This window comes from Sorex fumeus, unplaced genomic scaffold, assembly GCF_029834395.1.
Source record: "Sorex fumeus unplaced genomic scaffold, SorFum_2.1 ptg000072l, whole genome shotgun sequence".
NCBI classification, from domain to species: domain Eukaryota; kingdom Metazoa; phylum Chordata; class Mammalia; order Eulipotyphla; family Soricidae; genus Sorex; species Sorex fumeus.
Window position 1 is genome coordinate 13354250 of NW_026606129.1, and position 112186 is coordinate 13466435.

At 55.3% G+C, this 112186-nt stretch overlaps 1 protein-coding gene across 3 annotated transcripts; it reads left to right on the forward strand.

Moving 5' to 3' along the window:
* Nucleotides 1–5639: 5639 nt before the first annotated feature.
* MGLL (monoglyceride lipase) lies at nucleotides 5640–107627 on the forward strand. 3 transcript variants are annotated; one of them, XM_056129542.1, is made up of 8 exons: nucleotides 5640–5705; nucleotides 8550–8694; nucleotides 45929–46035; nucleotides 85624–85760; nucleotides 86845–86955; nucleotides 96977–97066; nucleotides 103058–103273; nucleotides 105667–107627. In XM_056129542.1, the coding sequence occupies exons 2-8, from the start codon at nucleotides 8570–8572 to the stop codon at nucleotides 105790–105792; spliced, it is 912 nt and encodes a 303-aa protein (XP_055985517.1). In that variant the 5' UTR covers nucleotides 5640–5705; nucleotides 8550–8569; the 3' UTR covers nucleotides 105793–107627. The 3 variants fall into 3 exon arrangements, with proteins under 3 accessions (XP_055985517.1, XP_055985516.1, XP_055985515.1); XM_056129541.1 differs by lacking the exon at nucleotides 5640–5705 and adding an exon at nucleotides 7222–7359; XM_056129540.1 differs by lacking the exon at nucleotides 5640–5705 and adding an exon at nucleotides 7942–8083.
* The last annotated feature ends 4559 nt before the right edge of the window (nucleotides 107628–112186 follow it).

Sequence of the window (112186 nt, forward strand, 5' to 3'; positions counted from 1 at the left end):
CAGCAAGAATGATCCCTGAATGCAGAGCCAGGAGTAAATCTGAGCACCGCTGGGTGTAACCCCCCAAACCAAGAAAAACATAAACAAAAACAAATAAAATGTAATGCTAAATAAATCCTGTTCAGGTAACCTCCAGGAAGGCCAGAAAAAGTAACCAGAGAAAGGAAAAGAAAAAGAATAAAGTAACGTGCAGTCCTACAATAATAATCATTACATTAAATCGAAGCTGTCTAAGTTTACAAGCAAGAGAGATTAGCAGAGTCGATTATTAAAATGACTCAATGACAGTCACACCTCATTTAATAACAAGGATGTGTTCTGAGAAACGTGTTGTTGGGAAACTTGTGGGGCAGGTGTCAGAAAGCATGCTTACACAAAAGTCCAGATGGACAACCCCAGACCTCGACCTAGGGAGTTGCTTCCAGAGAACAGAGATTGTGTCTGTGAGCTGTCATTGAGGAATCATCATTAAGCAACGCACAGCTGTGTATGTGGTCTAGGAGAAACTCTCTCCATGTCCAGTAAGGTAGATAACCTCAAGGAAATGGCAAAAAACAAACAGACAACCTTCACCAACATATTCTGTCCTATCTCTCAGAGGATTTCAAAATCACAGGATCAAAACAACAAACACTAATTCTATTTCCATACCCTAGAATTGAACCCACGGGGACGGAAATTAAAAATACACCCGAGAAGCTGGAAAGAGAGTTAAGAAGCCCCGGCTGCAAGGCCCTGGGTTAGACCCCTGGCACTGCATGGCACCCCATGTACCATCAGCTATAACCTCAGAGACCCAGCACTGCTGAGTCTCGAAAGTGCCACCTTGCTGGACCATCCCACCCGGTTAGTCAAGTAGCCTCCGGCCCCTTCAGAACCACTTGGGTTCCCCCCACCGCCCCCTCCTCAATAAAAATAAAGACAAAGGATTTCCAATTTCTAAAAAGAAAATGAAAGATCTAAATCAGATAAAACATACAGAAATTATAAACTGGCCACTCATACAACACTGACAAAAGATTCAGAAAAGCTCTAACCGGACATCTAACTGGGCAACAAAACTCAAGACAAAAAAAAAATTCTCTCTTCATCAAATTTAATATACTTTTTAAAAACACAATTCCCATCATCACAACCCTAGCAAGATGTTCTGTAGCTATCACAAAATTAGTTTCAATTTTATTTCAAAAGGTGAAAGAGCATAAGCAGTAAAACAACTTAATTAAAGAAGTATAAGCAGGAGGCAGTCAGTCCCATTTCAAGATTCCCGGGGTGACAGCGAAAAAATAGACACAGAGATGAGATTGATGGAACCAAACAAGTCACCCAGAAACAGGTCTTCAACTACGAACTAAATTTTGACTAAGGTGCCAAAGCAATTCAAAGCAGAGACTGTCTTTCAATGAGCGCAAGCAATCTAATACCCATTGGCAAACAAATGGACGCTGGTCTAAACCGTGGTACATTTTACAGAAGTTTAATTCAGAAGATCAGAGACAAAAGGAAAATGATAGAACTTGTGAGAGAGGAGTGTCAGAGAACGTCCTTGGAGACAGGACTAAGCAAAGAGTTCTTCTTCTTCGGACTAAGCAAAGAGCTGTTGTTGTTGTTGTTGCTGTTGTTGTTGCAAAGAGTTCTTCTTCTTCGGACTAAGCAAAGAGTTGTTGTTGTTGTTGTTGTTGTTGTTGTTGTTGTTGTTGTTGTTGTTGTTCTTCTTCTTCTTCTTCTTCTTCTTCTTCTTCTTCTTCTTCTTCTTCTTCTTCTTCTTCTTCTTCTTCTCCTCCTCCTCTTCCTCCTCCTCTTCCTCCTCCTTCTCCTCCTCCTCCTCCTTCTCCTCCTCCTCCTCCTCCTCCTCCTCCTCCTCCTCCTCCTCCTCCTCCTCTATTTGGGTCACACCCAGTGATGCTCAGGGGTTACCAGGGGTGACTCCTGGCTCTGCACTCAGGAATTACTCTGGCAGTGCTTGGGGGACCGTATGGGATGCTGAGAATCGAACCTGTGTCTGCCACATGCAAAGCAAATGCCCTGCCCACTGTACTATTGCTCCAGCCCCAGCAAAGAGTTCTTAGATTTGACAAAAGTACATCCCCGGGACTGGGGAGGAAGCTCAGGGGTAGGACCCACCTGGTCTAGGCAGAGCCCTGAGCTCCGTCCCCAGCGCTCCCTCCCCTGGTGACTGACCCCAGGGTTTCCAGGGGACCGTTGCTGGGAGTGGTTGTTACCTACTTTTTAAAAAAAAAGTAACCCACCCATGAAGGAAAAAATATTAAAGTATGTCTCATCTAAATGAAAAAAAAAAAACTTTTGCTTGGGGGCCAGAAAGATAGTCCAGGGGTTAAAGTGCTTGCCTTGCACATAGCCGACCAGAATTCAAACCCTGGCACCACCTATGGTCACCCAAGCATCACCAAGAACATTCTCTGAGCTCAATCAGAGCAAGGAGTAATCCCTGAGCACCACCAGATGTGGCCTCAAAACCAAAATAAATAAATGAATAAAATATTCTGCTTTGCAAATGACCAAGAAGTTGAAATGATCTTTGTAAATGATCATTTACAAAGGAACAAATGTTAAAAGGATGAAGAGATAAAGTTAGGGAAAAAGATTGCAAGGCACATGTCCAACAAAGGACTAATATCAAAATATGTATTTAAATATAGAACCACTGTCATTGTCCTCCCATTGTTCATCAATTTGCTTGAGCGGGCCCAGTAACGTCTCCATTTTGAGACTTGTTACTGTGTTTGGCATATTGAATACGTCACGGGTAGCTTGCCAGGCTTTGCCATGGCGAGATACTCTCGGTAGCTTGCCAGGCTCTCCAAGAGGGGCGGAGAAATCGAACCCGGCTTGGCCAGGCTTATTATATATTATTATTATACAGAGATTTGATTATTTTTTCTTGCATATAACATAAGAATAATTTTATATATACTAAAAAAGAAGCCAAAACCCCCAAATAATTCATAAGAAAATGGGGAAAAAAGATATAAAGAGACATTTCACCAAGTAGGATATGCAAACATTTCACCAATAGGATATGCAGTTAGCAAATAAAGGTAAAGGTAAAGGCCCTCCCGTTGATCGTCGATTTGCTCGAGCGGGCCCAGTAACGTCTCCATTGGAGACTTTGTTGTTACTGTGTTTGGCATATCGAATACTCTCGGTAGCTTGCCGGGCTCTCCGAGAGGGGTGGAGGAATCGAACTCGGGTTGGCCATGTTGGCCGTTTGTAAGGTGAATGCCCTACCCGCTGTGCTATCGCTCCAGCCCAAATAAGCACCCAAAAAAGATATTGAACTTTACATTAGTAAAATGCAAACTAATACTGCAAGAAGATATCACTACACAGACAATCAAAATACATATCATGACAGCACTAGTTACTGGCAAGGCTGTTAAATGAATTTGAATTTAATATGCACATGGACTGACTTTCAGTCAGCCTTTTGAAACTGCACACATGCAGAAACAAGCACACACATACAAGACTGCACACAGACACACACCACACACAAGGACACACACATAAATGGATATCTCATTTGTCCTTGTCTGTACATGTAGTCTTTGTGGTGTGTGTGTCCATTTAAAGAAATCCATTTAAAATTTCTCTTAAAATTTTAAATGGATTTCCTTAATCCATTTAAAAGTGAAGGTAAAATGGTGTAACCAGCCTGGAAACATTTTAGCAGTCTAAAGAAACTAAATAAGTCTTTGCTATACACTCCAGTGATTGTATGCCACAATATTTATTCCAGAGAAATAAAGACTTAAACTCACACAAAAACTATTCTATGAATGTTTGCAAAAATGTTCTTCATAGTAGCCCCAAACTGGGAACAACCCAGATGTTCTCCACCTGAAGAATTTATTAAACAAACTATGAAGTCCCTCCACTTGTAAGGGTTACATCCCCCAAAAGAAATGCATAAGGTAAAAGGCAAATCCTGGACCGGAATGATAGTACAGCAGGGAGGGCATTTGCTTTGCATGCAGCTGACCTGGGTTCAATCCCCGGCTTCTCATATGGTCCCCCAAGCACCACCAGGAGTAATTCCTGAATGCAGAGCCAGGAGTAACCTCTGAGCATTGGCTGAGTGTGATCCAAAAACAAAACAAAACAAAACAAAAATCCTCTCTCTTCTAAAAAACTTTACCATCCCTTCATGGTTACAGAGGAAGTAGCACTAGACAAGACTTAATCGTGAGAATGGCAAAAATCAAATAAATAAATAAAGGCAAAAAGATCACACCACACTCTGCGTAATCCAATTGGTAGAACATCCTGGAAATTTTGAAATGGAGAACAAATGAGTCGTTTCAACAAGGGTTAGGGGAATGGGGATAGGGGGAGCAGAGGCGGTACACAAGGACAATTCTTGCGATGTCCGTGCCTGGACCCTCAATGTCATTATCCTGTCCTAGAGTTTTATGAGGAGTTTCCATTGCTATAGAGGGCATGAGGCCTCTCTCTGTATTACTTCTTCCAACGCTCTGTGAATGTCTACAATGACCCCCAAGTAGTTTTGTTTGGGGTTTTCTTGAGGGCTATTATTTGTGTGTGTGTGTGTGTGTGTGTGTGTGTGTGTGTGTGTCTTTTTTGAGTCACACCCAGCGGCGCTCAGGGGTTACTCCTGGCTCTGCACTCAGGAATTACTCCTGACTGTGCTCAGGGGAGCCCATGGGGCTGGGGAGACTGGGGATCAAACCCGGGTGGGCCGTATGCAAGGCAAACACCCCCCCACTGTATTATCGTTCTGGCCCAAAAGTTATTTTGGGGAGGCCACACTTGGTGGTGCTCAGGGATTACTCCTGGATCTGTGCTCAGGGCTCATTCCTGGTGGGGCTTGGGAAACCATATGGGATGCCGGGGATTGAACCTGGTTTTCCTGTGGGCAAGCAAGCACCCTTCCCGCTATCCTACCTATCTCTCCAGCCCCATAGTGTGGTTGTTTGTCTATTTTTTAATTTAAACGTCAGATACAGAAGGGCACAAACCGAATCTCGTAACCCCCAGATTCCCAGTCTGCACGCCACCCTCGAGACTCGTTTCCTTCACGAGAGGCGCCCACGTGCTTTTAGCTGCCATTTCCCCTCTACTTCCCCTGACAGCTCCAGCAAAGCTCGTCCTTCCAACTTCCACACAGTGTACTCAGTCAAGAATGTTGGAACTGGGAACACTGGGAACAATCGCTACCTCCAAGGTGGATCCCCCGCTCCCCAAGTGAATAAGCAGAGCCTTCTCAGCAGAGTCAATTTGAAGGCACCCCAGCCCCCTAGAATTGTGCTAGAAGTTTCCACTGGGATAGAGGGCATGAGGCATGTCTCTGTTTTACTTCTGACCCGGGGCTGCTGCACCCAACGGTGCAGTTAAAATAAATCCCGGGCAGTTAAAATAAATCTCGCCCGCAGAGAAGGCCTTTAGCCACTTCTTTAGCTGAAGTTCGAGGGCCAGCCAGGCCTCTGCTTGGCTCAAGCTCCCTGGCGCTGACCTGGCCAAACTCTTCTCCAAGGCTATTCTATTTCGTAATCGAGAGCACAGGCTTATGTCACCCTGTAAACAGCGACATTGAGACATCGATTGGGGGCGAGCTGCAGCTCTTTTCAACACCGCCCTGATGTCAAGTTGCTTACAAGAGTGAGACACAAAAAGCTGCGGAGGTCTGTGCGAGAGGACGCTTAATCGCAGGCCTGGGAACACAGGTATTGTCTCTCAGGGCTACAGGTGGGAGAAGGGCAAGCCCAGGATAAATGGAGGCACGGCTGGACCCAGAGGACCTGGACTCCAAGTCCAGTGCTCATTCCTAAGTGCCCCACGCCCCTGCCCCAACTACATTGCCTGGCCTCTGTAGGCAATGAGAGATTTTGTTGTGGGGTTCAAACTCCTAAGCACAGAAAGAGTTGCTGTGAATGAGTGGAGGTGGAGGGCCAAGGACTGGACAAGCACACCTGCAGCTTTATGTTTCGGGGGGGGGGTCTCTTCATGTGTTATGAGTCATGATGTGTGTGGATTGTATGATATGACTGTGTCTTCCGGGGGATTGTATGATATGACCGTGCCTTCCTATGCGTGTTGCAGTGATTTGTGTGTCTCCATGGGTTGGAGGTTCTGTGCATTTGAGGATGCATATGTCTGTGTTGTCTGTATGTGTGTGCTTGTGTGTCCGCATGTGCACAGTGTCACAGGACTGACAGAGGGGCAACATGTGTGCACCTGTGCATGTGGCCTGCGTGCCTGTGTGATTTGATGTCTGAGTATCCATGTGTGGTTCCTGTGGGCTGTGTCTGCCTGTGTGCTATCAGTGTGTGTGTGTTTGTGTGTGTTTGTGGAGTCTTGTATAGTGTGCATGTCTGGGTGTGGTATGTGTGTCCTTGTGTGTGGTGTGTGTGTCTGTGTGCAGTCATTTGTAGTGTGTGTATGTTGTTTGTGTCAACATGTGTGAAGTTTTGAATAGTGTGTGTGTCCTTGTGTATTGTAGTCTTGTGTAGTGTATATGTGTGGTGTGTGTCGGTGTGTGGTGTGTGTCTGTGTGCACAGTCCCGTGCAGTGTATGTGTGTATGTGTGGTGCTTGTGTCCTCACGTGTGAAGTCTTCAATAGCGTGTGTGTCCTTCTGTATTGTAATCTTGTGTAGTGTATATGTGTGGTGTGTGACTGTGTGTGCGGTGTGTCCCTGCATGCACAGTCCTGTGCAATGTGTGAGTGTGTGTGTATGTGGTGCTTGTGTCCCCATGTGAGAAGTCTTGAATAGCGTGTGTGCCCTTGTGCATGGAGTCTCGTGTAGTGTATCCGGTGTGTGTGTGTGTGTGTGTGTGTGTGTGTGTGTGCGCGCGTGCGTCTGTCTGTCCTTGTGCACCGCGTCCTGTGCGGTGTGCGTTCGCGTGCAGTCTGCAGGAGGCTTGTGTCCCAGGGCGGGGGTCTGCGCGCGCGCGCGCGCGTATATGTGTGTGTGTGTGTGTGTGCGCGGCCGCGCGCGGGGTGCGCGCGCGGGGAACCTTCCCGGGAGCGCAGCTGGCTTCGGGGGCCCATGACGGGTCCCCGGCGGGTGGCAGCCCGGGCCCGGGCGGCGGGCTGCGCCCTGCTCCTCCCCGCGGCCCGGGCACACGTGGGCCCGGGGCGCCGCCTCCCCGCGCCGCCCGCCGGCCCCGCGCGTCCCCACCCTCCGCGGGCCGCCCCCGCCGCCGAGCCGGCCCGGGGATAAAGTGGCGGCGCAGACGCCGCGCCCTGTCGCCGCGGAGCCGGCGGCGCGCAGCTCGGCCCGGTCCCGACCCGCCCGCCGCAGACGAGGAGCCGCGCAGTCGGGGGAAGGCGACGGCCGCGCGGCCCCCGCCCCAGCCAGCCGGTGCCGTCATCAGAGGTGGGGAGCGGCTCGGGGGTCCCGGCGCGCGCGCGCGCGCACGAGAGCGTGTGCGCGCGGGTCCGTGCGCGCGCGCGCGTCCTCCCCTGCGCCCTCGCGCCGGCCCCCGACCAACTTGTGCCCCCTCCCGCCAGCTGCCTCTGCCCAGGTGCCCACCGGGGCCGCGCGGCGGACGGCGCGGCTGGAGTCGCCGGGAGGCGCCCCCCTCGGGGACGGCGGCGACGCGCCTTCCCCGCGCTGTCGAGGACGGCGGGAGGCAAAGTTTGTCAGGAGGCTCCGGGGTGACTTTGCCCGGGGGACCCGCGGTTCGGTGCCCGCGCCAGGTGCCTCGGGGCGCGCGCGGAGCTAGTTCCCCAGTTTCGCGGCCGCCCGACCCCTCGCCTCCCCCCAGCACCCCCCAGCGGATCTGCTTCGGAAAAGTGATGACATGAACTTGTAGTGGAGAATTGGCAGGCGCCGGTCCCCGCCCTGGGAAGGGAGGGGACCCCAGAGATCGGGGCGATCTGCCAGCCGGCTCCGACGCGCAGCGCCCCAAAGCCCGAGAGGCAGGGCGCGGGGAGGGGGATCAGGGCTGCTTGGATGCCGCCCGGCGCCCACCGACATGAGGGAGCATCTCTCTTAAGCCCGGGTCTGATTCTCGAGGCCGACGTGGTGGTGGTGGTGGAGGTGGTGGTGGTCGTGGTGGTCGTGGTGGAATGCAAGAGCCAGGACGTGATGGAAACAGGTTTGTCGCGGCATCTTTGGAATTTCAGGCAGGAGGAATTAATCGGAGTGTCGTGCACCTCGTTATTGTGCCCCTTTGAAACTTCCTTGGGGAATTTTCAGATACATGGGGTTTCTTGCAGCTGGGTCTTTATACCCACAGAGCTGACTATAATTTCCACTTGATTACAGCTAAAATAGTCTTTAAGATGAAGTTTCCTGAAATGATTTAAAATACACACAGATGGGCAGGGGTGGGGAGGGGGGGGAGCTGTAATGAGGCACTTTTAAAAAAAGAGCATTTTTTCCTTAAGAACAAATGGGATATATATATATATATATATATTAAATATCTTTGAAATGGAGGTATGTGTGTGTGTGTGTGTGTTTAACTGCTTTTTTAAAAAAATGTTACTGATTCTGAATGAGGCTCTCTCACTGTTTTTTGCCATCTTTTGACTTTGGAATATGTCTTCCTTTCTTCCAAGGACTTGAGGATCGTCTCAGAATGCCGGAGGAAAGTTCTCCCAGGCAGACACCACAGAATGTTCCCTACCAGGATCTCCCCCATCTGGTCAACGCGGATGGCCAGTACCTCTTCTGCAGGTACTGGAAACCAGCACATGCGCCCAAGTAAGTCTCCTGGTCTGCCCCGTGTGCAGGGAACAGGCACCCCGGCCCCTCCTCCTCTACTCCCCTCCCCCTTTCCTGCAGGACCCCTTTCTACATGACCTACTTCACAGATCATCTTCATGTCAGGCTTAGCAGGGCTAAAAACGCCAGGATTTATACATTAGCTCCCCCCCCCCCCCCACAGTCCCCCAACCCCCGTTGAGAAGCTGGAGTTTGGTCAGGGCTGATTACTCAGCGGCGAGCACTCGAGTTGCATGTGTGAGGTCCTGGGTTGGATCCTCGGGTCTGGGGCGGGGGAGAGAGAAGTAGGAGTTCTATTTTCATTTTATAACAACTCGGCTACAGATTCTACCGTATGGCAGTTTTCAAAAAATTCCACATGACTTTATTTTTTTTTCCTTGGACTTGGTTTTCTGTTGGTTGTGCGGGCTTTCCTTCTGAACTCAACCCTCCCAAATGACAGAAAGCCACCTGATCAGATAAGCAAATCCTGTATGGATGCATTTACATTGCATAAACATGTGTGTTTCATGCAAACCTAGATGGTCACCTTTGTTCTCGCTTCCTGTTGGATTAGGAGCCTCAGAAGTGCTGTGGGTTTGCAACTAGGAAGAAAGGGTCTGGGTATTTCCTTCTGATTTCTCGCCAGCGCAATTACTTTGTACATTTTCCATCAAGAATTTGTCTTGCTATTAGAAACGGGCGTTGGGACAGGCATACAATAAGACAGCTGGTCTCCCGCGGCTCTCCTCCTCTCGCACAAAACAGGGAAAACCCTGCGTGTTTGTGTCATTAGAGAAAGAAATCGTGTGTGGTAACCAATTGGCCTAGTGACAAATGAACATTTCCTGTTCATGGGCATTCTACCTGTTCCCTGGGCCTTTGGCCTCCTGGGGAATCCGGTGTCGAGTCTGCCTCCCTTTGTGTTCCTATAAGCACCCAACCCTGGCCTGGCTATAATATTTCTCTGTGTCTTTAAACAAGATAGATAGAATTCAGGTAGCGGTGTATTTAAAAAAAAAAAAAAGAAAAAAGAAAAACAAGAGATGCAAACTTACAAAGATCTGGTTTAAAATCCTAGCTTTCGGACAGTTCTAGCAATTCTTCTTAGTATTTTCTAGCAGTTCTGATGATATCTTTCATAAAGATTTGCTCCAGAGTGTGCTGTTTGTATGTGCTTCTGCCTGGTGGGGGAGGGGGGTTGGAGAAGGGTGGGGAAGAGGAAAGTTGAGGGAAATGAGAGAGAGTTCTTTCTCATTCAGGCTTGTTCTGCGCCCTCAGATCCCTGGTTGTAGAATTGCATGTTCTCGATGAAGTCTTCATGACTTAGTGGTCCTTCTTTGTGAATTTTCAAGACTTCAAAAGAAAACTGGTGGAGGGGAGGGCGCTGGAGCGATAGTCCAGTGGGGAGGGTTCTTGCCTTGCAGACAGCCAACCCAGGTTCCATCCCCAGCATCTCATATCTTCCCCCAGAGCACGCCAGGAGTGATTCCTGAGTGCAGAGCCAGGAGTAACCCCTGAGCATTGCTGAGTGTGGCCCAAATCAAACAAACAAAACAAAAACTAAAAACAAAAAACAAAAAAATAAAAACACCCCCCTCCCCAAAGAAAAGAACAAGCAATGCAAAGTAGAAGTTTCCATGTCTCCCGTGTCAGACTTGGGGGCTTTCTTGGTTGCAGGGCCGGGGGTTGTCCTAGTTTGAGGGGGGCAGAGCAGGTTGTGAGTGAGCTCAGAACTGGGCATTGGCTGCTTTTCCTGGGCAGAGGCTGGTGTGTGCTTCCCTATGCCAAGGGTGCCAGCAGTGGGCACTTTCTCCATGGTTTTGCTCCTGCCCCAGTTAGCAATGGCATCCCGGGAGATGGGCTGCCTCTGGGAAGCTGGCACTGGCCTTGTGGATCTGACGGGAGTAAGAGCTGAGGCCACCAGCCCCTCGGCTTTGAAGATCAGAATGGCTGGGAGGGCAGAGAATGGCCATGCTTCGTAGTCCCTGGCAAGTCCCTGAGTGTCCATCCTGGTGCTAGCTCCCAGCCCCCATAGCACTCCCCCCTGACCCAGCCACCCAGGGGCCCTGGAAACTGATGCAGATCCTTAAATTCCCTTTGGGGGTCCCTGCCCCCACTTCTATCCAAGGATCTTTAATGCATTTCACCAGAAGCAGCCCCAACCCATTAGAATGTTCTGGAGGCCCCCTGCTGGGGAACAGATATTAATTAACCTTGCCATTGCTGGAGCCTGGGAGGAAATGCTGGGGGGCGGGGAGGGGAGGGTGCGCCTGGAGGAGGGTCCAGGCAGCCTCCCGAGAGGGGTGGGGCGTGCAGAGGGGCGTCAGGGCAGAGGAGTGATTATGCCAACTGTGGCTCAGGAAGTGTGTCAGTATCTCAGTAAGAGACCCAGCTGCTCAGGCCGATAGCAGATGCCGGGCAGGCCCGGGCGAGGCTTCTCTGCATGTCGGGTCTTTCAGAATTGCAGTCTCCTGCTCTGAGGAAGGGGGAGGGGACCTCAGGTCAGGGCTGGCCTTGCTGTCCCCTCCAGGAAGCGCCCGCCAGTTCTTTCCCCCACCCCCCCCACCCCCAGTGCAATGTGTCTTCTACTGCTAGAGGTGCAGGCTAATACTGGTTAAATATCTTTTCACTGTGCTGCTTTTTTTTTTTTAATGCATGAACAAAACTTTCTTCAGGTCCTTAGGGTCTCACAAGCCATCCTAGGTTCCCATGCCCAGAGGGGTCGGCGCCCACCTCTGTTTGGGAGGCCTTGGCACTGCTTTGAGTAAACCTTCTGGTCAGCAAATTGTCTCCAGCTGCTAAGTAATGTCAGAGCACCTGCTGTGCTGGGCTGGGCTGGTCTCTAAGGGTCCACCCCCACCCCACCACCACCTCCCCGCCCCGCCCCGCCTCACACCAACCCCAGGAGGTTGCCAGCCATACTGATCACAGGTGGCAACGGCATTAGGAAACTTGCACAACCAGCTCTTGTGGGACCAATGACATCTTTATAGATACCAGTTTCCTCCTGGGGCACCCAAGCAAGAAGGTGATATTAATCGGTACACAGCATCCCCAATGCAACTTTTTTTTTGTATTGTATTGTGTACAGTTTTTGTTGAGTTTTGTTGGGGGGACTTCAAGGGATGGTCCTTGGGGAAACTACTCTGGGCACAGTGCCGGGGGACTGGGCAGTGCTGAGACTGGAACCTAGGGCTCCCACGTGTCGAAGGGGCTTGGAACATCGCCGCGGCCCACACTCTGTCGTATTTAACAGAGCAGACCGGGGGCTCAGTACTTAATCATTACGCACCAGATATTTTTAAACCTACACTTGGCAGGGCCAGGCAAATTCCTACGCATCTAGTAGTACGTCCAGTGAGAAGAAACATTATGTTTAACGTATGGCAGAGTCACCTCCGATTCACATCCCGCGTATGTATGCCGGGGGCTGGACTTGTCTGAGCGCCATCCGTTTTATCTTCACTTCAACCTTCGAGGCATATTCTTCTCGGTCTTCCCACTTTCCAGATGAGAAAAACCGAGGCACAAGAGGACTCAGCGGGCAGTGGTTAGATTGGGTCCAGGCTCCTCCGGCTCCAGGCTCTTTGTTCTTCATAGCCGGTTAAGCAAGACAGACTTAAAAATAAATAAATAGGGGCCATGCCCAGCAGTGCTGGAGGAACCCGGCGCCATTCTATGGGCTACTCAGTCAGGGGAGCAGGTGTCCAGCGGTGATTCCAAGCTCAGAAGCAAACAGTGCTCAGGGCTTCTGGCTCCATCTCTGGGCCACATCCCTGGTCCTGAGGAGTAGCGCCTCCTGGCCAAGACGCCCTTTTTATTTGGCGTAGAGGCACAGCACGGTATTCCCAAGCTGTTTGGTCACCTCGTAGACATGGGGAAGTTGATGGCAGAGCACAGAGCCAGGAGGAAACAAAAGGCCTCTCCCTAGGGACCGGTGCTGCTGCTGTCTCCATGTTCAGAAACTGGGCCTTTAAACGAATTCTGGTCCCTAGGTGAATTTCTGCTGCTTCCATTAGTAGGAGAGTAGATTCTGGTCCAGATGCAGAGCCTCAGGGTGTTGAGTTGCTTTGGGGGGCGCTGGTGTCCTCGAGTGAAAGGCAGCAACTTTGAATTTCGAGCCCCTCCCCCAGTTCCCTGAATCCATAGAAAGGGCCACGACTTGACTTGAGTCTCACTTAGCTAATGGCTAAAGGGGCCGGCGCCCGTGCGGTGATCCTATTGGGGGCGGGAGGTTTCTGGAATAATATTCAACGGGATGACATGATGTAGGGCTCCCCAAAGCCCTCCTTAGATGCTGTGTGCCCAGGAAGGCGGGGCAGCCCGCCGCTATAATGATTCGATTATCCAGCTGTGACCCGAAGTCCGGGGTGAGGTCCAGAGTCGTCTTGGTGCCTCTCTGCACGCCAGGCATTTCCCAACACCCTGCCTTGGTGCACTTCATCTGCCGGTGGAACTGACGCCTCCCTCGTGATCTGGGTGCCCCAAGGTCCCAGGCACCTGTGGAGTGGCCCTGACTTCAGTCACTTCTGCCACCCGAGCTGGTGCACAATGCTCTAGTGCAGATGTCCCGAGGCACCCGAGGGAGGGAGGGAGGGAGGTGCGCCCTCCCACCGAGTCTGGGATTCACAAGTGACTCATTCTGGAACGGTCCAGCTCGCATCTTGTCTCGGGATCCCCCTGTAACACTATTCAGAGTTGGGCCTTTCCAGCTCACGCTGGCCCTTCCTCGCTGGCTCCTCTCTCTCTCTCTCTCTCTCTCTCTCTCTCTCTCTCTCTCTCTCTCTCTCTTTCTCTCTCTCTCTCTCTCTCTCTCTGGCCTCTGACTTCAATAACAGGCTCTTTCCCTCCCTGTCATCCATCACCAGCCCCACGTAGGAGGGTTAGCTCATCCCTCAGGTCCCTGAGCCCATCCAGGAGAGATCCCTGAGCACAGAACCAAGAGTCAGCCCTGAGCATTGCCCGCCGTGACCCCGAAACCAAAAGCATAGGGAGAAAAACTACCTCCAACGCAACCAACCAGCCCTGTCCCCTCAGGGACCTGCGGTCCCAGTCTCACCAGTCACCCCGATCCCCGACCCCTGGGCCATTATCCCCTCCAGTATGTCCCGGGAAGCTGGGGTGTAGTTCGGCACCCCCAGACAGGTCTGCCTCCTGCCTGTCACCAGCCCCTGGGAATGACACCTGTGGCTTCCCCAGATAAGCACCCGCCCCCCACGCCCACACCCCTGCTGCATCTGGGCCACTGGGCAGTCTGCCCTAGCTGGCGGGCTCCGATTGCCACCCCCGTGGCCTTCTGGAATCTCATTCTGGAAGATCAGCCAGGCCTCCTGCCACCCCAGGTTCTCATCATGTCATGGGGCCGTTGCTGGGGCGGCCATCCCCTGCCCCCCGCCCCACGCTTGTGCAGTGACTCTGCCCAGACACCGTGGGCCCGGCAACATCTCTCCATGTTGCAGTTCCTGGGGGCCCTTCTTCTCCCTCTGAAGGGACACGCATGTGCCTCAGAGCTGCTGCTCTCCTGATTTCCGGTTGGTCCCTCCGAGGGAAACAGCTTGATAGCAGCCGTTTAAGCGCCCCTTGGTCAGTCTCTGTGGCTATGAGGAATTGACTTCTCCTGGCTTCCACCCAACCCCAGCCCCAGGGCCATTTCCCCCGACAGCAGGGGCAAGGGGCAGCTTTTGGACCCCCCAGAACCGAACCTCGGTAGTGAGACAGGCTCCCAAGGCGCCCAGCCTGCTGACAGTGCGTGTCATGTTGGACGTCCTAGTGGGGGACAGGAGCAAAGGCGACATAGGTCAGAGGTGGAAAAACACACCTTTGTAAGACAACGTGACAGGTACCCAGAGGGTGGGGTTCTGTGCAGCTAAGCCACATGGGGCCAGATGAGGAAAGGTAGCCCTTCCCCGAGGGCCTGGACGTGAGGCACGGTGGGTGTGCAGGGCGTGAAGGGTCTGGCGCTCAGTGCCAGGAGAGAGAAGGAAGGGGTGACCCACATCGAGCTTAGGAGCTTGGCAGGTTGGGGGTCACCAGGCAGAGGCGGAAGGAAACGGAATGAAGCCAGAGAGCTGGGGGAGGCCATCTGGGAAGGAGGGGCGTGTGGGGGTGGTGAGGGGCGCTCCCGAAGGTGAACCCCCCCAGGGCAGTGGGAGCTGTGGGAACGCTTTCCTCAGGAAGCAGGGAAGCGGTCTGGCTGCACGGGAACTTGGAAACCAAGCTGTTTGGAAGCGCTTGCCCTAATCTAGGTGATAGGGGAGGAGAGCTGAGTCATACCGCCGGCCGGCTGGCACGGCGGGGAAGTAGGCCAAGGGAGATCAGAACTGCCCAGCCTCCGCCGCACGAGTGGCTACGCAGTTGAGCCACTTACCTTGCGTGTGTGGCGTTGGGGGCTCGAGTCCCAGCACCACACACACACACACACACACACACACACTTGCATACACACATGCATGCTTGCACACATATACACACACGCACACACACATGCAATGCACACACAGACTTGCACACATACACACATTGCCCACACGGGAACACACATACACGTGCACACATACGCACATTGCACACACGTTGCACACACATACACACACACACGCACATTGCACACACAGAAACACACATATACACGCACACGTACGCACATTGCACACACACAAACACACATACACACACGTACGCACATTGCACACACAAACACATATACATGTACACGTACACACATTGCACACACAAAACACATACACACGCACACGTACGCACATTGCACACACAAACACACATACACATGCACACGTACGCACATTGCACACACAAAAACACATACACATGCACACGTACACACATTGCACACACAAACACATACATATGCACACGTACGCACATTGCACACACACAAACACATACACATGCACACGTACACACATTGCACACACAAACACACATACATATGCACACGTACGCACATTGCACACACACAAACACACACACATGCACAGTACGCACATTGCACACACAAACACATACACATGTACACGTACACACATTGCACACACATTGCACACACATACACATGCACACGTACGCACATTGCACACACATTGCACACACATACACATGCACACGTACACACATTGCACACACAAACACGCACACATATGCACATTGCACACACATTGCACACACATACACATGCACACGTATGCACATTGCACACACATTGCACACACATACACATGCATACATACACACATTGCACACACATAAACACACATACGCATGCACACATACACGCACGCACACACATACATACACACACACATGCATGCTCCTGGAGTTTCCCGTGCCTGGGGAGAAGGGGACAGATGGAGGGGACCTGAGCTTCAGGTTCTCCCCCAAGTGAAAGTGAACAGAACTCGTGACCCTCCTTCCCAGCCCAAGGGTAGTTGCTGGGTTTCTCTGATCTGCAGAACAGGGTTGCCACATTGGTGGCACTTTTTGTGTCGTCCCCTGCCACCTCCCCCCACCATCACCCACCCCCGGAACAGCCCAGGAGAAACAGAAGTGCGAGCAAGGCCAAACACAGTGAACTCCCATGAAAAATGAATGTGAGGACCACAACGGGCTCCTTTTCCTGAAGCAAAGGGAGAGATCCTGGGTGCCACGGTCTCCCACAACCAGGAAGCAAAAGTCAATCCCCTTCACCTCAAATCAGTTGTTCCCTAAAACCCAAACTGAAACCCTGGGAAAATAATGGACCCAACCTCATGCTTCCGAGAACTTGGTTTTAATTTGATTGCTCCCTCTTCGTGGTCGCCCCTCAGTGTTTGGGTTTTTGTTTTTGTTTTTGTTTTTTGTTTTTTTTGCCTATTTTAAGAATTTCCCAAAGTTTCTTCCACTTGCCTGATGCTGTCCTTTCTGGTGATTCTGCCTTTGTTACGGCATAGCCAACTGCCTTGTTTTTAAATAGGGCATCTTTTCTGGGCCTTTCTATCTTTCTTTCTTTTTTTTTTTTTTCCTTTCTTTTTTTAAAGACTTCGAATAGCAAAGCTCTTTTGATGGTAAGAGGAAAGGCCGGCTGCTATTCTTGCAGTTGATTTTTCCAACAGCTTCGTTAAGGGATAATTTCTTCCAGTTGCTATAAGAATGTTCTGTAGATACAAATCTGGCTTTGTTTTGCAGTGGCATCCAAGAGGGGAGGGAGGGAAAAAATAGCCAAATAAGCTGCTTCCTGAATAGCGGCCCTTGTCCAGCATTGTCTATTTATCGGCACCTTTTTAGGGTGAGATCTTAATCCCAGATGCACTTTGTCCTTGAATGCAAACCAAACTGTTGGTTATTGTTGAGATGGGCCAAATGGTCTTCAGGGGTGCGAATTTGTACAGCTGCAAAGATAGCCGACCCTTGTCCCTTATTTTCGGGTCATCCAAGGTTCTCCCTGGTGGGAAGTTCTATTCACATCACACAGCCTTGTTCTCTCCGGAGTGGGGGTGAGGATGCTGACAGTGGCCACGGAGGGGAACTGAGGGGGGCATTGCTCCCGCCCACCACCCCGGGAGTCGGTGAGTGCTGGGGGGGTCGCGCACCAGGAGCAGGTGGACATGCTTCTGCTTTCTTTTTTCAGGGTGGAGGAATCCAGACAAACAACCAAGCTGTCTTTTGAGTTATAGCTCACCCCTACACCGGGCACTTCCCAGAGTTGGTGGAGAAACTGGGCATGGGCAGGGGGGATCCTAGAGTCTTTGACCCTTTTGGCATCTTGGGTATGAAGATATAGGGATTTTTCTAGACTATCAGAATCTGGGGGCAGGGAGGCTGGGGAGGGGTGTGCCAACCTCACCGTTTTGCAGATGAAAGAAACTGGAATCAGGGGTAACATGGGGGGTGGCGGTATGTGTGTTTGTGTATGGGTGTGTTTGTGTGTGTGTTTGTGTGTGTGGTTATGTGGTTTTGTGTGCGTGGTTGTGTGGTTTTGTGTGTGTGTCTGTGAGTGTGTGGTTTTGTGTGTTTGTGTGTGGTTGTGTTTATATGTATTTGTGTGTGGTTGTGTTTGTGTGTGTTTGTGTGGTTGCATGGTTTTGTGTGTGTTTGTATTTGTGTGTGGTTGTGTTTGTGTGTTTGTGTGTATGTTTGTATGTGTGTTTGTGTATGGTTGTGTTTGTGTGTGTTTGTGTATGGTTGTGTGTTTGTATGTGTGTATTTGTGTGTGTGGTTATGTGGTTTTGTGTGCGTGGTTGTGTGGTTTTGTGTGTGTGTCTGTGAATGTGTGGTTTTGTGTGCTTGTGTGTGGTTGTGTTTTTGATTGTGTTTGTATGTATTTGTGTGTGGTTGTGTTTGTGTGTGTTTGTGTGGTTTTGTGTGTGTTTGTATTTGTGTGTGTTTGTGTTTGTGTGTTTGTATGTGTGTGTGTTTGTATGTGTGTGTATTTGTGTGTTTGTGTGTGGTTGTGTTTGTGCGTGTGTTTGTGTGTGTTTGTGTGTATGTTTGAATGTGTGTGTTGTCTCTCCATCACACTGTCTTTTCTAGCCTCTCGGGGATTACCCCACACCTTCATCTCAGGGGTGTAGGTCAGATCAGCCCTTCCTGGCAGTTGGAGCAGAGATGAAGAACTTTTCCTTTGCCTCACAAGAGGCTTCCTTTTGGGGGTTGCGTTTTCTCTGGTGAGCACTGTGTAGATGCCCATGGGGTGCAGATTTACTGAATACAGTCACCAGAGGATGGAGTGGGAGGAAGGGGGAAGCTGTAGTAGGGGACCAGTGAGATATTACAGTGGGTAAGGCACTTGCCTTGCATGTGGCTGGCCCATGTTCGACCCCCAGCACTACCTGTGACCCTGAGCACCACCAGGAGTGATTCCTGAGCACAGAGTCAGGAGTAAGCACTAAGCACTGCTGGGTGTGGTCCAACCCTTCCCTCCCAATTGTAAGAGGATTCAAAATCCAGGAGGTCTTAGCAAAAAAAAAAAAAAATTAGTGAAAAGGGCTGGAGCAATAGTACAGCGGGTAGGGCGTTGCCTTGCACGCGGCCAACCCAGATTCAATTCCCAGCATCCCATATGGTCCCCTGAGCACCGCCAGGAGTAATTCCTGAGTGCAGAGCCAGGAGTAACCCCTGTGCATTGCCGGGTATGACCCAAAAAGGAAAAAAAAATTAGCAAAATCCAGGAGGTCTCTAGGAAAAGGGAAGAGGGAAGAAGGAGTCCCGAGAGAGAGAGAGAGAGAGAGAGAGAGAGAGAGAGAGAGAGAGAGAGAGAGAGAGAGAGAGAAGAGAGAGCTGGAAATAGAAATGAGGAAAGGGCCTGGAGAGCGCTGTGAGGGCCGATGTGGGTGCCCTGCCTGCGGAAGCTGGGGTTCGATCCCCGGCACAGCATGATCTCCCTGATAGAGGTTTAGAGATGCTCGTAAAAAGTGGATGAGCGAGGGAAGATGCGTCGAGGCCACTGGTGGTGAAACTGTTTTTGAGGTACCACAGAGGGTACCGATCGCTTCTCTTTTACTCCACGCAAGTCATCCCACCCAGCAGAGCAGCCAAATAGCAGTTAGTGTGTTTGGATGAGACTCAAGCCGACTCACCTGCGGAGTTCTTCCTGTGGGTCAGCTGGGCCAGCTGGGGTCACCTGGGGTGCATTCCTTATCTCTCACTGACATGCCCTGTATGGCTGACAGTATGTCCTGGGCTCGGCTGGGCAGGTTTTCAGCTGCACCTGGCGAGGCTGTCACAGAGGCGCCACATTCAGATTTGGTTTTGGTCCATGTTAACTTTTCATGTTAACCTATGAACATGTCCCGGGCTGGAGCGATAGCATAGCGGGTAGGGCGTTTGCCTTGCATGTGGCTGACCTGGGTTCGATTCCTCCACCCCTCTTGGAGAGCCTGGCAAGCTACCGAGAGTATTCCGCCCGCATGGAAAAGCCTGGCAAGCTACCCATGATGTATCCGATATGCCAAAAACAGTAACAAGTCTCACAATGGAGACGTTACTGGTGCCCGCTCGAGAAAAATCGATGAACAATAGGAGGACGGTGCTAACCTTTCAAGAACTACAAAAGGGTAACCTGTGTCCTACACCTGTGTAGGACACAGGTGCTTTGCAGATCACGGCAGGTGTTAGTTTGCAAATGTCCCACGGTCAGAGCCAGCGAGCCCAGAAACAGTGCACAGAACCGGGGCCAAGGAGAAAGTGTGAGGAGAGAGATTATTTTGTGGTCACTTTTGAAATCTCCTACACCTGAGAAGGGATCTTGGTTCTTTGAGCTGGAAACCCAGACTCCGTGTTTAATTTCTGCTGCAGCCTCTGAGTAACTTTAGACAAAGAACCATCTCTTAGACAAATTCCCAGAGGTTTCCAGAGGTTTAGCATATTATGTGACTCCGGGACAATTTGCATCTTACGGTGATATAAGAACCTTTAAGCTGCAAACAAGAGTTCTTCAGAAACTCTAATTTAATGCCTTGTTTCTTAAACTGTGTGTTAATAATCCCCCATGGACTCCTCATGTGCCATTCAAAAGAATTGTTTTTGAAAGATTTGTTATCAGTAAATATTTTATTTGAGCACCTGTTTTATATACCAGGAGTCACATCAAAATTTCTCAGGCAAAATGGGATTACATTCAGGGGCCAGAGAACTAGTACAGAGGGGTCAGGCACTTGAACACAACTGACCTGGGTTCAATCCCTGGCACCCCATATGGTTTTTGAGCACCCCCCAGAAGTAATCCCTGAGGGAAGAGCTAGGAATAAGCCCTGAGCGTCACCAGATGTGGCCCAAACAGCCCCCCATTATCCCCCCAAAAGAGGTCATAGTAGAAAATGTATAAGAAACCCTGGTCGAAAGTATCTGGCAAGCGGATGAGATTTGGGGGTCAGAGAGATGCTAGAGGGGTTAAGATGCACACCAGGCATGTGACCAGCCCAGGTTCGACTCCCCGAACCACAGGGTCTCAAAAGCATCTGGCTGCAGCCTGGTAGGTCCCAGGTAACCCCCCGCAACACAGGGCCCCGAACAGCACCACGTCCTTGGGCCCTTGTTGGCTGAGAACTGCTGGGAGACAGTACCCTGGGCCCCCTGGGCACTGCTTGGAGGCCCCAGACCCCCCAAAGAGAAGATGAACTTTGAACAACAGGAGCACGAATTGGAACGCCCGTTGGATTCGTCTGCTTGGGCTGCTGTGACAGTAGATCATAAAGAGAAACTCATTTTCTCAAGCCTTGGGGGCTACGGGGAAGAGGCCTCTGGGGAGAACAGACTCCCCGGCCTGGTTGCGGCTGCCTCCCCCATGTCCTCATGGGCCTTATCCTCTGCGGGCACCCACCCTGGCAGCATCTCCCCTTCTCACAAGGATCACTGAGTTCAGCTAAGTTGAATCTCTCCCTGGGCTGGAGAGAGAGCACGGTCGGGAGGGCGCTTGTCTTGCACACAGCTGACCGGGCTTCAGTTCCCAGCACCCGACACGGTTCCCCATGCAGAGCTAGGAGTGACCCCTGGGCACATAGCCAGGACTAAACCCTGAGTACAGTTGAGTATGCCCCCTCAAAAAAAAAGTACGTCCCCCACTTTTTTTTTGCGTGTTGGGTCATACCCAGCAATGCACAGGGAATACTCTTGGCTCTGCACTCAGAAACTACTCCTGGCGGTGCTCGGGGGATCATATGGGATGCTGGGAATCGAACCCGGGTTGGTCGCATGCAAGGCAAATGCCTTCCCCGCTGTGCCACCGCTCCAACCCCAGTGATACCCACTTAAGATGTACTAGTGCCCTCTGTAAGATGTCCCTGGACTAGAATCCCTGCCCTGAAGCCCTGACCACACGGGGTGTGAGTGTCTCAGCCTCTGAATCTCCGTTCTTTACCTCAGAGCTGACTTGTGTTAAGTCTTTTGGAGCAGGCACCGAGGGAGCCCAGGAAAGTGGGGTTAGTGCGGCTGACCACCATTTACCAGTCAGAACACTCAGAACACACTGAGGAAATCCCGGCCAGACCTGGATGGCGCTTCTGCCTGCCCTTCACCTCTGGGCATCTCTGCAATTTCACGGGGTCCCCCCCGGCCGGTCTGAAGTCACTAGAGATTTCCCATTAGCCCCATGTCTAATGTCCAAGCCCCTCTAAGCTCAGCAGATCCTGTTGGCCAGATGCCCAAGGCAGATTTAAGTGGACGCATGCTAGGATAAACTTCACCTTCTCGAGTATAGACACTGGGAAGTGGTTTCTTTCATGCAGCCATGGCCCCGGATTTCTTATTGACTCTGTGTGTGAGTGAGAGAGAGAGAGAGAGAGAGAGAGAGAGAGAGAGAGAGAGAGTGCGCTTCAGGGATATGAACTGGGATGCCTTTGCTCTCTGTTTGCAGTGTTGTTTATGACCTGGGCAGGCTATGGGACCGGTCCTCCACTTGAAGGCACTAGAAAAGAGTGAATGAAACCTAAAGCCATAGAAGGAAGGATTTAATAAGTATTAGGGCAGGAGTGAATGAACTAAAGAGTAGAAAAATGAGAAGGGGGTTAGAGAGGTAGTACAGTGGGAAGTACGCTTGCCTTACACACACGAGACCCGGGTTTGGTCCCCAACATGTGATGATCCCCTAAGTGCCGAGCCAGGAGTAAATCCTGAGCACCACCAGGTGTGCCCTCCCCCCGCCAAAAAAAGAAAGAGAAAGTAAATTAATCCAAAAGTTTGTTGCTTGAAAAGAATAATAAAATGGACAGATATGTTGCTAGGTTGATGAAGAAGAAAAATGAAATTGCCAGACTCCGAAATGAAAGAGACATTATCACTAATCTTTTATAAATTAAAGGATTTTTTAAAATATGGTGCCAGAGATCAAACCCAAGATTTCATATGTGCAAGCCAAGTGCTCTGCTGATGAGCTATGTTTCCCATTAAAAGCACTATAAAGCAACATTGTGAGCACTTTTCAGCCATTAATTCGACAACTGAGATAAAATGAGTAAAATTCCAGGAAGATCCAAATGACCAAAACTGCTTTAAAGAAAAATAAAAAACTCTGAATAGACTTATAGCAAGTAAAGAAGTGAAGGAGTAAGAAGAAAAAAATGAAGAAAGTTTGGGGTAAAATAAATTTACTGTTGAAATATACCAGACAGGGAAAGGAGAATGGATTCCAACACCTCACAACTTTTCCCAAACCTAGGATAGGGGACCCCACCTCGTTCTAAGCTGTCAGTACTACCTGCAGAGTCACTGTCACTGTCGCCGTCCTCCCGTTGTTCATCAGTTTGCTCGAGCGGGCCCAGTAACGTCTCCATTGTGACACTTTTTACTGTGCTTGGCATATCGAATACTTCATGGGTAGATTGCCAGGCTTTGCCGTGCGGGCGAGATACTCTCGGTAGCTTGCTGGGCTCTGTGAGAGGGGCGGAGGAGTCGAACCTGGGTCGGCCACGTTGGCCTCGTGCAAGGCAAACGCCCTACCCGCTGTGCTATCGCTCCAACCCACCTGCAGGGTAAACCTAGCAAAGCAATGCAAGGAAACTGCACTACAGCATTTTCATCAATATTAATGTCCAAGTCTTCAAGAAAATACAAATAAAATGAATTCAACGACATAACAAAAATTATACGCCATTACCAGATGAAATCGGTCCCAGGAATACATCGTTTAATATTTGAAATTAAATTGAGGCTCCTTCTCCATCCTGGAGATCAGCCTACGTCTCAGCCCGAGGGATGTATACTCAGCCTTTCTTTCCCCGCAGAAACGGATCTACTCTTTCGAATACTCTCTCCCCCCATTCTCTCTCTCCCTCTCTCTCTCCTTCCCTCGCCCTCCCTCTCTCTTTCCCTCCTTCTCCTTCTCCTTCTCCTTCTCCTCCTCCTCCTCCTCCTCCTCTGCCTCTTCCTTCTTCTCCTTTTCCTCCTCCACTTCCTCCTCCTCCTTTTCCTCCTTCTCCTCCACTTCCTCCTCCTCCTCTTCCTCTTGTTCTTCCACATTTCTCTAAGTAAATTTCTTTAAATAAAACTGTTTTCTGGGGCCAGAGCAATAGTGTAGCAGGAAAAGAGTTTGCCTAAACCAGCTTCAATCCCCAGCAACCCGAGCCCCAGCAGGACTTATACCTGAGCACTTCCAGGATCCTCTAGGATATTTATTAAGGGCCATGGATTGTGGTCAATAAGCACATAAATACAACTATTTTACTTAATTAGTATAATGCAACGTATTAGTAGAACTAAAAAAAACTCAGTCATGTAGGAAAAGTTTTTACAAAATGCATTTCCTTTTCCTGACTACACAGATTCAGCAAGGGTCCAGGGACCAGGCTGAAAGGGCTATGGCCATCTTTGTCTTTGCATCACGTTGTTTCCCAAGTAACCACCAAGAGCAACTCCCGAGGAAGCCCCTGAACACTTGAGCTGGGAGTAGCCCCCAACTGTGTCCCTAAAAGCAAACCAAACAACAACAACAAAACTGGGCAAAAGACCTGAAAAAAAAAACATTTCTTCAAAGAATTTGTGCAGATGGTCAGTAAGCACATGGAAAGATGCTTGGCACCAGTTCTAAAGGAATTGTAATTAAAAATGCAAGGATTTGCACATTCTCGGGGCCTTCCTTTAAACCAACCAGGCTCCAAGGTCTGGATTGGCCTTGGGAAGAGGCAGGAAATGAATCTTTAGGAAGGTCCAAGCCTAAATCCAAGACCTTGTGAGATCATTCTTCATCAGCCTGGATCCCACCTCCCCAAGGTAGCTAGCATTTTTGAGGATTGGGAACTTGGGGTGGGGTGGGGTGAGATTCATTTCATTGACATAGAAATGGAATCTCAGACAGAAGCACGTTGGTAAGTGGTACAACTCAGCTCTGAACCCAGATCTGTTTCTGTGCAAGGCCCTGTTCTCTCTCCAGTACCCAGATCTGCCTCTGGAGACTTACAGAGCCATCCCCAAAGCCCAGCTGTGTGCTGTTGCGTGCCCACAGTCAGTGTGGGGGTAATTGCCACTCCGTCTTCCCAGACAAGAAAACCGAAGCCAGCAGCTCTGACTGGGACCGGTTGGGGTGAGCACATGCTGTGAGTCCACCTACCCACCCTCGGTGGGGATCCAGCTCTGCTCTGACAAGACTGGTTCTAGCTAGCAGCTGCCCAATGAGGTCATACCAGGGCTCAGAGGGTCCTGGCACCCACCAAACTGTGACTTTGCCTTGAGTTGATCTCTATACACTCTTCTCACCTCTCCTGATTTCTCAATAAATTCCTGATCATGTGTTACCATCCGTTTGGCATTTCCCCATCCAGAAGAACTTAGAACCATCTGCAGACTTGGAAAGTTCATGCTGTTCTCCTTCCAGGAAAGAGAGAGAGAGAGAGAGAAAGAGAGAGAGAGAGAGAGAGAGAGAGAGAGAGAGAGAGAGAGAGAGAGAGATTACATAAGACAGAACCAGAACCAAACATGTTCTTATAGGAAGGTCAGGAGCTGTCTCTTTAAATAGAGAACCTACACACACACACACACACACACACACACACACACACACACACACTCTGTGTCACCCAGGTCTAAAATCATATGCAGCTCCTGCTTGAACAGGAATCCTTGCAAAGCCTTCCCGTGAATCTAAATGGCCCCACCCTCATGGACTCCCACTCTCTTCAGCATCTCCCTTGGGTGGTGTGAGGAGTATCCAGGGAACTTACTGTATTTGTCACTGGGGCCTTTATAACTTCACAGGGACAGGAAAACGGGTGTTGTCTGGTGGACTCGGGGCAGGGGACAGGGGGAGGGGTCTCCTTAGACCCTCCTCCACTTCTGCTTAGTGCCTCACTGGGGTACTTGGCCCGACCCCACTGTGTCTTCTTGGGAGAAGGCGACCCCCCAGCCTCTCTCATAGCAGCCGTTCTGTTTTGCTGCTGTCGAAAAAATCTGCTCCAAGAGAAAGAAGAAAAGTGCTTGTCGTAGAGGCAGGCTTGGGGCGGTGATTAGTGGGAGGGAAACTGGGGACATTGGTGATAGGAAATGTGCACTGGTGAAGGGACGGGTGTTGGAATATTATATGACTGAAACCCAGTTATGAACAAGTTTATAACTGCGTATCTCACGGTGGTAGGTTAGATTCACCTACCAGATGGTCAGACTTCTTCGTCAAGATCATGAACGATCGGTTTGAGGCCCTTCATGTTCCCGGAGCGAACAGATGCCATTGGGCTACACTATCACGCGACAGGGACAAATGGAGACGTTACTGGTGCCCGCTTGAGCAAATCAACGACTAATGGGAAGTTAAGTGATAAGTGATAAGTGATCTCACGGTGATTCCATTAAAAAAAATTACACCCACCACACACAAAAAATAAATAAATGTCTACACCACAGTAAATAAATAAAATTTGCCCCATTTTGGGGTGATATGACTCTGAGAAGGGCTGAAGAGATAGGACATGGGTGTAGGGTGGTTGCCTTGCCTGTGGACGTCCCCAGTTCAATCCTCAGCACCCACATAGGGTCCCCTGAGCCTCACCAGGAGTGCTCCCTTGAGCACAGAGCTAGGAGTAAGCCCTGAGCACTGCCGGGCGTGGCACCCCAAAAAAGCAAATGCAAAAATAAATTAAAAATAAAGACACTGGCGGGGCTGGAGCAATAACACAGTGGGGAGGGCGTTTGCCTTGCACACGGCCAACCTGGGTTCGATTCCCAGCATTCCATATGGTACCCCGAGCACTGCTAGGATTAACTCCTGAGTGCAGAGCCAGGAGTAACCCCTGTGCATCGCTGGTTGTGATGCAAAAAAAAAAAAAAAAAGACACTGAAAAACATCATGGGAAAGTTAAAAAAAATGTAGGAGCACCCCTCCATCACCTCCATGGGTATTTATTTTCCACAGATTTGGGAATGGGAAGATCCTCTGGATAATGGCCTAGTTCTATCAGTCCCTGGACTCAACCTCTGGGGAAACTGAGGCAGAGAGGTTTGTCCTTCTCTTGTACAGATCTAGATGGGCAGCTGCGGGAGCCAGGGCGTCAGAGCTGAGTGAGCCCAAAGGTTTCGAGTCCCTTGTGGGCTGGGGATGAGGAAGCTGAGGGACCGGCTGACTGCCGGGGGTCCCCTATAGCACTGAGCCCAGGCAGCAGTCAAGCCGGGCACACTGCCCCTTGACCCAGGCCACCTGCACTTTCGTGCCCCCTACCACCCCAGCCCACCAATCCTCTCAGCCAATATGGCTTCCTGAGACCCCTTTGGGGGGATTGTCTCCTCACGGACCACCCTTCCTTCAGAAAGTTTCTGTCCCATCTCCGGCTCCTTCCCAAAGGCCTTGGGGAGCAGCTGGTGGTGAGCGTGGGGCCCGGTGAACCCCAAAGCTCTCAAGCATTGTTCTATGGTCAGACTGTGGAAACCCCCCCAGGCCTCCTCAGAACGCTCCCACTTGCCCTGGTTGGTCAGGTGTACCCCCCCCACCCCCCAGCGCCTTTCTTGGTAGCTCTCGGAATGTCCTGGCCAGCCGCCGTGGTTGGCTTTGACTCAGCTGGCTTTTACCTCTGAGTCTATTTTGGGAGGAAACGTTATTCTCACTCAGGAAACCAGTGTCAGGCACCACGAAAGACCAGGTGACCACAGGCAGACCCGAGCCTGCGCCGAATTCGGGCTTTGCTCAGAAAAGGTCCAGGCGATCTCTCTTGACGTCCTGAAAATAGACATTGGCGGGTGCTGGGGGGAGATCAAGGACAGGGCAGCAGCTCTCGGAAACTCCCACTGATGCCACGGGGAAGAACGGGCAGACCCGACCCAGGAGTCAACCTTGTCACCCTCCTCTACTCTCATGCTCTCATGCCAGGCTGTCGAACCTCTCCTGGCCCCTTGGGACACCCCTCCTGGAATCTGACAGCAAGAGTCTACCTATAGCTGGGAGTTCTGCGCCCTGGAACTCATCAGGCCCAAGAACTGTGGTTCCGTTTGGGCCATCCCGAGACCAGCGGTCCTGTGGGTTTTGTCTTTGTTGCGCGTGTCTGTTGCAAGGCCTCCCTGGGGGTAGCTGGGAGCAGAAGAGTCCCAGATCAATGACCCCAGGGTGCGGGGCGCAGTTTGCCCTGAGTCGGGGTGCAGTTAGAAGCGAGAACATCTCTCTTGCCTCTGTGCCTTCAGGTTCTCTGGGCACCTCGCTGTTGGCAGCAAGAACAAACAGATCCTCTTCTGTGTGGTCAGAAAGACTCTGGCAGGGAGATGGTTTCAAGGGCTAGAACGCATGTCCGGCCCATGTGAGGCCCCAAGTTCAATTCCCGGTACTAGGGATTGTGTCCTGTGTCCCCCACAGCACTGAACCCAAACAGCACTACATCGTCAGGTCCACAAAGCCCATCTGAGGATCACCAGGAGCAACCCCTGACCCTTCCCCTGCATCTCTTGAAACCTTTCCCCACCCCCACCCCCAGAAAAAAATGATTCCAGGTTAGAGGTCAGAGGTCTTTTCACCCAGAAATTGAGTTCACCCCTACATCTGAGGTGAAGCGAAACCTTTGCTTTTCTTTTCTGTAATCTCGGGACAGCTGTGCAACTCTTCATTTATGGGTCATTCTGGGAACCCCAGCATGTGTCCACTACCCTTTCGCGATTTCTAGAAGGCAAGTTCCAAAGGTCATTTGGGATGGTGGCCTCCTCGGAGCCCTTGGAAGAAAAGCCCTGGGTCTGAGCCGGCCATGGGTCGGGTTGCCCAAGGGGGGCCATGGAGAGATGAGGCAGCTTAAGGAAGGGGCTTCATCTCCCGGCTTCTCAACAGGCTCTGGGCTGAAGAATCACCAACTCGTTCCTGAAAGCCTCTGCACACCCCCCATCCCCCACCTCCTGCCCCCGCAGCCCGGCCTGTTTCTCTGAAGCCGGAGATGTGGAAGGAGATGTGGAATCATCGTTTCCACGGAAGTTTCTAACTCAGTTTCTGGAAGGCAATTAGGGCCTCACCCTCCGCGGGAACTGACGTGCGTGCTTGCAGGAGCGAGGGAAGACTCGAGCGAGGTCATTAAGCTTCATCAGGATCCACTTCTGCTCATTAGTGCGTGGGGGCAGCTGGCGCCCAGGCCGCCGAGTACTGCTGCCAACAGAAGCGTGGGCCCCGCCACACCTTCCTGCAGCCGCGGGCATGCGCTGAAGTGAAGGGTGTCTCCCTGACCACCCCCCTGACCCTGGGTCTCAGCTGGGCTTCAGCTGGCCCCTAGGAAGCCAGTGTGCGTGGTGAGGGATGGAGCAGGGTGCCCCCCAACTAGAGGCGAGAAAGATGTTCCTTGTGCCTTGAGGTTCCCTGGGCATCTCACTGTCGACAGCAAGAACAAACAGATCCTCTTCTGTGGGGTCAGAAAGACTCTGGCAGGGAGATGGCTTCAAGGGCCAGAACGCATGCCTGGCCCAGCCCAGGCTGGGGGTCGGGGTGAGGTGGGGGACGAGGATTTCAGGAACGAGAGGGTGATTCTTCAACCCAGAGCCGTCGTGGGCTGTGAGGAGTCGAGAGATGAAGCCCCTTTGTTAAGATGTGTCATCTCTCCAACAGCAGTGTTGAACTGGATTTCATCCAGATGTGTCCCTAGAGCCAGGTTTGGGGATTGAATTTGAGTCGACTGTGTGCAAGGCAAGTTCTTTACTGGCTGTACTATCGCTCCAGTTCCTGCTTGTATATTTTTATTTTTCATTTAAAGGGCCCTCCCGTTGATCATCGATTTGCTCGAGCGGGCCCAGTAACGTCTCCATTGGAGACTTTGTTGTTACTGTGTCTGGCATATCGAATACTCTCGGCAGCTTGCCGGGCTCTCCGAGAGGGGCGGAGGAGTCGAACTCGGGTCGGCCATGTTGGCTGCGTGCAAGGCAAACACCCTACCCGCTGTGCTATATTTTTAAAATATTTTTTGTTTGTTTTTTGCTTGGGGGGGCCACAACTACTGATGCTCAGGGGTTAGTCCTGGCTCTGTACTCAGGAATCACTCTTGGCGGTGCTCAGGGGACCATATGGGATTCCAGGGATTGAACCCTAGTAGGCCGTGTGCAAGGCTACTGCCTTACCCGCTATACTATCTCTCTGGTCCTAATTTTTTACATTTTTATTTTTAAAAAATTTATTTCCACAGGTCGCTTAGTTATTTTTATTTATTGAATCATTCTGAATTACAAAGTTACAAAGTTACAAAGATATTTACAGTTACAAAGATATTTACAAAGTTACAAAGATATTTACAGTTGAGGTTTTCTGGCCTCTTTGATGGAAATTTTTTTTTCTTTTTTTTTATTGTGGGGGGCGGGGTAGGGAGTGGTGGTCTCCCAAGCAGTGCTCAGGAGTCTTCGTGAACCCCACCTGAGATTCTCAGCCAACCCAGTCAGCAGTTTAAAGCCAGGATCCGGGGGCTGGAGCGATAGCACAGTGGGTAGGGCCTCACACGTGGCCGACCCGGGTTCGATTCCCAGCATCCCATATGGTCCCCTGAGCATCATCAGGAGTGATTCCTGAGTGCAGAGCCAGGAGTCAGCCCTGAGCATCGCCGGGTGTGACCCAAAAAGCAAAAAATAAATAAATAAATAAATAAAAATAAAGCCAGGATCTGAAGCTGGGACTTCTGGAAGACAGAGTCTGTCCCTCTCTTTCTTGCTAGTTGTGGGTGGCCAGGGTAGGCTGCTGGCTGGGAGGTCTCCCTACTGCCCAGTTATTCAGAAATTCCTTTCGTCTCGCTCCCTTCCTCAGCATGGCCCCTTAGGTTACAGTCCAGCGCCTACAGCTGCCCCGTTGCCGTTTCTGTGCTCCAGACCAGGGAAGGGAGGGAGAAAAACGTAAAGCTAGTCCATTGGTTCGATAAACGTTCTCTAAGGGCGTAGGGGAAACGCTTTCGTCACCTTTCATTGGCATAAGTGAGTTCCGTGGCCCTTGCTGAGAGGGAGAAAAGCTGGGAGAAGACAGTCTCCACGCCGGCAACCACATCCAAACCAGACTCTCCTGGCCGTGGAGGTGGAGGGGAATGGAGTTGAGGGTGCTTCCTCTGCCACTGGCCCTAGAGACTGTCCCTTCGGCCAGGAGGGCCAGTGCTGACCCACCGCAAGGCGAGAGCCCTCTGCGTGCTTTCCCATCACACAGGCCTCTGGGTATTTGTTTCTGGGGAAAGAGGAATGAACAAATAAATAAGAAACTAGTTTTCTATTTTGTTTTCTGCTACATAGCTGAGTGGTGAGTAGTTTGGGGTTCTTCTCTGTCTCTGCCTCATCGAGAGCGGAGACACGGGCTGTGGAATGAAAGGGAACGGGGTCCACTCAGACTTCCTCTATCCACACACTCCCATCAATTGAACCCACGGACCTGGGCCGGGGTCACTGTAGTAACATCCACTCGTCGGCCTGGTCCCAGAGAGGCCGGTGTGGGAGGGCTCTGAGACGTTCTAGAAGCTCCCGAGACCACAGGCCCAGGAGGGGTGGAGGTGCTGGATCTTCTACAGAGAGCAGGAGACAGGATCGGACACCGGGAGAGACATAGCTGGTGCCTGATCACTAGTCACCAACCTCGGCACTCTGGGTGTGTTCCTCCCTTGGCGAAATCAATGCCAAGACCCTGTGTGTCAGAGGCTCCTGGGAAGGGCCCGTGGGGATGTGACTTAGTGGGGTTTCCTCCGTGGGAGAAATGCAGCCCTTAGGGTTCCAGCCAGAGTTTGCTTCCCCCTGGGGATTCTGCTCTCGGGGGCACGGGAGGCTGCCCTGGGTTCATCCGGGCCATGGAGGGGAGTTCTTGCCCCCCACTTGCTGCCTGCTCTCATGCCTCCTGGCTGGGCCACGTCACCTATCACCTCCACTCAGCATAGCCACCCATGCCCTCATGGGCCTGCTGGGAAAGGGCCCAAACAAAGCCTCCTCAGCGGGGCACCGGCCAAGAGGGCGGGCAAGGCAGGGGAGAGGGCAGGCAGAAGTGCGGGGCTGAGACCGAGTGGGTGCAGTAGAAACCTGGGCTTGTGTCACCATGCAAATACTGGGAGAAGCCAGGGACAGGGTGTCCCTCTGGAGGGCAGTTGGTACCATCCAGGTCTGGGGTAATAAGGGCCAGGGTGGGGCCAGAGGGAGAGGAAGGACCCAATGGGAGCAAAGTGAAGACTCAGTGGAGCCTGGCAGCAGGCAACGCTGGTCCCGGGTTCCTGCAAAGGGCAGGCTCAGCCAGGCAGTGAGAACCAGGCATGAGTCCAAACCAGCCTCAGGAGCCAGAGGGGTGAGTCACCACATCCACTCAGTCACACACAAGCTAGCCAGGCACCCACCTTTGCCATCGCCACCCAAATTCTCTGCCTGATGCCAAACTGCTTTGGTGCTGGGTAGGAAACGTTTTTTTCTCTAAACCGGACGAGACTCACCAGCGAGCTTGCTAGCAGCCTCTCAGTAAAAGGCCTTGTTCTGAGGCGGGAAGAAGGAAAGTTAAAGCTTGGGTTGTTTACTGGTCGCTGAGGTCCAGGAAACAGGTTAGACCAGCTCAGACTCTGAGTGGAACACAGCCCTGGAATGTGAGGGCCTGAGGGAAGTGCGGCTGGTTCTGGTGGATTCCCAGGAGGACAGTGTCGCCCAACAGGTCCTGAGGATTGCAGGGTGAGAGTGTGTAGGAGCTTCCCAGCTCGGGGAGAGCTTTGTGAACAGGCGGAGACATAAGCAAGACCGTCCCCGGCAACACACATGTGATAGATACACTGGAAACAGTCCACATGTCCATCTGGGGAGGTGGGGGGGGGGGGGAGTTTGAAGTCTAGACGTGACCCACCAGACTCAAACAGAATACTAGACAGTCATGAAAAAGGTGCCGCTGTGCATACCCACTTGTGGATGAGATCCCGAAGCAAATGGAGTATAACAACCCAGACTCAGCTCAGGTGCTTAAGACATGTTTGTATTTTATGGAAGTTCACACACAGGCAGAGCAAATCTTTGATTACCAACGTGCTTAGAAGATGAAGCTTTGAAGCCAAGCAAGGAAAAGAGCGGCACAGGCAACAGACTTCAGGGCAGCACCTGGGGATGCCACTCTGGTGATGTTCAGCCTGCAGGTGTTCACTTTGTCATAATCCTTTAACCTGCAAGGACCCTTCCGAGATGAGAAATCCCTAGTGGCCAGACTGTTAGCACTGATTGGAGTACTTGGCTTTGCCGCTGGGCTGAGGCTTATTGGGAAGGCTCTCCAGGGCCAGCTAGCAATGTTTCATTCCGGGCTGGGTATTCATTTCATTCCAGGCTAAGACACTCGCTTTACATGCTGCTGACCCAGTTCGAATCCCCCTGGCACTGGAGATGGTCCCTAACTGGAGTAAACCCTGAGCACTGCTGAGTGTGGCTTGTTCCCCCCTCAAAAAAAAAAGTTTAATTCTGGTTTTAATTTTATGCTGCCTTGCAAATCTGGAATGTTATAGGAAATCAGTGGTATTTGGAAACGTGGTATCTGGCATATACGTTGTAGACTGAAATCAGAGAAGGATCGTGCTGCTCTGAATCCTTTTGCCCGGGTTTCTGCTTTTATTTATTTATGGATTTAGGGTCATACACAAGGTATTTAGGGCTGACTGCTGGCCTGCACTCAGGAATCACTCCTGGCAGGCTCTAGGGACCATAAGCGTTGTTGGGGATTAAATTTGAGTCAGCTGTGTGCAAGGCAAGTTTCCTTCTGGCTGTGCTATCGCTCCAGTCCTCGCTTTTATATTTTTATTTTTCATTTAATTTTTAAAATATTTTTGTTTGTGTTTTGCTTAGGGGCCACAACTACTGATGCTCAGCGCTTACAGGCTCTGCAGTCAGGAATCACTCCTGGTGGTGCTCAGGGGACCATATGGGATTCCAGGGATTGAACCCTAGTAGGCTGTGTGCGAGGCAACTGCCTTATCCACTATACTACCTCGCTGGCCCTAATTTTTACACCGTGAATTACAAAGTTACAAAGATATTTACAGTTGAGTTTCAGGCATACAGTGTTCTAACACCAATTCCTTCACCAATGCCCCCAGCTAATTATTTTGACCATTTTTATTGAGATAGCATGTTTCACAATTCTGTTTTTGTTTGTTTGTTTGTTTGTTTGTTTGTTTATTTTTTGGAGAGAGGCAGGGTTCACATCTGGCAATGCTCAGGGCTTACTCCTGGCTCTGCACTCCGGGGTCACTCCTGGTGGTTCACAGGGGACTATATGGAGTGCTGAGGATTGAACCCTGGTTGGTTGCAAGCAAGGTAAATGCCTTCCGTGCTGTACTATGGCTCCAGCCCTACCCACTGTACTATCTCTGTGGCCCCCGGTTATACTTCTTATCCACACATCATTCCAACACCACATCCATCACTAGAGGGCTGGCTTACCCCCACCAGTGTCCCAAGGGCCCCTCCCAGCCACTCCCCCTCATCCCCAGGTTAAGCTCAGTTCTGCAGACAGATTATCTCCAAAATCTCCACGATTTCCATTTTTAGAGGTCTTCCAAGCCAGAAAATAAATAACCTGAGTGCGGAGTCGGACAAAATTGAGTCCTGAGACATTGTTTTATGTTGAGGACACGATAGCCTCTGCATTAAGGGGACATTTGCCTTTGCTTCCAGAAAGCAAGGCTGAGAAGGCGCGTAGGCCTGGCTGCACTTGGCTCAGGTCTCTCCAGGGATCCATCACACGGCATGCAGGGGTGGGAGCCTTCAGAGGAGAGTGTCTGAGGCCCGGGAATGAAGGTCTCCAGCCAGCGGAGGGCATTCCGGTCGGTGTCCTCTGCAGAGAGACGGGCCTGGCGGGGAAGAGGCGGGGTAGAGAGGACGGTGCTGACGAGCACAGTGACAGGTGCATGAAGCACCCGCCCCCACCCCCACCCCACAATGTCTGGTGAGAGCATGGCCTCATAAGCGTCTCTACTGCTAGCCCTGACTGCAGGCATTCCAGCTACACGTTCCCGGGAGTCTCTGCAGAGGGCAAAGCCCCCGCCTTCCAGAACCTCCCCGCCCAGGCGTCCCAGCCACCCAGGGGAGCCGGCAATGATAAGTGCCCAAAGAGAGATGTTAGCAGGCTGATAAATGAGGTGTTAAAAATGCATCCAACTGTCTATCCCCTGTCTGAAGCTCGTTGGTGCTGGATTTGCTTTTGCACATTTATATGGAAATACAGCTCTGCTGTGGCTTGTCATTTTCTAGCTGAATAACTTCAGGGCAGGCCCGCTTTGGAATTTAATTATCCTTCTAGAGGGAGGCCTTTGCGAAGGCTCAGTGCTCAGAAAGTGGCATGACTCTGGACATCTCGTGAGCCATGTTGGGGCCCCTTGGGCCCCCGTGTCTCTGTCTAGGGGATCTTTGGACAGCCAGGGAATGAACACAGGCTGGTCTCGGATCGTCCTGGTGCCTGTCATGCCGAGGGCTGCCGATCTCACCATCTGCTGCCCACTTACCGAAGGGTTATTTTGAGCCACACCTTGAGGCTTAGCTGTGTGTTCATGGGTCACTGTGGGAAGCGGTCGGGCCATATGGGTTGCCAGGGAACCAACCAAGCACCTTACCTGCCGGACTATCTCTCCAGCCGTAAACCAGAGATACTGAAGCCAGATCTCTTTAATCCGACAGTACTTCCAGTGAGAAACTCCGAAGAAATACTAAAGACACTGCAGTGAAGTATGGGCAGCTTACATGGTCAGTGCTGGCGGTGTTGTCTTAGGGGGGACATTTGGGCATTCACAGAACCTGCTTTTTCGCAACTGCAGCACGGGGCAAAAATCTGTGACAGGGCCATCTGTGGTATTGTGAAAGGCTCAGAAGCGCCCTGGGGTTCAGCAGAACAGGGAGCTGTGATTGATTAGGAATGTCTGCTCTGAGTGCAGAGCAGAAGGATGTGGTCCAGGCAGCCGGCATCTGCCCTGGGATTGCTCCTTGCACCCTTCTGGGTCCAGGCCCTGCCGGGGGCTGCCTCAGTGATGCATGCCAATCTCTGTCAGCAACTCCGGAAGGGGGATGTGCTGTTCTTCTTATGGGAAAAACGATGCTAAGGTGTTGGAAACACGATCGAAATGCTGCCTCCGTTTTGGTTGAGTTCTTCTTACCATGCTAAGTTGTAGCTAGACATTTATAAATAAACTATAAATAAATTATAAATGCAGGCATTCGATCAATGCAGAGGGGAAGAACTGGGCAGGCCATAGGCACTGGTGTTCACTAAGGTAGTGACCAGCTGGGAAAATTCTGTGTTTTTTTTTGTATTTTTCCATTTTCTAAAGTGACCCATATTCCTTTTCCAAACGTATTTAATTTATGTGTGTGGGTGTGTGCATCTTTAAAAATATTATATATGTGGAGAGATGGTAGCCTGCTTTATTTTTTTCCTACTTCATAAATTCACCAGGAACATTAATTACTTCTCCCTGGTATGATCTTTAGTTGCTATATAAGGGTATTCTAACCCTTTTTGCTTCAGAGACTGGGGACAAGGACCCTCTCAAGCCCCTTCTCAGCATCCAGCCCTGATCTTCTCCTGAAGGGAGAGCCAGTGGGGACACAGCATCTGCTGTCCAAAAAGACTGTAGACCAAGAAGGGGGTCCTCCTGAGGCATCAGAGATGTGTCTTAGGAACTGGTGTTTAGAGACTTTTTAGTAACTTCCTTCAAGACCCAGAAGAACTTTGGTGCCTATAGAGTAAGAAGGGTCTTGACAAGAGGGAGGTGATTCACATCCAACACCGTTCCTTGGGTATCAAGCTTTTGCAACTGGGACTCGGCTTACCCCAGCACTCACGGAGACACTCAAGACAGAATGTCGGGGGTCAGAGAGATAGTATGGAGGTAAAAGTGAAGGGACTTGCACCATCTGCAGCCATGACCCTGGTTCGAATCCCTATACTACATGTGGTCCCCTAAGCACTGCCAGGAGTAACCCCTGAGTACTACTGAGAGTGGCCCAAGAGCTGAAAAAAGTGTTGTCATGATGGTGGCAGTGCTCAAGTGTGACAACTGAACTGTGGCTGGAGGGGTCCCTGAAGGCAGCAGGCTGTCTCCACAGGAAGTTCTCAGACCCTAGAAGACCGGGATGGGTGCACGGATGAGCTCTCATACTTTCCAGAAGCGAGATGTGGGAGCCAAGCGTGAAGGGTCCACTTACATTGTTATTGTCTTCAGTCTGGGGGAGCCTCCTGGTAGAGTGCGGCTGGGGGTGGGGGGGCTTTGCTTCGTCAAAAAGGGGAGGACGAGGGATTTCATGGATGTGCTAATGTACACGAGACTTGCCTCTCGGGGACCCCAGCAGTGCTGTCCTGTGGTGACCTGGAGGTGCAGGGGCCTTGCCCACCATGGCCAGGTCAGCCTTGGGTCCCCTCAGAGCAGGAGGAAGCGTCTGGATCTCACATAGGACTTGGCAGGGGCATGTTTGGGAGAAGATCCGGGGGTGTGGTCAGCGCTTCTTTCCTGCTCCCAGGACTTCGTGACCTCATCCCTGCCACTCTGCTGAGCTGAGTTTCACCCTTTCACATGCAGTCTGCTCTTGGGCACCCCGATTCCTGGGAGCTGTCCACACCACTTGGCACCCCTCATTCCCCTCCCCTTTGGACCTCATGGTAGCCCCATCTCCTAACCGAAGGCTGAGCATCAGTGCAGATAAGGGGAGTGTCTCTGGTCAAGAGATGTCAAGAAATTTAATGGAGACCCGGGGGTGCAAAATAGTCAGTGGGGCTGAAGGAGTGGTTTGTGGGTCTCCTAAAAGTGCCCTTGTTGGTCTCTATCTTCTCTGAGTCACTTCCTTCTGCCTTTCCTGGCTCCATTTATCCATCCATTTCTCCAATCATCCATCCATTCTCCATCCATCCATCCATCCATCCATCCATCCATCCATCCATCCCTTCATTCCTTCTGGCCCATGACAATCTGTATTTAAGGGATTCAATTCATCCTTCCATCCATTCACTCACCATCATCATCCATTCATCCATCTATCCATCCTTCCATCCATCTATCCACCATCATCCATCCATCCACCATAATTCATCCATCCTTCCATCCATCCACCATCATCCATCACCCATCCATTCCTTCATTCTTCCCTCCATCCATCTGCTCATCCATCTGCTCATCCCTTCATTAATTCCACACAAATGGCACTGAGCTCTTGCTGGCTTCTGGGGTCAGGACCCCAGGATGAGTAAAGGAAGCTTGGCCCAGGACTCCAGGAACTCAGAATCCTGTCCCCTGGACTGGCCTGGATTAGAGAGGTAGGATGTGCTGCAGACACAGCTCGGGAGCTGGGAGGGCTTTGGGGCTCATCCAGACATGGAGGGTGCTGTATTGTGTCAACTCCTGGGCCTGAAAAGAGGCAGTGTGGTGGACAGCCAGGTGACCTTCTCTGGTCTGGGGGAAGGGGGATGGGGCAGGAGACCAGAGGGTTAAACGGTCAGTCTAAAGGGTTTTGAGGCACCACCTGACCATGCCCTGTGGCATGACGACACGGCAGCGTCTTCTCTGCATACAGAGCATGAGGGTCCAGATGCCAGGGCTGGCCTGGTTGGACTCAGGTTCTCCTGGGTTCAAAACTTCCTGGCTGGGCCACCTCCAGCAAGCTGGTCAGCCTCTCTGGGCCTCCCTCTTTTCACTTATAGAATGGGGGGGAGGGGGAATAGTCCATTTCCCAGGTGGTTGTCAGGATTAAGCGTCCCTATGCCTGAGGTCAATATCCGGTCAAAGTAAACATCTGCCATGGACATTGACCATTCTGTACCGGCCTCCTTCCTGCTGGGCTATTTTCTATAAATTCTCTCAGTCTGTCCTCACAAAGACCCCCAGAGATCAGTCATGATTGCTCTGTGTCGCCAAGGCTGAGTGTATGGGTGTTTCTGTCCCTGGCATCTCAGGCGCCTTCACGGGGCACCTTCTGTTTCCATCTTTATTGGACAGCGAGGGGTGGAGTCCTGGCACTTGGCATGGAGGGTGGGGGGGAGGGGCACAGCTACACCTGTGGTTCCCCCCAGGTCCCCTAGAAAAGGCCTCATAGTCGGCCCACATCATCCGCCCTGAGCTCCTGACAGCCGGAGGACCTGGTAGCCAGCAGGGCGGTGGCTGCATATCAGAGGCCAACAGCAGCAAGCAGGCTCAAGAAACTGTCCCCAGAACTGGCAGGCACGTGCTGTGTCCCCTGCATTTGGAGAAACTGTCGGCGATCTCGCCCACCCTGCCGCCAGAGATGCTGCATCATCCAACCGTTCCTCTGTCACGTGAATGGCTCAGTTCCCCCAAATACCTCGTGGCTTCTGGCCAGTCCTTAGTGAGATAAACCCCCCACCCCAACCCAACCTCCGTTTCCTTAGCTGGGCTCAAGAAGCCTCACACTGCTCACTCCAGAGCAGGGCAGGGGTCGGATGTGATCTGCTCGGAACCCACTTGGTGTCTGATAGATCGCTGACTCAGCCTGCACAGACAGAGAGACAGACGAGTGAAAGTGAAGGAAGTGCACCTTGGGGAGCACTCCCGGATGGAACTGTATGAACCTTGGGTGAGGCTGGGGTAGAGCCACACCCGGGAGAGACTAAATGGGATTTTAAGCTGCCTTGGGCGGGAAGGTGGACAGAGACTAGCGGAAGCGGTGGGCTGTGATCTGTAGGGGGTCCGTGTGAGAAAGCACAGAATGTTGCCTGGTGGCTTCCTGTTGCCAGGTGGGCCATAAGTCCTATCTCCCACGCTGGGGGCAGGTGATCTTTGATTCTGGGGGTGTCACTATTTCATCCCCCAGTCACCATTTGGTCCCGTGCGAACCTTACAGTGTCCACCTCCTGTGAGTTTTCACAACACCACAAGGAGATAAAAGATAAAGGGTTGAAAGGGTTGGAGGCAACTCCCAGCCACCAAACACCACCACGGCATCCTACCTGCATGCGGGCCCACCACCGCCACCTTTCTTTCTACCCTTTATCTTCTCTTTTATTATCTGGAGAACCTGGCAGGCTACCAAGAGTATCCTGCCCACACAGCAGAGTCTGGCAAGCTCCCCATGGCATGTTTGATATGCCAAAAACCAGTAACAATGATGGGTCTCATTCCCCTGACCCTGAAAGAGCCTTGAATGTGGCAGTTTCTAAAATCTCAGGGCTAGGATGAAGGAGACGTTACTGGTGCCTGCTCGAGGCAATCGATGAACAACAGGATGACAGTGATACAGTGATCTTCTCTCTTGTGGTATTGTGAGAACTCACAGCTGGCATCCCTGGGCCCATCAGTCCCTCGTTGGGACCCTGCTCTTGGAGTGCCAGGAACTAAGGGCAGCTGAGGCTTAAGTCAAGTAAATACTGATGCCTAGGAGTAAACATTATTTTGGAGTCAATTAACTCCCATGTTACATAGCATAGCATCAACTGTCTTCCTGTGTCTATACAAACAGGACATTGCTAAACAAACCATACAAATGACATAAAGGAAAGAGAAAAGCGATATAGGTTATTAGTTGTGCCTCAGTTGCACTGTTGTGGGAATGGCTCAGTAAACCTTAAGCTCCCTGTGGGAGCAGCAACAACAACTCAGTATTATCCAATAATCCTCCACTGCCGGGAAAGAGATGCAGGAGCCTCACTCCAGGGGTGTGTGAGTGCAGCTGGTGCAGGCCCCAGCCAGGTGCTCAGCGCAGAGGAAGGAGGATGTACCTGGGTGGGGGGAAATTGATATGCCCTCAGGAGAGATCTGACACCCTGCTGGCATCCAGACTGTTCCCCGCCACCCTTCCAGGGTTCCTGCTTGGGGACTGTGGGGGAGCCCCATGAAGGTGCCGCCCCTCTGGTGGGCTGTGAGGGGAGAGAGGCAGAATGACGGGTTGCGAAGACCAAGGCCCCCATCTGCAACTGAGTCTTGGGGGTCACCCTCACAGGCCTTCCCTCATCTCCACCCAGAAGCCCTGCGGGGAGGTGCCCATTTCACAGATGGGGAAACAGAGACCCACAGAGATGCAGGAATCTGCTTCCAGGAGAGCTGGAGCACAGACCAGGCTTCAACCCACCCAGGGGCTTGTTAGGGGCCGGGCATGGAGCATTTGCTCTTGGTGCCCTTGGCGAGGCTGGAGGTGGGGTTACCCCTACATCACAGGTGGGCAAAGTGAGCCCCAGAGAGGCCAGTCCTTTGCATGAGGACGAATCATAAAGGGGTACGCCAGCCTCTGGGGACGGGATGCTGCGTCTCCTCACACCTGGGCAGGGATAGCCCAACCCCAGCTGGGGAACCCAGGGAGGTCTGAGGTGGCTTCCTCTCCAAGCTGAACAGGCTTCCGGGAGCTGCCCCAGTTCCCCGGCTAGATGCCAGGCAGGCCATCTGCTCCTGGAGCTGGGCCCCCCACATCCTCCTCCCCTTGCTCCTCACTGCCTTTCCCTAGAACCACTGGCCCCAGCTGGCTATACAGCTATTAAAGAAATTTCCGGACAATATCATCTCTGCTGGCCTTTTCTGCAACCTGATTTTTGCCACCCTGTGTGTGGCCACCCCCCACTCCACCTCCCATTCTTGCCACTGCACTTGGTCAACCCTGCAGAATAGCTCTGGTGAGGATGGGCAGAGCACAGTTGCCCTGGGCCCCTGAGAGGTGCCCGGTCACTTTCCACACGGCTCCCAGAATGGCGTGGGGCTGCGTCACCCCCAGAGTCCTTTCTGTCACTGCCCTGAGCTCCAGAAAGCCACCCCAGGTCACCGGCTGGCTCTGACCGTCATCCCCGCCCTGCAAGCACGCCTCAGCCAAGCCAAGCCACCTCCTCCCCAAAGCAAAGTCCCAGCTTCAGGGCCTTGTCTCTGGGCATGTCCCCAAGCGGTGCCCAGCCACGCCGTCTCTGTCCCCTTCCCTCCTCTCCCCGCCAACCCTCCCATGCAAACGACACTGCCTGTGCCAGTGGCCCATGTTACGGGTCCCCTGCACTTCTGCTGCGCCTCCCTTCTTTCCACTTGGTTAGTGGTGCCAAGGCGGGGTCAGTGCTATCTGTCTGTCTCCATGTGGTGCCCAGGGCCCGGCATGAGGATTTCCGGACCATCTTAGTGCAGGCAGAGTAGGTCCCACCATGAGCATCCAGGGGGGCTCCAAACCAGATGGCCTGGTCTCCAGAGTTTGCTCTCTGTTCTCGTACTCCCAGCAACGGGGGTGCTTTATTTGCCCGGCATCTGGGTTCCTCGGTGCTGTTTGTTTTCAGAGCAGAAACGCAACCGCAACCGTGTTATCGTGCAAGGCCCCAAAGGAGAAGTTCACGCCCCGCAGTGAAAGTCCCCCCTGTGAAACCTTCCTACCCCCACTGACAGCGAGCCTCTCCCCGAAGATCCCAGACACATGGACACACGGCTCAGAGAGGGCTGGTGGGAGGCCGAGGAGAGGAGGAAGCAGAGGACATCTCAACTTTAGTCTTAGGGTACAGGCAGGGCATAAACAGAGGTGCTGGGGCGGCTGCCATTGTGGGTGGGGGCGGGGAGAGGCCTGAGTGTGGCTTTATGTCCTGAATGGCACAAAGCCGTGGGAACATGCGTGCCAACCCGACTTGCAGAGAGACCCCCTCCCCCGCCCTTGCGTGTGACCTCCAAACCAGCAGAGTCCCCGTCTGTGAACACATCCTACCTACCCTCCACCCTCGCTGGCGGTTTTCTTGAGGATGTGGTCAGTGTCAATGGGACGAATGAGAATTTTAGCACATGTGGATCTGAGATCCAGAGGAGAGCTAGAGATGAGTTCCCGAGAGCCAAGCACAGATTGAGTCTGCCCGCAGGCACTGCAGGCACTGCGGGCGGCAGAAGACTCAGGTCCGAGGCTGCCAGTGGGAGTGGGTGGGCCTGGCTGTGGACTGGTACTGCAGACCAGCCGGTGCATACCTTTCCCTCTTGCCAGCTTCCTGGGGGTGTTCAGGGACCCGGTGCTAATAGTTGAATTCAGCTGTGTCAAGAGAGTTGTTCACACCATGAAAATTGGCCAACGCTATCAATCAGGACCTCACTCCACTCCCCACCCCCCCAGCCTGATTGATCATTAAACAGCTCATCCTGCACCCCACTTGGTTTAGCTGAGCCCCAGAAAGGGAGCCCAGAGTTCCTGGACCGAGGGGGGAATCTCAGAGAGGCAGCCGGCTTTGTTCTGTGTGTCGTAGCGTCAAGTCTCTGGAGGGTTCTAAGTGGATAGGATAACATGATTTGATTCTCACTTTGCCAGCCAGGTTCTGCAAAGCAAAGGCCTGGGTACGGGGTGTGGGGTGTGTGTTTGGGGTGGGAGCAGGGGAAGGGGAGACAGTGACTAGGAATCATGGTCCAGGCTGAAGCTGAATTCAGGGGATTAGCTGAATTTGGGAATTAGAAACTCATGCTTGCTGGCAGCAGCTTAAGACCTGAGCAACGCCGGGGGTGGGAGGGTGGGGGTCAGTGGGCGGGAATGACATGCTTGGCTGAATCTTCAGCTACTGCCCATCTCTGCCACCCTTGGGGGGAAGGGGAGTGTCCTGAGGGGTCTGATTTGCCCAGGGCTGCTAACTCCACCCCCACCCCATCACCCCACCTCTGCAGAGCTGCTCCTGAGTCCCCCAGGTAGAAAATGGGCTCCTAAGTGGCCATGAGTCTCCCCACTGAGATGGTCAGTTCTCGCCTCTGGTCAGTTCCATGGGGCATCTGGATGCTGTCAGTCCCCCAGTCCCCCATCCCCCAGTTCCAAGCCACACCTCAGAACCACAGGAAGCATTTCCTGCCCCAAACAATTGAAGCCAGTGACGTGAAAGCTTTCCAGGGCTGGCCGCCAAACCCGAGGGCCTTGGATCAGAAGAAATGGATGTAGGAAAGAGGCCAAGGTGCCTTCCAGGTGGGCTCTGTGACAGGCACTTCCTGGCCCAGTGGCCAGGCCTTTGCCTCAGGGAGACCTTGACCGCAGAGAAGCCTGCCAAGGCCTGACCACTCATTGTTAACCAAGGAGGCATGAACCAGGAGCGGCCGTGCTCCCGGGGCTGCCTGTGTGCTGGGGCCATCCACCCTGGGTGCACATGTGAGAACCCCTGTTCTAGGGGTTCCGACTGTACCCCCCAAGGACCTGGGAGAGAACCCTCTCAGCTGACCCTGGCAAAACTGAGCAGATGTGGCTGGCAGTTAGAGCACTCAAGAGAGTGGGAAAGGGCCAGGGAGACAGCTCCCAGGGGTGCAGCGTGTGCTTAGCATGTGGGGAACCCAGCCTTGAGCCCCAGAACTTCAGGGGGTCCCCAAGCACCTTCTGAGAGTCAGGGCTGAGCACCATTGGGAGGACACCACCACCACCACCACCAATGAAACCCAACAATAGACTATTTGATCCTTGGTTTTTTTTTTTTTCCTTCCTTTTGTTTCTGGTCCACACACCTAGCAATACTCCGGGAATACTCTTGGCTCTGTGCTAGGGGGCAGGAAGGGAATTATCGCCAAGGATCGTATCAGGGCTATGTGTGAGCTCAATCTGCTGAGCCACCTCTCTGTCCTTGTCTTCTCAGATTTCAGTATCCTGAGTAAGAGCACTGTGGGGGATGCTGATGCTTACAGAGATGATTAGTAACCTTGCCTTAGTGTGAACCAAGTAAATAGGTGTATAGTAGATGCTCAGTGAAAGGGCAGCTGCAGTTCCCCCTCTCCCCATCTTCTCCTCAGCCTCTCAGGTGGCAGTAACTGGTGCGACTCCCAGCACCCAGTGCACCTGCCTGTCTGCCCCAGCTTATAGTAAGAAGGGCGCCTCCCACAGCCTCAGGCTAAAAATATGAATCTGGACATTGAACAATCGAAATGTCTTCTCCTGACACCCTGAGGGGCCAGTGCTGGGTGGTGGAGCAACTACTATGGGCCCTATTGTCATGGGAGCTACGAGCAGTGTTTGAGTGGCCAGACCTTCTCGAAGGTTCCGGTAGTGTCTGAGCACATGGCACAGCTCTGCTCTTTGCTCCTGGGGCTTCTCTTACAAGAATGTTAATTAAAAAAAAAATAGAGCTACTTATTGTGAAACCTCATGACCATCGCCATGCATTCTGTTAATGTGCCCTCCATGAGCTAATCGCTAAAATAAAGTGACTCTCTCTGGGAGGAAAGAAAGTGTAAGGCTGGCTTTGGAAGGAAGGGAGGGGCGTGCTGGATGGAGAACAGGGAAAGAGAATGAAAGGCGTGAACGTGGTGCAAAGGCTAGCTGCCTCTGGGGGGGCCTGAGTGTAGAAGTGAAGAATTCCACATGGAAAAGGAAAGTTGATGTCGGTGAAGACAGTGGCTGAGTGGTTTCCAGCCTGCCCCGTCCACTAACAGCTGCGAGTAGTAGCAGCGGGAAAAGATGGTGATGCAGTGCCTTAAGCATCCACCAATCCCAGAGCGCAGAATACCCAATGACTTGGACAGCGCAGCACAAGAGGAGATAGAGGGAAGGAGGTTTCAGGGCTCAAACAGTAGCACGGGGACACAGATCCTGCATTCATGGGGCTCCCCTCTAGGCGTGGAAGAGGTGGAATCATCCTGAGCTCTGCCCAAGTGGCACAGACAGCCCTGACCAGATAATGACTCTATCTCCTTTGGCTCTGGAATCAATTCTGGTTGGTCCCAGTTTCTTGGCTTGAGTCGTGTCCGTAGGCAATCACTTTCTAAGGTAAATTCTGATTGGTTCAAGTTGGCGTGGCTTGAACCACATGCTTGGCCCTCAGCCAATCACTTTCTGGGGTCAATTCTGATTGGTCCAATTGACTTGGACTTGAATCACATGCTTGTCCCTCAGCCAATCACATTCTGGGGGGGGCAATTCTGATGCTCCAATTGACTTGGCGTTGAGTCACATGCTTGTCCCTCAGCCAATCACTTTCTGGGGTCAATTCTGATTGGTCCAATTGACTTAGACTTGAATCACATGCTTGTCCCTCAGCCAATCACTTTCTGGGGTCAATTCTGATTGGTCCCAGTTGACTTGGGCTTGCGTCAAATGCTTGTCCCTAAGCCTAGCATTGGCTAGGACCGTAGTGGGCTCTGTGTGGTTTAGGCTGGGTAGCAGGTTGAGAGGAGATTGGCACCCAGACAAGACCAGCCCCTTGCCAGTTCTTCTACTGGGAGAGTTAACACAAATTAGCTCCTGGCATCCTCACAACCCTGTCCTGGGAGATACTATTAACTTTAGTTTCCGGATGAAGAGACTGCACCTTGAATCTTCACAGGGTGGGTACCATTGCCTGGGATCACAGTCAGGATGTGGGCTCCAACTTGTGACCCCCACAGCCCAGGAGTAAAATCCTCTATGTTAGGGTGCTGGGCCCACAGGTCAGTGTCCAGTTCTTGGCCGATATCCCGGAAGCTGCAGCCTCGCCCACTTCCTCATTAACCTGGCTCCCCTCTTGCCCCTGCAGGGCCCTGGTTTTCGTATCTCACGGCGCTGGGGAGCACTGCGGCCGCTATGACGAGATAGCTCAGATGCTGGTGGGCCTGGACCTGCTGGTGTTCGCCCACGACCACAGTGAGTACCCCCACGGCTGCTGGCCTGGGCCTGACAATGTGGGGGCTCTCATCTCTGGCCTTTCTCAACCTCCCCCTCTTTCTCCTCCTCCCCTTCCAATTTTCTTCTCTGATTCCTGCCATGAGATTGGGAAAAAATATTCTCCATGGGACATTTGTTTGGGGAGGAAAAAAAGAAAGATGGTATTATGTAAACCCCAAAATATGTCAGACCAGCAGTTTCTGTTGAGTCTGGGATTGAATGCCGACTGATTTGAGGCTTGCACTGAAAATACCAGAGTCGGAATATTGTTTATATAAGGACTCGCCCCAGGCCCAGTAATCCTCTCTTAGACTTATAAAGCAATTTCTGCACAAAATAGGCCCTGGTTTAGTCCCCAGGGACTTCAAATGCATGTGGTGGAGGCAGAGCAAGAACAGCTGAAGCCTCAGCAAGCCACGAGCTGGTTACAGAGCATTTCAAACCGGAACCGTCTGTGCCTCCAAAGGCCAGTCCCTGGAAAATCCCAAATACACACATGCACAAGAGCATACAACAGGCACACACATATGTCCACAGCACATGCATACGGACACACGCAGCAGCCCCCCACGCCAAGTTTGTGATTCAAAAGAATCCAAATAGCATTGTATTTTAAAGGCAGTTCCACGACCCAATTCTGAAGGGTCTTCCTGCATGCCTTGATGACATTCCCCGGGGCTGGAAGGGGCTCCCCCTTAGATCCTGTCTGGTTTAGCAGTTTTACAAGGAAACATTCCCTGCGGATGAGCTGAGCACTCTCTCCACAGCTCACTGCAGAGACACAGCAGCCTGGCCCCAGTCCAGAAACATTGCTTCCCTTTGATCTAATTCGAAAGTGGATAATTAAGTGATGCTGCGGAAAGAGGGAGAGGGGAACTGTGACAGGACTCGCGGGTCCTTGTGGAAGGGAAGGAACGTGGTCTCTGTGCAGAGAGACACTCAGGCCAGCCATCAAGAGCTCTTGGAGACACTCTGCCTTCAGAACTGCAGATCTGGTTTCTCGAGAGTCCTGGGTTGGGCGACTGTGCAGGTATCCCCTGCTTCTTTATGGCAAGTGTGTTCTTCTGTGCCCTGTTAGGAACTTAGAGAAGTCATATTTGAACAGCGACATTTTCCTTATTTGTTTGCTTATAGTTACAAAGTTGTTTATGGTTAAGTTTAAGTCATACATTGTTTCATTTTTAACCCCAGCACTTTTCACTGCCCCCCATAAAGATCCAAGGCAGGATTCACATTTTGTTTGCATTTGTCACTGGTAAAATTTGTTGCACTCTGGGGTCAGAGCCATAGTACAGCCAGGTAAGGCCTTTGTCTTGCACGTGGTTGACCCAGGTTTGAGACCAGGTACCCCCAATCCCTGCCAGGAGTGATCCCTGGATACAGAGCCAGGAGTAAGCCCTGAGCACCACCAGGTGTGACCCCAAAACAAATGGTATGAAAGGAATGTCCTGAAAGAAAAGTTTATATTGACATCCTTTCTTCTTTTTTTTTTAATTTTTATTAGTGAAACACCATGAGGTACAGTTGTAGACTTATAAGTTTTTGTGCTTGGGTTTCAGTTATACAGTGATCGAGTACCCATCCCTCCACCAGTGCCCATTCTCCACCACCAATGATCTCAGAATCCCTCCCACCCCTCCTTCCCCCCATCCCATCTCACCTCTGTGGCAGGGCATTACCTTTTGTTTTCTCTCTCCTTTTGGGTGCTGAGGTTTGCAAGAGGCATTGAGTGGCAATCATGTTCAGTCTATAGTCTACTTTCAGCATGCTTCTCCCATCCTGGGAGGATCCTCCCAACACCCTTTACTTGGTGTTCCCTTCTCTATCTGAACTGCCTTTTCCCCTAGCATGTGCGGCTGGCCTTCAAGCCAGTGAACCTCCTGGTACTTATCTCGACTATTCTTGGATGTTAGTCTCTTATTTTGTTACTTTATATTCCCCAGATAAATGCAATTTTTCTATGTCTGATAGACATATCTTTCTGATTCATTTCACTTAGCATGATACTTTCCATGTGGTATCACTTGTCTGTAAATTTCATGACTTCATCTTTTCTAACAGCTGCATAGTACTGCATTGTGTAGATGTACCAAAGTTTCTCTAACCAGTATATTGACATCCTTTCTGAACTTGTTTTGCTCCTTCACTTTTTTCAAAAGCCTGTGGGCACTGGGGAGATAGCTCAAGGGCGGGGGGAGGGGGGAAGCACATGCCTTGAATGTTTGAGGTTTGCTGTGGGATCCTCATCCCCTTTGCCACCCAAACACTTCCAGGTGTAGCCCTGGTGGTCCCACAGGGCCTGAGCAGCGCCCAATCTGCTTACCTGAGTACAATCCCATTAGCTGGGCGAGTGTCACTACAAATGACCCCTGGGTTCCCCAGGAGCAAGCCCCAACAAAGAGAGAGAGAGAGAGAGAGAGAGAGAGAGAAGGAAGGAGGCAAGAACGGAGGGAAGGGAGGAAAGAAGGAATGAAGGAAAGAAGGAAGGCCTACATTAGCCCCTTTTTGTTAACCAATAGAAATTCAAAGAGAATTATTTTTGTTTTGAATATAAACATCAAGAGGTCAAAGTTTTGTCCAGTATTGACTTAGTGGACTGGGCCTGGCACATTGATATCCAAAGCAGGGGGCGTGGCCTTGCCCGGGGCGTGGCCTAATAAGAGGGTGTGGCTTCGCCCAAGGACCGTGGCCACGCCCCTTGCCCAGGGGCGTGGCCTTTACTGCTTTTACTAAAGAAAGGTTCGCATTGTTTAGACTTTACATGTTGCCTGCTATGATTCAGTGGGTTACCTTTAGGATCTTACCTGGCAAGCTACCGAGAGTATTCGATATGCCAGACACAGTAACAACAAAGTCTCCAATGGAGATGTTACTGGGCCCGCTCGAGCAAATCGACGATCAACGGGAGGGCCTTTACTTTTTACTTTACTTACCTTTAGGATCTGGGAGTAATTAAAAAAAAAATCCAGTGTAAATGAATGGTCATTGCTTCTTGATGCTGCTTCAGCTTTCGAAAGAATTCCTCTGCCTACTACCCTTCCGCCGGTGGAGGAACCTAGATGATCAAAGACTGAACCCAGAATTCCCATTTTCTGAGTTCGGGCTTTTGCTTGTCTGTTTGGATGGGACAGGTGAGGGCGGGGAGGTCTCCCAAGCAGCTCTCCGCAGACCCAGGGGCCACTCCAGGGATACTCAGCCTAACCAGGCCCTGGATCAGTGATAGAGCCCTGAAATACTGTACAGCCAGGTCACCCATCAGGGCTCAGGGGCCCCCAGCTCTGCACCCCACAGTACGAGCGGGAGTGTGGGGCATGCCCTAAGGTGCCAGGGCATTGCGCATGCAAGGCATGATCCCTCACCCCCAAACTATCTCCCTGGCCCCTCCTTGATCTGTTCTGCTTCTTGGTGTCAGTGACCCTCTTGTCAAATGCCCATGGCCAGAACCGTGGGGGCAAGGAACTGTTGCTTGCCTTATTTTGCCGCTGGAAACTTTGAAGAACCAACATGTCTAACATTTTTGTAGAGATCCTCCCAGTGATGTTTTTGTGGGGGCTGGGAGGCTGGGGCTGGGGTCATTCTGGGTCATGTGAAGCTCATAGTATGGAACTCTGGCCCAGGAGTACTCAGCTAGACCCTGGGTGTTGGGGGTGGGGGGTCACGGGGTGCTCAGGAGCCAACTCAGAACCTCGCACATGCCATTCTACCACTTGAATGTTTCCCCCTGGCCCTGAGTAGCGGAGTTTAAAGGCATCATTTTCAATATAAAGGTAGAAAAGAAACAGCCCACCCACCACCTCTTGGCGTTTCCAGAATAGCATCAAACATCGAGGCTGGTTTGCTTTCAGTTATTTTTCTAAATATAATGAAATAAATATAATGAAAGCGGTCATTTATGTTCACCTGCATTAAAGGCGGTGATTTATCGTCTTCTTCCAATGACTCATGGAAATCTCTCGGGCAAGTGCCTAAGAGAAGTGCTTTATCAAAGAAATGAATGCATTTGAGAGTGTGTGTGACTTTTATTGTCTACAGGTGGAAGGAACTCTGGCTGGCTTGGCAGGAGAACACTGAGGAGGGGGTGTTGAGCTGTCCCTCTGGAGATTTTTCTTGAGTGTTTGTTGTTTGTTTGTTTGTTGGCCTACACTCGGCAGTGATCAGAGGCTACTTCTAGTTTTGTGTTTAGGGATTCACTCCTGGTAGTTCTGGAGAACAAGCCCAGGTTAGCCACATGCAAGGTAGTGCCTTCACCCCTGTACTATCTCTTCAGGCCTGGGAGGAACCTTCTGTAGGCTGGGGAAGTGGACATTGGTGGCTAGACCCATTCCTGGTCCTTCTGGCTGAAAAATGTCATGTTGCGAGTGAGGGGTTTCCACTTGGAGCTGCTAGCGAGCTCTTTTTCTGCTGTGTGCACAGTCGGGTTTCATACTGGACATGAACACGTATGAGAGATGTGTGGACTTGATGGTTTCACGGCTGGTGTCTGCAGCCTGGACAGCAGAAGGGTCCGCCTTGAGCACCCGGGTCCCCAGTTTCATCCCTCTGCCTTTGTAAGTGTGGTGTGTCAGTGCCCTGATGAAGCAGCTTCCGGCCACACACAGAGCTGCGTACACAGGACGAGAGAGAATGCTCTTAGAGGGTGCAGTGGAAGCCCCTTCCCCATGCGCCCTCCTGAGTCCACTTCCAGCCACAGTGTGCGAGGACCTGAGCAGGATGTCCATGAGGCCCTGCTCGGGACCAGCGAGGCCAGGGCTGTGAATGGAGGGCCCCAGTAGTCCTGGCCTCTCACCGTGCCCAGCCAGGTTGTCTGTCTGACCTGCAGAGGCTGCTGTGAGGGGTGGGAGGAAAGCGTGGGTGTGGAAATGCTTCTCCAAGAAAACAGCTGCATACAGAGAAGTCTTTGCTGGTTTCTACACCCAATTTCCAGATTGGGAGGGTGTCCCCACCCAGCGGTGCTCAGGGCTTACTCTCGGCTTTGCGCTTAACATTCACTCCTGACAGTGCTCAGGGTGTCGTCCGCAGTGCTGGGGACTGAACCTAGGTCAGCTGCATGCAAGACAAGTGCCTTAACCCCTGTCCCCTCTCTCGGCTCTGTCAGTTGGAAGTCAGGTCACCTGGCTGTCGATGAGACAGGGATCTCTAGACCGTGGTGGGCGTCTGTACATCTCAGCACAGTGCCTGGTGGACCGTGGCGCCCAGAGCAGGGCACGGGGAGGGTGGGTGTCGTTTCACTGGGTCTCTCAAGTTTCACCTCGGAACCTTACGGAATTATCTCCTGGGTGTGTGAGCAGCTTTCCAGCAACACGTGTGCTGATGCCAGGCTCTGAGGCAGTTGCTGTCTGCCCGGTCCCATGAATGCCTCATGCACAGTCCCACGAATCCTCACAGAGGCGGCTTCTGTGGTGCTGCGTTCAAAGGCGCCTTTTTCTCCTGGCAGCAAAGCCCTCCCAGCCGCTGCCAGGTGGTTTGTCGGGACCTAAGAAGCCAGCCACAATAGTCTAATGTGCAGAAGCGTTTTCATCCCCCTCGACACATACCTCCAGATGGGAGGGAAATGAGGGGTAGAACACAGCAGAAGGAACCAGGCTCACCTCAAGAAAACGAACCTTTCTTGGGACAGCCTGGCAGTCACAAGCTTCTCTCACTGGCCAGCACTGCCCCAGACAGCCACCCCTCGTGTCAGGGGCAAAGCCGTTCCTCACACAGAAAACCAGCCACTGGCATCAAGGAGCTTTCTGCAGGGGAAAATTTTGTTGGGAGGCACCAGGCTGGGATAGCAGCAGAGCCTGTGGCAGAGAACACCCGCCTGAGGGGAAGGCCCAGAGGGGTGCTCAGGGACCCCAGGAATCTGGACTAGGAGGCCCAGGTCAGTGGGTATGGCATTTGCCTTGCATGCAGCCGACCTGGGTTCAATCCCCGGTATCCCATAGGGTCCCCCAAGCACTTCTGGGAGTAATGCCTGAGTGCAGAGCCAGGAGGAACCCCTGAGCATCGCTGGGTATGACCCCAAAAGCAAAATAGATAAATAAGTAAATAAATTAGAAGGCCCTGGTGTTCCTCCTCAAGCATCTTCATGCCGGCTGGATGGATGACCTGGTTCTGGGACTGGATTCTGCTTTGGAGGCTGGATCCCCGATAATCTCAGCTCTGCATTCCAGGAAGAATTGCTGGGAGAAGGTGGCGTGTCAGATCACCTGGTGTGAGTCACTTGACAGGCCCAGGAGAGCGGGGGCTGTCCTGTTAAAGGTTGGCCAGTGAGGAGGAAAGAACACCGCTTCCTCTTGGTTTAGTCAAGGGACAGCAAAATGGCATTGGCGACAGGTGTCTTGCACACGGCCAACCCTGGTCCAACCTCCAGCACCTCATAGAGTGAGGAGTGATCCCTGAGCACCACCAGGAGTCGCCCCAGTTTCCCCTCCCCAGTAGTATAAGCATAAAAATATCCTTAGCAGAATGCTCTATCCACATGGACAGAGTGGCCACTTGGAGTCTGGCAGCCAGGCAGGATGGTGTCCCATGGAGCTGGACATAGGCATGGACGGGCCTTGGACAGAGGAGCCACCAGCATGGGGTGTTGCATTGGCCTCAGCAGGGCCTGGCTGCCAAGAAGCCTGGCTAGAGTAGCCACTGGCCAGCACAGAAAGTCCACCTCGGAGACACGCCCCAGGCCTCAGCCCCACTGCTCTGGCCTTCAGTGTCCATTGAGGTCTCTTGCAGATCCATGGCCCAGGGGTCCCTGCTACCCTATGGTATGTGGCACACGCTTCATTTCTGATGTTTTTGGAACATTGGGAGTTTGGGGTCTTTCTGGGGCTGCCCTGCGTTCCCATGAACGCATGAAGGGCTCGGCATTCAGATGTGGAGCAAGCTCCCCAGCCCACCCTCAGGCCCCTGTTCTCACTAAAATCCTGCCTAGAGCCCCTGGAACGCAAGGGCAGCACGGCCCTGGCTGGAGACATACAGGATGCCCAGGGCTGAAGGAGCCATGATATCAGTGAGGACCAAGGTGGCTTGGGAAGCCCAGGAACTGGGCATCGGGAAGTAGGGCACAGGACGGGCCCAGAAAGGGAGAGCTGCCTGCAGGCTGAGGTGGGGGGCCTGCAGGAGTGGGTGGGAGCACCAGCGAGGGGCCTCAGTGGTGTTCTAAGCAGGGCGCAGAGACAGGGGCCCCGCCAGGCACTGTTAAACCGGGCCAACATCTTCCCAGAGGAATCACGAAGACAAGTCGCAATGCAGTAAGCAAAGGGTCTTTATTGGCTGGCTCGGCTAGGTCAGGCTAGGGGTCTTGTCTGGCTCAGCTGCTCTCAGTGACTTGCTGGGACCCCCCACCCCAGCCCCAAGCAGAAGGGCCTAAGTGGCCAGAAAAGATGACCTGAGGCCGTCAGGGGGTCTTCAGACCCACTGGGGGGGACTGAGGGGCGGAAGGTCCCCACAGAGGCTGCTGACAGGGGGCCCTGCCAGGAGGCAGCCTCCTGCAAGTGGCCCAAGGCGCCTCTGTGGGCCCAGGAAACTGTCTCTCTGTTTACAGAGGAGCCGAGAATGTTCTCAACTGATTAACAGTGAATTAATTATCCGCAAATATTTGAGGCAAAGTGTTAAGAGAGGTTCTTCTTTTTTTTTCTTTTTAAACTGGGCTGGGGTGAGTGAGAAGAGGGAATGCTTGTGGGTGGCACTGCTGTGTGGTGTCTTTTGTGTAGGGGGTGCTATCCAGTGAGGAGAAGGGCAAATAGAAAATTCCGGGGAAAAGGTGTGAGTGTAGTGTGAATGTAGGTGTGTGAGTGTGAAGGGGTGTGTTTGTGTATATGTGTATGTTTGTGTATGTGCATGTGTGTATGTGAGGTCATGTACGAGGGTATGGGAATGCAAATGTGTGAATGCACGTCTGTGAAAGTGTGTGTATGTGCATGTGTGAATGTGAGTGTGTGAGAGCATGTGCGAGTGTATGAGAAAGTATGTGTGTGAATGTATGTGGGAATGTCTGCGAGTATATGAGAATTGTATGTGTGGATGTGAGTGTGTGAGTCTGTGGAGTGTATGAGAATGTACTTGTGAGAATGTGAGTGTGTGAGAGTGTGTGTGTGTGAATATGAGTGTGTGAAAGCGTGTGTGAGTATGAGAATGTGTGTGAGTATGAGATGTGTGTGAGAGCGTGTGTGAGTGAATGTGTGTGTGAGAGCATGTGTAATGAGTGTGCGAGAGCGTGTGTGAGTATGAGAATGTGTGTGAGTGTTAGTGAGAGTGTGTATGAGAATGTGTGTGTGTGAGAGTGTGTGTGAGAATGTGTGTGAGTATGAGATGTGTGTGAGAGTGTGTGTGAGTGAATGTGTGTGAGAGCATGTATAATGAGTGCGTGTGAGGATGTGAGTGTGTGTGTGTGAATGTGAGTGTGTGAATGTGAGTGTGTGATATACCTGTGTTTTCTGCCACGGCGATAGTTTGACTCAGGTCCTCACTGGATCATTCTAAAACCAATCACCTTCCATTCCACTCATGAGTTTGTATTTGAAACAATTGAAGATGGTGCTAATTCTTCTTGCTCTCATACGTAGGAGAGGGAAAACAGTGGATTGTGTGGTCCCGGGATGTTTCCCGAGTTTTCGACTCCAAAGGGAGACAATGAAGTCATAGTCGGGGCCAGCAGCGGAAGAGCAGGCAGCCTGTCTGTCGCCCAGTCTCTCAGCCGCCTCGGGGGGCCCCTCTGTGTTCACAGCCCCGCACCCCTGAACCTTCCGGCTTCGGTGCAGATCTCCACCAGGCCATTGGCCATTGGTTTATTTGCCTCTCTCCAATAACAAAGAAACATTCGCGGGCCTCACTTTGCTCCTGGTGAAATGAGGATCATGACAACAGTAGGTCCCCAGTCATGATGATGAGGTGGCATCGCGACTGAGGGGCACGGTGAAGGCAGGTGGGCTTCTCCAAGCCCAGCGGGCAGCAGTGGAGGCCAGGCCTCTGTCCACGCCCGATTCTCAGGCTCAGACCGGCAAACTCCAAGGGGTTTCCTGTGCCAAAGTTACTTGACATCCAACCCGAGGTGACCCCAAATTCGGTGAAGGTGTCGCTGCGAACCGGGAAGTGTGGTGTTGCAGCAGCCCTCGGCTTTATCTGCTCAGATGCAGGAGATAATTCATTGTGGAGCCTCCCGAGCAGTGCTCAGGGCCCGGGCTCTGTTTGCAAAGAGCAGCTTCCTGGGCGTCCCCGCGAGTCACTTGTTGGAGGAGAGGCGTGAGCCTGCGCACACGTGACGCTGCGTTGGAGGGGAGATTGCTGTTCTCCACTGTTCGGGGAGCAGTGCTGAGCCTCCTGCAATGGTGGGGAGCAGGAGTGGCAAAGCAGCCCCACAGACCCCAGCACCCCAAAGACAGCCCAGCCACTGCCTTGCTGTGCGACGCTGGGGAAGTGAAGGAACCTCTCTGATCCTGGCTAGTCCTCCACAGCAGGAGAAAACTCCATCTCAGCCACTCCCACCGGGCCACGGTGTGGGGGCAGGGGGTTGGGGGCTCCACGGAGAGACTCCACACAGAGGCCCGGCTCGCAGCTGCTTTGATCCCATCCAGGTGCTAACCAGGCCCCAACCCACGTAGCTTCCGAGGTCAGAGAAAGTCTGGCGCATTCAGGGTGGTCCTCGGGCTTCCAATGTGGTGCCCAGGCCAGCCAGCAGTAACCTCGTCCTCTCCCGCATGGCCTGAGGGTTCCTGTGCCCACCTCCCCCCCAAAAAAAAATAATCATGCAAAGACTCGTCAGCCCTGGTCTTGTCCAACCCTCACCCCCGCCAGGAGATCAGGCTCCTCCCCCTCCTTCCTTTTGGGGGGAGGCGGGCAGCACTGTCATTTGTGAGTAACATCTGTCCTCTCCCTGCAGATCATGTCCCCCCACATTGAGCATGACTAGTGGCATGTTCTGGGCACCAGACAGGCCTGTTCTATGCCCCCCGGGAACAGAAGAAAGGGGCCCTGGGCACGAGAGGACAAGCGGGCACATCCACTCCCGCCCTCGGTCCCCTTCTCCCCAGCCCGCTCAGGGCAGCGCCCCCTGCAGGGCGGCACTGCCCTCTTCTTCCCTTTCTGCATGATGTCCTGGTGCCCGGGGCCAGATGTTTCTCCCTGAACATCCTCGCATGCCAAGCCCGGTCCTTGCAGCCGGTGAATCCTGCCGGCCAGCGGTCGGGTGGGATTCAGTCACTCAGCCGACAGGGACGGAGAGCCCCATGGGGAACTTGTGGGGGTTCAGAGATGAGAAGGTCGTCAGGGTGAAGGCTGAGAGGAGCCCGGCGTTCCCAGGGGTAGGAGGGAGTGGGAGACGGCCTGGCAGGGATGGGGCATGCAGGCAAGGCTTAAACGGGGCCTTGGCCCAGCAGGGTGCCACCCCGTGGTCCCAGAGAAACACTACTGCCCAGTCCCCTCTGGAACCCTGGTTCAGAGGTTTCCCCCGCTTTGGAAATGAGGCAGGAGCCAGGTCCCATGGCAGGAGGGGCCCCCTGACTCCCCCGCGTCTAAGACGCCGGTTTGAGAAGCTGCAGTTGGGGGGATGGCCAACGCTTGCGACCCGGTGTGGCTGTGAGATAAATGCGTAGCCCAGAGTGCCTGGTCAGCCCAGCCAGCGACAGCGGCCAGCAAAGGCCAGCACCCAGGACCCGCGGGGCACCCGTGGCCCGCAGCCCAGCGGCCCCGGCTACAGCCTTTCTCCCCGCCGCCTCCTCCCTGCTCCAGAGACATCTTTCACTTCCTCGAGAATCGCTGCTTCTCCGTGGGGTATTTTTAGTGTCTGTTCATGTGCTTGCTCCCCGCCAGACTCGGCAGCAGCTCGCGCGCGGGGGATCGTCTCTCTCGCTCGCTCTCACTCTCCCCTCTCTCCCTCTCTGTCTCTGTATGTCTCTGTTTCTGTCTCTGTCTCTCCTCTCTCTCTGTCTCCCTGTCTCTGTCTCTCCCTCTCTCTCTCTCTCTCTCTTGTTCTCTCTCTCTCCCCCATCTCTCTCCCTCTCTCCCTCTCTGTCTCTCTGTGTGTGTCTCTGTCTCTGTCTCTCCTCGTCTCCCTGTCTCTGTCTCTGTCTCTCCCTCTCTCTCTCGTTCCCTCTCTCTCTCCCCCACCTTTCCCTCTCTCCCTCTCTGTCTCTCTGTGTGTCTCTGTCTATCCTCTGTCCCTCTCTGTCTCCCTGTCTCTGTCTCTCCCTCTCTCTCTCCCGTTCCCTCTCTCTCTTCACCATCTCTCCTTCTCTCTCCCTCTCTTTCTCTCTTATGCTCTGTCCCTCTGTCTTTCTCTCTCTCTGTCTCTCTGTCTCTCTCTGTCTCTCTCTCTGTCTCTCTCTTTCTCTCTCATAAGCTGAGTTTTCCAGGCCTGCCAGGTGGCACAGGAAAAAGGAGGAAGATCCAGCTTGGGGAGGGGAGCAGTTAGGCTGAGGACGGACAGGCACATGCAGGAGGCTTCAGACCTGGACACAGAGGACCCCGGTGTGTGTGTGGTGGGGGGCGGCACAGTCCCCAAGCTTGCCATCCTGAAACAGCAAGCTGGGGGTTGGGGGGCTGCTCCCCACCCCAGGCCTGAGTCACAGGTGGCGGCGCCCCTGCGCCTGCCCCCTGGCATTAGAGGTGCCCCTGGAATCTTGGCGGGCACACGGGCAATGCAGCCTGCCTGGAGCCAGACGCCGGCCTGGCAGCAGCCTGGGAAACAGTGGCCCTGCCGAGACTGTTTCCCTGCCGGCTGCCGCCGGCGGGCAAGAGGCAACCCTGGGCCAGGCCAGGGAACCGTTACTGGTGGCCTGTAGCCCTGGGACAGGCCGGGCTGTCCAGGTCCCAGCCGCCTATGGTGTGTGACCCCCAGGCCCTGACCTTGACCGTCCCCACCTCTCACGCCCTTTTGTCAGTGACTTCAGCAGGACTCAGGCTGCCCACAGGCAGGAGAGAGGAGCCGCTGGCATTTCCAGCTGGCCAGGGCCAAGGCTGGCTAGGCGGGACTCCAAGAGGGCCAGGGTGGGGGCCTCTCTCAAGGCCGGGGCGGGGGAAGGGCCCTCGTTCCCTCTGAGCCCCATCTCTCTCAAGTGGCAGCTCCCACAGCATGTGACCGGGAAGTGGCCGGCCCACCGAGAACTAAAAATAAACGGCTGGGCTGCGCGACTGCCAAGTGCCCAGGCACACCAGGAGGACGCGGGCGCCCAGGGTGGCCTGGGGAGCGGCCCCCCAGCTGGGGAGAGGAACCAGGAGGAGGTACAAACGTGGCTTTCAGCAGCCTCGGGTGTTGCGATTGGGCCGCATCCCGGGTCTGGCTGCCCGCCACCCTGCCTCCCGCGCGTGGTGCTGTGTTTCCATGGGTCCCTTCCAGGGAGAGTGACCTTGTCCTGGAGCTCTGGGGAAGGGGCATGCTCGGCCTCTGCCCCACTTGGAGGGAGAAGGAGCAATAGCATAGCGGGGAGGGCGTTTGCCTTGCACGTGGCCGACCTGGGTTCGATTCCCAGCATCCCTTATGGTCCCCTGAGCACCGCCAGGGGTAATTCCTGAGTGCAGAGCCAGGAGTAACCCCTGAGCACTGCTGGGTATGACCCAAAAAGCAAAAAAAAAAAAAAAAGAGAGAGAGAGAGAGAAGCGAGTGCTGTGCGTTCCCCACGCTGGCCTGGACGTCAGAGCGTCCAGGGCCATGGGGGACACAGGAGTCCCCTGGGCTCTGCAGGGTAGGCCAGGCAGCTGGTCTGTCAGAACCCCGGTGTCTTCAGCAGCAGCAGATAAAGCCAGTGATGCTGGAGTCCTGCACAGCCGCAGCTCAGAGACATCAGACAGTGCTGGGTGGGCTCAGGAGGGGCGGGGGCAATTCAGAATGGAGCTTGCAAAGTCACCTGTGGGGGTGGGGTGGGGGGGCCGTGGCTTCCTTGGCACGCCATTGGCTCCTTCCCCAGCTCTGGAAGCAGCCTGGAGGCAGCAGGTGGCCCTGCCTGCTGGCGGACACGGGACCCTGGCGAGAAGCAGATCATGCCATCCCCCACCCCCAGCCCTGAGCCAAGCAGCAGCGTGGTGGAGGACGGGGCTGGCCCCGAGGGCTCCAGAAAGCAGGGGCCTGGCCGCTGACCCTCCCTCCCGCCCTCTCTCGGATCAGCCACCAGCCTTCTCCCCCGGGGACCTGGTGCCAGGTGCTGTTCAGTGACCAACTGCCCCACTGCTGGGCGTCTGCTGGAGACGGCGGCCTTCAGGGTTTGCCCAGGGCGGAACCTGGATTTGGTGCACGTGGTGGCAAAGCTGAGCCGCAGGACAGACCCCATTCGGGAAAACCAGATGCCGCTTCCAAACGCCTCAACTCTGTGCTCATCCTGTTTCCCAGGGGTCGCCGCTAGGCAACCCTGGTGGCGATGTGCCATGTGTCCCTGGAAGAAGCAAGCTCAGAGAGGGAGAGGAACTGGTCCAAGGATGCACAGCCTTGGTGGGGTGGAGGGGGTGGGGCTGGGGCGCAAAGCCAGGATCAAGTTCCTGTGCGCATCTTCAGGGTGGACCGCCACGGGTGCAGGGCTGTCACAGGTGCAGGGCTGTCAGTCACGGCTCAGGGCTGTCACCGGCTGCAGGCCCGGCTTGGGCGTGCAGCCTCCAGGCCAGAGCTCGGGTTTCTGCTCCATCTGGCAGAAGCTCCAGGAATAGTGCGTGACGCGCAGTCTGTCGGGGTACAGGACCAGCTGCCCACCGGCACCTCCTGCCAAGTCTCCACACAGAGTCCCCGACTCCCCCGCGGGGCCCGGGGCCCAGCCCCAGAGCAGCCAGGGTCAGGGCAGGCTCCTGGGGTGCAGACGGGTCCCTTTCCCCCTGCTGAGAGCCCCTGAGGGCCCCATGGGAGCCTGGCTCTGGGCCCCCGCCGGCAGCAGCCTGAGCTCAGTCCTGAAACTGTGAACTGGGGGCGGGGGATGGGGGTGGGGATCCCCCAGGGACCTCAGCAGTCCCACCTGAGTGATGGGCACATGGCCGCTCAGGAACCGTCAGTCGTGGGGGTGCCCAGCACAGACAGACTCAGCAGCGTTGCACCAGGGGCTCCTGGGCCAAGGCGGCCCTCCCCCCGCCGCCAGCACCCCTCCCCCGGCAGCCGGCAGCCGGCGGGGACTGTCACTGCGCTCAGGGCCCAGCTGTCTCCCACCCCGGAGCCGGGGAGAGGCAGGAGCTGGATCACTGAGGCACCATAATAATAATTATTTCTCTCCCGGTCATTGTGCCCGTGTCGACAGATCAACAGATCGGAAGAATCGCTTGGAGGATGGATTCAGTGGAAACTTTCTGACCATAAAAGGAGCGGAGTGTGCCCTGCGCCCCTGGGTGAAGGGAGGCCGGGAGGGAGGAGCCCCCGCCGACCCCCACCAGCCGGGTCCCTCCCTCCTTCCCAGCTGCTACCCTCCCCACCCCCCCATGGGTCCTGGGGTCATCAGTGCTCCCTGGGCTGGACTCGATCCTTTAACTCTTATCCTTGCCGTAACTTGGACACTGCGGGCCGGAGAAAGGGAGGAGGGGGGGTCAGGTGAGAGAACAAGCCTGTGGCTAAGGGGTCTCGGAGACAGCGGTGGACACGAGGAGTGGGCCGGGGGGGCGGGTGATGCCAAAGGGAGGTCGGGGTGCAAGGTGCAGTGCTGAGAACCTGGTGGCACACCTGTGCGGGCACAGCTGTCGAGTGAGGAGGGGTCTGCAGAGGGCAGCCAAGGGCGGGGCGGGGGGACACTTGGGAGGCTGGTGCCACTGTTGGCCCAGAAAGGGCCCCTCGCTGCCCACCTGGGGCACTGTGAGGGCCCCCTGGGTCCTTCCCTTCAAGGACAGTGGGAGAGAAGGCAGCCTCCCAACAGCAGCAGCTTGTCCTGTGTCATGGTAGATGGACTGGTTTCCTCCAAGAAACGCGTCTGATTTTTTTTTAATTTTTATTAGTGAGGTACCATGAGGTACAGTTGTAGACTTACAAATTTTTGTGCTTGGGTTTCAATTATACAATGATCAAATACCCATCCCTCCACCAGTGCCCATTTCCCACCACCACGGATCCCAGTATCCCTCCCACACCCATCCCCCCATCCCACCCTGCCTCTCCATGAAGAATGGTGCCGTACAGGGATTGGCTGGTGCTCACGCTCTCTCTCTTCCTCTCTCCCTCCCACTCTCACTCTCTCTTTCCCTCTGTCTCCCCCCTCCCTCCCTCCCTCTCTCCCTCTCTCTCCCTCCCTCCCTCCCTCTCCTCTCTCCTCTCTCTCCCTCCAGCTCTCTCTCTCTCTCTCTCTCTCTCTCTCTCTCTCTCTCTCTCTCTCTCTCTCTCTCTCTCGGCACGCCCAGTGCCGACAGAGAAGCGAAGTGTGGCTGTGGCTCTTATTCCCCAAGGCAGCTGAGGGCTGTGGAAGGTGGCCAGGCAGGCAGAGTGGGGGCCGGGGCCAGGGGGGTGGATTCTGTTTGCTCAGAAAACTTCTCACCATTGGCTTTTTGCAAGTTTCCTTTGCATTTCTGAGACTCCCTCCCTCGTCCAGTCATTGATTCGCATCATTCATTTGTTCTGTAATTTATGGCGCATCTGCTGGGGACCACGCCTGGTCCTGGTGCCTGTTGTGGATACCTGGGAATACTGTTGGGGATAAAGTAGCCACAAGTCCCTGCCCCTGTCGGGCCACCAGCAGAAATAAGTGTCTCTGAGTCTGCCACTGGAGAGACTTCTCACAGAGAGAGTGAAACGGGCACCGCAGGGCAGAGGGTGGCACCACTCTAAATAAGCGGGTTAGGGCCCAAGAGCTCGTACATACACGAGTCAAGGTGCTTATCTTGCCTGTGACCAATCTGGGTTTGATCCCCAGCATCACATGGGCTTCCCCCAGAGTAATCCTTGAGCACAGAGCCAGGAGTAAGCCCTGAGTCCTGCCAGATATTCCCCCTCCCCCGCCAAAAAAATTACAAGAACAGAAATTAAGCAAAAACACTCAAAAACAAAAAATAGGGGGCTGGAGTGATGGTAGCACAGTGGATAGGGCATTTGCCTTGCACGCAGCCAACCTGGGTTCGATTCCTAGCATCGCATATGGTCCCCCGAGCACCGCCAGGAGTGATTCCTGAGTGCAGAGCCAGGAGTAACCCCTGTGCATCGCCAGGTGTGACCCAAAAAGCAAAATATATATATATATATATAGAAAATCGGTGGGTCTCGCTGAGAAAGTGGGGATGGAGCAAAGCCTGGGAGGAGAGTTCGAGAGCCACGTGGCTGTGTGGGGGTGGGGAAGTGGGGACCCCAGGACCAGCGTCCCAGCAGGAGGGGCGGGAGCACCTGCATGAGAGGAGACGGAGGTGACACCAGCAGGAGGGCTGGGCCCAGTGAACCCCGGTTTGCGCCTCTCTGACGCAGAGATCAACCCCCTGCAAGTGCCACACAGTTCCCATCCCACCGGTGTCCCCATCACGGGCTTGTGATCGGCACATGGGAGCCGGCGTGCCCCCGCCCACTTCCCACCACAGAGCTCAATTAGCCACAACTCCAGCCCCAAGGCGCCGATGACCTGGTGCTGACCACAGCTGCGGCCGTGCTGGACCCGAGCCTGGGCCTGCCCCGAGTGGGTTCCTGGGGCTCATTCTCATTAGCAGGTCCTCCCCCTGGCTGCCCGACACCATCCCTGTGCTCAGCAGCTCCGGGAGGTGCCATGGAAATGCCTTTCACTGGTGAATTCACACATTGAGGAAACCATGCTGGTTCCTGCTGGAACTCTGAGCTCGTCTCTGTGAGAAGTGCAGAAAGTCCTTCGATGAGGAATATTGTCCATGTGAGATGTGGGGGCTGTGTGTGTGTGTGTGTGTGTGTGTGTGTGTGTGTGTGTGTGTGTGTACTGGGCCCCAGACAGCATCTAACAGACAGGTAGAAGTTGGTAATCAGTGGGGAGAGGGCTGTTTTCTGAGATAAATCAGTCAGCAACTCCCAAATAATGCTGCGTAACAAAGCCCTTTGCCCATAGGCCAGAGCGGGCTTTGTCACCCCGGGGGTCCTCCCACTGTGTATGGCTTTTCCTGGGGTTCTGCCCCAGACCTGAGGGTGGGCACCCCTCTTTCCGTGTGCCTCTCTTCTCGAGGGTCCCCATCCTCATGCACTGGCTGAGGCCTCTTTGCGGAGTGAGGTCACGCAGGATACTACCCCACTCCCTCGGCCCCCAGTGATGCATTTTGAAACTGGGATCGGAAGTCTCTTCCTGGCTTCTGCCGTGTTCTTCTGGCCAAAGCAAGTCCCATGGCAAGTCCAGCAGTCATAGTTGGGATATGGTGGGGGGCTGGTAAGGACACGTGGCAGAGAGCATGGCTAGGGGGTGTCTCTCCAGTAGAACTTCGGTGGGTCTGCCATGTGCTTCAGGTGGGAGCAAGTGTGAGGAATTCAGCAGGGTGAAGGGGTCAGTGATCCCTGGTCCCTGGCCCCAGGTGATCAGGGCAGGGAGTATTGGCCAGAGTGTGAAAGCTATGGAAGAGATGGGTTGGACATTGGATCGGTCAGTTTGCATGACAAAGGTGTCCTGAAAGAAAGTTCTTGTCCGGCAGCACCAGGAGGGTCACTTCCCACAGGGCCCCAGTAGGTCCTAGGGGTCAGCAGAAGGCTTAATACAGGCTACAGCAGGTAGGGCGCTGGCCTTGCATGCAGCTAACATGGGTTTTAGCTCCAGCACCATGTATGGTCCCCACTAGATGCGATTCTGGAGTACAGAGCCAGGAGTAAGCCCTAAGTACTGCCAGGGCCCAAACCCCCACCGCCAAAAAGAAGAATACTTAGTATAGTTTAATGCTTAATACTGTCCAAGAGGGCTGCTAGAGTTCCGGCCCTCATATCACATTCCCATGCAGTTGTCTGGAACGCTGCCTCTCTCCTCTGTAGTCTTTTCTGGCAGTTTCATTTGCTCACTTTCTCATCGTTGTTTTTGGGGGGCAGCGGCAGAGGGTGGTGGGGAAGGGGATCTCCTAAATGTTTACAGGGGCCACTCGGGCTGAGCCCTGTGGTGCTAGGGACAGCCAGGACTGCCCCAGTGGTGGTCAGGGACCCCCAGGGACACAGTCAGCACTGCTTGGGAGCGCCCTGCAGTGCCATGGTGGAGGTGAGCTGGGTACCTGCTGGACATGCACCCAACCCTGCACTCAGAACCCAAACAGGTCCAAATTACTCAAAAGAAAGGCGAGAAGGTGGGCATGGGGGTCGGGAGAGCCAGCAGCCCCTGCCAGTCCCTCTGCACAGATACCCAAGACGCAGCCCCTCCAGAACCTCAGCACAGGCCAGACAGAGCCAGGCGCTGCCACGTGGGTTGCCCTACCCCACCCGCACCCACTTACCAGAGACACACACTCAGTGTCCTGCGTTCCTCTTCCACGAGGGGGACATGTTGGGGTGGGGGGGAGCGCCCCATGGAGGCCGGCTGAGGGAGACGCTGTGGCTGGTTCTGAGCGGGTCTCCCCACTCACCAAGCGGAACGGGGGTGGGCGTGCGTGGTTCTGCCCATGATCCCCGGCAGTCCGGGGGGCGTGAATCTGTCCAGGTGAAGTTTCTGCTTTCCTTTTGGGGGTCTTGAACCACATGTGGGGTGTCCTGAGCCGATGATGAGGCTGGCGGGTTGCAGGGAGCCCCCCACCCCCACCCTTGTCCTTACCAAGGGCCCTCCCCGAAGGGGCCACTGCCAAGAGCGGCTGCTGCCGAAGGTCCCACACAGATGCCCACCCCGCCCCACCCCACCCCACCCCCGACGGCAGAAACCCAAACCACAGCCCGTCTCTTTACTTTATCCCCTTGCGGGAGCCAGGGTGAGTCTCTGACCAGGGCAGCGATGCCAGGACAGTGCGGGGGGATGGTCCCTGACACAGGCAGAGGAGCCGGGAGCCTGGGTACACACGTTTAAAAATACATCGTACAAGCTGCCTCTCCCCCAGCCATGGCTCCCCGCGTCTCTCCTCAGATGCTGCGTGGGCGGAGGTGGGCAGGAGAGAGGCTGGTGACAGCCCTGAGCCTTCCCTCGGGTGCTGGGCGCCCCCTCTAGCCCCCACTGCAGGCCCCCTGCACCCCAGTCTGGCCCATCAACCGCAGCCGACAGGCCCTTCCTGGTGCCCGGCAGCCTGGCTGGACAGGGGGCAGGGGTGGACACCAGAGGCTGAGCCATGAGACAGGTGGACCCCGGGGCCCTGCCCAGGGGCCATCACCAGGGCACCCCGAGCCCTCCACGGCCCGTGTCCACATCCCCATGTCAGCGGAGGATCCAGCAGCCGGAGCTGGTACTTCCGGCATTTGGGAACAGAGCAGCATGGAGCTTTTTATAACTTTTCCTCCTGCGTTTGCCTTTTATGGTCATGAGGGTGACAGCGGGAACGTCCCTGGGAGAGAGCGACGTTTCTCCCTAACTCACTGTGTCTCCCTGGGAGGCCTGGGTTGGGGGGGGGGGTACGGGGAGCAGCCAGGGGGCAGCCCGGAGTAGGCTGGGTTCCCCCCAAGGAGACCCAAGCTCAGAGATGGAGAGTGGAGTGAGATCATCCGAGATGCCCCACAGCTGAAAGACCACAGCAGGGGTGACCCAAGAGGGGTGGGACGATAGTACAGCGCGGAGGGCGAGTGACTTGTATGTGGCCACCTGGGCTTCCATCTCTGGCATCCCAGATGGTCCCTGAGCACCGCCGGGAGTAATTCCTGAGCACAGAGCCAGGAGTAAGCCTTGAGGACACAGGGCCAGAAGTCAGCCCTGAGCATCACCAGGTGTAACTCACCATCAAAAATAAAACCGGAAGCGATAGAATAGACCCCTGCTGCAGAATCCAGGAAAATGGCCCGAAGGGTCGTGCCCGAGCCCTCAGGGCGACAGGGCCGATAGCCGTTGGTAAGCAGCAGAGGAAAAGCTGGGCAGGGAGACAGCTCAAAGGACCACTCCCTCCCTCCCTGCATGTAGCAACTTGGCTGGCGCTTCAGCACTGTGGTCAGGGGCGGGGGATGGGGGGAAGGGTGGTCCCTGAATTAAAGAAAGGGGTAGGATGGGGATATGGCACCAGCTTTGGGCCTGAGACCCTAGATTTGATCCTGGCACTGCCCCCAAAACACCAAAAAACAGGGTTTCTGGGGCTAGAGAGATCAGTCAAAGAGCTGGAGCACACGCTTTGCATGTTGGCGCCCCGAGACTGATCCCCAGAATCGTGTGGGCCTCTGAGCACCTTTGGGAGGAATCCCCAGCACTGAACCGAGAGAAGGCCCAGCATTGCAGGGTGGGGCTCATTGGGGTCGGGGAAGTTTGAACGTAGTTCCAGAGGCTAAGGAGCACCCCTTCCCCGCCAACTATGAAAGACAGGACATGGCCAGCACTGGCCGGGCCAGTTAACTTCAGCAAGCCCAGGGAGGGGACATGACAGAGAGCCATCACGAGGCAAAGGGATGGGGCCCAACAGCAGGGTGATACCTGCGTGTCCCAGGACCGGGTCATAGGGGGCCCCCGACTGTGGCCTTGAGGGTCTCCGAGGGTGCCAGGTTGCCTCACACCAGTGGGAGACACTTTCTCCACCCACGGCGACTCTGCTGCCCTCAGCAATCTTGCTTTTTCCAAAGAGGAAGTGAGGGTCAGCGAGGTCACGGTGTTCAGGCAGCCAGGGACGCCACCGCACATGACTTTCCATGAAGTAGGAACTGCACACCAGCCCGGCCGGGCCGCCCGTGCTTCTGTCCTGCCAGATTCTTGCTGGAGAATCCGCGGAACAGAGCGTGGGAAACCAACCCCAGCCAGCTGGGAGACCCATCTGGAGCCCGGCCTTGTGCTTGTGGGCAGGCCGCTTCCCACCTGCCCTTCACCGGGCTGTTTTGGAAGCATCCATAGAAGAAGGACACTGCAACATCTTGGGTCTGGGGCGCGACCAGAAAGGTCCCCTCCTTGCCTGCACCCTTTCATGTAGCGAGAACAGAACTATTGTGGACTGGGCCCCGGAAAGCACACAGGGCAGATTGGGGGGGGGGGGGGGGGGGGGGGGCTCTGTGGCCTTCTCTTCCCTCTCTCCTTGTCTTCTCCTTGGACTTTTTTTTTTTTGGTACTCATTCCAACACAGTAACAACAAGTCTCACAATGGAGATGTTACTGAGCCCGCTCGAGCAAATCAACGAACAACGGAGGACGGTGCAGTGCAGTGCTCCTCATTCCCCATTTTCACAGCCATCCCTCCTCTAGTCTTCTTCCCAGGAGAATCTGGTGTTTATTTTATAATGCTCTGTAGAAAATCTGCTTTGTTCTAGGCAAGTCTATTGACTCCGGGAAACCAAAAAAAAAAAAAATCAATCCAGGGCATGACAAGAGCAATTAAATGGAGGACCGCTTCCCCCTCTTAGGAAAATACAGCCACTTCAGCATGCTTGCTTGGAAAGGAGAGAGCATGGAGGAGTCGCGTGCCCAGTGTGCTGGGCATGGGAGGGCGGAGACCGGCTGGGCAGGGCAGCTCTGGCCTTGCAGGAAGCTCGTGAGTCTGAGGATCTTGGAAAACCTCCACCGGCCACTGCGTTTCCTTTACAGCATTCACTCAGCCAGTGACTCCTTGCTTCTGTCTTGGCTCGGAGAGACCAGCTCTAGGGCAATGCTGGGAACAGCCCACCCGCCCACCAACGGAGCAATAGCCTAGCGCACCTTTCCAGTAAAGGAGAGACAGGGATTGGAGCCGTAGCACAGTGGGTAGGGCATTTGCCTTGCACACGGCCGACCTGGTTCAATTCCCAGCATCCTGTATGGTTCCCCCGAGCACCACCAGGAGTAATTCCTGAGTGCATGAGCCAGGAGTAACCCCTATGCATCACTGGGTGTGACCGAAAAAGAAAATAAAAAAAAATAGAAAAGGAGAGAGAGCACCAGTCATGGTTACAGAAAGGCCTCCAAAACACATCACATAAGAAGCCAGAATGACAGTACAGTGGGTAGGGCATTTGCCTTGCATGCAGCCGACCCGGGTTCAATCCCGATCACCCCATATGGTCTCCCAAGCCCTGCCAGACTTGATCCCTGAGCACAGAGCCAGGAGTAAGCCCTGAGCACAGCCAACAGTGGTCCCCAACATCTTGGGTCTGGGACACGGCTAGGAGTTTCTTTTCAGTGCCTGTACCCCCTCACATAGTATGAACCCATGTCCCCTCGTTCACGCAGAGAGAAGACATATAACCGAAGGGAAAGCAAGATGATAATCATGGTCACGGTCCTCATTGATTTCCTCGTTGATTTGCTCGAGCAGGCCCAGTAACGTCTCCATCATGAGACTTGTTGTTACTGTGTTTGGCATATCGAATACGTCACGGGTAGCTTGCCGGGCTTTGCCGTGCTGGCGAGATACTGAGAGGGGCGGAGGAATCGAACTTGGATCGGCCATGTTATCTGCATGCAAAGCAAACGCCCTACGCTGTGCTATCGCTCCAGCCTGAGATGATAATAGCATAACAATTTCTAGAGATACCGACCAGACGTGGGCGTGTGCCCGTGTTGAGGAATACACCCCAACACGACAGGGGTCCCAGCTGGGAAGGAACAATGACACTGATTTGTACATTTGATGATTTGTTGGGGGGAGGGGGACACCAGGGCCACACCTTGCTGGGGTTCTTGGGGCCCACGTGCTGGTGGGATGGGACCCAGGGTCTCATCAACCAGGGCTGGGGCCCCAGGCCAGCGTTCATTGGTGTGGAATAAAGACCAGCCGAGACTCAGTTGATGCGATGCTATGACGTGTTTGTTGCTCTGTGACCGTGTGGGCAGACCTCAGGTGCCCACCGAGGGTGCGCCTTCCCTCAGCCCAAGCTCCCCGCAGCCAGTGTTCTCGGGTGCAGGGACATCTACGACAGTGCCAAGAAGCAGTGAGCCACCCCACAGAACCACCCCCAAACCGGGTGGCCTTCTGTGGTGTGCGGTGGCTGCCGGGAGCACCAAGTGCATCCCGGCTCAGTTGCGCCCCCTGCAGAGTCCGTGGGCAGCCGCGGGTGGTGGGGTGAGGGGCTGCGTCTCTGAAGTTGGTAGCAAGCAAAAAAAAAAAAAAATTAAATTAAATTAAAAAGGGGCTGGAGCAATAGCACAGCGGGTAGGGCGTTTGCCTTGCACATGGCCAACCCGGGTTCGATTCCCAGCATCACATATGGTCCCCTGAGCACCGCCAGGGGTAATTCCTGAGCGCAGAGCCAGGAGTGACCCCTGTGCATTGCCGGGTGTGACCCAAAAAGAAACAAAAATGAAGTTGGTAGCAAAGATGCAGAGCTGGACCCAGGCTTGTTCAGGCCTCCTCCCTTCAGCGCGTCAGAGCAGGTCGGGTCGTGAGCCCGGTGAGGGGCCCAGGGGGGACCCCGAGCCAAGGGTGGGGAGCAGTCGCAGCCACCACACCAGGTGACGCAGCTGACTTCAGCTGTGCTCCAGAGGAGGCACAGGTGGGAGAATATAGTGAGGAGCATGTCCCAGAGCTCCTTCCGGGCATTGCTTTCTTCTGTACCTGCACGTTGGCGGGACGGGGAGGGGTCGTCTGTACTTGATCACGGCCAAAAGACCAAGAAGCGGTGATGGTGGGTGGTCTTGATGGCTCTGATTGAAGCCAGAAACAGCTTCCCTGCCCTCTTCAGCTTGGCTGTCATTCTCTCCCCCCTCCCTCTATGCTCTCTCTCTCCCCCCCTCCCCCTCTCCCTCTCTCTCCTACTCCTCCTCTTCTTCCCCCTCTCTCTGCTCTCCCACTCTTTCTTCCCCTCTCCACCTCGCTCCCTCTCTCTCCCACTCTCCTTTTTCCTCTCTCTCTCTCTCTCCCTCTCTCCCTCTCTCGGTTGGTCCTCCTCTCCCTCTCCTCCCTCCCGCCTTCCCCTCCCTCCCCCTCCCCCTCTGCCTCTTGCCCATTGCTGTTATAACAGACACACACCGACCCCAGTCACAATCATTTCTCAAGAGCCGATATGATTTGGAGGTTGACTGTAGCACCAGGCGATTTTGTTCGCTCCTGTATGTAATCCGCTCAAATCTGACTCTTTCAAAAGCCCCCTCGCCCGTGCCAAAAATTTCAAGTTTATTGTAGAAATTTGGAGACACAGAAAGGTCAAACATTCAAAAAGAACTTCTTTTTTTCCTTTTTTGGGTCACACCCGGCGATGCTCAGGGGTTACTCCTGGCTTTGCACTCAGGAATCACTCCTGGCGGTACTCAGGGGACCATATGGGATGCTGGGAATCGAACCCGGGTCGTCTGCGTGCAAGGCAAACGCCCTACCCGCTGTGCTATTGCTCCAGCCCCCACATTCACAAAGAACTTTTAATGACCCTCCACGCAATCCCTGCAGTGAGACGTTCCTTTCTCTGGGTCTGTTGCAGGGGTGTTTGTGTGTGAGTTGAGGTGATTGCATGTGATTTATGGTCAGGGATCCGGGCCAGTGGATTCAGTCACAGAACAGATGTGCTCCCCTGGAGACACTTGGGTTCAACCTCCATCTCCCCCCGCCCCCGATGTTTGCCCCCGCCCCCTCCTGCGTTCTCTTCCGTCTGTCGTCTGTCTGTCGGTTGCTTCTGGAACAAGGACGCATTTGGAAGCTTGGTGGGAGCAGGTACTTCCCCTTATCAGCAAGGGAAGGAGCCCAGCGCCAAGCAGGCAAGAACCCTGTGTCACCGGCAGCCTGGGGACATACGGTTCCCAGCCGGGAGCCCAGACCCCCTTCCGTGGCTCTGTGCCACGAAACTTCCTTCTATACAGCCACTCGCAGGAAATCCACAGGAAGCCGACTGGTTCCCGTGAGAACAGGGAAACCTGTGTCCCGGGGCGCCCAGTGTCCTCTCTGCTCCTTCCTCCCTGCTCACGAGACCTCAGTCGGTGGCCCCACAATGTCCCGCCCAGCCTGTCACCTGCACCTCAGTGAGCTCAGAGCAAGCAGCAGGTCTGCTCCGATGCTTCCTGCCTCTCCTCAGACTCTCTTGGAATGACAAAGATCTCTTTGGGACCAGAGGGCTCTTTGCTGCCCTTGCTCCCCACTGACTGCTGACCTCCTTCCTCCTCTGCCGCCTCTTAGCTCAGTAGGTTCCCCAGTGGGCTGGTAGCATCAGGCATTTAGGGGGGATGGATACTCTCTGGCTCTGTCTACCCTGAGGCCCGGAGCAGGCTCTGCTCTTTGAAACCGTCGGCTGGGCCCTCTCCCACTGAGGAGTGACATTTGTTTGAAGACCTGAGCAGAAGAGGAATCTACGCTTCCCACTCTTCCCTTTTCTTCTCATGTAGGCACTGTGTTTTAGAGCGTTGTTGACAATAGTGTCTCAGGCATACAGTGTTTCAGCTCCAGTCCCGCCATCGAGCTCCACCCCCCCCCCCCCCGTCACCGGCATCCACATCCCATCAGCAATGTCCATGTCCTGTACGCAATGTCCACATGCCCCCACCAGTGGCCCCAGTTTCCCCCCCAACGCCCCCCAACCCGTCTCCTTGACACACATTTTCAAGTTGAATTATTGTAGTTCGGGCCCAGCGGTGTGTCTCCACACCCGGGCCAAATCCCAGGCCTGATCCTTGCCCTGATGAGACATCCAGAAGCTTCTTCCTGCCTCCAGCCCTGGGATTTCCGTTTCTGTGACCTGTGTCTGAGGGTTCGCCCGTCTTTGAGATCTTCCACTCCCCACCAGGTTACTTTATACACCAGGGAGGCTCCAGAATGTTTCCAGACCCCAGAGTCAGAATGGTCTCTGCTAGACCAACAGAAGATTTGCAGGTTTGAGCAGCTCAAGAGACCGGGAAAGGGCTGTGAGATTCAGCAGATAAGGGCAGGCTGAGGTCCCAGTGCCCCAAGACCCATGCCGTGCCCTAGAGAGGCCATGACCCAGGGTGGCGGGCAGTACTCAGACTTTGTACCAGACTACGGACAGGTCAACAAACTGACATTCACAGCCCACAGAGAAGTGTGTGGGTGGGGTGGGGGAGGACGAGGTGGAAGTTGCCATATGTAAGTGTGTGGTGTAGTATGTGTGTATGGTGTGTGTGTGGTGTGTATATGGGCGTGTGGGCTGTCAGGTGTGTGTGTATGGTGTGTATGTGTGCATGGTATGAGTATGGTGTGTGTATGTGTGTGTTTTGTGCATGGCATATGTGTGTGAGGTATGCATGGTTGTGTGATGTGTATGTATGCATGGAGTGTGTGTGGTGTGTGTGTTTGTGTGGTGTGGTGTGGTGTGGAAGAATGTGTGGTGTGTGTATGTGTAGTGTGTATGGTGTGTGATGGTGTGTGTGTATGTGTGTGTGTGTGTGTGCAGTATATGTGTGGGGTGGTGAAGAGGGGCTGTAGACCCAGAGTTAAGGCCTTAATGCCTTAAGGTTAGAGGAGGCGGGAAGTGCACCAGTGTGCAGATGGAAACCCGAGGACCCATCCCCGGGACCCTGAGGACCCCAAGGATGGTGAGGTCCATCCCAGCCCAGCTCCCGAGATCTCCTGAGGGTGTCCCTGTTATCAGATGTGTGTCTGTAGGGAGCTGAGGGCCGTCACAGGTTCCCTTGTCTCTCTCTGCCACACCATCAAGGTTGGGCCAGGCCTGAGCCTAGTGGCTTTGAAACCAATACAAGAAGAAGCAGGTCTCTGAGTAGGTCCATGATTCCCAGGTTCGCAGTATCTTCAAGAATGAAAACGTAAAGTAACAAAGATGCCCATACTCAGAACTTTATTGAGAAGTTAGAAAGAAGCTCCCCAGCTAAGCAAAGTTCATGCCCAGTTCAATCAGCTTAACCAGTGACTGAATAGAGAACAATACTCCTACGTTAAAAAGAAAGAAAGAAACTCTCAGCTGGGGAGGAACTGAGTATAAAACTAAGTGAAGCGTGGCTCGTTTTGTGGGTTTTGATAGAAAAACTGGGTCTTTGGGTTTTTTTTTTTTTTTATCAAAGTCTCAGAGGATTCCTATTTGTTTTCCAGAGACGTCTTGTTAATTCAGGGCCCATTTGTGTTACCAAAATAAGTTGGACATCTTTTATTCCCACTTAGGCTGGAGGGAACTATTTATTTAAGGCCTTTTAGGGCTATATTTCACCACCTGCCCAGGTATGGTCCTTTATCTCTCAGTCTCCTGTGATGGGGCAGAATTTACAGCCTTGGGAGATTGTAAACATCTTCATTCTTAGAGCGTAGGAATTTGCAGGAATATTTAAAATGTGCATGGGAACAGTTAAAATGGAGCTGCTCACAGCCACGGGGAAGGGGAAACTGAGGTTTCCTCTTTTAACCTGCAGCCAACTTCTCCTTCGTGACGTCATCACCCTCAGTCTCGGGGTCGCCTTAGTTCTCTGATTCTGGCACTTTCTGGAAGCTGGAGAGACCATGCCGTGGGGTGTGTGGTTCTCCAGAGCGGGCTGCACCAACACTCGTCTTGAGGGCTCTGGGCAGGGAGGGGAACAGGAGGAGACAAAGTCACCCCATGGAACAAGAGACCACCATGCTCCCCCGGTCCAGAGATAGACATGATTGCAAAAGCGGTCAGGGCTTGGGGCCACACACCTGGGCAGGCCTGAGGATAGAGGCCAGATTAATGGCCTTGGGAAATAGCACCGTAGCACTGTCCTCCCATTGTTCATCGATTTGGTTGAGTGGGCCCAGTAATGTGTCCATTGTGAGACTTGTTATTACTGTGTTTAGCATATCGAATATGCCACAGGTATCTTGCCAGGCTTTGCCATGAGGGCAAGATACTCTTGGAAGCTTGCCGGACTCTCCGAGGGGGGCGGAGGAATTGAACTCGGGTCAGCCATGTTGGCTGCGTGTAAGGCAAATGCCCTACCACTGTGCTATCGCTCCAGGCCAGGCCTTGGGAAATAATCTGGTAAAAAGGAAGCTGAGGTGTCCATGGTGGGCAGCCCTAGGAGCTGAGCAGAGAACAGCCCCATGCAGGACTGGGGAGAGAGGGCCAGGGAGGAGGCTGGGACCCGGGAGAAAACGCGGGGCTCACCCAGGAGCATCTTCAAAACTTGGCATGGATAAGGCCCCTGATGGGCAGAGGTGTGAGCCCGGGAGAGGACAGTCTCATGCGCGGAAGGAGGACACTGGTGCGGGCACCGAGCCAAGGAGGGCAGGGCCAGCCGCCCATGTGGCCGCCGTCTCAGAACCGGCCCTTGCATTGGGCCTCTTGGTTGGGTTGTGTTTTCCCACATGGGCCGTTCTCACTTTTTCCACAGCACCCGCAGGAACCCCCGAACCCGCCGTCCCTCAGCTTCTGCTCACTCTTGCTGCCGCTGTGTGGACACCCCAGTAGGCCGCCTCTCCCCGCCGCTGTGGCCGCCGGCCGTCCCCAAGTCTATTAGTTGAGTCAGAATCACTTTGGCTGTCCGGCGGACAAGCCCAGCGGCTCTCACAGTATGGCTCTCACCTCTACTTACCCCTGCAGTGACTCTGCTCCAGCCCCCAGACAACCATCGTGGACGGGACAGGGCAGGGGGTGTGCTCTGGGCTCAGACACAGCCGCTGGGGACCCTTGTGCTGTGAGGTGAAAAGGCAGACGCAAGCTCACATGTCCTGCTCCGACTTGGTTGCTGCGGTTACTGTCGGCAGGAAGGGAAGGGAGAGGGGAAGAAGGCAGGCAGGAGGCGTCCCTCACCTCGCCCTGTGCCCACCCTTTAGACTGTTCCCCACTTACCCTTTCTAGCCACCTGCTTGTCATGGCATGGGACCTCCAGTGGCAATTTTAGTTTCTTTGTGTTTTAGGATTTTTTTGGTTTTGTTTTGTTTTGTTTGTTGTTGGACACCCCGGGCTGTGCTTGGAGCTTATTTCTGCCTTTGCACTCAGGGATCACCCCGATGGGGCTTGGGGGAACCCTATGGGGTACCCCAGGGATCCAAACCTGGATAGGTGACCATGTGCAAGGCCAGCATCCTGTCCGCCGGACTATCGCTCCAGCGCCTCCAGTAGAGATTTTAAACAGAGGGCACCCCAGCGCACCAGGGGGCAACAGGGTGCCCCACTGAGCAGTCACAGGCAGACCTGAGCCAGATGCGACGTCACAGGCAGTGTTCATGCCAGCTTCCAGCAGCTCTGCCTGTCAACAGGATTATGGGGTGGAGGCGCCAAGTTCCTAACAAAAATAATGATCTTAGGGACAGGAGAAAAGTAGTTTGCAAGCAAACTTCAGGTCAGGAATGCGTCTTTGTTGCGTTTCCCTGTCATTGGGATCCAAGGCTTCACGGTGGCTTCACTTTTTCTTAGTTTCAGCCCCTTCTCACTGCTGGGCTGAGGGTTCTGGGGGCCGCCGCCGGCCCTAGGAATTCGTGATACATCCTGTTTTTTTACCCCTGGCTTTTTTTATCCTCGTGCACGTCATCTCCCGGATGGTTTGGAGTACACCGTGCCCCGACGCCCAGATGCTGCCTGTGTTTGACCTGGAGCCCTCTCTGTAACACTCCACTGTGGCCAGAAAGATCTGGGCAAAAGGTCTGGAATTTTCTGGATGATTCTGCTAACTCGGCCCAGCATCCTGTGGGTTCCTGTGAGGCAAAACAAATTGGAGAGTGGCCCCAGGAGAGAACAGCAGTGGAGAGGGATGGCGGGGAGGGTCCCCAGTCCCACCCTTCCTCCCTCCCTCTGCAGAGCCCTCAGCAGGGTACAAAAGGACGATCTCATCCTGCTCCATGCCAAGAACCGTCATCATGGTCATCGTGACACTTTTTTTGTCATGCTGTTTCCTCTTTATTTATACAGCGGCGAGGAGGATGTTTTCAAATAACTCCTCTAAATATGAAATCCTGAGAATGCATTATTTCTAAAACGCTGCACCGTTGCCGCCTTTTCGCTGGTTACATTATAAAGCAGGCGGCTTAAATTTAAAAAAAAAAAAAAAAAAAGGAAGAAATCTGAGCTGAAATGTGTTTCCATTGCCCATATGCTGAATCCTGGCATCTTCATACCTTTTTCAAGCTGTTGTCAATTAGTAAAGAAATTAATTTCTGTTTTTACATCCCATGTAAAACGGAGCTAGTGCCGGGGTGCTGCTGACAAATCGTAGGGGGTGGGGAATTCTGCATTTCCCTCCTCCCGTTCCCCAACCACCACCCCCCCCATGCCCTGCCGTGCCCTGGTCCCTGCCCTGCATCCCTGGGAAGTTGAAGCTGCTTGTTGCGAGTGTCCACGGATGGAAACCTGGACCACCACAGACAGCAGAGGAGGCTTTTGTTGAGGGAAACAAGCTGTATTTCAGGCCAACAAGCTGGGATCTTGGACTTTCTGCCATATGCACGTTTCTGGAAAGAAGACAAAAGTGGATGGGTCCTGCCGACAACTGTTCTCGAACCTGCATGGGGAAGACCAGGGCTCTCACCCCGCCTGGACCCAGTGGCCCCTGGGGGTCCCTTTGCCCCGCGATTCTGTCCCTTTGTTCCCATCCTCTCTGCTTTCGGACCCTAACGAGGCTATTCACCTTATTTGCTGCAGAAAGGGCCACCACCGAAGAGGTTTGTGCTGTTGGCTATAGCAGGACACAGAATAAGCCAGTGAAAAAAGAGGGTTTGCAGCTGTGATGTCTGTATGTTTAAGCCGCAGGATTGCGGGCAGCCTGAAGTTGGAAGGCAGCCGGGCATGCCAGCCCCCTCGCATGCCTCGGGCACTGGGGTTCACGGCTGGATTGGAAGAATGAGAGAACTCTCCGGAACACAGGGACCTCCGACAGCTATGTGGTCACCACATGTTGGGGTGCCCATGCTCAGATTCACACAGCCCCCCGCCCCCAGGATCTGCCTGCTGTTTGGACTTCGGCTAAATCACCCCAATGCCAGCAAGGTCTTAGGGACCATGTGGGTCTTTCTTTGTCTCCCCCTCACCCAAGGCAAAGAAACAGAGGCCTTATATGGGCTGGAGAGATAGCACAGCGGGTAGGGCGTTTGCCTTGCATGCGGCTGACCTGGGTTCGATTCCCAGCATCCTGTATGGTCCCCTGAGCACCGCCAGGAGTAACTCCTGAGTGCAGTGCCAGGAGTAACCCCTGTGCATCGCCAGGTGTGACCCAAAAAGAAAAAAAAAACGAAACAGAGGACTTATACAGGAGAGGAAGGCCTGGACCAAGGCAGGCTGTTCTGATGACGCCTTGCCTGTGGTTTTGCCTGGACACAGTGCCACGAGGAGGTGGTACAGCAGCCTGTTCTACAGTGTGGAAGCTGTCGAGATAGAAGCAGACCTGAGCCTATGGATGGAGACTCACCAAGATATTCCTAGCTTCTGACCTGGAAATCCTCTCTTGGCAAGGTGACTCGGCTAACGATTTTATAAGTAGCTTGGCAAAGAGGTTCGTCTCAGCAAAGAAGAAACTGGGCTGGGTTCTGCTAGCAAAGAACTGAAGCAGCGTCAGTAGCCTGCCATGAAAGACAGCCAAGTGAGTGCTAAGAAGCTTGGGTGGTGAGGGGGCCAGAGAAATAGTCCAGCAGGTAGGCCACTGGCCTTGCACACAGCCAACCTGGGTTTGATCCCGGGAACCCCATATGGTGCCTGAGCACAAAGCCAGGCAGGAGCCCTGAGCACCAGCGGGTGTGCCCACAACCACCCGAAAGAAAAAGAAGAAAAAAAAAAAAAAACAAGTCATGGGGCTGGAGTGATAGGACAGTGGGTAGGGTGTTTGCCTTGCATGCGGCCGACCGGGGTTCGGTTCCCAGCATCCCATATGGTCCCCTGAGCACTGCCAGGAGTAATTACTGAATGCATGAGCCAGGAGTTACCCTGTGCATTGCCAGGTGTGACCCAAAAAGCGGGGAAATAAAAAGCAAGTCATATTGGCAAGTCACGGAAATGAGACCAAACTTGAATAATATGCACGTCTGGTTCTGCTGGTCTGTGGCTTGCTCTGCCAGCCTCTTCCAACCACCAGAACGGCAGTGCCCGGGTACACGAACCTCATCTGAGCAGTTTTCACAGACGGCCCCAGCTGGTCGCCAGCTATTAAAGGAGGGAGCGGCGTTAGGGCCCCACTTCATGGAAGACGGGAGCCCTGTGTGAGGCTTAATCTTGGGGAGCGGGTGTGTGGAGGGAGCCCAGCCCCCTCCAGCACGTCCGGCACCCCCAATGCTCTCCTCTGTCCCCAGACAGCCCTGAGGGCGTATGACACCTCCATGATGGCTGGCTGTCTTTCGTGACAGAGTCCGCCATGTACCACACAGCTGTGGGTGCGGTTTCTTTTGGCCCAAAGAGAAAGTGTCCCCTTGCCACCTGTTTGGTGGTTCCGTGGTGTTAGTGGTAGTGGTGGCCGTGATTGGGTCCCGCCCAGTTGGCCAGACCCCCAAACGCCGCTAAGCACTTGAAACCCATGAGATTGAGGAACTAAGATGCCGACAGTTTTCATTTTTGCTCATTGTAGCATGACTGACCGCAGGGCTGATGGGGATGCCCAGGGTACCTCTGGGCAGCTGGCCTTGCCCCGGCTCCCTGGCTGCTCGGCCCGATGGCATCGAAGGCCAAAGCCAGGCCTATGGTCTTCTGGGCCTCCCCTCTCCCATGGGTGGGCCACCACAGGACAATGCTCTGTCTTGTGTCTTGGTGCAGGACCCGTGTGCCCAGATGGTGGGGTGGGTGGATGGGAACAGATGGCCTGTCTCTGACCTCTCCACGGGCAAGGCCAGGAGGCTCACAAGATGCCCGTGGCCCTGGCAGATGGCTGCTGCCAATAGCCTTCCGTGGCCTTGGCCCTTATTCAGACAACACTGGGCAGGAAGAAGGAAGCAGAAACCAGTTTGGTCCCAGAGACCAGAGCTCCACCCTCATCCTGAGGGGCCCGCCCAGGGTCTCCAAGGCCTTGGCTCAGGAAGTGAGGCCTCTGGGTTGTGGACTGGCTTCCGCCTCAGGACTCAGTAGGAAAGATCTCCATTTCCAAACTCCCCGGGACAGGCTGGCCCATGGGCCCTTCAGGGACATGTGATTTATACCAGAGCAAAGTGGAAGTGGGTTTTGCTCATGCTGGAAGGAGCTGGTGCAGTCCCTTCTAGAGCCTGGGGGGTTGGGGGAGTCCTGGTGCCCACCTTCAGCATGGCCTAAGGCTGCTAGAACATTATACACACACACACACACACACACACACACACACACACACACACACACACACCATGTATCCCTGACCTTTTTCCTCTACATGCTGCACACAGCCACACCCATCCTCACTGGATTGACTCCTCCTGTACCCCATGAGGTGGGCTTTGAGAGAGCCCCTCACTGCAGACCAGTGAAGCTGCAGTGAGCCACCCCCCACCCACCCACCCCCAGCAATCTGGATGGCTATTCCCGGCTCTGTGCTCAGGTGTGACCCCTGGCGATGCTGGGAGACCATCAACAGGGATCAAGCCCGGTTGAGGTTGACCCCACGCGAGACTTAACCCCTGCCCTGTCTCACTGACCCCCGCTCTCCCACGTCTGACTCCTGTGGGAGAGACGGGCGGCGATGCCTCCTGCTAGCTTTGGCTTGTTACTGTCAAACGAGAAGAGTCACAGGGCCGGGGAGCTGCCCAGGTCAGCGGTCAGCAGCGCTGACAGAGTCGTGGTTGGGCCCAAGACACAAAACCGAGACCCCGTCCCTTTGGGGAGCAGAACCAGAGGCCATGCCGGTAGCTGGGAGAAGCACAGCCTCCGTGTGAAGGAGTCGGCTTAGGGAGGATGCGGACAGCCAGGCGGGCCCTGAATTCGTGCCGGTCCTCTGTTCTGGCTGCCTTCATGCTCTCTTGGCTGGACTTGAATCAGGACTAGCATCCGTCCGTCCCTTCGGCATTAAACAAAGACGTGAGGGGGCTCCCCCTGCCGGTCCCCTTCTTTGGGGCGACCTTTGAACTCCCAGGGCTGAAGGCACCATCTCTCACATGCCCCGTTCCCTGCTCACACGCTCTCCCTCTCTCTGGCGGAGAAAATGCGGATCCATCTCCTGCCTCTTGGCTCAGCTCAGGGTCCTGACTTCAGCTGTTTTTCCAAAGTTCCCCTTCTTAAATATTAAAGACGCAGCAGCTGGTGTCCCGGCGTCACGCCCCTGCCTTGCTCCTGGCAGCAGTTCCCTTCACCCCGGGTCAGCATCTCTGCGTCTTCAAAATCGCTTCTCTGACAGTTCCGCTGTTGGCTTGACTCACGGGGCCAGATTTCAGGATTTCCACGGTGTCTTTCCAGTGATGAATGCCACTGGGTTCAAACAGCGCTTTGGGACCCTGTGCCGGCTCTCAGCAGGGACCGACATGGGGCAGGCCTGGGGATGTTCCTCGTTCTGCATCCCTGACAGAGTCGTGGTTGGGCCCAAGACACAAAACCGGGACCCCGTCCCTTTGGGGAGCAGAACCAGGGGCCATGCCGGTAGCTGGGAGAAGCGCAGCCTCCGTATGAAGGAGTCGGCTTAGGGAGGATGCGGACAGCCAGGCGGGCCCTGAATTCGTGCCGGTCCTCTGAAACTGGACAGAAGGCGGAAGCATGGGGAGGGGCCTGGCCGTGCTCAGGGGAACAGGTGGGATATCAGGGATTGAACCCGGGTTGGCCACATGCAAGACCAAAGCTGACCCCACGGCTCTGCCGTCACTCCAACCCGGGAGTCCTCTGGTCTTCTCAGAGCAGGTGAGCCTCCTGCAAGGACACTGCGTGACCGTGAGACGGCATCCACGGTGGAGGGTGGCCGGGAGCATGGCTGTGGAACAGAGGTGAGGATGAGCGGGTGAGATCTGACCTCCCAGCACTGTGTTCACAGGCCCTGAAAGAAGGCCTGGGAGGCGGCAGGCCTGGGCCTGGACTGGACCCCCAAGTCCTTCTTGGCTCAGTCATCACCCCCTCCCACCCCCACACTTTAACCCTCTCCCCAGAAGCCAAGTCCACACCTCAGAGCCCCAGGGGGCTCCATCTCAGCCAAGCTTAGGATCTGATTTCTCAGGGGATCTTGAAGCCTGTTTCTTTTCTGTTTTCCTTTTGTATGTATTGGAGGTGGGGGGCGGGGATGGGGGGTTCTGACACCCAGTTGGACTCAGGACGTACTCCTGACTCAGCAATCAGAGACCATTCCTGATCCCTGGAGGGGCCCTTTGGGGTGATGGGGCTCAAACCTGGGTTGCCCGTGTGCAAGACAAGCGCCTCACCTGCTGGACTATCATCCCAGCCCCATCTGAGTGGTCTGGGGCCCACCGGGGTTTCTCGACCAACCGGACAGCAGTTATCCTGAGCTGTAAGCGAGGCACAGCCTATGGAGTGACCAGCCCCAAGCTCTGTCCAGGCTCCCCACGGCTCTGTTCTCTCAGCCAGAAAATGAGGCAGAGAATCCCGAGTCCAGAGCTGTGAGGGTCCGTCAGAGTCTGAGCTAGGGGCCTCGGAGATGCCCAGCTGTTCTGCGTGACCTGGTGTTAGAATGCTGCTCCGTGGAGCCCTCTTTCCTTACTCCGGGATGTTTCCACCTGTGCTTTTCCTTCTTTTTTTTTAAACTTTATTTATTTTTGGCTTTTTGGGTCACTCCCGGCAATTCACAGGGGTTACTTCTGGCTCTGCACTCAGGAATCACTCCTGCCAGTGCTCGGGGACCATATGGGATGCCAGGGATTGAACCCGGGTCGGTTGTGTGCAAGGCCAACGCCCTGCCCACTGTACTATCACTCCAGTCCCCGCTTTTCCTTCTGTAAGAAAATGAATGCTAAGAAACTGCTGTCATTAACAGCCTCCTCGGTTTTCTGGACACTTCCTGTAATCACTTTATGTCCTGCACGTGCTGGTTGGTGGCCTAGAAAGTTCTTCTCAGGCAGAAGCATTTGATAGCAGACAAAGGGACTGGGGACCGTCTAATCATTGCACTAAGAATCAACCCACACTTATTTTGCACCAAGCCTGTCACCTTCAGGGGTGTCTGAAACTGGGCTTCGTTTTTTAACCAGGGGTACTTATACACTGTCTTGGAAAATGACCACAAAGTGGCTACCAGGATGGGTGGACCTTGTGCCCCGGAGTCCTTGAAACGGGTGTCGGGGTGCACCAGGCAGGGCCACACGGAGAAGCTCCGGGGGTAGACGACAGGCAAAAGGCACAGGGGACCTGTGAGGCTGGACGCCAGCTGTGGTTACGATGGGAGAAGAAGGGAGTCGGGAAAGTGCTCTTAGGACAGGCTCCATCTGCCCCCCAGTGGGCTCTGGGGCAGTCAGACTGTTTCCGGTCAGTCGTCTGGTCTCTGGTCTGGAGGCAGAAAGGGCATGGGGAATGACTCCATGTGAGGGACCCCAGGAGGGTGGGCACGGGTGGGTTTGCATATGAAGGACGAACTCTCAGCCCTGTCCTAGCTCTGAAAAGTAGCGACCCTCAAGGGTGTCTCTGCGGTGTTTACTTTAACTAAATGTGAAGCATCGAAATACAGAGTGAAAACCTAGCACCTAGTGGAATCGGAACCAACTGGAACTTGTAGAACTAAGGTCTGTGGCATAAGTTCTCTCTTTCACGATGAAAGGAGGAGGAGGAGGAGAAGGAGAAAGGGGAGGAGGAGGAACAGGAGGAGGAGAAGGAGGAGGAGGAGGGTGAGGAAGATGATTCCATGTGCAGATCTGTTGCTCTGTGTGATGTCCGTGGTGCAAAAAGGAGAATGTCATCACCCGCCAGGGCGCGAGTCCCAAGCAGACCCACTGAGGAGTGGCCGTTGTGAAAACGTTGCCTGCGATTCATTTCAATGGACATTTAGCAAGCTCTGACTCCCAGCCGGGCCTGGGCAAGCGCAAGGTGGGGCACCTGGAGGTGGCACAAGGCAGCTGCCGGGAGGCCTCTCAGGTCCATGGCAGACATCACTAATCGCTCACAGCACGTCTGCGGGCACCGTCAGTCACCCCTCACACTCTATCACCGTGCCACCGGAAGGCATAGAAGCAGTGGCACAGAAACTGAGGATCCCAGCACTTAAATCTTGATGTTTTTATTTTTTCTTGCTCATTCTGGGGTGTCTCCCAAGCAGTGTGTAGGTTCAGGCAGGGGGCTGAGGACTTGATGCCACTTAGGACTTTTATTTTGGGGATCATCTGGGCCACCTCAGAAATACTCAGGATCTCAAGGCCGTACCCAGGACCATGTGGTACCAAAGATTGAACCCAAGTTAGGCACATTCTAGGCATGCATCATAATCGCTGTACTATCTTCCAATCCATAAACCTTTATTTTGTTTTTCGATTGGTGGGGGGGGCGTACCAGCAGTGCTCAGGCTTGCTCCTGCCTCTGTACTCAAATCATTCCTGGCAGTTCTCTAGGGACCATTTGCAGTACCGGGGGTCACACCAGGGTCAGCCACACGCAAGGCAAGTGCCTTCCCCCTGCGCGATGTCTCTGGCCCTTAGTCTTTATTCTCAACACCATTCGAAGGACCAGAGAGACTGTCCAGCGATTAACGCACTTGCCTTGCAGACGGCCACCCCAGTTTGAGTCCCAGCACCACATATGGGTCCCCCAATCCCTACCAGGGGTCACTCCGGAACACAGAGTAGGGACTAGCTCCCGAGTGCTGCTGAATGCAGCCTCAACCTACCCCTGCCAAATAAACTTAAAATCCACATTGGAAAAAAAAAATGGGCTCTTGAAGTTTAGCCCTGGGGTGGGGGCAATATGAGGGGACAGAAGTGACACGTGCAAGAAGGCAAGAAGCACCTGGTAGGTGAGGGACCCAAGGAGCAGACGGATACAGGTATGGGACTCTGGGCCGCATGGGTGGCTCAGGGGCTGAGCATTCATTCGCCCTGCATGTGTGAAACCCTGAGTTAAATCCCCAGAAAACAAAACAAAACAAAACAAAACAAAAAAAAACGAACTTAAGCCTTCCTATTTGGTCTAATTTTCTTCAAAGTAGGGTGTCAGGATGACATGAGAAAAAAAATAGATTTTCCCCCCACAAAGTGGGGGGAATAGTCTAGATTCAAACAAACAAAACATAACCTAATACAATGTGTAATCTAGGTACCCTGGTTCTTATTTTTTTTAAAAATCCAGCTATCAAATACTCAGACACAGTTGGGAAATTTGAATTCGGGCCAAGTGTTAGGTGACATTCGGGAGCTATTGTTGATCTGGAGAGTTATAGTTGGTCATCAGAGTTGTTATTAGCGTGGAAAGGGGCCATTGTAGCTCGTGTTGTCTGGGGTATGTGTCCTGTGTGAAGGGTCTCGTCCCCCTTCTCTGGACATCAGACTTGGCGGGCTTTCCCCATGTGACAACACGGTAACTTGTACATTTATTATATAGTTTGGGGAGGGGGGTCTTGATCCACCTCTCAGTAGTGGAGCTTCAGCTGGGGGAGGAGACGTCGGTGGTGGTCGGCGGTGGCCCTGGTCACTTGCTTTGTGCTCGTTTAATACTGCTGAGCTGGACACTTGAAAATCTGGTTCAGAGGAGAACTTTCATCCAATGTTTCGTCACAATTTTTAAAACTTGGGCCAGAGAGATAGGACAGCGGGTAGGGTGCTTGCCTTGCACATGTCCAACCCTGTTTAACCCCCAGCACGGCATTGGGTCCCCTGAGCCCACCAGGAGCGATCCTTGAGCACCGAGCCAGCAGGCACCCCAAACAAACAAACAAACAAACATACTTATTTAAACAGGAAAATGTTCCTCCAAGGGGGGTGGGAGACTGTGAGTGAGCTGGTGATGGAGCTCGTGAGGCAGGTGGAGGGTCAGAGGGGTGGGTCCAGGTCAGAGGACTGCCAGCAGGGGGTGGGGACACATGGGGGACCAGACAGGCAGGGAGCGGTTGGGGGTGCTGAGGATTTTAGAGTCTGAGGTCTGCAGGCGCAGGCGAGTGTACCCTTCCTGTCTGTGCAGTGGGGGGGGGTTGCTTTATCTCCAGCCCCCCCAGAGGAATGCGGGAGGCATGTCCCCCCACTTGACGCAGTGTCGGGCTTGGGAGCACCTTTCACATCTGCGCTTTTCAGACACGTCAGCTGCTCTGCACACGGTCGTTTCTATAGCGACCGGTGTCCTTCAGAGAGATGGGTAACGCAAAGACCCCCAGACAAGGACGAGGGACAGAACAGCAGAGCTGGTGGCAGAATAGAGACGCCAGGGGAGAGGAGGTGCCCTGTTTCACTACCGTCCCGTGGAGACCCTTTACAGTCGCCATTTGCTTTCATTCGGTTTGTCCTGTGGAAGCCACTGAAAGCTGTGAGCTGTGGGGTTTTGACCCGGCCCAAGGCTCCCCAGAAGAGCCATGAAGACCCCATGCCTGATCCCTCTTACTCCAGCCACATGCTGAAGGGCAGCTTGTTTAGTGCCTCTGTCTCTCTCTCTGTCTTTCTGTCTCTGTCTGTCTCTGTCTCTCTCTTTCTCAGTGAGTGTCTGTGTTTATGCTGGCCTCCTTCATGGCCACATGCCTCCTTGATGGCCGAATGCCTCCTTCATGGCCGCATGCCCCCTTCATGGCCGCATGCCTCCTTCATGGCCCTGTGCTCAGAGACCATATTTTCTTTTCTCTCCCTTCCTGGCTATGTAACTCACCTTCACCTGCAGGCTCCATGATCTGTAACTGGGTGTGTGTGTGTGTGTGTGTGTGTGTGTGTGTGTGTGTGTGTGTGTAGGGATGGGGGGGTGGAGATGTGGGGAGGGGGTCAACGGGGGGTTGATCAGAAAGAGGGGTCACAGCTGAGTGGCTTGTGACAATGACTTGGGACCCCACAGCATGGCCGGCGGCAACCCCCTGGTGACTGGTTCCCTTTCCCTTGCAGTCGGCCACGGGCAGAGTGAAGGGGAGAGGATGGTGGTGTCTGACTTCCACGTCTTCATCCGGGACGTGCTGCAGCACGTGGACTTGATGCTGAAGGACCACCCAGGGCTGCCCGTCTTCCTGCTGGGCCACTCCATGGTAAGTCGTGCCCCAGAGACCAGCCTGGTGGGGGTGGGAGGGGTGGAGCCTCTGTGGGCACAGGAGTGGGCCTGCCCCACCCCCCGCCCCACTTCCCTGCCTTGAGTTTCCAGGCAAGTTAGCACCTAGTAGTTCAGGCCCCTGGAGGGTGCTCAGCATGGTACCCCTTCCCTTCCCACAGAGACCCCTGAGGTCAGCAAGGTGCCCACCTCCCCGCCCTTGATGCTTCCGCTGTGCCACCCCCAAGCACTCTCCTGCCCTTGCAGACCCTCTGGCCAGAGAGAGCAGTGCCAGAGTGGGCAGGACGAGGCTATGTCCCCAACTCCACTTGTGTGTGTCCCCAACAGCCACGTGGGCCTAGGGACTCCAGGAAAGCTCCAGGATAAGGGGCCCTGAGAACCGCCAAATGTCACTGTTCAACTCCCTGCCCTCTGGCCCCCTTCCTACTGCAGTCTGGGAGAGAATTTTGAGGGTTGGGTCTGGGGAACATTTCCCCGGGTTTCTGCTCTCTTCACCCCATCTGCCAGCACGTTCCCAATTTCCACTCTTGGTTCCATCCGCTGCCACCTTCGCCCCGGGCCCCATGCCAGCTGCCGTCCACCTCCCCCTCCCCCCTTTTGCTCTCAGCACCTAAATTCCTGGGCCCTCCGACTGAACCGGAGCTGAGGGGCGAAGAATGTGTGACAACCTCTTGTGATCCGATTACCCAAAACTATTAAAAAAAAGTCTCATATTAAGCCCGACACAGCGGATGACTTGGGGATGTGCCAGCTTGGGGCTGGAAATGAAGAGTAGGAATGTGTTATTGTTTAACTTGCAGCCCACGGCAGGAACCTTATTTATATCTCTCTGAAATGTTTGCTCTCGGAAACCCCGGAGGGTGGGGGGAGGGGGGATGTGTGTGTATGATAAAATAATTGTAGATCCGGTTTAGCAGCATTCGATGGTGTCTGTTCCAAGGTAGGGCTCCTCGGGGCACCTTGCCAGGACCGTGCTTGGGGCTCCGAGGCGGGAACGGGTGCTGCACCCCCAAAGCTGGTCCCGGGCAAGGTCCCAGTGTCACTCTGGCCCTCTCATCCTGCAGGGAGGCGCCATCTCCATCCTCACGGCCGCCGAGAGGCCCAGCCAATTTGCCGGCATGATTCTCATCTCGCCTCTGGTTATCGCCAATCCCGAGTCTGCCACCACGTTCAAGGTAAACCGACTTCCCCCCTCCGTGCACTTCACATTCCCACAGGGCATCCTGCCTCGGGGTCAGAAGACCCGGGAGTTCCCCTGGGGGCCTCCAGACCTCTCAGGTGAAGACTTGGACAAGGTTCAAGCATTGTTGTGATCTTGAGGTTCCGTCGTGTCTAAAGTCCAGGCGCCTTCCCTCCCCAAAAGAAAATGACTTCCGCTTGGGGTCTGTTTTTCAAGGATGCAGGTTACGGGGAGAAAAGGTTGATCCCTGTTAGGCATTTAGCAAAACAAGATTGAACGAGTCTTGTGCAAGGAGTGGGCTGCCTCTCGTTGCCGGTCTGCTGATTTTGTGCATGGATTGTGGTTGATTAATAACCAACGGTGGTATCCGCCCTCTCTGGTTGGCCCTTCTTCCTCCATTCCTGTGCCTTTCCCCCCATTCCCCATGGCGGATCCTCCCTTTGACCCCTCTGTGGTCAGGTGACACTCACCACTGGCAAATAGGACCAGCTTTTGGTGCTGGGATAGATATTTGTGTGGGCACAGGAATCCGTAAATGCTACTGACAAATAGGACAGGAGCTTTCTCATCCCAGAAGGAAGCTGATAAAAATGAGTCTGCACTGGTGTGAAGTCCCAGCGCGGGACTCATTTTTATCTTATGCACTGTCTTCCCGCTCTGTGCTCAGGAGTGAGGGAGTTGGTGGACAGGGCAGTCGAGGCATCTGCCCTCCACCCTGTGACATCAGCAGCCAGTGACTGCAGGACCCTTTGAGTAAGGTCATTGGTTCTGATGCTTCTCCGACAGTGGGGGTCAACTCAGAGGAACTCAGAGGGAGCCATCGTTTATTTACTCTTTTTCTAACCTCATTTAAACATCATGATTTACAAAGTTGCGCATAACACAGCTGCTTTGGGTACCCAGTGTTGCCACACAAATCCCATCACCAGTGTGACCTTCCCTCCACCACCCACCCCAACGCCGGCACTCTTAGCAGGCACATAATAATTTATTCTGTATTATTTGTCACAATAAAGTAGCAAAAGGAATTATCCCAGAAAAGCATCCTGTAAGAGAAAATTTATGAAAATTGTTATATCTCACAATGGGGTTACTAAAGTCATTATTTGAGGATTTACGGAGTTTTGCCTTCTGTGTGACTGTGTTTTGCTCACGGAGGTGAGTGGGTTTCTGTGCCACTCTCCCGTCTAATTTGTGTGGGGTTTGCAGGAACCCTGCGGCTGTGTATGTGGCCGCCACCACCAGGAGCTATGGGACTTGGGCCGTTCTCTGGCGTGGGGTCTTTTCCTGGTGTCTTAGTTGTGATGTTGTGAAGCTGGGCTGTGATATGCCCGAGGCCGTGGGGTATTGGTGTGGTTTCTGGGGTTTCACGGCTTGGCGACTCAGCCTGACCCCATCCCAAGAAGACCCCTGAGCTTTCAGCCTAAAGACCAGTGTACTTGGGGGTTTCATTGACTTGGTGTCTCTTCTGAGCTTGGTGAGAATCTCTTCTAAGTGGCCCTAGAGGGGTAGGAGAGATAGTACTTACTGCAGAGGTGCGTGCCTGACCAACTTCGATCAACCCATGTTTAATCCTTTGGAATCCCATGGGGTCCCCTGAGTCCCATCAGGAGAGATCCCTGAGCACAGAGACAGGAGTAAGCCCTGAGCCCCACCAAGGTGGCCTCTAACCCCCTCCCAGAAAATGACTGTCGACAGAATATTCCTGTGGGCCAAGGCCCGTTCCCTCCCCTTCTCCATGCGGCAGGAAGGACTGTGTCTCCCGGGCTCCCCCTGAGAGACAGAAAATCTCACCTTTTGAGATGGAACTGCCTGGGCCGAGGGAAACCTGTAACTGAGTCTTGGGGCCACAGCACTCACTGGGGCTTGGTTCTGGGGGCCCACGTCCTGGATCAAACACCCGCATGCAAATCCCTGGAACCCCACCCTCGGCCCTGTCTGAATACCTGCCCCCTGCACTGAGAACTGCCTCTAGACCGGAAGCCACGTCCCCTACCCCAAACCTGCGTCTAGGGGGTCGTGGCAGAGGGGCAATGCCGTGTCTGCCCCCTCCCCTTCTAGTCCTTGCTCCAAGCAGCCCCCAGAATCTTCCTGTCCGTTTCCTTTTTACTTTGGGGGCTGTTGATGGACACAGGCCGAGATTCAGAAAACTGCATCGAGGGGACACAGAGACCTTTCATCTCCCGCACGGGCTGGGGGTGTGGGGGGTCCACTCTGCCCTCTGTCCCCACACACACACATCCAAGCTGGGCTCGGGGCTCAGGGAGTGGTCACCTCACTCCGAGCTGACAAGGTCCCACAGGCTGTCTAGGGAAGAGGCGCTCCAATTCCTGGAGAGAGCCGCTGGCCTGGCCGAGAAGCCCCCACCAGGGCAGCCCTCGCCCCAGCCCTACACCTCCCTGTCTTCACCATCTGCAGGTTCCAGGGCCCCAGGCTCCTTCCAGGGAGAGCCCCCAAATTATCCCGGGGGCATCACGCGACCTTTGAGCAGAGACGGCTGGGAAGAGTCAGGCAGCCCCCGCCCCCAGCCGTTCCCCCCAGCCCCCTCTCCCGAGTCCCTGCCCTATTGGCAGCTTCCCTCCCCACTGTGTTCCGTTTTCGATGTGCCGGGCTATATTTAGCCTGGCGGAGAGAAAGGGGGGTGCCGGGTCTTCTGGCCCCCAAACGCCGTGCCGAGGGCGTGGCTGCAGGAGCCATGAGAGGCAGGAGCCCACTGGGGAGCGGGTGGTTGGCTGGGGCTGGAGTAACAGCGGGGGGCACGGGAGCCCACCCAGGGACGCAGCTGGACTCTGGTTCTCCACCACCCCACCCCCAGGCCTTCTCTCAGGGTAACCCCAGAACCCCTCCGCTCCCCAGGGTCGAACCCCAGATCCCCCTGGAGGAGCCAGGGTCGGGGGCGGGGAACTCAGCCTGCCAGGAGGGTAATCTCCGAAGTGACCTCTCAACCTGTTGCCAGGAGGTCAGTTGGTCGTCCCTGGGGATGCCAGAGCCAACCCTGCACTTCCAGATGCTTCCACTGCCGGTCCCCCAGGCACCCCGCCAAGGAGGGAGAAGCAGCCGCCTTGTACTGTCTCATTTCCTCTCGGTCCCCGCCCTGTGCTCAGGGGAAGCGGCTCCCATCTGCGTGCAGGGACAGGAGGCTCATTGTCTGGTTCAGGGTCATCTCGAGCCCCAGCTCAGCTGCCGTGGAGGCGGGGCGCTCCCCCTCACCCCGAAATGTTGCCGCGAGCAGCTTCCCCTCTCTTGGCGACAGCCCACTCCCCATCTGCTTGGAGTGACTGAATCCTGAAGGCCCTCGGAGGGGAGGGGTGGGGGCAGAGCGTGTGTGTGTGTGTGTGTGTGTGTGTGTGTGTGTGCGCGTGCGCGCGCGCGCCTCTGTGCATGTGTATCTGTGTCTGCGCACACGCATGTGGGCATGCTTCTGCCTGTGTTTGTGCATGTGGACATGCTGGTGCATGCACATTGCATGGGTACATGTGTGTTGATGTTGTGCACGTGGACACACGTGTGCACAGTTTGACACATGTGTGCACACGCGTGTGCCTCTGTGTGTGTGTGTGTGTGTGTGTGTGTGTGTGTGTGTGTGTGTGCAGTGAGAAGCCTGGGCAATGGCCACTCTTCCAGCCTTAGGTACAGTTAGACACGGGGACCAGGGCCTTGGCTGCAACCCTGAGCCAGCCCCGGGAGCTATGTCCCCGCTTACCTGCAGGCCCGGTCTCTCAGACTTCTAGGTACGGAGGGTCCGTGGGACACGGCAGCGCCCCGCCATCTCTGCGGGGAGCCCCTGCTAGGGGTTGGACACTGAGTTTGTGGGGGAGCAGCTGCGCTGAGTGCCCTGGGCCAGACGAGAGACTCCTCTGGACCCTGTGTGTGGCTGGGGATGCTCGGCCTTCTGGGAGCAGAACTGGGTGCTGGGCTCCGCCCCCCTCCCTACGGCCCAGCCCTCTTGCCCCCTTTCCCACAGGTCAACTTGCCAGGGCCACTTTCGGGGAGAGCGATTGTAATTACCTCTCTCGGGTGGAGTCTTTGACGGCCGAAGCTTAAAAATGATCTCAGGGAGCCATTAAGACCCTCCTGATCAATACAGGCACTTGTGCTCATCTCTGACGGAGGTGACGGGGCTGCAGTGAGTCAATCCAGGGGCGCCCCAAGGGCGAGGCAAGGACACATGGCCATGTGCCATGCCTCTGCTGCCCGCAGCGCTGGAACAGGCGTTCCCTTGAAATAACGGGGGTCCTGGCGGGCGTGTGCCGGACCGCAGCCCCCGCTCCCTGCAGGGGGCTTCGCCCGCCCCTCTAGGCCACCAGCCAGGGTCTGTGTGCTGCTCTTGAGCTCGGGGGAGGCAGGTCTCTCAAGGGCGTTTGAGAGCCAGAGTCACAGTCACGGAGCCCAGAGCCAGCCCTCAGCCTGACCCGTGGCATCATTCGTTGGAGGGCGTCATTCATACAAGAGTCACTTTTCCGGAGCCTCTGTCATCCTCCGCATCTCCTGCTCCCCACCTCCTGCGCCCCCCGAGCTCCCCGGAGCTGACCTCACCTGGCCTTTGCGGTCACCCAAAGCTGGCCCGGCCTGGCCTGCTGAGGGTGGGGGCTCCCTTCGAGGGGGCCGCTCCCAGGACCCTCCCCCCACCCTCCTAAGAGCACGGCGGCTGTCTTCAACCCTGCAGGACTATCCGAAGACAGTGAAAGACTTGGCCCTAACAACATCGAGAATGGTAATAGTGTGGACTCCACCTCTTGCCTGGGTGAGCACCCCCGGCCCCCCGCTGTTTCCTCCTCCGCCGCGTCCGGTGTTGTCCCCCCATTGGAAACAGGAGTGGGGTCTCCACCCATTGGTGGCTGGCGGAGCCGTGGGAGAGAATGATGGCAGTGGGAGTGGCCCCGGGGGCCACCTGGACAAAATTGATCTCGCTGGTGTGGTGTGGGGTCTGCCTGGCTCGTCCTGCCCCCCACCCTGGATCGCCTTTGTCCTGCTTCACCCCACAATCAGCCCCTGCCTCTGTTGATCTCCCTGCCCACCCCCACCCCCCCAGCGCCTCTTCCCTGCCCCCAGCCTCTGGCCTAGCATTTCCCAGCGTGGCCAATACTGCCCCCTGGGGGTGCTGGAGCCCCAGTGCAGTCGGGCACTTTCTCTTGGCGTGCGTAAAGGGAGATTCGGGAGCTTCTAAATTAGGGCACGAATGAGTTGACCCCCCCCCCCCCCCAGCAACAGGGGATGGAGGGGGGCATCTTCTGCCGGAGTCTCCTGGCCCCGCATGGTAGTCTAAGACACTAAGCGACTTTTTAAAAAATATATTGCATTGAAAATATTTGCCTCTCCCAGCTGAGCCCTGTTAGGAAAACAGTGAACTGAGGCTGGAAAGATAGTGCCGGGCTTTTGCCTTGCACGTGGCCAAGCTGGGTTCAATCCCCTGCATTCCTTACGGTCCTACAAGCACCACCGAGTGATTCCTGAGCACAGAGGCAGGAGTATCACCAAGTGCCGCCCAAAAACAAACAGAGAGAGAGAGAGAGAGAGGGAGGAGAGGAGGAGGGACAGAGAAGGAAGGAAGAAGAGAGAGGGGGAAAGGAGGAGGCGAGAAGAAAGAAGGTTGGAAGGAAGAAGAGAGAAAGAGAAGGAAGAAGAGAGAAAGAAAGAAAGAAAGAAAGAAAGAGAGAGAGAAAGAGTCAGGGAGAGAGGGAGAGATGGAGAGAGACAGAAAGGGAGAGAGAGCGCATGTGCCAGCCAGCTTGCTGAGGTCAGGGCAGCCCAAGCATGGGTGCCTGAGGCCCCTTCTGAGGGGGGCAGCGCCCTCCCCCCGCCAGGTGCATGGTCCCCACTCTAGCCGCACCCAGAGGCTCCCAGACCGAGTGGGAGCAGCAGAAGGGCCTGAGCACGGCCACGTCTGCCCCTCGGCTGCAGGACTGGGCGGGGGGGGGGGGGGGGGGTGCCGTGCGCTCTGGCAGGCAGTATAGGCTGGGCATGGGACCCTTGACCCCTCAGCTCCCACATGCTCAGGAACATGCCTGTGTTGGTGTGCGACCAGTATTGCCCCATGATAAACGCTTACAAACAAAACCAGCCCGGGGCTGGAGTGATAGCACAGCAGGTAGGGCATTTGCCTTGCATGCGGCCAACCCAGGTGCTATTCCCAGCATCCCATAGGGTCCCCTGAGCACCGCCAGGAGTAACTCCTGAGTGCAGAGCCAGGAGTAACCCCTGTGCATTGCCAGGTGGGACCCAAAAAACCAAAAGGAAAAAAAAAGCCAAACAAAACCGGCCTCTCCGGTGGTTTCCAAGCCGTGTCTGTCTCCCTTTTTTTTGACACATGGCAGAGGATTGAATCCAGGGCCTCATGCATGCAACTGACCCCAAGATGCCTCTGCCGAAACGTTTCAGATACAAGACTGTGCCCCCCTACCCCATAAATTAAACTTCACAGCGTCTCTGAACACCCCAGGGGCCAGTGGGAAGCAGGGTCTCAATCCTTCGCTGGGGCATCCCACAGAGCAGCGAGCCCAGCAAGGAGGGCACAGACCCTCCGACAGGCTGGGCTGGCAAGGTAGGTGAGGTGCCTGGAGGTTTCTGCCAGCCTGAGATACACCCTGGGCACTTCCAGGGAGTCCCCCTGGAAGGGGGGTGCAGGGGTCCTCACCCTCTCCTCCCGTGCCTGCTCAAGGCTCATGTCTCCTAGTGTGTCTCGGGATTCACTCATGGGGGACTGCGGGGACCTATGGGGTTCAGCTCAGTGTCAGGATCCCACATTGTGGGGTCAAGGAGAGAGAGAGCTGTGTCCATTGCCCCCTGTACCCCGGGGCTAGGCCCCTGGTCTCTCTGTGGAGGGTGTGGCTAGGAACTAGCCCTTTGGGCTACAAGAGCCCCAGAACCGGGAACAAAGGCCCCCTCCTGCCTGGGGCCACTGGGGCAGGAAGTGATGCATCTAGTGAGTGGTCCATCATGCCCCCCAGACCCCCATCCCCAACCCCACCCTCACCCCACTCCCTCCAGCCCCAGGCAGGCCACCCACGGCCTTGCCCCTTCCCCCGGCCTTCTGTCTGCGTGTCTTGGGCAATGGGTTGTTGGAGCATCTGTGATTAAGTAGCCAGACAGGAACTGGAAGAAGGTCGGCTGAAGCACTGTTAGTGATGGTGCCAGCCCTCGCTCGGGTGCCGGGGAAGCCCCGTGCTTCCAGGACTCATCGTCTGCTTATAGCTTGCCCGTGAAACTCTCTGGGGAATCACTGTTCCCTGCAGAGTCCCCTTGTCGCTCAGAAGAGAACTTCCCAGGAAGACATGGCAGGTGTTATCGGGGATTCTGTCCCCATTGGCAAGCCCTACCTGATTCTCCTGCTCCCCTCGCCCCTGCGTGCCCCCCACTTCCGAATACACTGTATCGGGGTCCTGGGCCCTGGCTCATCTCTCTTGACCCTCCTGAGACTAAGCTCAGAGCCGCCTCTTCTGGCAGGAGATATCTTGGCTCTTTGGGGTCTCGATGCTTTGGTGTAAAGACGTACCCCCCAGGGCTGGAGTGATAGCACAGTGGGTAGGGCGTTTGCCTTGCACACGGCCAACCCGAGTTTGATTCCCAGCATCCCATATGGTCCCCCGAGTACCACCAGGAGTAATTCCTGAGTAAAGAGCCAGAAGTAACCCCTGAGCATTGCCGGGTATGATGCAAGAAAAAAAAAAAAGACGTACCCCCCTAGACAGAGCCCAAGCTTCAAGTTCAAAGATGCATCTGTCTCTGGGTCAGGGACAAAGAACAAGCATTAAGGTTCTCACCTTGCACGCGGCTGACCCAGTTTCAATCCCTGGCACCCCATGTGGTCCCCCAAGCACCACCAGGAGTGATCCCTGAGTGCAGAGCCAGGAGTAAGCCCTGAGCATCACCGGGCATGCCCCCAAAACCAAAAGATGCATCTATCTCTTTGCCCCCAGCTGGTTCTGGCCTGCCCAGGTCCACACAGAACAGGGAGGCTGGCAGGAAACCCCAAACTGCCAGCAAGCAAGGAATATGGGGTCAAGTGCCGAAGAAATGGGCCCCTGGTGGCCGGTGTCTCTCCTGCCCCTGCCCCTGGCATGTGGCATCCCCTGAGCTGGGCCTGGCTCCTGGCCCCAGCCCCAGGAACTGTGGGAAGCGGGTCTGTGGAGAGACAGCAGGGTCCTTGGAAGGGCACACAGTGTCACGCACAGGACAGTAGCTCCATGCGGTGGGAGCCATGCAAACACCATACCCTGGAAGGGTTCGTTCTAGAAATCACTGTAAATCACACATTCAGCATGTTTCTAAGAGGCCCAGAGGCAGGTTCCTGGACTCTGCCGCCTTGTGCAACCAGCGGCCGCCAAAGCCGAGGGGCAAGGTCCACCCCCTCCCTGGGCGCCGGCGGACACGCCCATTGGTCAGTTTTCCTCTGCGTGTAGCCAAGTTTGCACCTTTGAATGTAGATTCCACCTTGGGCGTCTAGTGCTCAGAGGAGCCCCAGTTCCTGCACTCCACACAGACGTCGGGCCTGGGCCCGGCCCTGCCCTGCAGTTTCCTCCCCTCGGCGGTCTCAACGCTCCCTTCCCGGGAGGTGCTGTCCATGGAGCTGGCCAGTGGCACCACCTCCACCTCCACCTCAGCCTGCAGCTCACACTCATCCCAAGTGGCTCCCGGGCTCAGTGCTCCATGCTGGAGCCCCTGTTCTTTCTAATCAGCCCATCCAGCCAGGCAGGGCAGCATGGCCCAGGGACGGCAGCCAGTCGGCCTGATGGGATGATCTCACCCTGGACGTGACATTCGGGGCTCAGTGCGCCACACAAGTGTCAGAGCGGAAAGCATCCCTGACAGGTTCTGACATGGGGTCTCAGACCCACGCGCTGCTCTCAGGCCAAAGCCCTTCTCGTGGGGCTGGAGCGATAGCACAGCAGGTACGGCTTTTCCCTTGCTCGCAGCTGACCCAGGCTCGATTCCCAGCATCCCACATGGTCCCCCGAGCACCGCCAGGAGTAATTCCTGAGTGCATGAGCCAGGAGTAACCCCTGAGCATCGCCGGGTGTGACCCCCCCCCCAAAAAAAAAGAATTTGAGCCTCCAGCAAATAGGGCATTTGCCTTGCATGCAGCTGAACCCGGGTTCGATCCCCAGCATCTTATAGGGTCCCCCAAGCAGTGCCAGGAGTGATTCCTGAGTGCTGAGACAGGAGTAACCCCTGTGCATTTCTGGGTGTGACCCAAAAAGAAAAAAAAATCGAGCTTTGGCCTTTGTGTCAGGATAAAGGGGGCTGAGTGCCAGGACCGGACGTGACACCCCAAAGGTCAGTCCCAGGAGGGGTTGTAGACCCCCTGGTCCCCACCAGTAGCTCTGAGGGGAGACTCCCATCTCAGCAGTGTCCAGGAACCCCATGCCCGCCACCTTCCACACGGTTCTAATTTCAGCCATTCACAGCTCACTTCTGAAATAGCATCTCCCCCGTGATTGTGTGTGTGTGTGTGTGTGTGTGTGCGTGTGTGTGTGTGTGAGCACGGGACCGACGTGAGAACAGGCAGAGCCTGTGTCCCGGCTCTCACCTCTTCCGGGCAGACACAAACGGGCAGGCCAGCCGACGCGGGTCGGGGAGGCTGATCCCTGAACCAGCTGAGGCAGGAGCAAGGCTGTGAAATGCAGGGTGCCCCTCTGGGCAGCTGGGCAGAGGGGCTCCGTGGTGTTCAGAGGTCGTGTCCACGTCTACAGCCCTGAGGGTCGCTTGACTCCCGCCAGGAGCCCCCTGCCCGGGCGGGTCAATACATGCAGCGCTGGGTGTGATGGGTGGATTCTTCCCGACCCCAGTGTCCCCGCGGCTCCCCGGCCTCACTCCCGTGGCCCCCGGCATTTCTGCCCCTGCTGTGGGGGTTCGAGGCTCCCCCAGAGAAGCGCCTGGTGCCCACACAAGAGCTCAGAATTCACAGTCGATGGGAGAGCGACCATGCCGTGACCCCCAAGACAGACCTGCCCTTCTGGGCAGGAGCCAACCACCCACGGGCCCTCTTCACCCTCACCCGTGTCTCCCCTGCCCTCTAGGTCCTCGCCGCGAAAGTGCTCAACTTCGTCATGCCGAACATGTCCCTGGGGCCCATCGACTCGAGCATGCTGTCCCGGAACAAAGCCGAGGTGAGACGCAGCCTCTGGTTCTGGGCCGGGTGGGGCGGGCCCAGCTCTGCGCACATTGGCCACTGACCGGATGCTTGCATCTGGGACCTCCCTGCAAGCGACCAAAACCCACAGCCAACGATGAAAGCCAGAAGAGCACTGTGGGGGAGGGTAGGCACAAGCCCCTGATGCCAGCAGAGCCAGGTGTGGGGGTCTCGGTGCTCGGGGCCTCTCGCGTACCTTGATTCCAGGCCACCAGTCCCAAGCAGAGGCAGAGATGGCTGGTCCCTCAAGGTGGATTGTCACTATTGCCCTAGAAAGGGGGGGTGTCTACCCCGCCCTGCCTCCCACACAGAGTAGAGCCCAGTTCCTGCAGATGGAAGGACGGACATGGGCCAAGTCCAACATCCTATGTCCACCCATGGACAGGGCAGGGCGGGGTGGGCGTGACTGCAGAGGTGGGGTGATCAGAGGAAGAAAGTTCAGAGATGGGGCTGCCAGAAGGGCCCCGTTCACAGGACAACCAAGAATCTGGTCGGCCAAGCCCTACCAGGCAGCAGTTAAGTGGCAAGTGGGTGAACTGAGGTAAAATGATAAGGTACTTCACGAACCCCGTCCCCAGAAGCCACTTCCCCCTCCCCCCAAGTGTAGGGGAACAACAGTCATGCCAGGACCCCCAGAGCAGCTTTGCTTTTTCAAATCTGAGCCCCTGGGGCACTCCATGGGTCAGAAGCCCCTTTGGGACCTCCTTCTGTTTATGACTCAGGGGTCACAGAGAGGGAGCCGGGTGCTGAGAACAACCTTGGCAGGCAGGAGCTCCGGGTTCAATCCCCAGAACCTTGCAAAAACAAAAACAACGAACAAACAAAACGAATCTAAGCAAACAAAAAAGAAAACCAAATAGCAGAGAACAGGTTGCATGGAAAAAAAAAATACCAACTTAGGACCCAGAAAGACCAAAGTCAGGCGTGCTGTCGTGCTGAAGTTCGACTTGAATGAGGTTGACAGCGCCCCCATTTCACAGATGAGGAAAGAAAAGATCCAAGTTCAAGTCACCTGTCCCGGGGCGTGGATCAAATCACAGCCGAACCCGTGTCATTCACAAGCCCCTTAACCCCTGAGAGCCAGCACTGCCCCGTGAGGCACTCGGCCATTCCATAGGGAGGGACCATGGCTGCAGAACCACAGTTCCGCGTACCACATGCCCTGCGTGCCACCCTCAGTGCCATGCTCCATGTGCCACGTTCCGTTTGCCGTACTCGTGTACACGTGCGTGCCATGCTCTTAAGTGTATACCACACTCGTGCCACGCTCGCTCTGGGGTGGATCTGAGTAGCGGGGCCCCAGCCAGCCTCCTCTCCCGTAGAATAGCTGTGGCTTCAAAGTGCAGCCCTGGGGCTGGAGTGATAGCACAGCGGGTAGGGCGTTTGCCTTGCACGCGGCCGACCCAGGTTCGATTCCCAGCATTCCATATGGTTCCCCGAGCACCACCAGGACCAATTCCTGAGTGCAGAGCCAGGAGTAACCCCTGTGCATTGCCAGGTGTGACCCAAAAAGAAAAAAAAAGTGCAGTCCTAGTAAAACCAGTTATCTCTGCAGCAGCAGCAGGGGAACAATAATGGAGAGAGAGAGAGAGAGAGAGTGAAAGGGGAGAGGAGAGAGAGAAGGGGGAGAGAGGAGGGAGGGGAAGGGAAGGGGGAGCGGGAGAGAGTGAGGAAGGGAGAGGGGAGAGAGAGGAAGGAGACGCACCTTTGAGACCTTCAAGACGTCGAGGTGCAAACCCCAAGGTGTGTTTGTCTTACACCAGGGTCCAAAGGCAAAACAGAAACAGTCAGAGAAATGATTCCAGATCCGCTTTATTTCAGAGTGGCTCATTTCCGAGCCCTTGCTTTTGGAATCATGAAAAATTCCACTGGGGACCTCGTCCCCCCACCCCTCCCTGCCCCATGTGCCCCGCTCCCCGATTAGCAGGGCCAGCACATGCACAAGTGAGCTTGACTTTGGTGTGGTTCTGGTTTGCTTTCCGGGGGATGGGGAGTGAGTCATCCCCAGCTGTGCTCAGGCCTCACTCCTGGTGGGCTTCTTGGAGGGATGCCTGTGGGATGCCAGGGATCGAACCCGGGTCAGCTGTGTGCAAGGCGAACCCCCCCCGAACCCCTGTTGTGCCCAGAGCTCACTGATGATGTTTCTTTCTGTTGTTGATTACAAGGAGGTGACAACAGGGGGCGCTCGTTTCACCTGGCAGGTGGTGGGAGGGGGTTTCCCCGGGGTTCCCAGGCCAGGCCCGGGTGCTCACGCTCAGCCAAGCTGACACGGGGTCTTTAGCCCTGCTGACGTGTGTCATCATGCAGCTGACGGTGGAGAAACACACCGTGGCTACCTCGCGGCCGCCTACCTGCCCTGATGCTTGTGTGGGGTTCTTTTACATCTGTGGCCGTGCTCGCCACGGGGTCCCACCCCCTTTTGTGGTGTTTGCCCACGCCTGACTGTGTCACGGTGGGGAAGCACAGGCCACACTGGGGGTCCCAGGCCACTGAGCTATCGGGATCACACTTAGCGTGAGTGGGGAAGCCAGGCTGCAACCCTGAGACCACACCTGGGCCCAGAATTTCACAGCAGACCTTTGGGGTCAGAGTCTGGATTTTTGGTGGCCCCGCAAGTGAAGTAGGTCACTTGACCGTTTGAGGCAATTGCTCAGCCGATGTGGGACTTTTCTGAGCACTTTGGCTTGGGTTTATTGATTTAGCTCTTTTGAAGAAGCCGCACCCAACCGTGCTGCGGGGTGGGGTGGGGGTGGGGATCAAACTCGAGGCCTTGCATGAGCTCAGCCCCCTCCCCTAAACAGCTGATCTATGGAACGGCAAGCTGTTCCGGCTGGAAACAGGAGTTGCGGGAGCTCCCCTACACCCCAAGAACCAGCCCTCCCGCTGCTCTGAGCCTCCTTTGAACATGCTGCTAAGCTTTTAAAAATAGCAGCTCCGAAAGGCGTCGCTGGCTGCTGCCCGCGGGGCCAGACACAGCCCGCACTGTGCTCGGAGGCCTCAGGAGGGAGACGCTGCCCCAGAGCACAAGTGTGGGGGCAGGGTCCCACGCGGGTGGGGGCGACCCCTCCTCTCGGGAACGGCCTCGCTGCGAGAATGCCCAGAGCAGGATTCGCTGGGGAGTCACCCACCGTGGCAGGGGTCCTCACAGCGCCCCAGGGACTGCACAGGCCCCAGCACCCAGCTTCCTGCCCACAGAGGCGCTCCCTGCCCAGCCGTACGTCCCAGGACCCCGGGCAGCACCCCGCCCCCTGCCCCCAGCCCAGCCCGGCCTCCAGAACCCTTCTGCCCAGCTCCTGGAAGTCCATGTCAGTACCAGGCTTTGCATTTGTGGACGCTGAGGCCCAGGAAGGGCAAGTCCCTGGCCTAAGCAGACGCAGCCAAGTCAGAACTAGCACCCAGATTCGTCTACTCCCAGCCAAGTGCTCTTGGCACTGAAATCCTGAGAATTTAAATAAAGGTTGCTGGGGGGGCGGAGAGGGTAGGCAGAGAGATGGAACAGCACGGAGGGCGCATGCTTTGCACACGGCCCAACCGGTGCCAGCGCTGGCACCCCAGATGGTCCCCCGAACCCCACCAGAAGTGATCCCTGAGCACTGTCGGGTCTGCCCTACACTGCAAAAGGAAAAAAAAAAATTCCAGCCAAGCACTTCCTGTTTGCCTCCACATTCCCTGGGCTGAGCTCTGGGGTATGACACAGTAATGATGCCACGCCCGCCCAGCAGTGGGGCTTTCGGGATTCAGTGCCCTTCCTCCCCCCCAAGAAGCCTGGAAGGTTCTCCAGACCTCTCCAGCCAAGAACCCATGGGGAAAGAGGAGGGTCTGTCCCGAAACCCCAGGGCCTCCAGCCCAAACACCGTCAGTTCCGAGCCCCTGGGTACGGTGCTTCAGGGATTGGGTGGTAGCCGGAAGCCTTGACCCAACCCTTCCATGTCATCCCTTACTGAGGCCCTACACAGTGGTCAGGATCCTTCCAGAACCAAGTCCCCATTCCCCATATGCACACCCAGTACTGGTTTAGGTCCCCACTGGTGGGCCGCATGGCACATTCAGGGCTCCCCAAGAGCTTTGAGGCTTGGCCCTCCGCTCCCCTTATTCCCACCTCGCCCCCGCCCCCATCTTTCCAATGCTCTCCATCCCATTCCCTAGGGAGGCCGCATTCCTCAGGGCCCTTGGCAAGGTCCCAATGGGTCCTGAGAAGCTCAGCCCTGGTGAGGCTGCGGGCTGAGTGTCACTCCAACTGAAAACAGCCCCACTCCCCTGAATTACTCCTGGTGGTGCTCGGGGGACCCTGTGGGATGCTGGGAATCGAACCCAGGTCTGCCGTGTGCAAGGCAAACGCCCTACCCGCTGTGCTATCGCTCCAGCCTTTTAAAACAACATTGCACCTGCCCCCAGCCCCAGCCGCTCAGGGATGCCCCATCGAGGGGACTGGCTGACTGGCATAGTTTTGTTGGAAGCAGCTAAAAATTGACCAGTTTTTTTTTTTTTTTGGCCTTTTGGGTCACACCCAGCGATGCACAAGAGCTACTTCCAGCTCTGCTCTCAGGAATGAACCCCTGGCGGTGCTCAGGGGACTACCAGGGATACCGGGGATCCAGACAGCTGGGTTGGGATGCCTGCGTATGGAGGGGTCCCCCTCACCCGATTTTTATTTATTTTTGCTTCTTGGGTCACACCCGGCGATGCACAGGGGTTCCTCCAGGCTCTTCACTCAGGAATTACTCCTGGCGGTACTTGGGGGGACCATATGGATGCTGGGAATCGAACCCGGGTCTGCTGCATGCAAGGCAAACACCCTACCAGCTGTGCTATCACTCCAACCCCTGGTCCTCAAACTCTTTACCCCATCAAAAGCAGCCTTTTAAAGCAACATCTCCCAGCTCCCAAGGGAGGGCGGGGCGTGAGTGAGTGGCCCTGCCCAGTCTTCCGGTCTCCTGTTCCCCTAAATGCCTTTGCTCCCCGCCTTCCTTCTTGCTGGGGGGAGGGGGCACAGGAGGCAGCTCCGAGCAGCGGAATAGCCCCCCACAGAAAGCCAGTGGCGGGGCTGGAGCGATAGCACAGCGGGGAGGGCATTTGCCTTGCAACCGGCTGACCTGGGTTCGATCCCCAGCATCTCATATGATCCCCCGAGCACCGCCAGGAGTAATAATTCTTGAGTGCAGAGCCAGGAGTAACCCCTGTGCATCATCGGGTGTGACCCAAAAAGCAAAAAGAAAAAAAAAAGAAAGAAAGAAAGAAACCCAGTGGTTCTCTAGAGACAGGGGTACCCCGACACCAGCCAGACCTGAGACAAAAAATAAGGAGATCTTCATGGGGCTGGGGGGCGGTATGGCTCCCTGTCAGAGAGCCTGGGGCTGCAGACCCCAGGAACACAGTGGCCGCCCGCAGCCTCTAGAGCCCCTTCCCCCAGAGGTGTCAGCCGCCAAGATGAGGAAAGTGAGTGAAGGGGTTCAGTGGCCTCACCCCTGCCCTCGGGGGAGGCTGTGAGAGTCTAGAAATGTCTCACCCACATTCTACAAGGCAGATGCCCCATCTCTGAGTTGACAACTCAGCAGCTAGAGGCAGGAGTCAAGCCAGAACCCATTTGGGCCAGGGACAGCCGGGTGGGAGGGGTCAGGCTCTGAGCCATGCCCAGGGAGGGTGCGGGGTGAGGGCCCCCAACAGTGTGGCCAGAGGTCTCCTGCCCCCCCATAACCTCCCTCCTCCGCGTGGCCCACAACTGCTCCCGAGCCCCAGGGTGGTATCCTGCACGGGGTCCTTGGGGTCCTCACCCACTTCCTGGCGTTGCCCCTTCACCCCTGCAGCTGTGCGGATGCGTGTCAGGGCCCCGCTCTGCCGGGGCCGACCCCAGTCCCGTGGGAAGGAGCCCAAGCGAGAGCCACGAGGGGCAGGTGGAGGGTGAAGGGGACCCCTCCCTCCCCCAGCGCCCCCCCGGCCCGCCCCAGCCTCAGCGCCGCCTCGCCCACAGGTGGACATCTACAACGCCGACCCGCTCATCTGCCACGCGGGCCTCAAGGTGTGCTTTGGCATCCAGCTGCTGAACGCCGTGTCCCGCGTGGAGCGTGCCCTGCCGAGGCTCACGCTGCCCTTCCTGCTGCTGCAGGGCTCGGCCGACCGCCTGTGCGACAGCAAAGGGGCCTACCTGCTCATGGAGTCGGCCCGGAGCCAGGACAAGACGCTCAAGGTGATGATGCCCGCGGCCGTCCCCGCCCCCCACTCCCACCGGGCCCTCAGAGGGCGCAGGCTGAGCTCTGAGCAGGGCAGGGAGGGTCCTTCGTCCAGCCCAGGGTCCCAGGGCCACGCGAGGCCTCCTTGGGCACTGGCAGGGGTCTGTGAGCCCGGCGCAGGGGACAGCCACAGCTGGCCAGAGGTCCACTCGGAGAAGAAGGAGGTTCTGGGGCCAAGAGGTGATGGCAGGTCTGGGGCGTAGCAGCCGGACATGCCCGCTGTCCGCCTGGCCCTCACCACTGAGCCCAGGTGACCTCCAGGCGCAATCCTGGTCAGGAGGCCCCCATTGTACGCTCAGCCTTTTCGTGGACACTGAGACCTTGGACTCGGGGACCCTGAGCCACCTCCTGCCGGGAAGCAGGAGAGGGGCCGTGAGTTCCCCACCCCCCGGGCCCGTCCCCACCCCACTGGCCAGTGCTCCATCAGGCGAAAGACCTGGGGTCCCACACAGACCTGCCCGTGACCGCGTCAGGGTGGGTGTGAAGAGCAGGTGGCAGAGATTGGGGGCTGAGCACAAAAGGGACACACCCAGGGGTCCCGCCCCAGCAGCCCCAAACCGCTTGAGGGGTGCCAAGAGCCCTGCAGAGCACAAACGGCCTCCACCTCCAATTCACCCCATCTCTCACCCTGAAACCCGGGCACCAGGCCAGGCCTGGAGGGCCAGAGGGGCAGGAGGGTTCAGGCGCAGGGTCCCCCTGAGGTCCAGCTGAGCTGAGTGAGGGTCAGGGAGAGGGCGGCTGAGTCTCCCACAAAGCAAAACCACCAGGGGGCGCCTCACCCTCTGTCCCAGGCTGGACTGTCTGACCTTTTACCCCGAGTTTGTTGCTTGTTATTTTGGTTTTGGTCTTTTTGTTTTGTTTCATTTTGTTTTGTTGCTTTTGGGGTCACACGCAGCAATGCACAGGGGTTCCTCCTGGTTCAGGCACTCAGGAATGACTCCTGGTGGTGCTCGGGGATGCTGAGAATCGAACCCAGGTCGGCCGCGTGCAAGGCAAACACCCTCCCCGCTGTGCTATCTCTCCAGCCCCATGGTTTTGGTTTTGGGATGCAACAACTTTATTCAAAGGAAAGTGCAATGGAATCTGTTGAAAACTGAAAAGAAAAGTGGCTTTTAGGGCTGGAGCCATAGCACAGCGGGGAGGGCATTTGCCTTGCACATGGCCAACCTGGGTTCAATCTCCAGCATCCCATATGGTCCCCCAAGTATCGCCAGGAGTAATTCCTGAGAGTAGAGCCAGGAGGAACCCCTGAGTATCGTGAATGTGCCACCCCTCCCCAGTTAAGTGGGGGTGGTATTTCGAACCGGCCAGCCCTCAGGTACAGAACCAAGTGCAGAGTGGATTTCCTGTGGACGTCGGAGTAGGACAAGTTGTGTTTGCCCACAGAGACCTGCTGGTTGCGGGGAGGGGGGCGGGGAGGGTGCCCTTCTTGTCCTGGAGTTTGACATTCCCGTGGACTCAGAGCGTTCCACAGACTCCTGGGTATCCCTGCCCTCCTTCACCCTGCTCAGTACCCCATACTTGCCGTCCATCCACTCTGTCTTGGCAGTGCAGGTGGAAAACCAGGAGCCGTTGGTGTTGGCTCCAGCATTTGCCGTGGACAAGAGGCCAGGCCCCAGGTGCTTCGGGATCAGATTCTTGGGGTGCACACAGTCAGAGTTGGTGGGAGGGAAACCTCATGAATTCATTTCCCTCCTGAGGTCTCTGCAGGTTGGAGGGGCTGTGGGTCGCGGACAGACCCACAGCCCTGCCTGGGCACTAGCCCCACAGCGCAGAGGGACAGGCATCCCGGCGTCCATGGACACGTGGCCACACAACGGGGGGGGGGGGGTGCGGTCAGGCTTGGAAGGAGGACACAGACCCCTGCTGCCACGTGGTCAGAGCAGGTCACCGAGGCACAGAGCTCTCGTGTGGTCTGAGCAAGGGGGGGAGGAGGGACGCAGGAAGGGGCGGCGTAAGCTTGTGCTAAGCTTGTGCCACCGCTGACCAGCAGCTAGAAGGGGTGAGTGTCCGAGCAGAGCATTGGCAGCCTGGGTGGAAGATGAGGTCAGCACTGACCCTCACCCTGTGGGGGGGGAGGGGCGAGCGCATCTACCCACACCAGCTGCAGGGGGCGCTGTGGCATCACAGGCTTGTTCAGAGGTTAAGAGGGAGAAGAGCCCAGGGACGAGGGACAGGCAGGGCGTGATTCTGGGTGGTCACCCAGCAGACAGAGACATTGCCATTTTGCAGGCCTCTGGGCCAAGGAGCCACCAGCAGTGGGGATGTCGGTGTGCAGGGCCAGGCTCTTCCCCCCCCAGAGGGGATGCTGGGGGCCCTCCGCCCACCTGAGCTCCGCCCTCTCTTGCAGATCTACGAAGGTGCCTACCATGTCCTCCACAAGGAGCTTCCCGACGTCACCAGCTCGGTCTTCCGCGAGATCAACATGTGGGTGTCTCAAAGAACAGCGGCCGCCAAGGGGTCCTACTCGCTCTGAGTTCCCGGGGAAGGGGCCTCCCGCGGGGTGGGGGGCGACGGGGGCGGTGGGGGCGGGGCCGGCTGCTTGCGGGTGGGGCTTGCAAAACACAAACAAAACAAACCCAGGGGAAGAAACTTGCCCGACGTCGAGGCGTCCCTTAGTGCACCTGACTCAGAAACCAGAACTTGCTCTCAGCCAGCCGCTGGCGCCGCCAAAGGGACAGCGCAGAGCGGGGTGACCGTCCCCCCCCCAGGGGCCATGAAACCGAGCAAAACCTCTGCCCCGGCTCCCCGGTCCCCCCCAACCTCCCCCCTGCCCAGGAACCCTGGAGGGCACCTGATGGCAATAACAGGAGCCTCCCTGGACCCCCAGCCCTCACCCACCTCCGGCAGCACCCCGGGGTAGAGGGGGGGCGGTATACCCCCAAACTTCCAAAGGCACAAGCCCCAGGCTGCGGGTTGCCAGGGGTCCCTGGGGTGCTGAGGGCGGGCTGGAACTGCCCGCCTCCAGGGCTATGTGTATCGGGGTCCCAGCGGGTCCCCGGCCTGGAGAGCTGAAGAAGAGAGTCTAATATATAGAAGAGTCTAAAGCAGAGACTATTTTGCTGACAGGGTGTGGGGGGTCCTGCAGGCCTGGCGCCTCGGGGCCCCTCGAGGGAGCCTGTGCCCGCTCCCCCTGCCCGCCTGCAGCCCGGCTGGCAGGACAGAGACTTGGCCGGAAGGGGGTGCCAGCACCCCCAACTTGCCTTCCCCGCCCCCCCCCCACACACCACTGCCCTCCCTTAGTTCCAGCAATAAACGGGAACCTACCACCAGGGGGCGACATTCAGCTCCTACTTGCACTTGGGACTCGCTGTTACCTCATGAGTCCCCCCCAGAGCCAGTGTGACCCCCCTCCTGTCGGGGGGTCACCTGCTCGGCCTTAGAGCGCAGCGCAAGGGGCCCCAGGGCCCCGGATGAGCTGGCCACCCCCACCCCTGGGAGCTGGGGGCCCTCCCCACGCCCTGTATTTTCAGGGGTGGTTCTGGGTCCCCGCCAGCAGGTGGCGCCCGGCCCTCCTTGAAGGCCTCTCCCGCAGGGGCAGTTTGGGGGGGTCTCTCACCCAGGCCCCCACCCCGGCGGCCTCCGCTGCACCTCCAGCTCCACTTAGGAGCAAACGCCGGCTCAGGAGAGCAGGAGCCTCCACGCTGAGGCCCGGGGCCGCCCCCCTAGAATGTTGGTGGCCACCCAGGCCGCTCAGCGCTGGGCATTGGACCACCCAAGTCGCTTCCATGGACGCCCCCACGTGACTGGGTCACTGCCCCAGAGCCGGCCCCGACCCACCTTCCACAGGGCATGACCAGGGCCCGGCAGCTGGGCTCGGCCTGGCACAGGGCTGAGTGGCACTGCAGGTCCGGAGGGGTCTCTGGGCCATGGGCAGCCTGACCCGGGACATCAGGATGTGGGGGGGGTGGTGAGAGGCTGCCAGACAAACCCCACCTGGGGGTCCCCCAGCCAGGCCTCAACCCCAGCACCTGCCCCACCTGTCCCCCCACCTGTGCCTCTGTGGGCACAGATGAGACGCCTCCTGCACTGGGAGGGGGCTGGGCGGCCCCCCACTTCCCCGCCGTCTCGGGGTGCCGGGTCACAGTGGGAGTCCCCGGCTCGGCTCTGCGCGCCAGGGCCCGTTCTTCCTCTCGCCCACCGAGCACTAGCAGAAACCAGTAGGGTCCCCGCAGCTTCCCAGCAAGTCAGTCTGTCACTGTCCCCGCGGCTCCGCACAGCCCTGCGCCCGGCCAGCCCGCGGGGACGCGCACCTGGTCACAGGAACTGATGTACACCACGGCTAACCCTAATAAACACGTCTCCTGACCGGCCGCCATGTGAGCCTGTGTCCCTGTGTGTCTGTGTGTGTCTGTGGATGCCTGTATGTGTGTCTCTGTGTCTCTGTGTGTGTGGATGCCTATATGTATGTCTGTGTGTCTCTGTGTGTGTCCGTGTGTCTATGTATGTGTGTGTCTCTGTGTGTCCGTGGACGCCTATACATGTGTCTCTGTGTGTCTATATATGTCTGTGTATCTCTGAAAATCTGTGTGTGTCCACGTGTATCTGTGTGTCTGTGTGTCCCTGTGGATGTCCGTATGTGTTTCTCTGTGTCTGTGTGTCTGTGTGCGTCTGTGTGTCTCTATGTGTCTGTGTATCTATAGATGTCTGTGTGTGTTTCTGCATATCTGTGTGTGTCCGTGTGTGAGCCTGTGTCCCTGTGTGTCTGTGTGTGTCTGTGGATGACTGTATGTGTGTCTCTCTGTATCTGTGAGATTCTGTGTGTGTCTGTTTCTGTGTGTGTGTCTATATATGTCTGTGTGTCTCTGCATATCATTGTGTGTCCGTGTGTGCGCCTGTGTCTGTCTGTGTGTCTCTGTGGATGCCTGTATGTGTGTCTCTGTGGGTGTCTGTTTCTGTGCATCTGTGTGTGTGTGTGTGTGTGTGTGTGTGTGTGTGTGTGAGCGCCCTTTGCCCAGAGCTGAGCTCCCACACCCCGGTGCTGAGCGCCTGAGTTCAGGGATGGGGGGCAGGGCAAGTTTGCTCTCTGGAGTGCAAGCTCCTCGAAGCACAGATTTGCTTCCAGGCTCAGCCACTGTGCGGGACGCCCCCCAGCTCTGCGGGGCTGCACCCCCACCCCCACCCCCAGACTCCCAGCAGCCTCTCCAGGCCTGGCCTCTCGGTTTTGTAGTTTGTTCTGGGGGACGCCCGAGCAATGCTCAGGTGCTGCTCTGGGCCCCGGCAGCGCTGGCACCTCTAGGGCTGCACTGGGGGTGTTGGGGGCCCACACGGTGTCAGGATAGGAACCAGACATGCGCCCCAGTCCCCACCCCGCCCCTCTCACAGTCCAAACACCGCCCATTCAGACATCCCATCCCTTCTGCCCTGGAGTCCAGCCGGGCCTCCCTGCTTCCCTCCGCGCCCCGGCCGCCCCTCCTCCTCCGCTGTGGCTCTGTGGCTCCAGCCCCCCTCCTTGCTCCGGGAAGCCGCAGTGCTCCCCGAGTCACCGACCCTGCGCCCACAGGCCCCCAGCCCCCTTCCTCCCCACTGGCCACTGCAAAGTCCCCATGCCCAGCCCAGCCTAGTCACCTCCCTGCCAGCTAACGCTCTGCTGCTTTGCAGGCCACGGGGAGGGGGTGGGGCCCAGGAGGACCCTGTGGAGGGTGGGATTGCACCCTGGAGGCCTGACCCCCGGCCCCCCATGTGCCACCAGGTTGTGTTTACACCAGAGTTGGGTCCACTGTCTTGAAATCCACCATCATTCTGGGGTTTGATCCACGAGACATGAAGCCCGTGCCCGACCATGAAGCCTCTCCCGAGCCCTTTTGGTCACTTCTGTTGCAGGCCCAGGCTCCGTGCCCTGAGCTGGGCGCTGGCAGACTGCATGGGCTCCTGCTGAGGCTTGGGCTGGGGTGGGGGGAGGGGGGCGCTCAAGGTAGGTGCAGTTTCCAGATAAGCCACAAGGGGGAGCCAGCAGCCTGGCAGGGGAGCCTGGCTGCTCGCAGGGGCTGGAGTCAGGCGGCAGCTAAGAGCCAGTGGGGGGGAGGCTGGGGGGAGGGGGGCCTGGAGGGATAGCACAGCGGGTAGGGCGTTTGCATAATAAAAAAAATCAATCTCGGGGCTGGAGAGATAGCTCAGTGTGTAGGGCGTTTGCTTTGCATGCAGCAAACAAGGCCGACCCAGGTTCAATTCCCACCATCCCATTTGATCCCCCGAGCACTGCCAGGAATAATTCCTGAGTATAGAGCCAGGAGTAACCCCTGAGCATCACCGGGTGTGACCCAAAAAGCCAAAAAAAAAGAGCTATTGGGGCTCCCAGGAGTTGGGGGGGAGGCAGCCCCCGGCTCCCTTCCCTTACACCTCCAGTCCTGAGCAGCTGACTTCATGCCGTGGTCCAGCCTCATCCTCACTCCAGGGACAGGAGGGTCGGGCAGCAGCTCCTATCTGGAACCCGAGGCCGGGCGGGAAATGAACCAGGCGCCCACTAGAAAGCAGGACTCAGGGCCGACGGGTGGTACAGCGGGCACTGCCTGGCCCTGCATACCGCGACCCTGGTTCCATCCCTGGTGTTGGGATCGGGAGTTCCCTGGCCCTGGGAGGCGCGGAGAGACCAGATAGACACAGTTCCTGCAGGAGTAAAAACGGGGTTTATTTGCACAAGCAAGGTTATAGCTGGAATCATTAAGCCTTAGGTAATCTCCCTTGACCATCCTCTGTTTTGAGTTACCCAAGTCTGCAGGGTGCTTTAGTGAGACAATACATTCCAGGAAAGGGCAATTTCCCCCAACCACCGCATCCTGAGTTATCCTTTACCCAAATCTGCAGGGTGCTTTACTGAGACAATACATTTCAGGGACAGTAAATACACCTGAAGCCTGTCACACTTGGTTTAGAAAAGAAGTTATGCCCTGTTCACTTTCCAAGTCCCCTCTCCCCCAGGTGCAAAGCAGCCAAGCAGTTTTACAGAAAGCAATGTTGCAAGTTAACTAAAGTACACAAAAATTTGATGCCCTAATATGGATTCTTTCACTGGCACTGCATAGGGTCGCCAGGAGTGACTCCTGAGCACAGAGCCAGGATATAAACAAACAGAACGGAGGAGATTCAGAGCTGGTCCAGCCCCCAGGCTGTACCCAGAAAGGAACTGGGGGGCGGGGGGAGTAGCTGCCTTCCGAGGAGGGGGAGGGGCAGGGGGCCGGGAAGCCGGGACGGCCCCTCTGTCCAGCGTGGTAGACCGAACGAGTTTGGGGAAGCGGAACCAGCAGGCTTGCTGATCAACTGCACTCAAGGACCCAGGAGGCGTCCTGGGAACCCAGAGGCAAGAGGGACAGACTTCTCCAAGGATGGCCGACCAGGCACCTCAGAGTGGGTGTTGAGGGTTACGTCGGGGTTTTGATTTTTGGTTTTAGCCCCCTTGGTTTCCTCCAGGGAGGAGGATATCACAGGAGGGGTGGGGAGGGGTCCCCCAAGTGACCCGGGAGCTATAATTCCTCCAGGACCACCCTAATGCTGGGGGTGGGGAGGAACCACAGGGAACAACCAGACGAGCGCCTGGCCCCTGCACTGTCTCTGGGCCCCTGATTGCACCCTCCCCGGCCCCGCTGGGACAGGGCTGGGCCCCCCGCCCCCTGGAGTTCCCACACCAGCTTTGGGGAGCGGCAGAGTTGCCCTGTAGATATATACCAAAAGAACGACCAAGGGTCTTGGGGATTCTGGCAATGAAAGCGGGTGAAACGCTGAGCTCGGAGACAGTGCCCGACCCGCTGGTCTCCGAGCAGCTGGGCAGTGTCAACTGCCGGCACGGAGACACTGACGCCTTGACCCCAGCACCCCGACCTTTCCCATCAGAAGCCCCTGCTCGGGGCCAGGGGTCGGGAGCAAAGTGGCACACCATCTCACAGTGAGAAACGCTTATGCCCTCGATGTACACTCGGGGCACGGGAGGGAAGGACAAGCCGCGCAGGGAGCACTGCAAGTGGAAGCCCCGAGTTTGATCCCTGGCGCTTTTAAGCCACTGCCAGGCCCCATGCACTGCCTGGTGGGACCCTAGGGGCCCCCGGCACCACAGGGAGGGGCCCCCAAGTGTCGAGCGAGATTAAGGGACCCCTGGCTCGGGTGCGCGCTCATGCATGTGATATCAGGAGTCAGACGGCAGCTTCATTTACCCTAGTTCCTGTCTGCCAGGAAACAGGGTGTTGAGGGTTACGTAGGAGTTTTCCAAGCAAAGAGCACACGCAAAGCCTTTGCTTTTGTTTGTTGGTTTGGGGTTTTGGTTTTAGTCTCTTTATTTTCTGCAGGGAGGAGGATATCACAGAAACATGACAGAATAGGGCTAGAAGCATGTGTTTTTCTTTACAGACGAAACAACTGGGAGGTCAGGAATGCGGACAGAGGCACCCCCAAAGCATAGTGGTTAGGTCACCCATGGTTTCATGGGAGATCTTACATCTGAACAGAGGCTGGGCGATAGCACCGCGGGGAGGGCACCAGCCTTGCAGGAGGCCAGCCTGGCCTCAACCCCCAGCATCCTGTACGGTCCCGTACACCCCATCAAAGTGAGCCTTGAGCATCACTGGGCATGGCCCCAGAGGGTAAACGGGAGGTGCTGGAGCCATAGCACAGCAGGTAGGGCGTTTGCCTTGCATGTGGCCAACTCGGGTTCGATTCCCAGCATCCCAGATGGTCCCCCGAGCAGTGCCAGGAGTGATTCCTGAGTGCGAAGCCAGGAGTAACCCCCGTGCAATGCCGGGTGTGACCCGAGAAGAAAAAAAAAAAGGTAAATGCAAGAACTTCCTCACAAACAAACAGCAACCCCCTTACACTCGTGAGCATGTCGGCACTTTGCTTCCGGTTCAGGATGACTTAGCATGGCCCCGCGGGTGCCGCGGTCC

Bases quoted from the DNA above. Each gene is read 5' to 3' on its own strand.
- MGLL (XM_056129540.1), top strand. The intron at 85,761-86,844 runs GTAAGTCGTGCC...CTCATCCTGCAG, and splicing joins TCCTGCTGGGCCACTCCATG to GGAGGCGCCATCTCCATCCT. The intron at 86,956-96,976 runs GTAAACCGACTT...CCTGCCCTCTAG, and splicing joins AGTCTGCCACCACGTTCAAG to GTCCTCGCCGCGAAAGTGCT.